This window comes from Lepidochelys kempii, chromosome 16, assembly GCF_965140265.1.
Source record: "Lepidochelys kempii isolate rLepKem1 chromosome 16, rLepKem1.hap2, whole genome shotgun sequence".
In the NCBI taxonomy this organism is placed as follows: Eukaryota; Metazoa; Chordata; order Testudines; family Cheloniidae; genus Lepidochelys; species Lepidochelys kempii.
Window position 1 is genome coordinate 12,055,022 of NC_133271.1, and position 144,179 is coordinate 12,199,200.

Consider the following 144,179-nt stretch of genomic DNA (forward strand, 5'->3'; position numbering starts at 1 on the left):
TATCAGACAGTAATAATCCACTTCCCACCTCTGAGTGACTGAAGGACATATGGAAAAAACCCGCCCTGCTCAGGATATAGAAAGGTCCTGCAGCTGTAGACATCAATAACCGGCTGGACTATGCTTTCTATCCAGGAGAGAGTCCAAGAAGTAGGACTACCTTGTCTCAAGGCATGCTGGGAAGTAAACACTGCATGCAATCCCATGAATTTTCTCTGAAAAGCTCTTGCGTGGGGCGACTCTGAGGGGAGAAGCCTTTTGTGAGAAGACATATACTATATCGAGTTCAGTTTCTTATGTTTAAACATTTGGTCTGGCTCTTTGTTTTACTATTTAACTAGGCAACAACACAGGCAAAAATAAATTCTGTGAAAATTGATGAAGCGATAACAAAATAATCTTCCATTCTAACATAGAAGTGCAATCTTGTAATTATATAAGCCCTGTCCACACCCATCACCAATCTCTGAGCTATAGCTTGCAAGGGCTTTTCAGTAATGTTCACATCATGAAATCTACCACCACCACCAGTAAAGCCAGTTCCCAAACCCCTTCTGACTGTGCAGTTTCCACTGGAGGAGTTTCTCTGTGTTTCTTGAAAGAGGAAGCAGCTCCCATAAGTAAAATTACTCACGTGTTTATTTTCTGGATTGGACCAATCATACTGGTCCCCAGGGTCTGAGCAGTTCCTGCCATAGATATACTGCAAGCATTTCTTGGGCACTGTGGTAATGCAAATGTTCAAGCCAGATTCTCTTTCAAATTTCCTTCGAAACATCCTAAGGTCTTAATCAATTCAATCCAATTAATCAATTAAACATCTTAATCAAGACTTTCTTTTAAAAAGGGTTAAAAATTTAAAAACGAATAAAAAGAGGATAAAAATTTTAAAAGTGCTTAAATGTCCTAGTACAGGGATCGGCAACCTTTGGCCTGTGGCCCTTCAGGGAAAGCCCCTGGTGGGCTGGGCCAGTTTGTTTACCTGCAGCATCCGCAGGTTCGGCCGATCGCAGCTCCCACTGGCCGCGGTTTGCTGCTCCAGGCCAATGGGGGCTGCCGGAAGCGGTGACCAGCACATCCCTCAGCCCGCGCCGCTTCCCGCAGCCCCCCATTGGCCTGGAACTACGAACCGCGGCCAGTGGGAGCTGCGATCGGCCGAACCTGTGGATGCTGCAGGTAAACAAACCGTTCCGGCCCGCCATGGGCTTTCCCTGACTGGCCATGTGCCAAAGGTTGCCGATCCCTGCCCTAGTACCGTCAGGGAGTGTCCACACTTACTGTGTGTGGAGTACACACACTGCATGTCCAGCTAGAACAGGTATAAGTAGCAGTGTGGCTGGGGAGGCATGGTTGAGGCAGGTAGGATGCCTTACATGCCTGAACCCCCAGGATATATATATGGGCTCTCTACACTTCCCCCACCTCTCCGCCATAGCCTTTCCCCGTTGCTGGAGCCTTTCACACAGCCTTTAGCTACACGTGTTGTGCTTATCCTCTACACGCTGCCATAAGGGCAGAGCCGAAGTTCCATTTTCAAAAGGGACTTAGGCCCAGATGTTCCAGTGTATTTAGGGCCCAAATCTTCCAACTGATTTCAATAGGAATTAGGCACCTACATCGTTTTGGTGATCTGGGCCTCGGTGATTAAGCTGAGAAAGGCAGCTAGTGGGAGTCTCAAAAACACTTAAGCAGGTTAGGCGCTTATCTCCCAATGGGAGATGAACGTCAATAGGCATTAGGGTTGGATTTTTAGGCACCTCAAGATACAGATAGATGCTTAGTAGAATTTTCAAGTGCCTAAGCACCAAATTTCCGTCACTACCAATGGAAGTTAAGCACCTAGGTGTTTTTAAAAATCCCATTAGGCATCTAGCTGCATAGCTCAGCATTTAAATTCATTTAAATATATGGCTCATCTGCTCCTAAGTCACTTAGGAACTTTTAAGAATTTTATCCACAATGACTTAATTTGAAAGTGGCTTCTAATTTCTTATTTGGGGAAAAAAAATAACCTAGATGAGTCTCTAGATCAATCTTGGCAGGTTTTACATTAACTTAAAGCTGAAAGTGTTCTCATAATTTTTACAAAATGACTCTGTCAAATTAGAAGTAGGGATGGAGGAGGGACAGCAAGAAAGAGCATTCTATATCCTACAAAAGATGCTGCAGTGTGTTTTTTTATCCGGAATCAAAATTGCATTAGGTCAGTGGTTTTCTTTTGACATTCATTACTTTGAGGTTTTGCCAATTTCTTGCTAGTCAGTGGCCCTGAAAAAATATCCGGTAAGGTATCTGTCAGTGAATAATTACTGGAAATATCATCTCTTTCCCATTCAGCTTATTTGCATGACTTCTGTGACTAGGTGGAAACCTAAGCTGGTCTATACCAGCTGTGTTTGGATCTCCCCGATGAAATCTAAGCCGTTAGCATAACACCACAATGATTAGATAGAGGTTGTTTTGGGATGCTTCTAGTAATGAGGAAATCACTTCTATGCATTTCACCCAATTCTTTGCTGGCTGAATGTCTGCAAGCAAATTGTGAGTTTCTTAAATTTGCTTGTTATTCAAAATTATTCAGTGACATTTCACATTAATGCGAAGAACGGTCTGTGTAGTATTCAGCCATCTTTGTGTGACTTGAGAGGAGATGTGATCCAACAATGAATGCTTTGCTGTTCTTTTCTGGTACCTATCATTTGAAGGGCTCACTCTGTGCTTTGACAAATATCAATGAGAAGTGTAATCCAGCACCTTCCACCAATATCCCTGGAGGGATAACTCAGTGGTTTGAGATTGGCCTGCTAAACCCAGGGTTGTAAGTTCAATCCTTGAGGAGGCCATTTAGGGATCTGGGGCAAAAATTGGGGATTGGTCCTGCTTTGAGCTGGGGGTTGGACTAGATGACCTTCTGAGGACTCTTCCAACTCTGATATTCTATGACCTATGATTAAGTTTTATTTCAGTACTCTAGAACTGGCAAGATACCTAGATTGATTAGCCAAGTGGATCTCTGATTTAGAGATGTAAAGAGAGGCTAAACAGCTTTGAATTTTGGGCCAGGAGTACCTCCTTGTAACATGGGCATGGTGGGGATGATGCTAACAGATGAAGAATTTACAAGTGCAGTCAAACACAAGGCCTGGAACATTAATTGTGACTAGAGAGCGCTCAGCTATAATGCAAGATAGAACTAGCGTGCCATCTGCTGGTAAAAAGAGATAGAAATAATTCTAGCTGAAGCCTGAACAAATTAGCGTGGGAGAGAGAGTGTGACTCCCCATCAAATGTTGGGATGGGGGAAGATGTGAACAAAAAGATCCCTCAAAAAATCATTCGCTAGTATCAGCCAATACACTTAGCCACTTCCCCACAAAGGGGTTTGCTGTTATCAACCTTTAACTCATTTAACAGGCTCCCTGCATTTCACTCTCTGACCTTCCATGTGTAACATTTGTTTTGTGGTGAGTAACTTGTGAAACAGTCATGTGGAAGACTCATAAAAGTGTGTTGTATTGTCTTGGTTCTTGCAACACATCCTATTGTAGGCTGCTTCTGAAACGTGGGCACTGAAACCTGATAGCAAGGCAGATTATAGTGAGAGTTATTGCTCATGTCTGCTTTGCTTAGGTAGCCACATAGCAGTGGCTGACTACTCTCCACATTTATTCATTCGCAGCATAAAACCTTGGATGGATTCGCTAGTAGGCAGTCTCTTCTTTGGTTGCTCCAAAGTCCTGACCAGAAATCTGCAGGGGAATGCCCCCAGGACTTTACAGCTGTCAAGCAGCCAAAGCGCAAATGTAAGAAACCAATTGAAGGATGCAATTTAATGAAACAGCAAAGATGCAAGTGATGATGAAGGGGGACAAGAAGGGAGATGGGAGTTTTTCGAGTATCTTTGTTCACTTTTTTATACCGTTTCAATTCAGCAATTTCTGACCCAATCAAATGACTGCAGTAACCCTGGATTAACTGTACCTCTGTACGGGACAGAAGAAAACATGGGTCTAAAACAAGGCGTTGCTCATAGGTCTTTTCCTTCTTTATCAGACATGGTATGAAGATGTAGGCTGGGTTTGTTATGTCCCAAGTGAATGGCAACCTTTCATTCACATGCTAAGAGTTAGGGTTAAAGGCAAAGGACTAACATCTTTCTCTCTAAGGCACTTATATGACTCCCCCCACCCATTACCATAGCATCAGACCACCTCCCAATCTTTCATGTATTTATCTTCTCAACACCCCCCTGTGAGGTAGGGCAGTGCCATTAGCCTCATTGTACAGATGGCAAACTGAGGCACAGAAACACTAAATCCCAGAACCTCTAAGGTAGTTAGGCACCAAACTCCTATTTCATATACTTTATCAAATACCTTTGAGGATCTAGGCCTTAGTGACTTGCCCAGGGTCACAAGGAAGTTTGTAGGGGAGCGGGAATTGAGCCCAGGTCTCCTAGTTACATGGTAGCACCATAACCACTGGGCTATCCTTCCACTTCATCTTTAGTGAATGCATCCAGCTGTTGGATGGATGTCAGCACAGCTCCGCCAAAGTGGGATATTTCTTAAATTTTCCAGGGCATTTAGGAGCATAAGTCCCATCAAAAGCCAATCCTTTAGGTGCTTTTGAAATTCCCCTAGAAAGTGAGCTGTCCAACCATGCATGAGGCTTTTATAAAGTCTGGTATGCTTTCTTCAGTGGGCTGTCTTTACCTTGATTCTTCCAAAATCTCAGTCCAGAACATCTGGGCTTTGAATCACACCCACAGAAGTGATTGTTTCATAGACATTATGAGTTGCCTCATGAGAAGTTTTCTGTTGAAGAGGACACTCTCCTGTTCCTTTTCAATCTCTAGTCTCTCCTGTAAAAGGTTAGGACTGAGGAGGCAGGGGAAAGTGCCTTCAATGATGCTAGCACTGCTGTGAGTGGCGAGAGCTTGCTGGCAAGGAGACTGCCGTACGTCTTCCACTGGTCTAGCAGAATCTCCACATCAGCTTAACATGCAGCTCCCCAACTGGATGAGCTGGCTGTACTCATCTGTGCTCGTACACTCAGCCACTGGCTCTGGGCCAGAGAAGGATCAACAACATTAGGGGAACGCTGTAATGGAAACAGGGTTTGATCTGTTTCAAAGGATTACACTATGGAAACACTCTTGAGGCTGGGAGAGGGGAGAATCTTGTAGTTGGGGGCCTTGAAAAGAACAGGGCTTGGTAAAAATGTTTGCAAGAGATGTTGTGGCATCGTTGAGGCCTTTAGGAAGAAATGTGGTGGAAGACAGATATATTTTATGTCATTAGCTAATCACACATGTATTTTTAACCTAACCATATTTTAGCTCCAATGTGATATCGAAACTTCAGGTATTCGGGGAGAAGAAAAAAGGCCCTCTTGGACAGAGTTTTGCAGGACGTTGTTGCAACAAGGCACACCCACCTTGGCCAGCAGCATGAAGTCCTTGTTAGAACAGATCTGCTCACATCTGTGCTCACAGAGCAAGCATTTTCTTTCCAAGCCACAATCCAGAGATGGCAGAGGAAGAGTCAGAAGCCCACAACCGAGGAGCACGGAGAGAGCAAGGTAAGGAAGAGAGACCAGGGCTTAAAACAAAAGGTTTTTTATTGTCTTTAATCAAAGAGTATGGTACAGAGGAACTACACAGAGGCTTCGTTCATTTTTTTTTTAAAAGGAGCCCTTTATTTACACAGGTGTCCCCCATCACCAACTGGTAGCTAATCCCACCTTTGCATTTTGCTGGTTTGGTTTTGTTAGTGATTCCCACCTAGTTGAACGTAAGAGTCAGTCAGTTCGATGGCACGGCGAATGTGCTTCTGGATAGGAAAAAAGGAACACCCTTTAAAAATCTCCCTGAGCATTCCACTGCAAGGAGTCCACCAGAATACTTACACCCAAACACTGACAAAAGGGAGCGTGCTTTCTGAATAAATTTAACATCCTGATCATTCTCAGCCTTCTTTACTCCCCTACTTAAGGAAATATACCCTGGACGTGCACAAAGTTGATGCATGAAGAAAATGTAGAGGTTTATTTAAAATTGTGCTTTATTTAAAAAAAAAATACAATCAGACACTGTCCTGCTGTGTTTCGGAAAGCATGACAAAAATGTAGCTTATTATTATCATTATTATTATTATTATTATTTTGTCATTATATTAATAAAATTAAGATTTTGCTTATGTTTTAAATTGCTTCCCCTCCCACATCTTTCTCTGCGATACATGATATATATATATATATTTAAAAAAAGCTTTCCAATGACCAACAGAAGTTTGACAAATAATAATAATAATGATAATCATACAAATTTGTGTGTGTAAAATATGGCTGGTTCTCAAACTATCAATGTACAGCCTTTCCCCCCGCCCTTCCCTTGAGCTGCCCAAGAGACCATGGAAGAATCTTGTCACGGAACCTCTCTGAGAAAAACCCCCCTCCCAAAATCTAAAATCAATATAGGACTCTTGAGATTGTTGTCTTTGGTGTGAAGGGCATTAACCATGGGCAGCGAAAGCTGGTCTGCAGAAGATGCTGTGGTTGCATAAGGCTGGTCACTCAGACTGTAGAAGGAGCCCCAGTTAGGCCAAGCGTCATCGATGCTTTGGTAAGATTACCAGCTGCCTTATCTCCCCCTCCCCCCTGTTATTCCAGAAAACCCTCCCACTACCCCCACTTGGCTTCCCAAACTTTCCTCCATCTCTGGGTTTTATGCTCTCTTTCGTCTCCCTTCTAGATTCCGGAAGCTGATGGGTCTCAACTTCATTTCTGCAAACTGGATGGAGTATTCATGGCCCTTCCAATGGAACCAGTTAACACCCTGCAAAAACACACAGGCAACATGACCTCATATTAGTACAATCTGCATCCCTGGCTCTTATACAGAGCTTTTCTGCCATAGATCACAAGAGCGGTGAAATGACTTTTTCAAGGTCAGCTCAAGTAGGCTAGCAACAGAGCCAAGAACGGAAGCCAGGTCTCCTGACTGCCAGTCTGGATCTCTATCAACTAGGCAATGCTGCCTGTACATGTATTATTCTATTCTAGAACCTCATAACAGAGAGGTTGCAGTATATATTATTCTCCAGGATTTCTGCATTATGAACTCAGACTGTAAAGCAGGAATGGACCATTATAATCATCTCATCTGACCCATGCAACCCAGACTAGAATTTCATGCAGTGATTCCTGCATCAATCCCAATAAACTGTGGTTGAATTAGAACATCTCCAAGAGATCTCCAACCTCAATTTAAAGGCTGGTGAAGAATTTACCATGTCCCCTGTTCCAACTCCAGCTACAACAATCTGTGACTAGAACAGCAGTGGGTTCCCCACAACTTTTGTCCCTGAGACCAACTCCTGGTGTGGGATTAAGGAGGCGGTAGTCGCTTTGAGATCCATCAAAGCCAGTGTTCCTATGCCATTCCTTTTACTGACCCCTGCTGGAGGAAGCAGCGGCTTGGGCTAGAGTAACAGTGAGCTCTCCCAAAACTGTCACTCCTTCACTGTTCTCTCCTAGGTTTACTTCATTTTCAACAGAATGTCTTTTCTTAAAACATGAGAACCTGTATTTGAAGTGATAAAAGCTCCAGCCCCAAACATTCCCGTGAACTTTCATGGGAGAACGAACAAAGAAGGTTGAGAACATATTTTGACCGAACCGCAATTCTCATTTGGTGAATGTGATTTAATATAACTCCCCACCCCACGATTCATTCAGTTTTAATGGTGGGGTTTCTCCTGTCTCTCTGAAGCACTATATATTGGCCACAACAAGGGACTGACTAACAGAATGAATGAACCAGTGACTTGATTTGGTATGGCCACTCCTACATTCCCATGCCTTGAAGATCGTTACGTAATGTTGCTTTCAAATGGCAAACTCACCTGACTGTGGCTGTTGTCCCCATATCTGCCCATCAGATTGACTCGGTGACAATTCTTGTACCAGAAAGCACCTTTGTAGGACAACGCACAGTTTGTGATGGCAGCGTCATTGTCCTTATCAAAGGTGGAGAAGGACCGTCCATTGTGATAGGTCATGGAGTCACCTATACAGGAGAAACCAAGAGAATGGTGTCAGAGTTTTCACCTGACTTCTATTCTGCATGTGCAAATGATTCAATGGGTAGGAGCAACTCTGAGTTTTTGGGCATAAAATATCTTGGTTGCTCCTGTAGAAAAACCTGGCGGTGCATATCACAAGTTTTGCAGAGACCACTTTGAAACCGTGGTCCTGACTTTCACTTGAAATGCTATTTGCCAATAAATAAAGGAGAGATGCGCCCACACTGTGAATTTTGCCTCTGTATCCAGATTCTGAACCCACCACAAGCTTCTTGGGCTTCAGATCTGGGGGTTTGGTTCAGGCCCATCTTGGCTAAAAATAAATACCAAAAGTAAATGAAGGCCAGTTAACGGAGCTATGCTGATCTATATCAGCTGAACACCTGACCTAAACATAATTGGTGTGTAGGCTTAAAAAAATGACAGATGTATACATTTTAAAACTCAGTAGTTTAAATGGATTTCCTGTTCACTCACTGCACTTGCTGAATCCAAGATTCAAACCCTCAAGGTGCAGCGTTTCTCTTGTTCGAATCAATGTTATATTGTTTAACAGCTGCAGCAGAGCAGGGCACTACATTCCTTATGCTACTTTAGATGTCAATAACGTTATCAGGAGAAACAAAGAACCCCTGAGACCTTTAACTTCAGCCTTGGCAGATGCTCAATTGCCTTTCCGCTTACCTCTCAAAAATGCACTCATCAAATTTAATTCTATGCAATGTGTCCTTTGGATCTGACAACTCCACAACTGGCTGAAGTGAATTTGATCTCCACGGTCACTTCTACGGCTCTGCGTAAAATTGCTTTGGGGCCAACTGTCTGCAGTTCGTGCACTCGGGGCTCAATTCCCTGGTCCCCTGTCCAAAGCCAGAGTGAACAGACAGTGCAGGGGGCTCTTTGTGTAGGACACTGATGGAACTGAGTCTCCCCTTCAGCTGATGGCATAGCAGTAATGCTGCTACTGTAACCCATGAGCTGAAGCAGCAGCCTCTACCTCAGTCTGTTTGCCCTATACTGGGGGAGTTTGACTGTTGGGGCTGCACAATTGCTAAGCCATTGGCCACACTCCTGTCCCTGCTACTCAACTATCCAGAGAGCCACCATGGACAGCTTCAAGGTGCATAGTCCCCAGAGAGTTCTTTCTGTGGCCATGCACAGCAGAATCACAGTATTTCTCTTTTGTTTAAGCCCTTACGCTCCCATGCCACAGAATTTAGCCCTTGGTCCTTACTCTGTCAACAATGAAGCCAGAGAGGGGGCTGGACATGATCTGCAGGCCTGGGCTTAATGGGATTGAAGGAGGCAAAGGCATTCTTCAGGAACATCATCAAGCACGTTATAACAAGGCATCAGCGGCACATTCTTCACAAACGGCACTGCAGCCAGCTATCCTAAGCCCTATTAATGACAGGTAGGCAGTGCTCGCATGAGACATGTGTCTGTTTAATATGTTTGTTTACATTTGGTCGTAAGCATGTTATGAAAAGTGGCACCTGAAGGAGCAGAGCATTGAGAATGGAATCAGAGAGGAAAGTGATCCTTTCATATTTTCAAATCTCCCCCCGCCCAAGAAAAGACTTACTTTCTGTGACAGCAATCCCCATAGTTTGCACACAGAAGTTGTTGCTCTGAACCAAGTGGAAGGAAATTGTAGCTCCAGCCAAATATGGAGAAATGCATAGCTCCTCCCTCCCCCACCCCTTTCTTGGCCTATTTCTGGCCTGAAAAAATATGAGTTTTAACCAACCTGCGGTTCCACTGTATCCATCCACTTTTAGCCGATAACGGGTCTTGGAGTCTCCCACGCTAAACCGGTCATAGAGAGCATAAGCTGTCTCGCCCTTGTCTCGCAGATCCACACGCAGCTCATACTGGCCCTGGGAAGTGATTTTGTGGAGGGTCTCCAGACCTGTTGTAATGAATGGATAAATGAGTAAAGAACCACTGTGTTGTCTCCCTCTCTCTTGATTTTCTGTCTTAATGTCTTATTACCACATATTACATCTTCCTGCCATGAGCCTCTTTAGAAAAGCCAATATTGTGGTCAGCAACATGGCTGTCATGCCTACAAGTGACTCGTTCTCTTTTGTTTCAGAAAGCTCTTGCCAATCACTTACCTATCCAGAATTCATCCTTGGGATCCCCAAACCCAGCAGCGTAAGTCCTCCAGTTCCTGTAGAAATCCTCCTTTCCATTGTGACGCCTCAGAAACACCTAAAACCCCAACATGCCAGTAGCTTTATATTTGCAACAGTTAGGACTTTTACACACTAAGGACTTCCATACACCAACCATCCCAAAGTAACATGGGCACTGACATATTTCAGCCCAAGCTAGTACAGATTTTAGCAGGCCCACTGAACATTTTTTTAAAGCAAGGCCCATGTTTCTTCTTGGGCGCCAAGCCACCTCTATAGTTTGCAGCCTGGTAGTCCCTGCCCTCTGCTTTCTTAGCACTCCCTCAAAGCTCAATATCACTCAGCCTTATTGCCAGGTCCTTCTGTATCCTTCAACCTGTTGTCCACGAAGCCTCAGTATTTCTCAAGCTCCTTGCCTTCACTCTGACACTTCTCAGACTCTCAGCCCCAACTGGCTTCTTTGAATTCCACAGATTCTCAGCACCATACTTTGCTGTTCCTCTTGCCTCTGTTTTTACTGCCCTGCTTACCCACCCTTCAGTGTGACGGTAGACCTAATGCATCCTTCTCAGGCCTCGTATCTCCTGCAAAGCTTTGGAACTGGCTGCACCTCTGCTTCAGTCTCCCACCCCGACTGCAGTCAGATTTAGAACGAAAAGTTCTAAATCTTTTCGTTCCATGTGTTTTGGCACGTTAATGCAACATCATTAATAATGAAGTAATTGATTGAGGCTGGGCCCTGTCTCATGTTCTTGACTCAGGCATAAGGGAAGAGTGACATAGAGGTTCTGGATACTCACAATCCATCCACCTCCATCAGAGGTCATGTCACAATACACCTCCACAGACTGGGACTTGTTTCCATTCATATATACGGTGTAAAGTCCAGAGGTACTTTCTCCATTCAGCAGAACTTGGGAGCAGTCTTTAGGGTAAGGATAGAGAAGTCCAGCTATACACAAAAGAAAAAAAGCAGAGAACAGTGCTTGTGAAATCGTTTATGAAAAGGGGATGCAGCTTCCTGTCATTTAGGTAATTAATTTGTGAGCTCTTTCTGGTGACAAGGCAAATGAATCTATTTCATTTAGAAGAGATACTGCTAAGAATGGCGTAATGTACTAGTGGTGCACAGACTTGAAAATTTGCAAGAGAAAAATCAACTTGACTGTCCACAAATCTGGATGAAAAAATACTGATATTTTGCAGTTATATAGTACGTTCCTTCTTCAACTTGCTCATTAACTAATTAATTCTTACAGCACACTAGGTGCATTAAACAGCAGTGTCCTTAGTATACAGTTGTAGAAATTAAATCAGAGAACTTAGGTGACATGGCCAAGAAGGTTTCTCATCTGGTCAATGGCCCAGCCAGGAATAGAGCCTAGGAGACCTGACTGTAAATTCTAGAAAATCCTTGATCCTGTATTCACACCCTAGACATTATTGTAATAATCTTTGTGCAAAATATGCCTTGTGAGAAGTCATTTAAAAACTAACACCACACTGATCATTAATAATCTTATGTAACATATGTACATAATGCCTATTAAGCATTATGAACACAAGCTGAAATTATGACTGCCATTTGTTTACAAGACAAGTTTGGGGAGTAGGTAAACTGGTTACTCAAAGACAAAGGACGAACTTATACCTCTAGCCAGTTGTCATCAAAGTTGATTGGTAGCCACCTGTCAAGTGGCCAGTCTTTGGCAATGAAGGGGGGTGGGGCAGGAACAGATCAATCTGCATTTTAGAAAACAACATTTTTCACCCCAAGCCTCCATGTCTCCTTCCTCACAGATGGAATAAACTTTATGTAGGGGTAACTCTCAAGAAAATGCATTTCAAAGGGTGACTGGACAATAAAAATGAGGGGCAAAATATCCCAGTTGATCTCTTGTTCACCTAAGAAGACAAAGGAACCAGCCATTTGACTCTGAGGGGAGATCCTGACCTGAGAATTTGGTCAACCATGTTGCTGGAAACGTGGTAAGGATTTTACCTTGAACCAAGTCTAGCTTGTTAAGTTTTAGCTACTAGAAAGTGTGTTCATCTTTATGTGTCTTGTAATCATTTCTGACTTTCATACCTGATACTTGAATTCACTTAAAATCGCATCTTCTTTTGTTAATAAACTTGTTTTGTTTTTTAAGCTAAACCAATCCAGTGTTTAATTTAAACAGCACTGTTTGGCAACTCCAGTTAAAGTAGAAAACTGTAGAATACTGACCCTTTACAGAGGCAATGGACCTGTAAAATCTGAACAGTCCAGGGAAGGGCTGGACAGTGCAGAACACACATTTCTGGGAAAATTCAGGACTGGGAATTTGTTGGGATCACTCTGGAAGTAGTAACCAAGACTGCTGGAAGCCAGAGTGTGACTGGAGTGCTGCTGACAGGCTGCTGGGGCCAGAGCTGCTGGACCAGGGCTGGAGCTATACACAGACACAGAGTGTGTGACTTGCATGCTGTAAGACTGTTAGTGAGCATCCCAGGTTGGGAGTTACAACAGCAAAGCATTGTGAAGCACCCAAGGTTGTGGACCAGGACTATATAGAGAGAGAAGTTCTGGGTTGCAATCCAGACCAGTGTGGGGTTGTGTATATATATATTAATTTTAAAAAATCAGATAATATGTGATAAAAGGAAATATTTAGGGACAGATTTCTAAAGCTAAGCCTCCTGTGTATGTCTGCAATTTTGAAGGTTCAATTAACTGTATTTATATGCCTACCTACCTACAATGTCGGCACAATCATGTAGTTAAATGTTTAAGTGACATCAGTTCTGTCTGCAACTACCTGCAGGACAAAACTGCACCTTTAATGATTTGCATGTATGGCACGTGAGACTATAACAGTGGAAGCATGGGTAAAGCCAAGACGAAAATTGGGACTTCTTCAACAACCAGTGTAATGCAAAGTATGTTATAAAACAAGGCGTGTGAAAAAGAAAAAAAAAACAATGGTGCATTTTTTTCTCATTACAACTTAATAGAGGTATAGGTGCAGTCAATACAATTTCGAACACAAAAAATCCCCAAAACTATTAAAATGTGAATGTTTTTGGCATTTTCTTGACATCTTTGAAATGACTGAAAATACTATTGATTTTAGCATATTCAGTGGAAATAACTGCAACAGGTGTAATTAAGGGATGTTCTGGAAATGTATATTAGGTGAATTTCTATTATTAACACTTTTATAGTCTCAAAGCCAGCTGTGTAAATGTAACTCAGGGTCCATTGTGTATTATGTGATGCACTCTGTGCCAGAGGATTTGAGTCTGTTACAGCTCTCTATGATAGGACTTAGGCCTCCAATTCAGGAAAACATCCCTACTCAGGGCAATTACTCAGTGGGGAAGTAAGCACACTTTCTCATGTGCTTGCCTCCCCACTGAGGTCAACAGGACTCAAGCATGTACTTAAAATTAAACATGGACTTAATTGTTTGCCTGAATAAGGTACTAGCTCTTTAGCTGAAGCTGTAGAGATTCATGCTTTAGCTTTGGAGGTCTCCAGTTACTGGTCATGAAGGTAGATGTCACTTAAACACATCAGGATCTGATTCTGCTCCCACTCGCTGGTGTAGATCCATTAACTTCAATGAGGTTACTCCTGATTTACATCAGAGTTGACTGGAAACAGATTCAGAGCCCTGTGACTTTACCTAGCATTTTATAAGCACTTGACCTGATGTCAGCATAGATGGCAGAAGTCAGAGGCAAACATTTGAAGACGCTGTTCAGTTTGGAAGGTTGAGAATTGTGAGAAGTGAGGAGAACGGCAGGTGGAATTTTGTAGCCATTTAATCCTTAAAAACGACATTGTATTTTCCCTGCCATCAAAAATGTGGCAACAGGAGAACTGACTGTCAGCTGTGATGAGGCTTTCAGAATACTTGATTGCATTCAGTTTACTGGAGAGCCTTCCCAGGTAGGATCAGAACAAACACTCTGGGGTAGCAGCATGAAAACTGAGTGAGCTCAGTGGGAAAGAGAGAAGGGAGAGGAGAAGCTAGTCCAGGGATTAAAGCTGTAAGGGCCAACCTGAGTGCAAGCCACTCCACCCACAGGCTGAATCAGGCTCTGTGTGGGTGGAGTGTGGAATGGTTGAACAGCTGAAATCCAACCTTCCAGTCTGAGGGCAGTGAATGGGGCTGCTGCCTCATACAGAGTTTAAGTGGTGCAGGGAGCCTCACGCTGGCTTTCTACACAGAGGCTAGCCACTCGAATAGATGCTCAGGTTCCTGGGTGGGGTTGTACGGTCCATGCTGCAGGGGCTTCACTGTTAGTGTTTTTCAAGCTAGCTAGATCAAAGCTAGCTCAGGCTGCATAAGCTATAGTCACACCTCTGACTGCAGTGTAGACATACTCACTGCCCTAAGCACACTGCAGGTATCCACTGCCCTTTGACTTCAATGGGAGCTGCATCTGCCTATTCCAGAGCTCATTCCTAAGAATGGACCAACCCCTCATACAAAGCAAAGGCCTTACTTGTGGTGAAAATAGTCTGGATTATCTTGCTCTTCAGGGCTCTGTTCAGTGCCTGCAGCTTCACTGTGTACTGGGTGGATGGGCTTAGCTCAGACAGGCTGTAGGAAGTTGCCTCAGGTCCCAGGATGACTTCCTGTTGGAAGAATAAATCCTACAGAAACTCTGAAATGAACAAACCCATGGACTGGAACTGTTGCATATTTTAGATTTTCAGATGCCTTTTTATGTAAATTATTGATGGTATTTTTAACCGTTTCAAAGATTTATTATGAAACTTTATTCCTACAAGATTTTTACCAGACTAACGTCCATTAGTAATATAAGAAAGGTTGCTTGGAAATGAATGTTTAATATTATAATGTTTAAGTAGTGTAGTTTAAAAGCAAGCATGGTAGAAGTTAACATGGCATATATATACACATCATATTCTGCCGCAGGGGCGAAATTCATCAAAAATTAAGCAGGATTGTCCTTTGTGGTATGTCCGTAGATGCCATGGAACTGAATTTCCAAACGTGACAATTTTGGACAACCATCTTGAAATATCTAGACAAGGCCTGATGTTCAGAAAGTGCTAAACATCCGCCCTCTGAAAATCGAGTCTTTAAAAGTGGCTCAAGTTGAGCACCCAAAATCACTAGTCACTTTTATACACATATGCCTATTGCCTTTATGCCATAGACTTTGGATGGGAGAAGGCAGCTGCTTGCTGTCTTATTTTTTTCCCTATTGCGGAGAGAAGATAGACTATATGTTGTCTCAGCTGCAGCTAAGTTTTCATTATTGGCTCCGATTCAGGAAAGCACTTAGACATGTGCTTAATGTTAGACATGTGCTTCAGTCCCATTGACTGGCATTTTCTGAGCATCTCTACCAGCATGTCTCCCAACTCAGAATTTCTGGGTTAGATCCAAGTGCAGTACCTTGACTTTGCCATCGATAGACTCGTAGATAAGGAGATAGCCGGTGACAGAAGCCCGTGGAGGCCTCCATGACAATACTGCTGCTTCTGACTGGACCTCAATGGCATTCAAAGATCTTGGTGCATCCATGCCTAAAGGAGACAAGATACAGTGAGTGCAGTGCTGGCTTGATGGCAGCAGACAATGGAACCTTTGGCTGCAATGCTGGGGAAAGGCTTGACACTGCACCTGTAGTGAATTTGGTGAAGACCGTCTCACTCTTCTGAGGTCCCTTTACTGCATAGATCCTTAGCATATATTCAGTTGCAGGACGAAGGCCATTAAGGTCATATTCCACAGTGTTCCCAGACACCGTCTGAGTAACTTCTGGATCTACACAGCGAACACACAAAAGATGGGAACAGAGAACTTTAGTTTGGGGGCCACTAGAAGTCAGGGGGTCGGTTGTAAGTGGCGAGCACTCCTCAGAGGGAGGCTTAACACCAGCGCTCCGTTCAAATGTTCACATCCTGAGCTAAGGGCTGATCGTTCATTGGAAGGAAACCCATTTTTCGGAGGTGTTTCGGGACGAGGATGAAGTAAGGAGAAGCAGTGGCTCAGTGGAGTCATTGCCTCAACCCACACCAAAGCTGAATGCAAACTGTTAACTCTACAGTCAATTCCATACCCAAGTACTAGCGCTCCCTGCTGTATGTGTTGAAAATAACAGTGTGTTTTCTTTTCGCCTCAAGGATAACACAGATACAGCTCTGCTGCTGCTCACCACCGGGATTAGGGACTGACAATTTACTTAAATGAGGATGCTGTAACATGCTCCTAACCAGCCTTCACCTCTCAGAGTCAACCTTCCTCTCCCCCTTCCCAGTTGCTGAATTCAGTCCTGAGCACCACTCTCACCGACTGTGGTCGAGCTCAAAGACGCCCCCCACTGACCCTTCTTACCATCCTCAGCAATGTAGGAGATGACATAATTGTCCACTGTGGCAATCGCTGGCTGCCAGACTGCCAAGGCCTCAGAGTCTGTGATATTCACTGCTACCAGTCCTGATGGGCTGTCCAGAGCTGAAAGGACAGATAATACCATAATGAGGGAATTATACATATTAAGGGCTTCCCTGCTGCATATAATATGCTGTGCCAGGCACATAGTGAAAACTGAGCAGACACTGCTGCCCTTGCGTGGTCCTCTTTGGAATGGGAGGGTGAGGGAGGGGGGGTTACTGGAGAGATGTGCTTCACAGAACAGCACTGCTGCAGAGGGAGGTCATCATGGGAGAGGATTAAACTCATACCAAGAGGCTGGCAGTGAGAACTAATTATTTTCAAAGTCTCAGTTCCACAGGCTCTAAGATAATACTCTTGACATCATCCATCTTGGGGCCTCTTTCAGCCCTGATACCTTTCTCTCCTCAATGCTCTCAGTTCCAGACAGGTTCTTGGGGAAAACTCACACTACCGAGGGTGGGGAAAGGACTGAACGGATGGCAACTCATGGCCATTACAACCTTCTACAGACCTCTAGCCACAATTGTTTTGAATCACATAATCTGCTTTTCTACATTCTTTCTTGTGGGGATTGCATCTTCCCTCCTTTTCATGCCTTCCACCAGAGACCTTGCACTGGGACCATTAGCTGCTCCCAAGGGTGAGGGATATGAAGTATGACCTGGCCTCCAGTGCTGAGTGCATTGCCCCTTCCTCCCAGTGCTCTGTACCCCTATGAGCCCAGGAGCATTATGAATCAATTAGACTGCAGGTGGTTTCCAAAGGGATGTGGGGGAAACCCTGGTTTATTTAAAACTATGCTAGACAAAAGAGAGATGAGAGAGAGGATGGTTTTCTGGGACTCAGGAGACCCGAGTACAATTCCTTGTGCCACCCCAGACTCCCCGTCTGAGTGCGGCCAAGTGACTTAATCAATCTGTACCTCAGCTCCCCATCTATAAAAGTGGGCTAATAATGCTTTCTTTCTGTTTTGCCTGTTTAGACTAGAAGATATCTGAGGCAGGGGTCTGTCTCTCACTACAAGTTGGTATGTGCTTAGCAGAATGGGGTAGTTAAAACATCTAGACTCATCTGCAATACAAATACAAAGAATAAATAACCAGTAGGCAAAATACAAAAGAAAGAAATCCTCTCGTCAGTATCAGGGGATAGCTAAAATGTGACTTGGTTAGTGTTTTTCAATTCTGATTTTATGAGTCTTCTGTATGACACATGAACTTGAACAAACTTACTAGGACTTTATTTCTTTTGGGCATTACCTGTAGTCAGAATTCCAGAGATAGGCTCGCTTTCTTCAAATCCTTTGATGGAGATTATACTGACAGTGTAGTCTACACCTGGGATCAGTTTCACCAGCTTGGTCCTAGTCTTGGTTCCATCCACTGTCACAACATTGGGAGTACCTAGGAGCAAACCATATGTCAAGGCAATGATGAAATGATGTTCCAACTCGTGTTTAGGCTGTGGTGCTGTGCTCTAAACAAAGGACTTCATTTCCAGTACGGAAATAAGTTTCATGGAATCATAGAAATGTAACACTGGAAGGGATCTCAAGTCCAGCCCCCTGCACTGAGGCAGGACCAAGTAAACCTAGACCATCTCTGACAGGTGTTTGTCCAACCTGTTCTTAAAGACCTCTAGAGATGAGGATTCCTCAGCTTCCCTAGGAAACCTGTTACAGGGCATAACTATCCATATAGTTGGAAAGATTTTCCTAATAACTAACCAAAATCTCCTTTGCTGCAGAGTAAGCTCCTCATTTCTTGTCCTACTTTCTGTGGCACAGAGAACAATTGATCCCCATTCTCTTTATAATAGCCCTTAACATAACTGGAGACTATTATCAGGTGCCCCTTCAGTCTTCATTTTTTATGACTAAACATGCCCAGGTTTTTTTATTACTCTTTTCTCATAGGTCAGGTTTGTCATTTTTGGTGCTCTCCCCTAGAGACTGTTCAATTTGTTCAGAACTTTCTTAAAGTGTAGTGCCCAGAACTGGACACAATACTCCAGCTGAGGCCTCACCAGAGAACAAAATAGTTACCTCTCCTGTCTTACATACAACACTCCTTGTTAATATGCCCCACAATGATATTAGCCTTTTTTTATAACTGTATATTGTTGTTGACTTATATTCAATTTGTGCTCCAATATAACCCACGGTTTCTTTTCAGCAATACCGCTCCCTAGCCAGTTATTCCCCATTTTGTAATTGTGCATTTGATTTTTTTCCTTCCTAAATGAAATACTTTGCACTTGTCTTTATTGGATTTCATTTGGTTGATTTCAGACCAATTCTCCAATTTGTCAAGGATGTTTTGAATTCTAATTCTGTCCTTCAAAGTGCTTGCAACCCCTCCCCACATGGTGTCATCAGCAAGTTGAATGAGCATATTCTCCATTTTCCAAGTCATTAATGAAAATATTGAATAGTACCGGCCCCAGGACCCATCTCTGTGGGACTCCAGTGAATCGTTGATAACTACTCTTTGACTACTGTCTTTCAACCAGTTTTACACCTACTTTATAATAATTTAATCTAGGTCACATTTCCTTAGTTTGCTTATGCAAATGTCATGTGAGGCTGTGTCAAAAGCCTTACAAAAATAAAGATAAATCATGTTTACTGCTTCCCCCCCATCCACTAGGCTGGTAACCCTGTCAAAAAAAGGAAATTAGGTTGTTTTTTGCATTCTTGACAAATCTTTGTGGGCTGTTCCTTATCACCCTATAATCCTCTAGGTGCTTACAAATTGACTGGTTAACAATTTGTTCCAGTATTTCCCAGGTATTGAAGTTAGGCTGACCTATCATTCCCCAGGTCCTCTTTGTTTCCTTTTTAAGGATAGGTACTATGTTCATCCTTCTGGGACCTCTGCTATCCTCCATGAGTTCTCAAAGATAATTGATAACGGTTCCGAGATTGCTTCAGCTAGTTCTTTGAGTAACGTAGGATGAATTTTGTTAGGCTCTGCTGACTTGAATACATCTAACTAAGCTATATATTCATTAACCTCTTCTTTCCCTATTTTGACTTGTGTTCTTTCCCCCTTGTTGTTAATATTAATTGTGTAGAGTATCTAATCACCACTAACCTTTTTATTGAAGACTGGAGGAAGATAGGAATTAATCACTTCAAACTTCTTGATGTCATAAATTATTAGCTTTCCTTCTCCACTAAGTAAAGAACCTATACTTTCCTTCATCTTTCTCTTGCTCCACTGAATTTAAATAACCGTGTGTTATTACCTTCAATATCCCTTGCTAGGTGTAATTCATTTTGTGCCCTATCCTGAGTTTGTCCCTCCATGCTCGTGCTATGTACATCAGGGCCAAATTTCCCGCTTGGTTAAACCCACTGACGTCAATAAGATTGAATGGGTGAAAACAAGGGAAAATTTTGACAGTTGAGGATCAGTAAAAATAGTCTCCCTAAAACATAAATCAAAGGGGCTGGTTTATTCGTGTTTTTTCCCCCTAGTGGTCCGAGTGCCAACATTTGAATATGTGTAAGGAAAAACTAAAATCTTGTGCACGGGCACGGCCACATTTTCATGTGCAAAATGGATAACTGTCACGTGCAAATGTAGGTATTTGCACATGCAATTAAATACAAAGAAATCAAAGAGTCTTGTTGTATATTTGGACCGCTTTGGTTTGGTTTCTGATGGGAGGTGAAGAAAGGCCAGATATCTATTCAGAGTCTCTCTTTGGCCCACTTAATCTCAGACTAAGACACAGTGCATATTAGCCTGAGAGGTCCTACCTGCATAGACAGGGACTCAGGATATTTATTTATTCCAAATTCTGGTCCTACTCCAACAAAGCATTTAAGCACATGGTTAACTGTATGCTTTTGAGAAAGCCCAATGAGTTCAATGTGACAACTCATGTGCTTAAAAATTACATATGTGCTTTGCTGGATCAAGGCCTAAATCTTAGTGGAAAAACCAACTCCAGTTATCTGATGGTGGTGGTTTCCCATTTTGTAGTTTCCTATCTCCTTCCTGTTCTGTTCTGTAGCACTTCCAGGGTGTTTCTTTTAGTCCCTGGTAGGTGCTCTTCACATGCTGTTAGGTAATCTTTCCACCCAGGGGTCCTATGAGTTGTGCTAAAGTCTATTACTCATCACGGAAGTCTCATGAAAAAGACAAGCTTCCCATTTGCCAGTGAAGCACTAAAACAGAGAGATATGGTGGATGGAATGAAACATCCTTAAGGGATATTCAAAAAAGCGTTGACTTAGAAAGCACAGTTAAAGCCACAGATGACATTTTAAAAAACAAACTATTTTCAATCTTCAAGGGCCAGCTTTTCAAAGGTGCTCAGCATGATGCATGCAGGCTGAAGTGCCTAGGAGCCAAAATGGGAGCTGAACTCTTTGGAAAATCTGGCTCCAATTATGGGTGCTCCTGAGCACTCAGAAATCTGGCTTTTTTGCAAATCTGGTCCATGGCATACTAGATATGCCATTCATACAGTACGTCCACCCACTGGAACTGGTTAAGTGCACAGTAATTGTGCCTGCCAGCTGCCGGCTAGCCAGAGAATTGAACCTCTGTGTCCTTCTGATATGGAGGCTAGACTGCTATGTACCGAGTGACTGACACCAGCATCACCGTAGTCCCTTCCACTTGCTCTCTACTCTCTTTTACCAGTGCACCCTTATTCCTTTCACTACCCCACCACTTCCTCACCTCCTGTTATGGGGATGTATGAAATCCGGAAGCTCTCTACTCGGGTCCTTGGAGGTGACCAGCTGACTGTGGCTGAGTTTTCAGTAATGTCAGAGAACGTGAGTGCCTTGGGTGATCCCACAGCTGCCGGTGGAGTCAGAGGGAGAGGGAAAAACACACCACACAGACACAGAGAAAGAGTTAAAGCATGTGCTTATCAATCATTTTTTGCTGGAATAACAATTGACCTCAGCCTCCTGTCCCAGGATCTGAAGCTATAACTATCTAGTTCAACGTAACGCGAGAGAAAGTTCCATACTGCTAAGGGTTTTATTACCCGCTCAGAACAATCAGTCCTGATTTTGTTTTCCAATAAAGTTACAGCCATGTCCAGCCTCATAAAAAAGCTATTAAATGTATTCATATTATCTATTACTTTATTAATAGTATATTGCAGGGAATAATGGCAATTGCAGGGGTTATGGAACAGATCCATTTTTTGGTTTGCACTCTATATTGTACAGAATTTGTTCTAGCCATTATTTTCTCTACCCAATTGCGCTTGGTCTATTTTTAGTTTTTTATTGAACATCAGAGGCAGCCCATCCTTACACCCTGAAAGCATTTGTGCACAGCAGTCTTCAGAAATGGAGAAAGCCCTCTTTCATGGTGCCAAGTCCCAAGCAGGCAAGAAGCCCACAAAAGGTCTTGAATCTACAGTCTAGGTGCATCAAGGGCTCCATCCTGCGAGAGGTTGAGTGCCCTCAACTCCTGCTGATACCAAAGGGAGTGGAGGACGCTGAGAAACTTGCAGGATCAAGCCCCAGATAAGATCACAAACTCCAAGTGACTCCTAGCCCAAGTCAAAATCACTGAAGGTTCAGAATGCAGAGAGAACACAGTACCCCCCTCCCCAGCACCAGGGGGAGTCCCAGCTGTGCAGTGTGTAGAAGAAACCATTCACTCCCTGTGGTGCAGCACCGTTTTGGACTTTATTTCTCTCTCTGTAATGGCATGCAGAAGGGAATCAGGGAGAGTCAGTGGGACCACAACTACATGGATCCACTAGGACAGGAGGCAGTATCCCCTGTGGTGTGGCTGTGCAGCCAGCCTGCACCCTGCTTATGAAAACGGGGAGGATTCCATCACCTCGACCCCAGAGTAGAGCCCCCGGCTGAAAGCCACTTTAACTTGAGCTTTGCATATGAAAGCAGCATTTTACCCAGGGAGCAGGAGGGGAAAAACACATTCCCTGGCTGGGAAGTGACTGGATATTTAGAGCCAGAGAACAAATCATTTTGAGGGAGGAGGACAGGGAAGGAATTCTTTTGGCTTTCATTCCTATGGATAAAACCACTGCTTCTTCTTCTCTCTCTCTCTCTTTCCAAAGCAGGGGCCATCACTAAGCAGAATTTAAAGGGGCCTAGGCGAGGTATGTACTTGTTGAGAGCAATGCAGCCGATGTTTCAACTGCAAACTCATTTGGGTCGGAAGCCGTCTTGTTCTGTACAGCAGTGAACGCATTGTAGGCACTTAACAATAAGTAAGAATAAGAATATTCACTGGTTGGTGTGTACACAGCCGTAAATGCAACCAGTTGACCTGGGTTTATGGCTGATTTGCATTGCCAGAACAACACAAAGCAGCCAGAGCATAACAGTGAATATGGCCCCATATATATTTTTGCATAAGTGAAACCACTGGGGGTAGATAGGTCTTATGAGAAATGGGGAAACAGTGAACCTTTGAGGCTTTGGTTTCTCTCTCTCTCTCTCACACACACAATCATGTACACACAGAGGCTCTTTTGTTAAAAGCCTGCTGCCCTTCCAACCCTGTCTCCTAATACCTTTGTATACGCATTGGCTGGAATCAGACATGTAAATCGGACTGCATGCACCACTTGGATAAGTAGAAAAACATGTGTCAAAGAGATTCAGTCTGAAGATGTGTTCTAAATTTTTGCCAGTCTGCGCAGTGTTTTAACCAATTAGATCTTAAGTGTGATCTGATTGCGATGAGGGCTCCCAGCACTGTGGGGTGATAACACCTGGCTCTTGAAAGTTCACGTTCAGCGTTTCAGTCCTAATCTGCCCTTTTGTCTAATAAAAACAACCCTGATCATTGTTAACAAAAATAAATAGCCCACACAAGAGAAGTCCATTAGCAGAAGAGTGACAAATACCAAACACGAGCTATATGAAGAGGATTAGTGGAGACAAGCCAGGGTATATGGTGAGAGGGAAAAAGAAAGAGCCTGTGGGTGAAATGGCTTGCAAAGAAAGAGTTTGCAGGAAAAGGAGTCATAGGGGGTTGTGACTTCCAGGTGCTCCTGGGAGCTCCAGCAGCAGGGCACTAAATCAACAGAAGGGAAAGGAAAAGAAAACAACCTGCACTCCACTGAGAACTGTAAATTATCTCCACAGCTTGCTGTCCACCTTGGGCTGCTGGGTTTGTTCAAAAACAAGAGCGGGGCGGGGGGCTTAAAGACAAAGCAAATTGGGTTTGGTAAACCAGCACTGCACCAAAAGCTGCTGCTGATTTAGCCATCAATCCACAATCTGAGGGAAACAGTGAAGAAGAAAAAACATGGATGAGACAGAGCTGGAAATAATATCGATTTAGTTTTGCAATTCCAGTGAATTTAGTAGCTGCTGAAAGCTGATGGATTGATAGCCCTGGAGACTGAGAGCCTCTAGTGGGACCAGATCCTGACATTCTTACGCATGGGTGAAATTCATCCCCGCAAGGAGTGCCTGAGTACCACTCCAGCCCCATCTATGCCCTATTCTGAGCAGTTATGTGATGTTTGGCCTGGATGGTGCCTCTCTGCATGGGGTGAATTGCACCCTCTTTGAATAATCCCACTGTCGTCAATACCGGACTAGACCCTTGAACCACAGCATAGGTACAGCATGGGCAGGGACAGTGCAAAGCATTTCAGGTTCACTTCTACTGCCAGTGAGACTCTGTGCCATGCTAGAGGGGCCACCTCTTGGTGTGAAGGAGGAGTTCACTTTCCAAACGGACACTTTATTTTTGGCCTTTCCAGCTTTTGTTTCAAAACAAAATGTAAAGATCTTTTTTATACCTCAAATTATTTCTTTTTGATCATTTTCCATCAAATCTTTTTGAAATGTTTCATTTCATGACATTTTTTGATATTTTGACTTTTGCTTCCTATTTGGAAGGGAAAATAATGGTGAAATGTCAAAATTCCTCCAAATATTTCTTTACCATCATCGCAGAAATGCTATGAAAGTCTAACAGACAGAAGCTACTAACTCAAAAAGCTAATTAGTTTTCTTGATGGCATTGGCTACTGTTGCTGGAAGTGGCATAAGTGGCAGCCTAAATCATCTAACTGGGATTCTGTGGGCCAGGCTCTATTATCAATTATCCATGGGCTATTTATGGGGGTCTGTCTTCTGGACTATTAGCTTCAATAGCTGACATGCTCCTAAATCTTTCTGCCAGGACCGAATCAGAATGTAGGCATGAGGAAATTTATAACTGCCTGTGTTTTACCATAAATATTCTGTGAGTCAGTGAAAATAGGGACATGCTGCTAAAACCTACAGTTGACTTTAAACAGCACCCTTTCTCAAGAGTCAAACCCGTGGGTTGACAAAAGGCTGTCTGTGATGGATTGATGTTCTGCGTATTGCAAATGTCTTGGACTGTAAGTACATTTGCTTGCTGTTTGTTTAAGGAACATGGTTGTGATCAGTTAGAAGCTGGTCACAAGTGTGCATTGCCCCTCAACCATGGGGGACCAGTTAGATGAATCATGGTGCATGTGGTCTCAGTAGATGCTTTCCAACACTGATCTACCATTGGCTCTTTTCTTCTCCAAACACTGGCTAAAGGTTATCAAGCCAGATTTAGGGTCTGATTCACATTTTCATCAAGACCCCTTTATACCACTCTGGCAGTTTAAAATGGCCTGGAAGTGAGAGTTTATTCCAGGGGAGATTTGAAAGGCACCCACGGGAGTTAGGCACCCAGGAATCAAGCTTCAGGATCATGGCATTGGCATTACTCCATTTCTGCGCCAGGTTAATGGAATTCTGCCTGGGTAAAGTTGGCATGATACAGTGTAGAATCCAGCCCTGTTTTTTTTAAGCAAAATGGCACTAATAAACTCTTGTGTCTGCCTCTTTCCTTGGGGATCCCATTAACTGTAAGACTCAGCTAAATAAGCACTGACACATGGATACTGTACTCACAGTCAAGCAGATCTACAGCGTCCTCTATTTGAGGACTTCAGCGCACTCCCCAGACACTGAAGGGCTTGATCCTGCAAAATGCTGAAGACTCCTGTGAACTGCTGAGCATCTTTAGCGCCCATTAAAACCAGTGTGAGTTGAGGGTGCTCAGCACCTGGCAACCTTGCAAATCAAGCCCTAATTGAGTAGCCTCTCAATAACCCCGTGAGTTAGGTAAGTTTTATCATCCATCCTTCAGAGGTGGGAAACTGAGGGAAAGTGAAGACAACTGACTGTCGAAAATTACGGACAGTGCCTGCAATAGAAGGCAAATCTCCTGTCTCCCAAACCCCGTGCTCTAACCACTAGACCATGCTGCTTGTCTTCAGATAACAAGTATGAAATAACCCTCCTTTTGTTTTATTAAATATGGTGAACAAGACCAAGCAGAAGAGTATGCTCCATCAGATGGAGCAGATTGCAAAGAAAAGAAATCTTGGTGAGAGTTGTTGGGGCAAACGGCTTTTAAAAACTTTGTGAGAAGTCAAACTGGATGTGAGAGGGACAGAAATGAAAGAGACAGACATGCACGTCATGCTTTTCTCCCTCCATTGCAGAGGCAATACCTGTGGTAGCTACTACATTTATGGGCTGGGAACGTCGTCCACTGATAAGTCCATAGAGTTCAATGTCATACTTAGTACCCTCTTTCAGCCCTGTTATATCTTGGGTGCGTTCATGGCCTGGCACTATTAGTTCCCGTGGGTCAGACTGCCTGTCGGTATCCCTGATTTTAAGAACAAAGCTGTCGAAGACCCCATCATCTGCGGTCCAAGACAGACGGAAGCCAGCTGGGGTAGCATCTGAAACCAGAAGGTTGTCGACCTCGGGTTCTGCTTCTAAAAAAAGGGAGAAAATAGCAGTAGGAAGAAGAAATTAGATTCCCCCCCCACACACACACACACACCAGTTCATAGTGACCAGCTCTAGGTCGGGTCAGAGCACGCTGCAAAAATCCAGCCACAGTTTAAAGAAATTGGAACAATCTGCTAGCTATAAAAAAGAAAAAAGAAACCTTTGGATATTCAAGAGTTATACAGGTACTGTACATGATATATGTGTGTGTGCGTATAGGCGTGCCCAACTTTTACAATACCCCAAAGCAGAACAAATATCTGGATACAGGCCATTTGCCCCGGTCATGCAATATTGAAGATGCTAACAGTAAAAGTGATGTTTATTTGTTCTCTGGCTTCCACTAGAGTTACCCATCCTTTGCGAGCCCTTTATGACAAATAAAAACAAGCCATTGTTAATAATCTGCAGCTGTGCTTATATCGTTGCTTGCTTCTCCCGCTTTGATAGGAGCACTGTAGAGGAGTCACTGAAAAGTTCCTTCATTCCTAACAATTATTGCATGTGGTTCTGGGCTTCTTGATGCTTCTGATCTAGCCTACAGTGTCCACTTTTCCTTTGGAATCAATGCTGAAGCAGCAAGGGGAAATCAAGAAAATCTATATCCACAATGCTGCACGCTTAAGTCCAAAGAGGTTTATCTAACACCCCTAGTAGAGGAATCCACCTAAGAGGATTCCAGCAGTTACCTAAGATGGTTTCTCACTATTATTATGGTTATCTGCCTCATAGGGTACTCTAGGCATCACTAACTGTAGCAATGTTACCAGAATAATAACTGTTTAACAGTATCTCCAATGCGTTGTATTTTTCACAATAAAAGGTCCATATTTATTTTCTCACCAACGTTCAGCCATATAAACTCTGGCTTTGCTGGTGCATGGAATGAGCAAATCCTGTGGCTGAGACTTGGTGAAAAGAAGCAATAATTGTTCAATAAGGCCAAAATGCAGCTGGAAAAACTCAGCTACGATGAGAATGAGAACACGGGCAATGCTTTGTTAAGAGATGCCCAACGCTATTGGTTGTAATGATCCTCTTGTTTATTTGGCATGGAGAATGAAGGGGAGGAGTCCATGGGCGGGAAGCCCAGCATGACTCTCCTGAATGGTCTTGTTGCATAGACAATTGAAGAATATCGAGGTACCTGGTGGCTTATAACATGGTGAATTCGTCTGGTCTCCTTTCTCCAGCTAAGGGTTCTTTCAGGGAGCAATTTACCCCTCCACCCTGTTCCACTCTTCTCCACTGGACCCCACAGAGACAGAACATAAAGAGAATACCAAGAAACGTAAAAATGGGATCACATTAGTGAACCTCTCAATCATGATGAGGTATGTGTAGCCATGATGAAAAAGGATATGCAAAAGCCATGGTTTGTTTTGCAAATGGATTGCACACAACATCTTCCAGGTGAGAAGAGAAGCATGAAAGAGAGGACGGAAAAGAACAATTTGCCCACGATAATATACCTGTAACAGCCACAGTGCTTAGGGGCTTTGTTTGGTGCCCCTGGGCAAAACCATAAAGCATAACCTCATAGCCAATGCCAGTAATAAGGCCTTTAAGTTCCAGTTGCCGCTGGGCTCCTGTAAGGAGGAACTCCTGTGGGTCCAGCAGCTTGCCAGAATCCACCACGATTACTAGAAAGTTGTCAAAGGCATTCTCCGATGCCATCCAGGACACCGTGAACCCATAAGGATTAATGTCAGAGACAGTTAGGTTTTCCAGTGGGGGCATGGACTCTAAAAGAAGGGAAGGTGCAAAAAAACAAAAAAGAAAAGAAGCATAAAAACATTGCAAGTTAGATAGTGTCACAGCTTCCAGCAAACATCAATCACAAGTTTTCCCCAAAAACCATAAGATTTAATGGAAATGCATGGCCACTACAGCAAGGCTGAGATATTCAAAGGAGCCTAAAGAAATTAGGTGTTCAATTCTCACTGCATGCCAATGGGATTTGGGTGCCTACTTCCTGTAGGTCCCTTTGAAAATCCCCAACCCTGATACTTAAACAAGTTTCTTCAATTTCACATGCACACAGAATCAGTTGTGAATAATAGAGGTTTACGCTGCTTTGAATAACACATCTATTTCCATCCTCCCCTCTCCATCACCATTGCTTTAGGGACAAGCCTCAATTTTCACATATCTCACAACTTCACACCAGTATCGCCTGCTTTTCTTTCCAATGGTTGACCCAGTGGAACCAGGGCTTAAACCAACATGGGTCACTGCAAACGTAAGATCTAAACAACTGAAGGATTTTTTACTTGGAGAGATTGTGCTAACAACAGCTAATGACTGCAGGTAGTGGCTGAAGATCAGACTGGCTAAAAATCTTAATAGCCAACAGTTCCTCCCCTCTCTCCCCTTTAACTGATATGTTGACAACTTAAAGAGATTCCAATACAGAATGCTTATTCCGGTAGTTTTCAGACCAAAAGGGCACTAGTTTAAGTTCAGAGGCATAGGGCCATGGGTTCAAAAAAGGTCAGTTTCCATTTCGGCACTAAAATTAAGTGGCCAGGCTATTAAAAGAGCCCAATCTGTTGAGCTCATCTGAATATCTGGTCCTAGGTGTCACAGGTCTAGCCCGGATTGTGGGTGCCCAGCCCTTGGCAATCCAATCCTAAGCTTTTTAAAAATCTGGCTTTGCTCTCCCATATGGCCCACTCATGGAATCTTGCAATCCTTCCTCAACATGATCACTTACTACAGTGGAAGTTTATCCCTAGTAAGAGTTGAGTGGATTTGGTCCTTGACTTCCTTCTTTCCTTCCTTCCTTCCCACCCCCCACAAAATAACCCCGCCTGCATTTCAGTATGTGTGACTACAGAAAGAGCATTGAACAGTAGAGATGGACCCAAACCAGAAGCATGGATCTGAAACACGCAACTCAGGCATCTGAGAAAGTTTTTGAGCTGAATTCTACAGCGTAGGCCATGTCTACGCTTGGAGGTCGGAGTGCGATTCCCAGCTCGCACAGACATACTTGTGCGATTTTGCACCGAGCAAGCACGCTAAAAATAGTACCGTGGCTGTGGTAACGCGGGCGTGGTAATGCGAGTAGCAGCAAATGGTGGTGCAGGCTTTCCTCCGAGTACAAACCTACCTGTAGCCCACAGGCAGGAACTAGAGGTGGCCAGGCCATACTGCTGCTCGCTGCTACCCATGCTATCATGGCTACACTACTATTTCTAGCGTGCTGACTTGATGAGAGTGAGAGCAAGTATGTCTGTATTAACTGGGAACCACATCCCTAGCTCCAACTGTAGACATAGCCTTAGTCTGATCCAGGAGCTCAGATACGGACCCCCAACTTCCAAACTTTGGGAAAATTCGGGGTTTTGATCAGAATCAGAACTTCTAGGCTTGAGCCAATCTCTACACAAAAGCCACATGGCTCTTCAAAAACTAGGCATGAACAGTGAAGTATTTCTTACTATTATTAAGGGAAGGACCCGAGAACCAACTTTGGGGCGCCCCGTGGCCTTCTTGTAGGAACTGAGACATTGTTTCCCTCATTCTCCCATCCATAGTATTAAGCCATTTAAAATAATGTATAAGTCCTCGAGCTTTGATGGCTGCATAGCAATGTACCAAAGGCTTTGTTAGAATTTGATGCATGTGGAGTGCATGACGTGGGCAGATCAGGTGCCAGCTCTTAGCAAGGCTTTAGGCTTCAGCCGAGCACTGACAAATTCAATGCTGGAAACTAGTCTGTTTTACCTGTGCGTTAATATGGTTTAGATGGGTACTGGAATGATAACAATGTGTTTAGACTTTATGAAATGCTTGTAAGTTGCTGCATGCACTAATCTCACTTAGAATTTCTTTATCACATGATATAAGTTAATATTTAAGTTTTTGCTGTGTAACTGTAAAAAATGTTTGCTCTGAAACTGTGAACCCAACCAGGAGGGTTCATTTCCTGTCCATCAAAAAGGCCTAAATGGGATGATTTAGTTGGGGATTGGTCCTGCTTTGAGCAGGGGGTTGGACTAGATGACATTCCTGAGGTCCCTTCCAACCCTGATATTCTATGATTCTATCAAAACTAAATGGGCCATCGTAGGACATCACAATACAAAGACTTTGCTAATTACTCCCCTACACCCATAAAGAGGCTACCTGCAAAAGGGCTAGTTCCATTCTGGAAGAAGGAACTAAAAATAGCTGACAAGAAAAAATTTCATCTCTTTTGTTGTTTGGACTCTCACAGGACACAAAAGAGAAGCAGAGGTCCCCAGGGTCAAACTGGGTTAGTCCTAAAAGATATTCAGAGCTGACAGATTACTACAACTGTGTCACCTTCTGAAACCATAGACTGTAACTCATTTGTGTGCACGTTTGCCTGCTTTAACCTTGCATAATGACAGGTTTCAGAGTAGCAGCCGTGTTAGTCTGTATCTGCAAAAAGAAAAGGAGGACTTGTGGCACCTTAGAGACTAAAATTTATTTGAGCATAAGCTTTCGTGAGCCACAGCTCACTTCATGTATCCGATGAAGTGAGCTGTAGCTCACGAAAGCTTATGCTCAAATAAATTTTAGTCTCTAAGGTGCCACAAGTCCTCCTTTTCTTTTTGCTTTAACCTTGTAATAACTCTTTCATTTCTTTTCTTAGTTAATAAATCCTTAGATAGCTGACTATAGGATTGGCTACAAGTGTTGTCTTTGGTGTTAGATCTAAGGTACAAATTGACCTTGGATAAGTGACTGGTCCTTTGGGAATGGGAGTAACGTGAATATTTTGTGATCTAAGGTGTATAGCAACCAACTATCACCCAGTCCAGCTTGCCTGTGTGGCAAAATAGACTGGAATGCCCAAGGGGACTGTCTGTGACTCCATGGTAAGACTGTTACTGTAGTTAGGAGTTCAGTGAAATCTAAGCGTAGAACATACAAGCAGTTCGGGGTCTCTGCCCTGCTTCTTGACACTCTGGCATTCATGGTCATGATGCAGACAGCATGACAGAGTGGTTTAAGGGAATTACACTAATCTCCTACTGAGCATCCCCAAGATATACTGGATCCAACCCCTCATGGGTTTACTTTGCTGGAGCCTTGATAAATAAATAAAGGACCTGAAACATTGAAATTATTTTCTAGAAACAGGTTTACATGAACTACAGGCAGACAAGAATTTGTTTGCTTGCAGGAAGCATAGCATGCTTACCGAGATCTGAGAAACTTGCCTTCAAATATAGCAATGCCACATTTGCTATAGGGAAGCATCTGTACTTTGGAGAAGCAAAGAACAGGACTGGAGAAGGCAAACGCTGGTTCATTTGTAACGCGCTACCATCAGGGAGGGAGGTCAGTCAGCATCCTTGGGACTTCAGTGAAGCGCTTGCGCAGACTGCCTTATGTAAGGGAGGCTACCCTGGCATAGTGCCTTTGCAGATGGTGTTACCTCTGTGTATTACTTGAGTGAGGAGGAAAAGGAAAGCTAATGAGACATGAGCTTCTGGATGCAAGCGCATGCAGGACGGCTGTTTGGTCGAGGCAAAGTATACAAAGAACGGAGAGAAGCTGTAGTGACAGCCTCTGTTACTGTGATATGATGTGCAAGGAATGCTTAGTCTTCAAGGAGTATAAATGGACTGCAGGCAGCATGATCATTCATGCATGAGTGTCAGATTATTATATTAGATCTGATCTGAGTAAAGAGTGAAACAGCAACAGAAATGGGCTGAATCTTGACGTCCTCTCTTACTGCCACATGTAGAGGTTCAAATAGGCACAAGGGTGTCTGAAGTCCTGGCCCTTTCAATTGCCACGTGTCGTGCAGAAAGGAGATGCCCATCTCACAGATGATTAGAGTTAATCAGTGGAACTGACCCAGAAGGACAGGTGGAATTTTAAAGGCCAGGGCTGCTCTAAATATCCAAGAGCTGAAATGAGGCCTAGAAGGCATTCAGGTTAGATAAATGAGCCCATGAAGTTAACCTTATTTTTTCAAAGCCTGGTGAGGGAGGTTAATTGCAGCTGAAGTTAGGAGTAAAGATTTGGATGGGTTCTTAATTCACCTGAAACTGTTCTCCCCTCCCTCGCCCTAAAAATGGATGATCTCTTTAAGTGTCAACATTACTCAGTTTCACAGAGAAACAACCGCCACACTTCTCTCCTTTCCTGCACATTAATCAATGTTATTTTTTTTTTTAACAAAAAACAAACACACAAAGCAGCAGCCTTTAAACGGGTACCTGTCATGACAAAAGCAGTGAGGGGCTCTGTGTGGACCCCTGCATTGGTGGTGCCCTGAATGTTAATATCATAGCCAGTGTAATCTGCCAGGCCTGAGATGCGAGCGCTGCGGGCCCCTCCTGACACCGTAAGCTCCTGCGGCGCGTGGGCTGCATAGGAATCTCTAACATTTATAACAAACTTTGCAAAAGGCCCATCTCTCGCGGTCCATGAGAGGTTGAAGCTGTCGGGGGTAACGTTTGTGAGTGTGAGCGTGCCCAGCTGTGGCTTGGCCTCTGAAGGAAAAGGAACACAGGTGAAGAGAAAGCATTACTTAGAGCAGGACAGTGCTTAGAAGCAGGAAAGAGTTATGGCTATTTAAGGGTATAGAGCAACAGAGCCAGCCTTTACCATCTGCTGAGCAATGGCTGAAGAAATAAGGAGCTGGGCATTACAAATAGCCATTGACAAGGGCTTTCAATTTAACCTCTTGCAGGTGTTTATTAGTTTTAATTTTTTCTTGCTCTTTTTTGTTTACTGGTAAATAGATTCAATTGTCTCGCCTAACCGTGGGCCTGATTTGCAGGGGTGCTAAGCACACACAACGCCTCATGAAGTTCAAGGGAACTGCAGATGCTAAGCACCTCTGAAAATTAGGCTCTCAACGACTGCACAGATCTGAACCAAGACTTTACTTTTGCAGAAGGCCACAGAAGGTATGGCACACTTCAGGTTAAAGTGCTTTACCAACAAGATCAGGATCATTATCTTCGCTGTCCAGATGGGGAAACTGAGGCACAAATGAGTGAAGTGATTTGCCCAAGCTCATACAGCAGGCCAGTGGCAGCACCCTATCCACTAGGTCACACTGTGGACCACTGAATGGAGGACACAAGATCACTGCAACCCCCTTTTTCAGGACTTTAGGGGAGTCTTAGGGAAAAATTCTTCTTAGGGAAAAATATTCCCTTTTGGGATAAATTTCATTCTCATCCTCAAAGGAATAACTTTGGAAATTGGAGCCAAATCCATCCAGCTTTCACATAATTCAACAATGAGGAGTCTATTTAAACCCCATGTGTTAAAATGTTTTGGGGACATTAAAGTGTTGGTTAAATGGAGTCAGTGATATTCAGGGGGAGTTTATTGGTTAAGTGACTCACTCTGGGGGACGTAATCATAACAACAGAACAATTAAAGAACAGAGAGAGACCTATAATTAATTGACATATGAACTGACGCAAGTTACCGCAATTTACCCACCCAAGACTTAGATTAAATGGGCCAGAAGAGTTTGTTCCCAATCCACGCTGCCGCCTTGGTCTAGTCCAGGAGCAGGGACATCTCAGTGACCCCAATTAAGGATGCATGCTGGGACTGTCATCATGCTGCCATCTAGTGACCAGCAGAGCCAGCATGGTCAGTAATGAGGTTGTCATGGCGTGAGCTCGGTGCCTGGGGAGATGGCGGAGGAGATCAAAAAGTATTCAAGATGCAAACATACGTAAGGGAGAATGTGGTGAAACCAGGCACGGTGCTGTCAGTCCTGCATGCAGGTTGTAGAGAACAGTCCTTTCCACCCTGAACCCGAAACGGGCACATTCCTTCACATGCCATTCCCACCGAGCTCAGGCAGGCCCACGACATGGCATCCAGATTTCAAAGGTTACGACATGCAACACAAGTTGAAAATCTCTCTCCAGGCCAGGCTTAGTGAGTTCCCAACGTCCTGTAGTCTCCACCAGTGCTGGAAAGGCTCTGGCATCCACCGGAAGGCACTGTGGTGCCCATTCCCCTACAAGACTCACTGGCAACAGTGCAAGTGAGAGGGTACAGGGCCGAACATCAAGAAGGGATGGACTTCCTTTTCAATCCCAGCTCACTGCTGAGGGGATGTGGAAAGATGCCAGGCAGAAAAAACTCTTGGTACCAGCACTGAATAACTGGACCACATCATGCAGTTCCTGTTGGTCATTGAACATGCTACCCAAAGCACCAGTAAAAGATACAAATGCCATGAGAGACATTTGACTTTTACAAACAAAGAACCAAAATGGCATGCAGTTGCCTTTCTGGTATGACACAGACACAGTGCCCGTTCCCGTGATAAGAAAGATCACAGGCAAATGAAGAGAGAGGGTGTGGAATGAACACAAAGAGTGTTCAAAGTCAAATGCAAAGATGTTCCAGAGAATCATCTGGAGCAATTTAGTTATATATACAGAGAGTTTGCAGATAAGTGTATATATAAATAAACCAAAGGTTTAGCATTGTGCTTCCTTAATTCTGGGGACACTTTTCAGCCATTTCCAGGGTCCCAGATCCGCTTCTTTCAAAGCAGTCTCGGATTCAGCTTATTCCAACCTGTCCCCATAGTGACCCTTCCTGTAATTTACTAACAAGGGCCATCTAGATGAGGAAAAGTGAGGTCTCTTTGGAGCCACGTTCTAAAGCAGTTTGGTGGATAAGAAAAGAAAGAATAGAAAAAGTAAATCTGGAAGGTGAAATACCTGTGGTAACCAGTGCTGTCAAAGTCTGAGCACCTTGGCCATCAACTAGACCATGCAGTTGGACAGTGTAATTAGTGGTGGCTCTTAGGTTGGTGATTACAAAACTCCGTGAGGCCCCTGGCACTGTGTACACCAGGGAATCCAAAGGCAAGTCAGAGTTTATAACTTCTAAAACAAAGCGATCAAAGGCAGCATCCTGAGCTTCCCATGTGAGGGACACACTGTCTGAGGTAGCGTTTGAGACAGTTAGTTTGCTAAGGAGAGGTTCGTCTACTAGAGGAAGAAAAACAAATGGAAATGTGTCGGAATTATTAGAACCAAAAATAAAATCAAATAAAATCAATGTCAGAAATGGAAAAGACCTATTTAATCACATTTTCTGCACCATGACCCCTCTCATCTTAGCCAAAAGCTCACCAGGATCCCCCTCCCATTTAGCAGAATGAGATGGGCAGCATGATTTTGACTCACTGACACCTGTTTGCAATCCTGCTGGGGGTCTTGATCCCCAGGCTGAGAAACCCTAATTCATCCCTCTGCCAGGATACCACTCCCCACCTACAAATGTATCTGCTATTGACTTGATCACAGATACTTCATATTACGCTGAACTGCGACTGGCATCCTAAAGTTCCATAGAACTCTCTGTCAATCATGTCAGCAGCAGCATCCCCTTGTTACAATTCCTCCTACTTATACGGATTTTAAGATAAAGCACGGTCTAGTCCTTGCAATCTGTGAGGAGATATAACCTGCATTACTTGTATAATCTCTCACCAAATTAATGTAGGCACCTTGTTTTGAGATAACTTTGTGACCAGTGGTCCCGATTTTACAGGGACAGTCACGATTTTGGGGGCTTTTTCTTATATAGGTGTCTATTGCCCCCCACCCCCATCCTGCTTTTTCACACTTGCGCTCTGGTCACCCTAGCAGAGAACCATTTGCATATGAGGTCATATGAATGGAGTCACTATGGGTAATAAAAGATTACTGCATGTGATACAGAACCCTCCCTTGAGTAATCCATCTACTTTTGTAATTTGCTGGTTTTCTACTTCTAATTCAATTTTGCGTACATACAACAATAGGATTCCTTCTTTCCTTGGAATGGCTGTGCTACAGAGATCCAGATGTGAAACTTCAGGCTGTTCTAGGTGCTTAGAGTAAAATCCATACCAGTGCAGCCAGCCAGCCCAGGGCCGTGAACCACTTCAGTCCCATGTAAAACCTAATCTGAGGTCTTAAATGGGATTAAATCTTAAATGGGATTAAAATAGGGCATCGGCCTTATATAATTCCTCTGCTGTGGAGTCAGTTTCACCCACACCCCATTCAAAAAGAAGAAAAAGCTTTGCCTATACATCTGCCTATTCAAGAGAAATAACCCCCCTAAATGCAACGTAACAGGTACGAACACATGTTGCCACACTGAGGTGTGCCTAGAGAAGTGTTGGCTCCATGCTCAGCCCCTAAGCAAACTTGTTGGGGTTCTCTACCAGAAGCTGCCCCTGCTTGGATGGAGCCGAGAGGAAAGAAAGCTGATTATTTCTGTTGTGAATAAGAACATCCCTCATCGCCGTGATGTCCTTTCCCTGCACTGGACAGGCGGGTTAAACATAATTGTACAGGTTAAAATAACGCCTGCAGCTCTTCATCAGAAGGCGTTGTAGGGGGAGGTAAAGGATTTGGTACCGGGGGGGTTGGCTGGGGAAGGTAAGGGTGAGGGAAAGGTAAGGTCCTGTAAAGAAGAGTTCGGAGAAAGCGGAGTGAGTATGCGAGGTAGGTTTATATACCTGTAGTAGCTGCAACACTTATTGCCTTTGTGCGGAAACCACGCGTGCTCCCAGAGAGGTAGACAATAAAATCAGTTTTGGGGGAAAGCCCTGAGATATGAGCAGTCCTTAAGTTGCCTGAAATGTTGTACTCCATGGGCTCCTGTAACCTGCTAGAATCAATAATTTCAATGGTAAAGGTCTTGAAGGCCTCATCCGTGGCTGTCCAGGAAAGGTTGAAGCTTTCGGGGGTAATGCTGGAAACCGTTAGTTCACCAACTTCAGGTTCTGCTGCTGAAGAGGAAAACAAAAGGAGTGAGAATTAGATGCCCCCTCTGAAGCCATATGTTCAGAAATGCTGTGCTTGCATCTACAGCTACCACTGTTCTACGTTGAAAAGAGGAATGGAGGGTTCGAATAACAGGTTGCTGCAAGCGGACATGAGCTAAGGGAAAGAATGTCAAAAAGAGAAAGCGTCTAACAGTGCTGCATAAATGAAAGCTGTAAGACTGCAATGGTTGTCCATGCTTCTGAGCGCAGCCAAGCATCCTTGCGTATGTCTTCACTGCAGCTGGGACCATGCTCCCCAGCGCAGGTAGACAGACACACACTACCTCTACTCAATCTAGTGTGCTAAAAATAGCAGTGTAGCCGGGGTAGCATCGGCAGCTGTCCAGGCTAGCCACCTGAATACCAATCCACCTGGACCCTCTGGGTACCTACTTGGATGGCTAGCCCAAGCCTTCACCTATGCTACCCCCTGCCACTCTGCTATTTTTAGTGTGCTACCTCACACCAAGCTAGTACATGTCTGTTTACCAATACTGGGAATCACATTCCCAGCTGCAGTGTCGATGTACCCGTTGAGGTCTGAGCATGAAAGCAGATGTGTAAGAACACACCAAGGGCCTTAAAGACCTGGAGAATACACTTCACTGATTCAAATTCGCTGAAACTAGATCCATGGCTTAGTCAAGGAAAAAGGGACGAGTTTCATTTGAGCTGTTCCTCTCTCCCTTCCCGATTAAAACACACAAAAGTTGGCATCTAGTCCTAGAGCTTGACCCAAAGTACAAAGCTGTGGTAGCTCCCTGGGGCTTCCTTCCCTTCTGCAGACATCCCTGACAGGCCTCCAAAAGGCATGAAACATTCTGACAATGGAAAATCCCCTGGAAAGAAAAGTCTTGAAAAGCCAAGTGGTGAGTGTGACTGAAATAGAAGGGAAAACCCCAGTAGGGTGTCATCTGCTGTTTCCAATAAACTAACAGAGACTGAGCAATGGCTAAGCCACACTTCGGCAGGACACTGTTGGTATGTCTACATGGCAAGCAGAAATCCGTGGCAGCGAGTCTCAGAGCCCAAGTCTACAGATTTGGGTTTGCTCTACAGTGCTAAAAATAGCAGTGTAGCTGTCCAGGCTTGAGTTGGGGTCTGTTTTCTTTTTAACCCCCTAAAGATTACTTTCTCCACCTCAAGGAGATTTATGTCCACTGTGACTAGACTATAATCCGATATCAACCCATACTCAGAACTCCTAATGGAAGCTTTTAGTGAAAAGTCAATGGCAGTATATAGTGCAAAGCAAGCAATTCATGTCATAAAAACCACTCTAGCCAAGCCAAGCCACGTAACGCACCACAGCAAAAAGCAAACAGTACATCCTCATTTCTGTAATTCAGTTATAAATTTTCCTAGTTCCTTCTAGCTGCTGGATAAAATGTGCTCTGAGAGAGCAAACAAGAGTAAGTCTGAGCCATCCTCCAAGCTAGAGAGAAGTTGCAGCAGGTTACAAAGGACTTTAAGGAAGGGTCCTGTGAATACTGCCTGAAACAGATTGTTAGTGCATCTGAAGGAAGAGCCACTGTGTCCCAGCCATTGTCACTGAGTAAATGAGATATAGAAAGCCCCATTAATTATAGTCTTTCTGAGTATCTAAAAGTGGCAGTGGCATGGAACAATCCAAGGAAGGATATGTTTGACTTGTTACAGTAGAAGTGCACTGGGTTGCAGGAGATATACTCCTAAGGCATAGACAAATGAGAGTGGCTGCAATCCATTGCAAGTACAGAACAGGTAGTGCAAATAAAAAAAAATCTGCAAGGTGAAGATGAGGGACAAAATCCAAATTGGAAGGGAAAGAAAATCAAATATCTGACTGGGCAGATGGAACACATGGTCTAGGTTCTCTATATCTGAGGGTTAATTATTTAGAGTTTTGTAGATCATTAAAACAGTGTTATTTTTTATTTATGAGAGATAGGCCTGAACCAAAACCATGGAACATCTTTGAGGGATGCAAGATCTGGTTATGAATGTGGAGACTAGTGCCCATCTCTACTTTTCATCAACCCAGATACCATATTTACATCAGTGAAAGGTGAATGCATATCAATGAAAGGTGTAGAGATGAGTCATACAAATTACTTTCATTATTATTGATAATTTTACGCAATTTTTGGTTGTGTAGGACCTGAGTCTTCTCTCAGCTACACCAGCTTTACACCGGTGTAATTCTGTTGACTTTAGTGGAGTTACTCCTGATTTACACATTGTGAGAGCAGTAACAGATTCATACTGATTAACAGCCCAATAGATGAGATCACCTATTAGCAGTAATTCCATATTGTTTTTTGTGCTTTGTTTTGAACATAACTTTTGGAATCCAAGAAACACAAGTGCTCATGGCCTTGAATATCTGGGCTATAAAGTCAGGTTTTCACAGGTTTCACAGGACAACGTCTGCTCTTTCTGATCATGTGCAATGGACATTTGGGTCTTGCAATTAGTTCCAACCAGAGAAGTGAGTAAAATAAGCAAAAATAAGTTGTTCTAAGGACAAATGGGAGCTCCTGAAAGCAAATGACAGCATGGTGGCCCTGAGACTCTCATTAGAAAATCTGATCATCACGAGACATTTCCAGGCATGATATGTTCAGCCAAGCTTTGATAAGCCTTGAGGATTAAGGGTGGTCATGCAAAAGAGTGCAGACATCCAAGCTCTCACTGGACACTGCAATAGCGCTGGCCTATATGCCTCTCTGCAAAGAAAGAAGTAGCATGGAAACCGATGAATAAATTAGAAAGGGTACCTGTTGTGGTGTTAACAGAAAGGGGTTTGGTCCTGTAGCCCTGAATCACACCATAAAGTGTGACAGTGTAGGGCATGTTAGCCTTGAGGCCAGTAACATTCACAAAGCGTAGGCTGCCTGGGACTGTGAGATTCTGAGCTTCTTCTGGATTGTTAGGCTCCTGCACCTGAATGACAAAAGTCTCATAGGCCCCTTCTGCGGCTGTCCAGTTGAGTTGGAAACCATCCCAGCTAACCTTCGATACTGTAAACTTTCCGAGCTCAGGTTCCTCCTCTGAATATGGACAGAGAGTCAATTAGTTACTCAAATTACAGATTAAAGTAACAAATAATTGGGGTGCTGCCTGATGACTTTCCACGCTAATGAATTTCAGTTATAATTAGTGTTCCTATAGATGCACTATATCACACACTTCTAGATTGATGACAGGTTTCAGAGTAGCAGCCGTATTAGTCTGTATCCCATGAAGTGAGCAGTAGCTCACGAAAGCTCATGCTCAAATAAATTTCTTAGTCTCTAAGGTGCCACAAGTCCTCCTTTTCTTTTTTCTAGATTTATCTCTGCCCTTGATAACTCAGTGGAAAGCTTCCTTGAGACTTGGCAATGCAGAGCTGTACAATAAGCAGAGAGCAACAATAATAAATAATCATTTTAATACTATAATATTTCATGTAGGAAGCAGCTTTGGAGCTTAGAGCATTTTACAAACATTAATTAAACCTCCTTGTGAGGCAAGTCAGTATTTCTAGAACCATCTTACAGCTGCCATTAACAATTCAATGTTTGCTACTCTAAAGTGATTGTGATACTGCTGTATTTCCTGTTCCAAGGTTAGACAGATACAGAAGTTCCTGTAAGTACCAGGGCTGTGAAGTTTATGTTTTTAATGGGGTCCACTTGAAGCAAGGTTGGTTTCGTTTGTTTTCAAATAATCAATTCCTAATTCAAAATGACAAAGAATGAATAGTGGTTTCTTTGCCCGTACATGCCCATCTTTAGAGATTTGCCCTAATTGTGGTTAACACAAGTTTAATGAGGGCAGATAACAATAACTTCTTTAAAAAGACAAGCTTATTATTTCAAAAGAAGAATCTCAGTGACATGCTATAGAAAGCCCTCCTGTGGTGAGGGAAGACAAGTGACAGACATTACGTTTTTCAAAGTCACGCTGGAAAATAGCATCTTCTTATCTGTTGGTTATGCATGGGGAATCTCCTCTTTTAATCTGTGGCTAACTTTCGGACTGGGCTCATTCCATAGCTCTCTTCTCTCTTATTTGCAATGGCTGAAATCAAGGTAGAGCAGCCCTAATAATGATGACAGGGCCTGATTGTGCAACCCTTACACACGTTGCTGAGCACTTACTCGTGAGAGATGTTCCACTAGGACCTGATTTTCAGTTATACTCAAGGTTCCTTTAAGCCACATTGATGTAAGGTGCTTTAAAGGTGTGCACCCATTTTAAGGCAGGTTGGTGTAAAGGGGCCTTAGTGTAAATGAGAACCAGGCCCAATGAGATTACTTGTGTAGTTGCTTATCATGTAAAGTAAGGGTTGCACATAGTGTATGTGTGCTTGCATGTATTGCATGCCCTAATGCATACAGTATGGGCCTAATTTTCAGAAATGCTGAGCCATCAATGGGAGCTCCCATTGACTTAACTGGATTTCTGAATACTCAGGCCCTATATCTCTGTATAGGAAAGTGGTATCACTCAGGTCCACTGAAGCACCAACTAGCTGCCTCCCATCTCCCTTTGACCCTCAAGAGATGACACTGTACAGAGTAACTTTTCAAATCAGTGCTGCTCAAGAACTTTGCATGAGCTGTTTTAACAAAAATAGGGATCAGACACTCGTTATGATATAATGCAAAAGGGAGAATGCAGGCTGGAAAAGAAATCAGTGATCATTTGATGGCAGTAGAGATAAAATAAGACATTAATTTAAAATCAAAATACACCCCCCTCCCCCCAAAAAAAGAAGTCAAGTCACAGCGAAGTCTTTCAAGGAAAAACATTATCTATTTTGCAAATGCCATAACAACTTAAAAGCCATTCAGATTTCCCTGGACATAAAATTCAATTTCCATTCTCTTCCAAGACGCAGGCTCACAAAAACACTTTTCCTTTCAGTTTCCTGTTCAGGGACATGCATGTCTGATCTGGAAATGCATCCAACTCCCATCATGCTTTCCTGTTCTCATACACAAATCATGCAATGCACCAATTCCAATTGCTGGGGAGCTCGGCCAGCCTCACCAGTAAAGCCTTGACCATACATGACAACAGAGATGACAACAACATGGGGAGTGAGATGAAGAGATGATGTTTCTTAGGTTAAAAAAAAAAAAGATATAACACGTCGTAGAAAAAGATGAGACTGTTCTAGCCATTTCCATACCAGTGATTTTGTTACTGGCACGTGGACAGGGAGTATTACTAGTCTATTGTCTGTTTCTCCAACTCTACATTTGCATCTCGGTACCTGATCATTAGTGAATTGCACTCAGAGTTTATACGGTTGTTTCCTTTTACTGTTGTATTGCTCAAGGAGAAATGAATATGCAAAAGGAAAATAAGAGGCTGTTTAAAAACTCTGAAAATCCCCACTCACAATGTGTTACAATCTTTTTTTTTCCCCCTTTCAGACATCACCACTTCCATGGAAACACTGCCAGATACTACCTCCTTGCAATCTTCCTTTTGTTTGGATCACAATCCAAACAAAACCCAGTCACATATCCTGCTATTTCCATGTGTCTTATAAATAGCTGATGCATCGAATCCCGTCTTTGCATGCAATCTGTAAAGGGAGAATCAATGCTATGCCCCTTCAAAAGCTGGATGGGGAACTGTCCATGCTACATAACTCATTCCAAAGCAACAGGAGTTTTGTCCCATGCAGAAAAGAATTTCAGAAGGAAGCCATCTCTCATGAAGCCTGGCATTTCTGCAATGGAACTGCAGTACAAGATGAAACCCAGAATGTCAAAGCAGAAATGAGAACATATGGATAACAAAATCCATAGAAAATACCTGTGGCAGCTAGAGCATCCAGTGACTGAGAGAGCTGACCTTGAGTGCTTCCACGGAGATTAATCAGGTATTGTGTGCCAGCTGTGAGATTGATAAATTCTGTTTCTCGTAGGTTTCCGGGCACAGAGATTTCCTGGGTCCTGTTTAAACTGGGCAGGCTTTTCAGGGTGATAAAGAACTGATCAAATAACGCATCTTGTGCTGCCCAGGATACTGTGAAACTATTGAAAGTCCTGCCCGTTATTTTAAGGTCATGAAGTTGGGCAGTGAATTCCAGGGTGGAAAAATCAGTGGGTACTGAAAGCAGAGTGTGAGAATCAGTGCTTGGGTTTGTTAAGTAACTTAGCTCAGTAGGTGCTGGGCTGGTAGGATTAAGTGTTGTTTCGCTGTCTGATTCTCCAGGTGCTGTGACTAGATGTGCTAAACAGAGGTAAATCACAAGTTAAGTTTTCCTTATTAAAAAAAAATAAAATAAAAGGCAAAGAAACCAAATGATGCCTAACATCTGAGAATGGTTAGTTTCTGCAGTTTGCATTAAAGATCACTAGACACAGAGAAAGCAGATGGGGTAGCTGATTGTTTGGAGACTGAATCCAGGTCATAAGCAGAGGAAGCATTACAAAGCATAATGTCAGTCTCATACCAGCCACACTCAATGGTAGCTCTCGAGCATCAATCACAATAGCTAGCAATTTAAGGACACTAGTTTTCAGTAGAGATACAGTGTAAATCAGCCTAGCTTCATTGACTTCCACGGAGCTATGCTGATTTACACTGGCTAAGAATTTGGCCCTCAATCTCTTAAACATGCCTTCTATCCACACAATATGATGGGTAAAACTGCTGATGGAAACGGGAAATGGAATGCATGCTAGGACTGCAAACATATCTGAGACAGACTGAGAATTCAGCTATAGCAGTAGCATTGCTAACTTTCTTCCTACCCGAAGAAAAACAAACGTGGAGCTGTTTCTGTCTGTACACATGCCTCATTCTTAAAAAAAATAAAATGTGAGCCTTCTTTCTTTAAGAGCTCCACAAGACAAAGAGATGAGCCAGCACTTGCTCTGTGCATGGGTTTCCATGCTACCCAAGAGTAACATGCCTTAGACCACAATCAGCCTTTGGGATTCTGAGCATTGCACCGATAAGAGAGAACGCCCATCGCAGTTGGAGAGCAACAGGCAGAGAACTTTTCTGAGACTTCAATTAGCCATGCAGCATTATCTCTTCATTCGTGGACTAGCCACATCATTCCACACTGAAAGGGCTCCCCTGCTTTCTTGTCTCAGTAGCATTCATTTAAAAGACAGTGAGCAGCCTTCCACCACCAGGCAGATCAGCATGGGTACATAGCCTCGATTCAATATCTGTCTCCAAACTGACAAAATACTAGCATAGCACAAAAATGTTTGCAGAGAGAAAGAACAATTAAAACATCTTGAAACAAAAGCAAAAAAAGAAAAGAAAAGAAAAGAAAAGAAAAGAAAAGAAAAGAAAAGAAAAAGCGATATCTAGAAAATACATTTCCAGCACTCATGTAAAGTACTTTTCTGCTGATCTTCAAGAAATCTGAAAGCCTATGGAAACCATTCACTCATACTGGTCATGGATCTGTGTAACTCTATTATTGACTTAGATAGAGTTCCACCTGATTTACTCCAGTCTGAGACCAGAATCTATATACTGTATAAATGAAAGACAGTATCTTTATTACCATGATAGTGCATTACCTACCATGAGCATTACTATACTAATTCCCATTTTGCCAGTGAGGATACTGAGTTAGCCTATAGTTGTTAACTGGCTTTTATCAGAGTCATTATGTTCATGTGATAGCCATAGGGGAGAAAAATTGAGGAAAGCATGCAACATCTAAGTATTAACCTCCTACAAGTCTGTGAACTGCTGTTACACTGGCTGCATTTTGCCAAGACTTGCCACCCGTTCTTTTCTAAGTATTTGTGGCAACAGCAGAATCTGAGGTGTGTGTTAGTTGAAGGCAAATGCTGCCTAAATGTTGACTACTCTACATGCATTCTACTAGCTAACATATATTGTAGAGTACATCCAACTATATAGACATGCACTGGATACATACACAGAACATGAGAATTAGGGGGAACAGCAAAATTATCATAGAGATATGGGGTCCGTTATACAAATTGAAATGGAGATCGTGGAGACGTGCAGAAAAGAACGCACAGCATGGAAAGATGTGAGCGGAAAAGGCAGACTGATTTTATACATCCTTTTGCACTTGCTGCAGAGATAAACGCATAACTAAGGGGACAGGGTGAACATTAGAGCTAGTTAACCATTTCTGAATTTCAGAAATGTGACAAAATTTCACAATTTCAGAAAAGAAGGGGAAAGATTTCAGTGATATTTCCACAAAATTCTAGCCCTCCCCCTATTGGTTTTGAGAAGCTTCAAAGTTGATCAAAGGTTTTCAATTGCCCAAATATAATTTTTTTGTAATTCCAAAATAAAAAGGGGAATTTTTGGAAAAAAGTCACAATTTTCTTCCTTTTTTTCTGTCCAGCCCTACAGAAAATGACTCCATTTTAATTATTTATTCTATTATTTGCAGGCAAGGACTTAATTTGTCATGCAGTCTGCTAATAGCAAAAAAGGATGGTGGAGTATATGATAACTCCAGTGAGTAACTCACATGAAGGGGACACCCTTGCAACTAGTATTGAATTCTGGATCTAACTATTACCAGTAGGTTAAACGTACTGGGCCAAATGCTGCCCTTAGTTTTGCCCATGGGATTCCACTGACTTCAGTTGGAGTTGCAGGGCATAAATTGGCCCATGACATGCAGGTAAAGTTACACTGTCATATTATTTACAATCATTTTGTTGCAAAACTAGCTAGGGATACTGTTTGAGGGTTTAATAACAAGACCCACAAAGGGGAAATGAATGGATGATAAGTAGAGAGAAAACCAGATTAGCTCAAAACTAACCCATAATAGAAAAATGAATGGCTTAGTGTACAGACATAGAACGGAGACATAGAAAATAGCTGGATACATGGAAAACATCCAGGTAATGTAGCTAGTGATAGCTATCAATGTGTAAGAGATTGTTAACTAGATGAATGGACAACAGAAAATGTAACAGTTTGATTGTTGAATAACAAAGTGGGTGTGTGGCAGAGACACGTGAAGATAACAACAGTTAGATAACTGGACAAAAGAGAGACAAACTAGAAACTCTGGATGGATGGGTGAGAGCCAGACAGAATGTCACCTAGTAGAACGATGAGTGAATAGCAAACGCACAGGAATTAAACACATGAAAGGGCATTTGGATGGACAACAGATAAATTGCTATGAGAATTCCTTGTCAAAGTGAAATACCTATATTTATTATCCTGAGGGTAAAAAATTCAAACGGAGGTGTCCCTTTTATACATATAGCCTATTCTTTCCTATATGGATGTTCTTGGACTTTCTAAAGGAATTCCATTTTAATTCCTCACTAGTACTTTCACTATGAAGAACGTTAATGTTCTGCCTGGAAGTCAGATTTCTCTGGGTGCTTGGTACAGAGCTGGGAGTGTTACTTTCTACTATTTCTTGTTTCTGTCTTTTGCTTTATTTATTGGAAAGAGGTGGCCACAATCAATTCAGTGCCAGGTCTTCCATCAACCCAAGTTCTATGCCTCAGGGCTCTCACCCTCCCCAGATAGGATTTTGGCATCAGGGTCAACCATGAAACCTCCATCGTATTTTGGGCCCTCCATTTAAATATCCCTCTCTTCTGTCTCAGCTAGATGGTTACGCTAGCTTTGTACCATTGGAGAACAACAAAGGGGAAGTAATTGGTGGCCAGGATCTGATTTAAGGTCTTACTTGTGGTGGATTAATATACCACAATGGCTACCATTAAAAATTCTGTATTGCCAGTAGTCACTAGATACTGATATCTGCAATACCCATTTATGCCTCTGTTTTAAACAGGAATCCGATGTGGTAACTGTGTAGCATCTGTTGGCAAATTACTTTTCAGTGATAACCACTGCAGGTTCCTGTCAGGCTGACTCACCTATTCATTGTTGATAATATTACTTTGAGCTTGGGAAAACAGGGACAAAACTTCAGACAAGCAGAAGCCATAAGAGAAAGAAGGACTGACACAGAATATTGTCAAGGGTCCTCAGCAGATAGAAAGAATCTTCTTTAGTCATTCAACAGAGTAGGAAGCTGCCTTCTCCAAGCCATGCTCCCATTCAGCTCTTGACCTGTAACTCACTTCCATAGACAAGAAAGCATCTCATCCAAGACATGCCAGTAGTCACTGAACAATCTGTGCACTGTTGCAGAGGAATGTTAAGCAGGCACTCAGCTATTATAAAGTCCATTCATTTATTTCCACATGCCACTCATGCGTAACATACTACTGTCCCTCCTTCTCCAGCATCCACATTATGCTGCTCAGGCATCGCTCCAGAACTGGAGCAGGGAGAAACAAAGATGCAATCTGATTGCTCAGTTTCCTCAAAGCTGGGCTATGTGGTTACACTACAAATTGACTCTCTGCCTCCATAAATGTATTTGGAAAGATATGCTGGAGAAATGGCCTTTCCAGCTAATACATGGCTTGTTCCTCTTTGCTTCTCATGTCATTCTAAACTGCAAATATACCATGATCCTGGGTGGAACAACTAACAAAGTGGACCATGATTAGGGACCCCTTAGTTAACAACTGAAAAGATGTACCTGTTGTAGCCACAGCTTCAAGAGGATGGGAGCGCTGTCCTCCAATCATTCCGTACACCTTGATTTTATAGGATGTGTTAGCCTGGAGGCCATCAATCACAGTGCCTAAGGAGTCTCCAGGCATGAAGACTTCTGCAAGAGGCCCAGCTGCCAATGCCACCTCCTTGTACTCCACCACAAAACTAGTGTAGGCTCCTGAGTCCACCTTCCACGAGAGACTAAAGCCATGCGCTGTCACATTGGAGACCACAACATCCCTCAGCGTATCCTCCCCCATCCCAGAAGCCTCTGAGCTCCAAGATCCAGAGTACTCATCTGGGCCAGGAGTTGCCTCCCACTTTAGATCTAGACTACGTGTGGCTATAAAGAAATAAACAAGCAAAGGGTAGAATATGAAATACTTAATTCCTTCCTTTTTTTCAAAAGAACAAAAGTCAATGAACTGTGCACTTCATACTTATTACCGTCTAAGCAGATTTTGAAACCAGGACCTTCAGCACCAAAGCACAAACCTCTACCACATGAGCTAAAGGATCCATTCCGTTACTTGGTAGCCGTAGTTGACTGTTATCCACTAATGGGCTGGCCACTGAAGGAGATTGTGACACACACTCTTTGCCAGCGTGCTACACAATTTGCAAAGATTCTTAAGTTGTGTGTGCGTGCTTGCGTGCAAAGGGGGTGGATGTTGTTTATATTCTCAGAGGGAGATTGAAGAAAGTATGAGGGAGAACCAGCCAGACATACAACACATAAGAAAATAATGTCTTCAGCTCAACAGGAGCAATGCCTATCTTACAGGATTTCAGTAGGAGATAATTGGCAGATACAAACAAAAAAATCCTGCAAACCAAACCAAAGGCTCCCTGACCTCTGCAGGCCTGACTGAACAAACAGAAGTCAGGGAGGATTAAGGAGAAAGACTAAAATACACAACATGGGTAAAAGAAGGGAACTTTGAAAGCAAATACTCCCTGCCCTAAAGCAGGTTGTGCTCTATAAGCTGCATGTGAATCAGTTTCCTTTTTTTTTTTTTTTTCCAGTGCGGAGGACAAATCTCTCTTTTAATGAACGAGTGTTTCCAAGCTGCGCCCCTGGGTTCCTCCGCTGCATCCTTCCTAGAATACAAAGAGCTAGTTCGGTCCTACTCATGCTCCTGGTGCCTTCCACTTGAATCAGATACTCTCTGCTCCCTGCTGCTCAGAGCAAGCACTCCCCCGCCGCCCCATGGTGAAGCGGCGCAAAAGCCATCTCTCGCCGTAGGCAGAGTGTGAGAGCTAACAAGATTTGTTTTGCTTGGCCTGAGGACTGGAGGATCTCACACACGCTGGAACATGGACGGAATCATGAAAGCAGCAAGCCCCCAGTTCACACATCCACAAGATCTTATTTTACAGCCCCTGATTCTTATGCATTTGGGATGCATCCATCCCCAGTCAAGGGACAGATCCCAGAGATAGGTTACATCAACGAGTGCTGCTGCCTCTCTGGTGCTTCAGGAGCCTCTCGGTTTATTCACGGCCCAGAGCAAATGCTTAAAAAATTACACTGCTTTCATGCATTTTTTAAGATATCACAAGAAGATACAGAATAAGGTTTGAGGGGATTTGATTCTGATGCTAGACATGACTAGCTTGTGAAACTCCACATCAAGGTCCTTCTGATGTATGTTGTTTAAGCCTTTTCACCTTCTATGTGCATTTCTTGTGAGGGTCTGAAGATTCTTCAAAGAGAAGGGGGAGAAACAACCCTGGAAAGATCAAAGGTTTGCTCATCCCTGCAGTGTAGACCCTTGGCTTTGTTCTGTGTATCGGGGCCTGCTGAGTTTTCTCCCACTCGGCTACTGGCCTTATTTATTTATCATACAATTTACTTAATGTGGATGTTTACAGCATATGAACTCTCAGCTGTCTTGAATTATCCAACTCTGTATAGCATTTATAGGTACAGCTGGCATGAAAAATACTATGGAAAATAAAGTTGGGTTGGATTGGATTGACTGTGTGGCAGCAGAATAAGGTGCCTACTTCAATTTTCAGACTTTGCAATACCAGGCAATGTTCTCTTGTCTACAGCTGCTAATTTGTAAGATCTGAGATTTCTTGCATGGGTTTGTACTCTAGATGGAATTGAAGGAAAGAAAATGAAACTCCGAGGCCCAGATCTTCAGCTGGTGCCAACTGTTGTAACCTCACTGTTTTCAGTGTAGCTCTGCTGATTTATACCAGGTGAATGCTAGCCCACAATATTTAAACATAAAACACCCTGAAAACATATAGGAGCTGATTATCTTTTACCCTAAGGCCATAGCCTGATATAGTCCCATCTCTGGGCCCCATTTACACACTGAACAGTTCCTTACTCAACAAGAAGTCCCTCTGACTTCAGTAGAAACTCCTTGAGGAATAGGGTACTGCTCAAGGTGAATACTGGTGGACCAATGGCCTCTCTTTTATCGAGAAGTGTAGCAGTTGTGGTATCCAATGGACTCAAGGGACTGAGACTAACATTAGGACATCAGCTTTCCTCTCCTATTGAAAGAGAAAAATGGTGACAGGCAAAAGCGGAATTGTGAGGGCTCCAACCATGTTTTGATGCTTCCAGTGTCAAGAAAGGCTGCAATGAAAATTCATTAAGGTGGTGGGGGGGAATGTTAAAGGGGTGTGCTGTTAACATCTTTGTCCCCCTTCTTTGATTGCTAGAGTGCAGGGAAACAAAATAAACCATTAGACCGACACACACAAAATCGTCCAATTTAAAGCAAAGAACGAGGTTGTACATTCTCTGCTGGAGAATAAGTGTATTGTGGGGGTCACCTTAAGGGATAAGCAAGCACACAACAGAGGAGATGGAGAAAAACAAAGGGATAAGGAAAAGGCATGGCTACACCTCAGTTAGGCTTTCACACACTAGACAGAGAGAAACCAGGTTTTTACAGCCAGCTGACGTATTCAAAGCTGCTCCCCAGCAGCATCTTGGAAAGCCGGTGACATTTTGTTTGGACCATCTCACATGCTCTTTAAGAGGATCGGACACAGTGCACCCATTCAGATGCTGTTACTTACCAGTAGACTCCTTCACCATTGTGGGTTTGCTCTTGTGTCTGCCCTTCTCTGCCACTAGGGTGATGGTATATTCTGTACCAGCCTCCAGCCCTCGCAAGAGGTAAGAGGTGCTATCTGCTGGTATCTCAATTTCATTCTTCATCCCAGAGGGGATAATGTAAGTGAGGCGGTAGCGGTCGAACTTGGCCAGTGGTCTTCTCCAGTGGAGGGAGAGGGTCGTTTCAGTGTTATCAGTGACCTCCAAGTCCTTGGGGTTATCCAGATCTGCACATTAAACCACAGAGGTTATTTATACATCAGAATTTTTTCTGTTCCTCAGGGCAGGAGCTGTGTACTGCCATGTAGGTATTCTCTCAGCTAACTGCAGAAAAAGCCATAATTACTCTTGCTGCCTTAATAGATTCACTGTATAATGATAGCCTGATTTCCCTTTCTATGTCTTTCAGACCCTATTCCTTGGTCTAAATAGTAGCAGGTGAAGTTCCGTTTATGTGCAAACCAAACTGAATCCAGATCTCCCTCACTAACATTCATTTCAACAGGGCTGCATGGAGGAGAGGCAGAATCTGACCCCCTCATTTATTCATTTTTAAAAGGCATTCAGTTTCAGCTGTAATTCCAGCACTGAGCCCGTGTGATGAAACTAGAGCACAGGTGCTCAGCCTGGCAGTCATGGGGAGAGTGGGTGCCACAGACAGGTAGCAGGGGGTTGCAATTGCACGGCCCTTCCCACAGCAGTAATGGAAAGGGGGATGCCAGTACGGAAACAGGTCTGGGTACAAAAAGGGTTGAGATCCATTGAACTAGAGCAAGTTTTTAAGAAGACCTCCAATCCCGGGGAAAAGACTCCCAGGGATGGAGAATTTGCCACATCCCTCACTAAGCTGTCCCAATGGTTAATTGAACCCACTATTAACATTTTATATGTTTAGAACTGGACTATACCGTATTTTGTGGGCTTCTCTCTTTTTCCCAGCAACAACATTCACTTTTAGTGGAAGAGACCACAAGGACTGCACAATTTACCAGACTTCTACACTTGGCCCCTAACTGGGGCTCTTGAACAGCTCCAGCTTTCTTTGCTCTTTCCCCCTAGGTGGCCAAGAAAAAGGATCATCTCACCGGTTGCAGCATTCATAGTAGCAGGAGCGCTTTCTCTGTCCTGCTTCACTGCTGTCACTCCAATGCCATATTCAGTTCCAGGTCTCAGACCTACGGTGAATGTGTAGAGATGTGTCACTGTTTAGGGATGGTGCTAGATAAATAGTTTCTTGGTTTTTTTAAATAAGAAAACTATAGTGGCGCCAGATCTTTCCTGTTCTATGAACATTAAGAGCCAAATTTTCAGACACTCTCTGGTGGGCCTCCAATGTGGAAGAAAAACCGGTTGCATTCACAGTCAACTTGGTGATTTATTATCATCATTGCATTACCTCGAGACTTCAACCAAGATCAGGGTCCCTGTGTGCTAGGCACTGTACAAACACATAAAAAGTGACAATTCCCACCTCAAAGAGATTATGATTGAAATAAATGTAACCTGCACGAGTGTGCAGACTTCGTGTTGAATGTGAAAATCCCAACTGCCTAACTTGCAGGCAAGAGGTCAACCTGCAAGCATAAAAAAGTGTGTGCTCACTTCTGCAAGCACGTGCAAAAGTGGCATGGGGAGCCGGAGCCTTGGTGTCAGATTTTTAAAGGTATTTAGGTGCCTGGAGAGTCAGATTTCAGAGTAACATCTGTGTTAGTTGGTTAGTCTTTAAGGTGCCACAAGTACTCCTTTTTTTTTTTGAGATTCAGAGAGGCACCTAGAGAGATTTCAAAGTTACCCAAAATCAACTGCCAGTGATTTCAAAATTGATTTGAAAATTCCACTAGGTGCCTATCCGCATCTTTAAATACCTTTAAAAATCTGGCCCTCAGGCTGACAACGTGGCTCCTGACAGGAACAAAGACACAATGTACCCAAGTTGGTAAAAAATGAGAGTCTCCTGGTATGTAAATCATCTTCAAAGTCTTTTACATCCTGAATATCTTCTCTACCATAAAAGATTCAAATACACTTATTATCCCAATCTGCATGGATTTTGGTGTGGTTTTAAAGTCTCTTTCATAGATTCACATTTCTCTTCTCATCTCTCCAATATGACTCTTTATAGTGCTACATTTTTGTAAATTCTTTGTAATCCATTCAGAAGATACAGTCCTTTACACTAAGTGGGTCTCCTGTTCCTCTGTTGTGCAGATATAATTCTTAGAGTTGGGGAAAGTTCCATTCATAGCAAAGGAAGATCAGATCTCTCTAGATAGCTTATGAGACCCTAATGAAAACAATGCTCTTATTGAATATTGATGCAATTATGTTGTGATTATATAAATATTATGGTGGGCTGAGGCACCAGCTGGAGACATAAAATAAAGCCCAAACTCTGGTTCAATTCAAGATCCCTTTATTCATGGCTAGTTTTATTAACCTAAGATTTCAAAACAGTCAACAGCTGTGAGGGGAGAGGACAAGGCATTATCCATGCAGTAGATTCCTCTTTGTTTTTAGAGACCTGCCCCAGATCAGCCATGTGGCAAGCAGGTACCCGGCTTCTATTTGTAACCCGTTACATGCCTTTACACCTTGCCACAGTGCATCGTGATGATAGGAGGTCAGATCTCCAGATGGTTACTGGTGCCAGTTACATTAACAACAATCTCACTTTGATCCTACCTGTGAGTGTAGCCTTGGTCGTGACCTGGTTACTCCTTGGCACAGTTATTTCAGCATGGTCTCCACCTGAGATGGGAGCAAACTTGATTCTGTAGTTATCGATGCTGGCTTGGCTGTTCTTCCACTCCAAGGTGATACTGTTGTCTGTCTGAGACAGGCGCTTCAGGTTCTTCGGTGCATCCAAGTCTGAGGAGGGAAAAAAGGTTTTCTCTCTCAGGACAGAAGGAAAGAATGATTCATACGCCTGGCATATGGTACCATCTACAAGATAAGATCAATTTTCCCACAGAAGTTGCCACTTCAAGGAAAGCAGACACTTCCTGTGAAATTTTTTCATTTTGTTTAATCGAAAACCCAATTTTCCATCACATTAAAGGTGTGACGGGAAATGGTTGACCAGCCCTGGAATTCAGTATTCAGAAGATACACTCCAACCCTGGCCTAAAGGAGTCTCATCTCTTGGAGTGAAATAGGGATTTTATCTAAAAATTCCAGGAGCTGTCATAATTCACTCCCATAACGGACTCAAATCCTGCTTTGGTGAAACAACTCCACCCTGGGGCAAAAGAAGATTTCATTCTCCTTGTTCCATTTATTCCCCAGCATTGTCATATGGCTCCATTAACAGATCCAAACCATGACTGCATGCTAAAATGCACACCTTTTACCAAAGCATTCCCAGCATAACCAAAGGTGAAACTGAATTAAAAATCAAAGCAGGCAGAGATTCCCAGGACCCAGGAAGGGAAAAAAAAAAGAGTTCTCTTCTAATCCACAATGGATGTAGGCAGAATAATGCATCTGTTCAGAACTAGGCACTGTGGTAATGGCGGTTATAGGAAAACTTTAGATCAGTAAACACACAGGCAGGCAGATAAGGTAGGAGGAACACTGTTTGGTGGTGGTGATGGTGTGGGAAATGGGAGATTCAAGGTAAAGGTATCTAAAGGTCCTAAAGAATCTGGGAACCTAATTTCAATTTTCAAAAGAGATACAGGCACTTAGGAGCCTAAGTCTCTTGGAAAAGCAATGGGAGCTAAGTTCCTAAGTCACTTTTGAAAAGTTTACTCGACTTCCATAAACCTCTATGACTGGTACAGTGCTGTGCTGGCATAACAACTGTGAAGTGAAGCAACATGATACAGCTAATTCGCATGGATGTGTTGATGGTGATTGGAGTAGAGCAGAAGACAAGAAGCTATGACCGTTTCTGAACAAGCTCTTTACCTGTGACAAAGATTTCCTTCACAGGGTCGCTGGCCATGTCCCCACGCCGAGAGATCAGCGTCACCTCATACTCTGTGTGTGGCTTCAGATTCCCAATGGAGTACTGGCTTTCATCCTCAAAGAGGTCGATGGTCGTCCTGTCCCTTGGAACATCCTTTGGTCCGTAGGTGAGTTCCATGTCATCAATTTCAGCCAAAGGTTTGAACCATGTGATTAAAGCTGTGGTGTCTGTCACATCTCTTGCCTCAATCTGGCTTGGGCCATCAAGCTCTGTTAAGGAAAGAGGAAAAACATGAATTTTCTGATCCCATCATAGAGAGATCAAACATAGTCTGGACATTGACCCTTAATAGTTGAATCAAAGCAAAGTTCAAATACGTGGCTCCTATTAGCTGAAACTCATCTTCATGTCGACTTCCTTATGGCCCTTAACGTTCTACCGATGCAGATGGAAAGTGCTGTGTTACACAGGAAGGAAAAGGGACGTATACTGAGCCGGTTCTGCATCGGCACAGCAAGGATAAGCAGCAGTCCAAGCAAGTTCTTCAGCTGCACGAGGACTCCTGCTGGTGCCAAATAGTTTCCATGTGGTGGGTTAAGGATGCAGAGCCTGTTTCACTTTGTTGCACTCTCTGAATGGGAATAAAATGTATGCTGGCCCACGGCCAGCTGGAAGAAACATCTCCTTTCCTCCCCAGACAGGTAACCCACTCATTCCTTGTGTCAGCTACTTCAGTTCTTCCCGGCTATGTGTTTTCAAAAGCAGAAACTTTTGAAAGTGTGGCTTGGTTTGCCTCTAGTTTAGCATCTCCACAGAGTACACCAAATAACAGAACAGTACTTACTTGTGGTAAACACTCTAAACAACCCAGGTCCTCTGGTTTTGTTTTTCACTACATGCAGGGACACGTTATACTGTTGTCCTGGTGCCAGACCTGGCTGCATATACGATGTGTCTGGTCTCTTCAAACTGTTGGTTATGTCCCCATTATCTTCCTTTTTCTGTAACACACAAGGCACTTGGTTAAAATTCAAGTTGGACTAACTGCTTTTTTATTCATCCAAACTCTAACGTTTCCTGAAGACAAACTGATTTTAATGAAGTTTTTGATGGGAAGGTTTCCGAGGTCCATGGAGGGACTCTCCGGTCATTTCCAGGGAGACAGCACTGAATCCAAAAACAGACCTTTTGGAACAATTCCATTTTGTGGAAACATTGGAAAAGTTTGGTTTTCATTCCAATGAGGAACAAAAACGAATTTTAAACCCTCAAAAGTTATTGTGAAATAAAATGGGCATTCTCTGGCCAGCTCTAGTTTGAATGCAGCATAAAAGGAGCCCAACACTCTGCACTTGTACTCGGAGGCATCACGGGATGAGCTTTTTCCTTACCATATTTCGGAAGACGAGCTCCCAGCCATCAAATGAAATGTTCAGAGGATCCCACTCCACCTGCACAGATGTCTCCCTGATGGATTTGAATGTCAGACCTTCAGGAGCAGGCAGATCTATGAGGAGAAACAGCAAGAGGGTAGCTACATGGATCATAGTGTTCCCACAGATCAGAAAACTAGGTCTTCACAAACGAGTACCGTGGTGAAAATCACTGGGGATGTTTTGAGATACTCCAAGATGCTTACATGGTACTGTGACGGGTGCTATAGATAGATAGATAGGCAACTAGTACAATGAACAAACACACGGTGGACCGATAGCAAAGGTGGGTTCTGTAGACGGATGGATGACTTTTTTTCGTCCCCAAAGATGCCAGAGTTAATTTGGGACCCAAACGATAGGAAAATCTATCCACCATCCTGACTCCTCCCTCCCACCTCTCCAGCCACAAGGGCTTTTTAATCATCCTTGATTTCCAGACCCACCCCCCCAAAATGTCCGCCACACCCACAGATATGTTGGTGCCTTTTAAGAGACATGCATAGCTATGTACTTGCCAGTTTAGCAGTTCTGTGATACACTGCAGCACTACATGTTAAAGCAGAGATCAGACTTTAGCCCCTTCTACTTACAGGTGATAGTTCCCTTCCATAGAACCTTTCCAAGCACAGTAATTAGCACATGCATGCAATAAGTTAAATATATTATATATACCCACAATGCCTTTGCTTTCTCAGGTGGGCCAACTGGAAATATATGAGCTCATTTGGGTGGCAAGACTGAAACATGAGGATAATGAAGAGTGAATGCACTTATTTAATCTGGCTTTGATGGTGCACATTACTCTTAAAAATAAAGCATAATATTCTACAGCAACAGCTTATAATAGTGTTATTATAGGGCTAGAGGGCCACGGGTATAGAATAGTATGGTACGGCATGGCATGCCTTACAAGAGGCTGAACCTTGCAGTAGTGAAAGGCATTGAGATATCGTAGAGAAAGGTGAGACAGATGTGCAATGAAAGTGATTTGTACTTGGAAGCATTGAAAATCCAATTACAATAGTACTGAGCCAAATGCTTTTACGTGGATGCATGAAAACGATTTTACAGGTGGAGTCCCAAAGCCTTAAACTGTAGCCTGTCATGACAGTAGACAGAGTTTTGGTTTACAGGAACCCAATGATATTCAATGGAAGGCTTCATGCAGAGCAGGAAAGTTCCAGTACTGTAATTCTATCGTTCTGAAGGCATACCATTGCAAGAAGAGATTGGAAAAGAAAACTGAGGAGACTCTGGCTTGGTCCAGACTTCAAGTGGAATACAAAAGAGAAAGAACAATAAAAAAAGAAAAGTCCCAAAGAAAAGAAAAGAGACAAGTAAATGTATATTAGGGAGCAGAGAGATGGTCAAATATAGAGATTTGTATTTATTTTAAACTCACAGGTTGCCACCCTGGCACTGATTGGAATACTCTTCTTGTTCTTTAGGATGGCAAACACACGGATAAAGTATTCCACACCAGGCTCCAGTTCACGGATGGTAGCAGATGTCTTGTTTCCAGGCACCCTGAACTGCAGTTCTAGGCCACCAACACTGGTAGGAACATAGGTGATGAGATACTCATTGACTAGATTCTCATTCTTCCATTCCAGATTGACCGTCTGATCTGTCACTTCTGTCACTGTCAAGTCGCTTGGAGAGGACACTGCCAGGGGGAGAAAAAAAAATCAATGGAGACATTAAGACAGTGGGCCAATTTCTGCTGTCACACCCATATGCAACTCCTGTTCATAGTAATACACGCCCCCCTCTAATGGCTGATGCACAGAGGTTTATAAGGCCACCAGAGCTGCCTGTTAGGGGACTTAGTGACTTATCTCAAGTGCTAATGGCCCATGAGTTTAGCTGAAGATCCTGGGTTCAAATCCTATTGTCAGCTTGGGTGAGGCCAGCTATCTGGAATTACTTCAACAATTTCAGAGGAATTATTCCAGATTTTCATGGGTGGGAGATCAAACTAAGACTCAGGATTCTTCTGCTGGGAGGAAACTGGAGGAGATAAAGAATTGGAAATGTCACCACAGGGACAGCAAAAGGAACACAGCAGGGTTTCATAGCCCAAGAGTTACAACTCCTATTGGAAAAACAACAAGGAGGCCTTGTGGCACCTGAGAGACTAACAAATTTATTTGGACATAAGCTTTCGTGGGCTAAAACCCACTTCATCAGATGCATGGAGAGGAAAATAGGTGGGTTTTAGCCCAGGAAAGCTTATGCCCAAATAAATTTGTTAGTCTCTAAGGTGCCACAAGGACTCCTCTTTGTTTTTGCTGATACAGACTAACACGGCTGCCCCTCTGAAACTCCTACAGGAGTGACTGCAAGTTGTCTTAAGGGCCATAGGTTGTGCTAACAGCAAATGACAAAACTCCCAGTGCTGACTCAGCTTTGCTGACCAGCAAGTCAGAGAGGATGGGAGCCAAGACTGTCCATTCCACAGGTTGATTTACTCCCAAGGAGCAGTCAACCAACTGAGCTCCTTGGTCTCTCCTTGCATGGTGCCACAGCGTGGCACGCACTCTGTTCTGTACACCTGAAACAGTTGCTATGCTGCAGATGCAAACCCCCCACTTTCCCAGTTCAGCATGAACAAGCGGTATCAGACATAGGAAACTTATCTTTAATCTGCAACCTGGCTATCAGAAATACACAGAACTCAGGCTGTCAACCTTTGAAGTCTTTAGCCTATACTCCAGTATTCCTGGAGGGCCACAAGTCTTATTTTCGAGTCAAAGCTCCCTCTACACTTTAAAAAGCTACTTCCCTTAGCAAATCCAGCTGACTCCCTAGTTCTAGGACTCTTTGCTTTCCCCTTGGCTGAGCAGATGTATTTTAGCTACAGCCAGTACAGAAGAATACAACAGAAGAAGTGTCATGGGAAAGTAAAAGTGCAGGAGGCCATATTGCCAGCTACTTGTAAATCGCTGCATAGCCACTGACGTCCATGGGAATTGTACAGATTTATACCAGGTGAGAAACATAGCTACAGTGTTAGCCTCACTGGCCTCTTGGTCATCAAACTATTAGACCCAAGAACAGTAGAAATAACAAGAATTCTGGTCACCTTGGCCAAATGCTGCCTTAACCCCAGTGACTTCACTGGGGTCATTCCTGGTTTATACCATCGTAAACAAGATCCGAATCAGACCCCGGCTTTCTAAAAAATACCCTTAAATCTCCATTCGCTGACGGACAAATAGAGGGTAATTTAAGGGTGGTTGGCTGGCTGAGACCAACACTAAAACCTACCATTGGCGCAGTCATCCCCTTCGTATCCGTCATCACAAATGCAATGCCCATCAACGCAGCGGCCCATGTCATTGCAGTTGTTGGGGCAGGATCGCTCACCGCAGTCCACTCCTTGAAAGCCCTCGTCGCACTGGCACAGCCCGTTGACGCAGAGCCCCCGGTTGTTGCAGTCACTGGGACACCGCTGTTGGCTACAGTCGATCTCAGTGAACCCATTGTCACACTGGCACAGCCCGTTGACGCAGAGCCCCCGGTTGTTGCAGTCATTGGGGCACCTCAGCTCAGCACAGTCCTCCCCCATGTACCCCTCGTCGCACACGCACTGCCCATTGACGCAGCGCCCGTGGTCATTACAGTTGTTGGGACACCTCAGCTCTCCGCAGTCCTCGCCCACGAAGCCCTCTTCACACACACACTGCCCGTTGACGCAGAGCCCCCGGTTGTTACAGTCGTTGAGGCACCTCAGCTCTCCGCAGTCCTCGCCCACAAAGCCCTCTTCACACACACACTGCCCGTTGACGCAGCGCCCCCGGTTGTTACAGTCATTGGGGCACTTCAGCTGGCTGCAATGCTCGCCTGTGAAGCCCTCGTCACACTCACACTGCCCATTGACACAGCGGCCCCGGTTGCTACAGTCGCTAGGACACCGCAACTCACTGCAGTCTTCGCCCATGAAGCCCTCCTGGCACACACACTGCCCATTGATGCAGCGGCCCCGGTTGTTACAATCTTTGGGGCACTTCACTTGGCCACAGGCGGCGCCAGCAAAGCCCTCGTTGCACACGCACTTCCCGTTGACGCAGCGCCCCCGCTTGTTGCAGTCCTTGGGGCACCGCCGCTCGCTACAGTCGTCGCCCACAAAGTCCTCATTGCAGATGCACAGCCCATTACTGCAGCGGCCATTGTTGTTGCAGTTGTTGGGGCAGGTAAGCTCCCCACAGTCCTCCCTGGTGAAGCCCTCCTCACAGTAGCAGGTCCCGTTGACACAGCGGCCACGGTCGTAGCAGTCATTGGGGCAGATAAGCTCGCCGCAGTCTTCACCTGTGTAGCCTTCGTCGCACACACACTCTTTCTCCACGCAGCGCCCACGGTTATTGCAGTTGTTCGGGCAGAGCGGCTCACTGCAGTCCTCACCAGTGAAGCCTTCAACACACACACACCGACCGTTCACACACTTTCCATGCTCCCTGCATGCCACCGGGCAAAGCTCTTCACTGCAGTCCTCACCGGTGTACTCCTCAAAGCACAGACAGACACCATTGATGCATTTGCCTTGGTCACTGCAGTCATTGGGGCAGGTGAGCTGGCTGCAGTCCTCCCCAGTGAAGCCCTCATCACAGATACATTTTCCATTGACACAGTGGCCTTTGTTGTTGCAATTGTTCGGGCATTCTGGTTCTGAGCAGTTGGGTCCTTTCCAGCCAGGTTCACAAATGCAGCCACAGTGCTCAGTGCTGTAGTTCCCTCGTCCACTGCAATATGGCGTGGTGTCCACTTGTCCTGTATCAATGAATCAGAAAACTCATTACACCTAAGAGATTGTGGTGTGCGTCACAGAAGTTAGACACACAAGATTGTTACTAAGACCACTCTGGTACTGCTCGTAGGGCACGGGTCAGGGTTACAAAATTTTATAATCTTGTATAAAATGGCAGGGGTAAGCATCCACTGAACCCAAGGACAACTGTTACCTCTTCTCTTAAAAAATAGTAATGGTGGCAGAAGTGGGATGATGCCAATGTGGACAGTGAGCTTGGATTCGTGGCCTGCTCACACAAATATCACATAGTGATTAAGGGATGGGTGAATCTCAAAAAATTTGGCGTGGATAAATATCCAAAAGTTTTGTGTAAGATTAAACCCTTCAGGTTTGGGTTGTGCCAAATATACTCTGAAAATGGCTTCTCACACTTCATTCTGCTGCTCTGACAGCCCCGACCAAACCCAACAAGAGCAGAGGTATGTTGAAATTTTAAAAAAGAGATAATGGTAAGAATTTTAAAATGTATTATTTATTATTAATCATGTTTATTACAGTAATACCTAACAGCCAGCCAAGAATGGGGACCCATTGTGCTAGGTGCTGTACAAACACACTGGCTGTGCTGCCTTGGGCATATATAGTCTCAGGGACTCATTTACCCCATCTGTAACATGGGGATAAGATGGAGTGGGGAGGCAGTGAAGAGGAATTAGAGTCTGTGCAGCACTTTGAAGTCGACAGGCACGACCCGCTGATGGATTTCTGGCCAGGCCAGTGGATAATACTTTCTGTCCTTACAAAATGATAATCATAAGAATATAGGGCCTGATTCTCAGCTGCTGTTATAAAGGATGGCTTTGTTGAAAGCCCAGATGCACAAAGGTACTTGGGCACCTAAGCCCCAGTTTTGGCTGCACTGCGATCCACAAAACTCCCACCAAACCCTAATCCAGACACCTACGTGTTCAGGATAAGAGCTCCCAAAGTGCCCATGTTTCAGCCTCTGGCCTCACCTGCTGCTGTCTCCCTCTAGGCCTGTGGCTGCTTATCTGCAGCCTAAGCCCCACAGGGATCCATGAACCGGGTGATTCATGAACCAAAGGGATTCATGAATAACAGTTGTCTGGCTATGGCCTGTGGATAAATCCAAGTCTTGCAAATGTATCTTAACATTTCACAAGCTGGTCAAAAATATTTCCAATTTTGATGGCACTTCAGAACGAATGGGGTTCATTTTCCCCGGTTTTTCAACAAGCTCTCATTTATTCGCAGCCAGGAGCCAGACTCTGCTACGCAGCAGCTTCGCCCACCCGCCTTACCCTCTGCTGTTAGGCCGCTGTGGCAGCAGCCAGCGCTGCTGGAGCACTGATCTCGTAGAGAGGATACCAGCCCCTCCAGCTCTTCCAGTCTGCTCAGCAGATCCTTGATGTCAGGGGCAGCTGCACAGCCACAAGCCCGGCGGGGGATGTTGATGCGGTGTGTGAAGACAATCTGGTTCCCCTCGTTCACCGTGTGCTCCTGGTAGGTCTTGCTTGGCTCAACCTGGGGCTTCAGGTCTGCGTCCTCATTAGCTGAGTCCAAGTCCACAGAGCAGAGGGAGCCCATGGGTACATTAATGTTGTAGACGTGGTTAAAGACCACAGACTGGTTATCCTCCGGCAAGGTCACGTTTAACCCGGTCTCCCGCTTCTGCCGGATAATTCTCTTGATGAGCCCACCGTTGACATGGTGGTGTAGCAAAGCTATGATGGCACAGGTCAAAACCTGCAAGGGAAGCCCCATGGTGATATTTGGCTCCTTTGGGACACTGCTGGTTCCTTAATGCCGTTTTGCTTTCTCAGTCCGGAGAAGAATTTGGAGAGCCAGCTCCAAACAAAATTCTATTTCTCTTCTCTTCCTGCTGTGCTTTCCCCCTATAACAACAATGAAAGTTGCACAGAATGAGTTACCACTGCACCTCCCAATTAAAGATCCGCAATACTGAAAGCCGGGAGGCCTGATAAAGAGGTCAGGTGCACCACCGCTGACATCAAGAGCCAGTCAGCTTCAAGTCACTGAGCCTGCATTTAAACACCACCACAATCCATCCCCTTCCATCCAAGACCCTGGTGCACTTGCAAATGAGTCCCCATTTTACAAGTGAACATACTGAGCCACAGAGAGTTTAAGTGATTCACAGGGCCAAGAACGGAAACCAAGACTGCTGACAAAAATTCTACCCACCCGGTGCACACATGTAAATTCCATTGCTGACAATGGGCACTGTCCATGTGCACTCGAGGTAAGAATCCGGCCCCCTGAAAGAAGTATTGTGAGCAGTAAGTTTGGGGGCTATTACTGAAGGATACTCTGTTTTTATAAGGGTAAGAAGCAGAACTAGTCAAAACACAAAAATCAAGATAAAAGAAAAGGAGGACTTGTGGCACCTTAGAGACTAACCAATTTATTTGAGCATGAGCTTTCGTGAGCTTCGGTGAAGTGAGCTGTAGCTCACGAAAGCTCATGCTCAAATAAATTGGTTAGTCTCTAAGGTGCCACAAGTACTCCTTTTCTTTTTGTGCATACAGACTAACACGGCTGTTACTCTGAAAAAAATCAAGATGATTTCCTTTAAAAACAAATGGAAATTCTACATTTTGATGTCATTCTAGTAAGAAACTAAGAATCCCTCCCTCCTCTCACCCAACAACCAAGTGGTCTCAGCCTAACAAGCATCAGGCCATTTGAGACCTAAATCATGTGTCATCTAGCACGTCACAGCCACTAAGCCCATTTCAACTGTTTCCCTTTATTTACAATTGACTTGGGGGGTAGAAAGGGGATCAATGTCAAGACTTAATGTGTTTCTTATATAGACCCCCGCAAAGGAATTGGTTTATGGCAGTGAAGTAAATGTGTTCTCAGACGAAGAGTCAAGCTTATGGACTTTGATATCTTCTTCACAGCCACACTGATTTACATCTGCTAAGGATCCAGGCCATCGTATATACTGGGAGAAACAGATATTAGTTCAAGTGTAGCAGGTATCTTGCACTGTGCTGAGCTACATCAATCTCTCGGAAGGGTAGGAGACCAGACAGGTGTGTGGGGGAATAACTGGGAAAAGAAAAGAAAAGAAAAGAAAAGAAAAGAAAAGAAAAGAAAAGAAAACCCCTTTGATATACCTGAGCCCTTCAAGAGAAAGAGAAAGCTTCACATTGACACAGGTGTGAACAGGTCTTTTCAGCAACAGGTGACTCCTTTCACCAGGCACCATTTTCCAATATCTGATCTTTCATCAGCTATCCATAAAGTACCTACTTTTAGCCACGGCCACCTGGCTGGGCCAGAACAGCCCTTCCTGCATGTCATTCTTTTTTAATTCGGGAGGGGAAAAAAAAAGATGTTGAGGTGAATTTCAAGTGGACTGAACTGGAGAGCAGATAAAAAAAAAATAACCGCCCCCTTCCCCCCAATCTTCGTCCATTCAGAATTAGCCCTTCTTCTCTCAGACTGACATACTCAAAGAGCCTGCTCGGCAGGCTATCCAACCACTCCCTAATAAATACCTTAATTTTTGTGTTGCTTTCCACTCCCAGAAAAGTCTTGTTAAATGGATAGATCAGTTGTTGGCCCATGACTGGATGTGGCCTCTCTTTCTTTGTGTTGGTAATTCCCCAAACAGCAATAAAGACTCTGATACCCAAGGCTCTGATGGCAATAGATATCAGCTGGGTAACCAGCTTCCATGGCCCTTTGCCTCCCATGAAGTGTAGAGATCAATTTTGTTTCCCCATGCAATTCCGCTGGCTTTTACAACAGGAGGACAAGAATACCCCAGCCTCCTTTATCCAGGTCCATTTTCTGCATAGACAAAGCAGGGCTCCCAAAGAGTGAACTTTATATTTTTTAATTAGGAAATAAATCAGAACCATACAAGGTGCAACCGCATCTTGTTCTCTGTCTAGGAAACCATTCAGCTTTGAATCATTCTCCAGCACTTTCCCTGTTTGTTCAAAAGTGTTTGAACCCAGCTTCTGTGCTGGAAAAAGTCACCAGGTAAATAATAATAGAGGTGGTCCTGAGCCAGACACTCCCAATGGTTGGTGAAGTTCAGATCTAGATCTATATCTCAATTTGTGACCTAGGCCCATCTGTAAATGGGGCTCTGAGTCATGCAAGTATCCCTACTCAGGATAGTACTTAAAAACAGGCTTACTTCATACTTGTCCTTGAATTCCAGTGAAGTCAGGATTTATGTAGGTGCTTAAGGCCTTTCCTGATTTACACAGCAGTTTCCACTTGAGGATCTCAAAGTGGATCTCAAATGATGAAGCGGAGATCCCAGGTACGCTATGTATTTTACCCCAAGACCTCGATTGTCTCACAAGTTATCTGTAGGTGTTTACAGTTTCTTGCGAGATGTCTGTGTCAGATGTTAGCCATGTCTTGCTCAGTGTATAAGCAAAATTATTGTCCAAATTGACAACAAGATACTGATGGACAAAAATCTAGCTACATTTAGGAACTAGTTGGTGAAAGGATCAACAACAGACTGAAGGCTGGGATGTAGAAAGGGGTCTTAGGCATATTGATCTACCATCTTTCCTGATGTCTTCTGACTAACCTTCAGCTCGCCAGAAAGAAGATGACATTATAGGGATATATTGACCTGTGTGTATTAGTTTGGAACACGCAGGGAGGCAAGTAGGTGGACATAAGTAACTGGGTTATTAAGCTTGCTGTGATTAGAGCTAAAATCCAACCTTTAGTATAATTCCTCCCACAAGGCCTCAAACTAATATAACAGGCACCTAATCATAGCAAATAGCCCAGTTCCTTATGTTTCTCTACTTGCTCCCATCCATGTTCCAAACTAGTAAACAATACTCACCGGTCAATATTATACCCCTATAATGTCATCCTAATTCTCGTGAGTTTAAGGCTAGTCAGAAGACATCTGGAAAGTTAGGCATCCAGCTCCTAACAGATTTCAAAAGGTTTGAGCACCTAACTCCCTTAGGCCTCTTGCAAAATCCCAGCCTAAAGGGATATGGATGCAGTCCAATGCCCATTGACCTCAATGGGAGTTGAATATGGCTCTGTGACTGTATTAATTGTGTCTTTGGAATGTGGCTGGAAACTGAAAAACCTGTTTTCTTAGTGGGCCACTGTCACTCCACTGTTGAAGAGTCACAAGATCATATGCAGATTTATTGTAGGTGCGCCAGACCGAATCAATTAAGTCTCCCAGCTGGAGGATGACTCTGGAAGACTTCATCCCTACTGACATCTTTTTGACATTCTTCAGGGGTGGTCTGGAAGAAGCACTCCACGCTGCCTGAGTCATGGTCGTTGTGCTTTGAAGCAGAGCGCAGGATTCCAGTGTATCTCGGCTGATTCAGATCAGGTGTTTCTTGTCTGATCTGACAAGGATCCGGCTTGGGGAGCCGAGTTCCCCACTTGGATCTGAGATCTTTCCTAATCTACCAGGCAATTTCCACACAGTACTTTATAAATTATCTATTCTTTGGCTGGAACAACAAAGGCAACACTCCTTCCTGCAACTCCCACCCTTCAAGCATGTTTACCCAACAGTTCTGGCCACTAGTGACCACCCAGGAACAGACATTTAAAAAGGGAAAGATGTAAGCCAAGCAACCTGCAGTATTTGCTCTTTATTTTCCTCCCTCAGCCCCCCTCTGTGATGTTTCTTGTTGCTATGCAAGTCAGCATCCAAAAGTTACAGACATATAATCCAATGTAGATATCTCTTAAATATTTCTCACTATAGACCTCAAGGGTTGAGATATTTTAATGTACGGCAGGTTATAAAGCTCAAAAGAGTTTGCAAAAGAGGGCCCAGATGCAACAGCCCTTATTCACCAAGTGCTCAATCCTGCCCTAATGCCAACAAAAAAACTCGACAATGATTAAGTACCTGATGGGTTGACCCCCACAGCCCATCATGCTGACTAATACTGTTTCATTGTTTCTTTATGCTCCCTCATCTGTCTTTCTGTCTCCACTTGCTGTCTCTGCTTGGGTATGTCTACTCGAGCTGCAGTCACACCTTGTGATTGCAGCGTAGCCATACCCTGAATCTTATGAGTACAGGTTAGCAATCAAGCCCTTGATCGGTAACCTTTAGAAGAACCATCTGTCATAAATATTCTAAGTGTATTATTTTTGTCACTCGTTACCTTAGCTCTAGACACAGTACATCTGAAAAAAACAACCACCAGGAATGCAGTTTGCATTTTTACATGTTTTTATTAAAGATAATAATTAGGCTTCTTAGCTAAAATGTAATGAAATAGGACAAACATTTTGTTTCTGATTGGGAAAATAATCCCATCTGGATTGCAGGGTTATTTTTTCTTTTCTCTTTCTTCCCATTCTTCACTAGTCCGTATACTTTGCTGCAGACTTCATCCAGCTAACATACAGTAGAATCATGAAAAATAGCCACCACAATACAAAATGCATTATAGGCATAATTCTCTTTTGTGGTCTACACTGTGGGCTAGACTAATGCCTAGTCTACACTTGTTTTGCATACAGAAATCCCATTGATGTAATTTAGGATTTCTGCATGGAACCAATGTGATGTGTAAGGACCAGGATTTTGGCCTAAAGCAATTGGTGGGGGAGGGGAAAAGGGAAGAAAAATATACTGCATAGGAAATACAAGGCAGAATATTTTCTAACAAGACCATCTTCTTAGAGACGAGCTCTTTAGGGTTAGGTATGAATAAACCTGAGCCAGTATCTTAGCCTCTGGTTAGGTTGGAAATACCAGTCTAGAGATCTTGGAGTAGCTTGACAAACAGGCATCGGCTTATAGCACCCAGCCTGAGTCAAAGACTAATGTCAGATAAACACACACTGGGCCTGATTCTCCTCTGACACGATTTTCACAGTAGTATTACTGCACTGACTTCAGTGCTCAGTCCAGCCCATTGCTCATAAAGCTGACAACATTGCTGAACGGATCAAAGCCATTCTCTTTACTTCATACTGAGCCAGATTTTCCTGGCCTGGGGTCAAATTTCCAAAAGCACTTAAGTGACTTCGAGACTAATTCTCATTTACTTAAATGCCTAAGCCGAAGGAGCTTTTGAAAATGTTACTCCTAACGTCCATGACTGGCAACTAAGCCACCAGGATTGAAGGTGCAGGAGAAGTTAAAACAGAATCCTCTATTTCAGACCCTCTCTACTGGTAGGCTGAAGATATTGCATAAAGATTTAACAAGAGAGTTGCCGTGGCAGTAACGTTGTGCAGAAGATGGCAGAGAGTCACTGCGGACCGTTTTGTTTTTCAAGGAAGCCATAAGATTAAGTGTGACGGTACCGGACCCAGAAGTTACAACAGCCTAAGCTATTGCCTCAACATCACACTGTTAGAGCCTTCAACATATGCTTTAGGAATTAAGTGAATTGCAGCCAGGCATTCAGAATACAGAGCAGAGGCCATGACCAGAGTCCTGGTTTTTAACTTAGGCGGAGGGAACGCTAAAGCAACTATTAACATGCAACTGGACCAGCTGACGCAATGAAGCACGGTAGAGGCAGCAGAGTTACCCTCTGGTGGAGGATGAAGAAGCTTCCATCAGTTTCAAACTAACCCCTTTGGCTGACTTGGAATTCCTATTGATCGGGTTCAGAAGAAAATACGCACACTTCCCATGAAAGAATGACTTGTTGACATTTGATGATTATGAGAAAACAAATGGGGGAAATGCCTGAAGAAACACTCCATAAAATATTGATCGCCATCAATGAATAATAAATAATATATGATGGAAGGGAGATGGACTCTCCATAATACCAAGAAAAACAGCACTTTTCTTTTACACAGCAGCACCTTACCTCTGAGGACCTCAAAGCATCGTATTTTTTTGGTTGTTGAAAGCTGAATTTTTTTCACTTTTTTAAACATAGCAAACCTATGTTTTTAAGTGAAAATGGAAAACAATATTTACAATGATTGCAGAACCCAGGAGTCCTGGCTCCCAGTGGCTGCTAAGGAAACACAATCTATTAATATTTTCCAAAAAAGAAATTAGTTGGAAGCTACCAGGTTTGAAGAGAAATTTATGGTCGCATAGCTTATCATTCTAGAGTATCTTTTGGTTCATTTTGTAAATTCAGAAGGAGTGGCAGGACCGTCAGAGGATTTCTGGACACATGGCGATAGAAGTATGCGAAAAAGAACATTGTGTGGTTTTAATCAAGGCAGATTGCGGCGGGTGAGGAACTGTAGGAGGTAACAAATCCCTCTGCAGAGCCTGCCCTGAAGAAGGCAAAACCTGAGACCATTTCTTCAGACACCTGCCACATGTCACAACAGGGAAATTAAATTCACAGATGTGCACACTTACATTTAGACCCATGCTGACGCTGTCACCATCCCGAGAGGATGGGAACAAATAGTGTCAACATATTTTATATTTCTGCATGTTTTGTTAAAATCTAGAGTGAAAACATGGGGCTAGATCATCAGCTGGCATAGAGCTGGTTACACATATTCTGTGGCACCCCTTGGCATAGGAAGCATAAAATGGTGCACTTTGTACTCTGCTAACCGCTGACTCCATAGCAGCCCTCTGAGGCTTATCAGGACTCAGGGCTTCTCAAATGTGCACCAGGGGCTAATTTGGTCCCCAGTTACCCCAAGGATTGGGGTGCATAGAAATGGTCAGCTGTCAGCATTGGTGTCCCTGTTTTGTGGTGTCCTTGTCTCTGTCTCTTTCCACCAGACAGGCACAGAAGACTCATACTAGGAATTGCCCTGCTCTGGAATATTTTCCCTTTCGGGACTTGGGGAAATGGTAAAGCTCAGGCACTTTCTAATGTGGTGCGAGTGACCTCATTCCCAAGGATTAGCAACTGAAAAGCGGCTACCAGGGTGGATTTTCACAAGGAAGAGCTTCAAAAGCCTCAACCCAACTAAAGGAAATCTGCTAATATTACTGCTGTGCCAGGGCCCTTGACCTTGCATCATCTTCTCGAGCACAGGTAGGCCAGGGAGTAGAGGGTATTGAAATGTTTTAAAGAGTGTAAGATGCAGCCAGGCAACAAGTGAACAGTTCTGAACTAATCACGTCTCCTCATTGCTGCTGTACATTTAAGCCTAGAAAAATACTCTCTCTTTCCACCGGAGATGCCAAAAGGCCTAAGAACCTAGTGGGAAATCCTCAGTGAAAAGCAGACTAATGAAATCACTCCAGGGAGCAGAAATGATCATTTGTAACAACAGTCCTTGACTACTTCTGTACTGCAGCCTCCCAAGAGCGTGGGAGGAGTACTACCAATGCAAAACCATTGCATCTTTTCCTTTGGCTGCCATCTGATTTGTTCTGAAGGGGAAGGTTTTTAAGAAGGATGATTCAAGCCACTTCAGAAAGTCTTAGTGAGTTATGGACCTTAAGGGTGTAGTGAAATTGTGTGCAGTCACATAGCTCAGCATCCAGCAGCTCTCAGTGTTCTCACTGGGAATCTCTGGCTGCTGAGTTATTTACAATATCCAGTAATTAGTCCTTCTACCCTATGGAAAACTCTTACACTGTGTTGAATCTCCAGAGTCCAGAGAGGAAAAAGGGAAAGAAACAGTGTGTGTGTGTGAGAGAGAGAAATAGTGATTCCCACACTCAGAAAAGTTCTATCTATCTATTGATCAGTACGTGATGTTACACCCCATATTCTTCACAGAAATATGGTTATGATACGAATATGGCCTAACTAAGATATATTTTTACAACTGTGTGTGTAGTTGGGGGAGGCACACCAGACAACGGGCCATCACAGCCTTGATGAGCCATTAGGAGGGAATGATAAGACTGCAAAGATACTAATCTCCCGCCTTTGTCAGAGGCATCCTGGGACATAGCCGTGACACCACCCGGTGAGGTGGTCCTGTCACCTGATAACAAAATACCACTTTGGACGTTGCTGGTATTTTTCCTCTGTAGGGGAATGGGAATCAAACAAAGGATTCCCGCTTTAGGTAAATTCTTTTTTAAGGGCTGGGGAGGAAGTTGATAGGAACTCTCCTCCATTGCGTACCCAAGAAGCACTGCTGAAAGAACCTGAATGGACAAAGGAACTAACCTGAAGGGAAAGGCAGGGGTGAGTCTAGACTGAGACAGGGATCAAGTCTGCAAGAAAAAATAACTGGAACTCTAAGCTACTGAAACCCTGCAACTTACCTAAAACAACATTTAGGGTAAGAAATTACTTCTTGAAACCAGTCTCTTTAAGATCTTAAGCTTAGTGTGTGTGTTTTGTTTTATTTACTCAGTAATCTGCTTTGTTCTGTTTGCTATCCCTTTTAAGTACTTAAATTCTGCCTTTTATAGTTAATAAATTTGGTTTGTTTATTATTAAACTAGGTTTGTGCAATTTCTAATGGGGGGGCAATAAGTTGTGCATATCTCTCTTCACATTGAGGGAAAGGGTAAATTTTTATTAGCTTTTGCTGTGAAAATCTTTCCATACAGCACAAGACAGTATTATTTTGGGTTTATTCCCCAAAAGGGGTGTGGCCGTGAGTGCTGGGTGAATCCTCTCACACAGAGCTGTCTTCAGTCTGTGTCTGCAGCTGGGTATGGCCCTACCTGTGTGTGTGTGTGTGCTACAAGAGGCCGGAGAGCCTAATTCAGCAAAACCAGGAGAGGGAATCCAGACTGGTGGAGCAGAAGGGGCTCAGTGAAACCCCAGTACATCAGGTGGCACCTTAAAGGGGGGCAACTCGTCACAAGGTCCATCAATTCCTATTAGCCAGGATAGGCAGGGATGGTGTTGCTAGCCTCTGTTTGCCAGAAGCTGGGAATGGGCGACAGGGGATGGATCACTTGAGGATTCCCTGTTCTGTTCATGCCCTCTGGGGCTCCTGACATTGGTCACTGTTGGAAGACAGGATACTGGCTAGACGGACCTTTGGTCTGACCCACTATGGCCGTTCTTATGTTCTTAACCTATATTTAACCAAGGGTAGTTCTTTGTTCGCCATACAGCAACTGGACCACACAAAAAAGGTTTGGTTTTCCACTTCCTACAACCTGATGGGCCTAGTTCTTTAGATCAAGCAATACAGACGGATGCTTTGGAGCTAGACAGTTTGAGTTCTATCTCTGTGGACATCATCATCAAGTAACTCTCTTAGGGTTGTCCATCACGCCCACCAAATACTCCAGACAGGTATTTGGTCCACTATTTGTAAATAAAAGAGAGAAACCTGATTGGAAATCCCAGAACCAAAGAATCCAAGATTGTGGATCCAGATTCAATGGCCCCCTTCCTTCTAATGGACAGGAAGCGAAAGGCTAGATCTGAAGGCCCTCACAACGCAGCTCCAAATGTGTAGATTGAATCCATCTCTAGAAATTCAGTGTAAGAAATACATTTGCAGAAGGGTTCTTACTTTGAAGAGAAATCCATAAGGAACGAAAAAGCGGGAGAGAACGCCCTCCAGTTTTCTGCTTATCAGAACACCAGATCAGGCGCTGTCACATTGAAATGCAGGCGGCAGCCAGTTGGAAGGAAATTATATTTTCTCAGTTTAGGCAAGGATGTCACATGCCGTTATGTTATCAAGTATCATCTTGGATTAAGCCCCAAATCAGCCAACACTCTCTCAGATGTGGTGACCCATTTGTGGGGTAATGAGTCAAAAAGCATTGCCGTATGAGGTGATTTTCATGAAGTGGCACACAGTGGATTCAGCTGCATCAGACAGGACGCAAGAAAAGCTTGGCCTCACATCTTCATGGTTACACAAGCTAAAAAGCAGGACATGCTAAGTCCAAGAAACATAGCTCTGAGATTGCCCTGGGCACTAACATGGGGCAGAAACACAGGGACATGAGGAAAGTAGTTGGGAAAAAAAGAAGAATGGATGAAAAATTCATTCACTTAACTAAAGCGATGGGGGGCTGAAACTGCAAGGCCCCCTGTGGGCCCTTAATTCCTGTTATTCCTAGAATATTTCAATGATGCCCAGAGACCCCATAGAAGAGACACTTCCTGTTCCAAAGAGCTTGCAGTCACAACGGATAAGGAAAGTATTATTACTCCCATTTGAAAGATGGAAAACTGAGGCACACAGAGACCTAGAGCATGTCTACACTGCCCTGCAGTTTGGACTCTGGGAGTGTGAACTGCAGCATGCACCAAAAAGCTGTGCTGTAACTCCTCAGTGTGGATGCTGCAGGTAAAAACTTAAAGGTCCTGAGTTTGCGCTGACATAGTCCTCTACAAACAGAAGTATGAGTGTGAACAAGGGACCTCTAAAAGTTTGTGCCCACAGCCTCCACATGGGGGAGTAAGAGCGCAGCACTTTGATGCACGCTGCAGTTCACGCCCCTGTAGTAAGTACAAACTGCGGGGCAGTGTAGAAATGCCCTAAGTGAATTACCCAAGGCAATGCAAGTCTCTGACAAAGCTGGAAATAGACCCAGGTGTCTTCAGTCTTACTCCAGTACATTAAAACACAAGACCACCCTTTCTGTCTTGCAGCTGAGGTCTCAGCCTCCTGCAGGAGGCACTCAGAACCTCTCAGTATCAAGCCCAAGTTCTAGGACCTCATTTTCATGTTCCTGCCTTTACAGCTTAAATAGCTCTTATTTGAAGGACAAATTGAGGCTTTTGTTTGATGTGGATAAACGTCTGCAATGAAGGGCTTTGGCTACATCCTGCAGTCATCTGTTTCACATCTCGCTTTGGCACAGCTCTTACTGACCCACATGGTCACATTTACAAAGGTCCTCCTTAACAACTCCCAGATCTTGTCCATTTTCCATGGACAGCATGGAAAATGATTTGCACCCTCAATTTGTGATTAATTTTTGTGCAGCAAAGGAGGTGTTTTATGTGCAAAATGCATGCCCCGTAAACATTGGTGGTGCAATTATGGAAACCCCATTCCTTCCAAAATGACTTTGAGGACCTCCTATATGAGCAGTCTTTCTCAACGACCAGTCCCGGGGCTGGCACCGGTCCCTGAGATCTCCCTGACACAGTTTAGGAAGGAAGCAACCGTGTCCCTGGTATGGAAAATGTTGAGAAACTCTGTGTTAGTGCACTTCAGATAAACAAAGGAAGCTGTGGGAGGCTATAAATAGGCCCTGAGGTTTATGTTTATTGCTCCAAGGGTCTAGGGTGACCAGATGTCCCGATTTTATAGGGACAGTCCCAAATTTTGGGGTCTTTTTCTTATATAAGTTCCTATTACCCCCCACCCCCGTCCTGATTTTTCACACTTGCTGTCTGCTCACCCTACCAGGGTCCAAACCCAGCCTCCATATCAGAGAGTAGCAATATGATAGTAGTAAACAAACTTGTTTTGACCAATCAACTGCCTGGGATCTTGTTCTAAGTGCAGCTCAGCTGGACCTGAGGATTAAGCTCCTAAACTCTGGGCACCGGATAATATTTGTCCTTCCTCACACTGGGCTGTACTTATGCTCCCAGCCCTCCACCACTGGATTCTATTCATCCCCCTCTCCTAAGGCAAAAGGCACAGAAGGCTTTAGGCACACAACTCGGGCTTTCTATGGGAGTTGGGCAGTTAGCTGCTCTTTCTGCAGCTGAAAATCTCCCCGCTATTTATCAGCTTGGGTTTTTACCCTTTATCTCATTTGGTAGCCACGGGCTTTGGAAACTCATTCCTATCACTTATGGCTGTTCTTGTTCTACCACTCACTTTTTTTCAAATAGTTCTTGGCCGTTTTCTTTCCCCTTGAGTAATTTCTTGTGATTTCAACAAGGGAATAGCTGTACAGTTTCTGCTTTATAGCTCCTACTATGTATCATCCTGGAATTAAACCATTAAGATTAATATTCGCCTCCATCCCTCCCATCTTGGATGAAAAGCAGCATGCAGAGGAAATTTTGCCTAGGGTGTTTTGGAAGGAGTTTAAATTAATTGCTTTGTGTACAATTTTGAATTTAGAAGTGTCTTGTATTACAAAGGCATCAGCGTGACATTACCACGAAGGGAAAGAAAAAACTAAAGCCAACGACCGTAAACCATGTGAAAGGAGCTATAGTAAATTCTGAGTGATAAAGCACACACGGATCCCCTTGAGAGACCAAACCTACTGTGGTACAATAGCAATTTCTAATGAAACTAGAATCTATTATTGCATTCTAAACCACTGGTTTCAGGAGGTTTGTACTCTCAACTATAGAAACTCATCCTTGGCTTACCCTTGTCATTCAAGATCCCAGACAGAGAACATATATTTCCAAATTAAACAGTCGGTTCGGCATTTTGTCAAATAGAGGCAGTTTGTGGATCAGACATGGGTTTTTTTCCAACATCAACAGCACAGAAATCATATTCAAATCTATAAAATATTAGATTTGATGAGCAATTACTTGCAACTTAAATAGCAAATAAAGCTAACTGGCCAAGATACAAGTTGGGAAAAAATGACAGTAGAAAATGTGCATTAAATAGATTTCATAAAGGCTTTTAGTGCATGCTTCTTTGGGACTCCATGATGCTGATGAGCATCTCAGGTAAATTCAGCCTGACACCTTAGCAGTCCATCAATTTCACTGAATTCAGAGGAAGGTTGGTTTTGGGGATAAGGCACTAACCTGGGACTCAGGAATTTTGGGTTACTTCCCGATTTCTGGCATAACCTTGGGCAAGTCAGTTAAGCTCCTTTGAAAATCCAAGCCTAAGGGAGTTAGGCACCCAAATCCCATTGAAAATGAATGAAAGTCGGTTGCCAAACTCCCTAGCACCCTTTGAAATGTTCAATCTTTGATATCTCCATGGCTCAGTTCCTGATCTGCACAAGAAGAATGAAGCTGTTTGGTTCAGGGACTGTCTCTTACTGTATGTATGTACAGTGCCTAGCACAATCGGACCTTGATCTTAATTGAGGGGCCACTAGATGCTACTGTAATACGAAGAAAACTAACAATGAGCCTTGGGGTGACTACAGATAGTGACAAAAGGGTTAATAATATTCAGGGTACACCACCTAAAGAGGTAGCTAATACAGAAGATAAGAACAGTGGTGCAGAGGGCAGATGAGATGTCTTTGGAAAATATACACTCTGATAGTTCTTTCAACACTGAAATTGACTACCACGGTGGTTACGGCTGCTGGGTATAAGATACTCTTGTTAAAGCCTCGCCTATGTAATTATTTATAGAATAGGTTGAAATGCTTCCTTTGGAGCCATTCCAGAATCTGGACACTCTTGGAGGAAATTAAACAGATCTGTGTTTAACATTATTAAATTGAGATTAGTGTAGCGGTAGGGCTTCATGCTGCCATGTGGGAGATCTTGGTTTGAATACTGTTCTGAATCCACCGCAATGCCCCAGTGCCAGAGTATTGGAGGAGCACAGATCCACTCCCCAAAGAGAGGGGGATGCTGAGCAGGGTTTCCTTCCCCTTTCCAACAACTCTGGCTGACTGAGGAGTAGCATTCTGCCAGCATGAGCACCAAAAAGAGCCCATATGGAGTCTGTAGTGGGCAGGATATTAATCCTTGCCTGTCCTTTGCAGCCTTAAGGATAGCAGGTGTGATGTGGTGTCCAGACCACGAGGGAATCCAGATTGGATGTTGATAATCCATTGTCTGTGTGCACGCCTATATATGAAAACTCCAAGAGCAGCAGCACTGTCTCCCCTTCATAGTTCAAACCATCGGAACTATGACGGCTTTTGCTCTTTGACGTGGACTGCAGGATTCCGGCCTGTCTGGATTCATCCATCAGGAATTTTCTCTGATCCGGAGAGGACCAAATTTGGGGAGATAAATTTCCTATTTAAATTTCAGGTCTTTCTTGCCCTCTCTTGCCCAGGTGAGCACAGAGCAGAAAGGATATGTGCAAGGAGACACTTGCTGGGCACACTCCCAATCCTTGTGATCAGGGAGCACAAGAAACATTCCTGTCTTGTGCCTACAGCAGCCCTAGCTTTCTCGGAGCTGGGGAGAGGACAGAGAGGGTGGAAACTATGGCCCCCAGCCCTTCTTTGCACCAGCCAGCAAATGCAGTGGAATGGATGTTTCACCCTTCCAAAGGATGTAGCTGGAGTCAATCAGACACAGATCCTCCTGGACTGGCAGCTGGGCAGTGTGACTCTGCAGTGCCCCCTGTGGAGGACTGTCATTTAAAGCTACACTTTGGCCCCTAAGATTTTTGGAACTCCCCTTCCCCCTAAAAGAAATTCACAGGCATGCCTTGATTTGTTGTAACTTATCGTCAACTCTCACTCTTAGGGCTGATTCTGTGGGCCCTCACTTAGGCAACACTATCACTGAAATCAATAGGAAAGTTGACAGAGCAGGGACCTGCAGAGCAACAGCATGCATTAGGGGCCCAATGCAACATCCATCAAAGACCTCCTGGGCCTGATCAACTCAATGGGAAAGAGCTTTAGATGTATCCTTGAATCTCCAGCCTGCTTTTGGTTTGCATCAGACCCGTAAGGTTATTTAAACACAGTTGTTTTGCATCTAAGGTTTATGTTAAGAAGCATCGGATGTGGCATTATGTAATAGTTATGTTTAGCCATCCGCATTGTGGTCCATTTCTAAACACAGAAATGAACAAGCTTCCAATAACTCCTCTCTGATGCCACTAGAATTAAAGACAATTAATTAAGCTCTGGATAAATAGAGATAATCCTTAACGGACGTGGCTCCATAATTCAGAATTAGCTCATGACTTTGTCTTTGATCTCGCATGTAATGCATTGCTAATGGTGTATAATTAGAGTGAAATAAATGATGTGTCTCAGTCTGTGTTACTTCATTAACAGGAGATGGCAGATCCATTGCTTTCCAGTGGTTCCCTGGGTTCCTTGCTATGCAGAGACCGGCTTACACCAAATATGCTTCCAGCTCGCAACACAGTGGGATACTGCCATGCCACTTCATTGTGCAGTCTCTGTCCAAGCACTGAGGTATGTTCAATAACAGTAAAAGACCTTTGTCCCTATTCTTAATGACACACTTGTACAGTCAAGGCTCTATGGAGCCTTGCCGAGCCTAGGAGCTTGGTGCTCCGTACCTCTCTCACTCATGCCCAAGTGTCAAGCAACATCTGGATCCTCATACCCAAAGGCTGGGATTTGCAAAGCCCCTGGGCAATTCAAATACCCGGTTGGCATCCAAATCCCCTAAGCCGCTCCTTCAAAAAAATCTCAGCCACGTTGTACGAGAGCCAGGGGACACTAATGCTGACAGCAGCCCACACAGGCAGTCAGGCAGGACCCTGGCTTCGCATCTCTCCCCGTGCGTGCGGGAGGAACACATGCTGCACCCTGGTAAAAGGGTAACTGCTGCTGCGTGAACTCCCCCAAGAATCCACAGAGGCACTGCACCTGAGGTTTCAATATTCCAAGCACCGACGACAACCAACAAAGTCAACAGGGCCTGACGTGCTCTAGGAACTGTCGCTGGTCCTCAGCCCCTTCAGCGAGGGCAGTGGCTGTAAGCGAAGGTCCCTGGAGAAGCCTGTGAATGCATGGCAGGGAACCTAACTAGGGACATCTGCCTTGCTTTGCATTTCCATACGTTTGATCTCAGCACCCAGGGAAGAGATTCGTAAAGCCTTTTCCCTGCTGGGGAGGATTGGGGAGAGGGGAGTGGGAGGGGATAATGAGCGTCCTTGCAAAGCAAGCCTACCATTAATTTTAGGTGAGCAACCAAGTCTGAATTCATGTAAGCAAGTAATCCTGTCGATGAGGTCATGTGTTCCTCTGAAGGGGCTTCTTTGTGCCTCCGTGCTAGTTAGCAACGCTTTGTCTGTTATCAAGCATTCGATTCAACTCACAAAAGCAGGGTCTTTTTAAAAAGTCGCAGGAAGAAGCGAATAAATACACTGGATTTTCTTTTGCTTTGTGTTATTCAATGTAGGCAAAGAGCAATCAGATGGGAAAGGGGACACAAGAAAGGGGTGCGTTGTTCACAGACGAACAGCAATGCTCAAAATCCTAATCTATTTTAGGGGTTTCTATAGCGCCCATCACTGTAGCAGATCATGATACACATTTATATAGCACATTCCAGCCTGAAGGATCTTTCCTTTCCACATTGTACATACTTTACAGGAGTCATTTCACACCACCACTGAAAAAAGGTCACCTCGCGGTTGGAGCGTAGCATTCTGTCTGCACTCGCGGAATCCGAATTCAAACTAAGGATTTGGGGAGGAGGGGCGGTTTGAGGTAGATCAATTGCAATTTGCCCAACTTGTACTTTGACCTGCACACTAAAGTTAACACCTCTCCTCTCAGACTGGAACGCGAACTGGGTGAATAAAGGATTTTTTCAGGTCTGAAGTAAAAAAATATTGTTTTTGAAAATGAAAATTTCCAAACATTTCAGCAAATTGGGGGGAAAAAAGATTTGGATCAAATGAAACATTCAATTTCAATCATTTAAAATATTTTTGGAATTTTTAAAACAAATCAAAGGAACTTTTTATTTCAAAAGTCATTTAAAACCAAAAAAATCAGAATGTTTTGAAACTTTCAGAATTGTTTGGTTTTCCCTAAACAATTTGGCAAAAGCAGCACAAACTTGCAAAATGTTTTGGTGTTGCCAAATCTGAATTTTTCATCAAAAAAAAAAGTTTCACAAGAAAATCTGCACCCAGCTGTAATTGAAACACTGTGATGTACATCTCAGATGGCTTTTTCAGCGGCACAGTGCCCTTTAACACCAGGCTGGGAACGTGGCTCATTCTTAAGAAGGAAGAGAGAACCATACTGAATTGCTGTCAGCACTTCCTACCACATCTCGCTTTTCTTCCAAAGAGTTGTAACGTCTAAGTCTTTACTCGGGTCCAGCCGTGCTTAGCTAATGAGGTCTAACAGGATCAGAGTCCCAAGCAGTGCGGAAAGTAGTTTTACTATATTTTACCTAAAAGGATTCAGGACAAAGATGCAGGGAGGTTGTAAAACACCTGCTGTTAAACATCTGTACCTAATCGAATTGTACCACTTCACATCAGTAATTTGCTGTTACTCTTGGTCTTTATTGGAAAAACAGAATTCACTTGCCTAACTGCTGTATTAATTTACGGGTTTTTCCTGTCCTCATCACAGTGGTATCAGAGCACCTCATTAGGAAGTGAGTGGCTTACCAGGAGCTCCATGTACAACTAGTGCCTGGCGGTGATCAGTCTACTACAGAGTTATGGACTCCACATGATCTCACCGTGTCACTTTGCTGTCACCACACTGTGCTACTGTACTTTGCCATTACCACTTGTCTTATTGGAGGGAAAGGTCCAGCTCAATCATGATGGAGCACTGACAGATTCAAAACAGTGTTGTCAATCCACAATTTTATTGTGTGTCTCATAACGTCCGGAGTTCTCTAAAAGCCCCTGCTCCTGGAGCCATGTGGTTATTTGGACATCTCAGCTTTCATTTAAACAGAAAAGGAAGTTCCAACCTCATGGCTATAGAGGAAAAGCCTAAAAACGTGAATACCAGCGGCTCAAAAGCCAGAAGGCAAAAAAGAACCACATTTTAAAAAAATTCTCCTGATTTAAGCCAATCTCACAATTGGGGGACTGGAGGGGCCAGGGGAAGGAGGGAGAGACAACTTGTGATTTTTTGAATGCTAGGGGTTTGACAGTACTGAAATCAGTCCAGAAGAGGTAATCCAGTAAGCGGAGAGGATGAAGGAACCACCAAGAGTTCCTAGGCAGGAGATGGCCCATCCACCTTAGAGAAGTTCAAGGTATTAGTCCTTATCTTCAAGATGCTCAGTAGCCAGGGTCCAGCATATCTGATGCACCAAGATAAAGACCATGGTTGAAAGCTCTGCTCCTCTGGTACAGTGGAACTCTCTGCTATATGGGTAAAGTTCATGGTGTGGAGAAAGCGAAGAGGGAATAATTATTTAGCCCTTCACATAACAGAAGAACAAGGGATCTCTCCCCCAAAATTAATAGGCAACATGTTTAAAATAAACATAAGGAAGTACTTCTTCACACAACACAGTCAACCTGTGGAACTTATCACCAGGGTACGTTGTGAAGGCCAAAATTATAGATGGGCTCAAAAAAGAATTAGATACATTCATGGAGGATAGGTCTGTCAATAGCGCTTAGCCAAGGTGGTCAGGGATGCAACCCCATATTCTGGGTGTCCCTAAACCTCCAACTGAAAGAAGCTGGGACTGGACAACAGGGGGTGGATCACTCAATCTTGCCCTGTTCTGTTCATACCCTCTGAAGCCTCTGACACCAGCCACTGGCAGAAGGCAGGATACTGGGTTAAACAGACCATTGGTCTGACTAAGTATGCCTGGTCTTATGTTCATCTCTGCAGAATCATAGACTCATAGAATATCAGGGTTGGAAGGGACCTCAGGAGGTCATCTAGTCCAACCCCCTGCTCAAAGCAGGACCCATCCCCAATTAAATCATCCCAGCCAGGGCTTTGTCAAGCCTGACCTTAAAAACTTCTAAGGAAGGAGATTCCACCACCTCCCTAGGTAACGCATTCCAGTGTTTCACCACCCTCCTAGTGAAAAAGGTTTTCCTAATATCCAACCTAAACCTCCCCCACTGCAACTTGAGACCATTACTCCTTGTTCTGTCATCAGCTACCATTGAGAACAGTCTAGATCCATCCTCTTTGGAACCCCCTTTCAGGTAGTTGAAAGCAGCTATCAAATCCCCCCTCATTCTTCTCTTCCGTAGACTAAACATCCCCAGTTCCCTCAGCCTCTCCTCATAACTTATGTGTTCCAGTCCCCTAATCATTTTTGTTGCCCTTCGCTGGACTCTCTCCAATTTATCCACATCCTTCTTGTACTGTGGGGCCCAAAACTGGACACAGTACTCCAGATGAGGCCTCACCAATGTCGAATAGAGGGGAATGTTCACGTCCCTCGATCTGCTGGCAATGCCCCTACTTATACATCCCAAGATGCCATTGGCCTTCTTGGCAACAAGGGCACACTGTTGACTCATATCCAGCTTCTCATACAAGTGCTTCAGTGACTTAAGAGCCTAAGGTCATTTTCAGAAGCAACCTCCAGCCAGATTTTCAAAGGTATTTAGGCACCAAGAGATGCAGATAGGTGCTTAAAAGGCTTTTCAAAGTGGCAGGGCAACTAACGTCTATATTTAGAGGCTTCAGAAAATTCCACTAGGCAACTATCTGCATCTCTAGGTGCCTAAAGACCTTTAAGAATCTGGCCCTAGATCAGAGGACGTTCTCTCTCTCTCTCTCTCCAGTTGGCTCATTGTCTAGTCCTAGTTCTGTTTCTCATCACACTTTGGAGCACCAGTTCCTATGGCACCAAGGCAAGTTTGGCCATTTGGCAATAAACCATCATGACGACTGGTAAATAAACTGTGTGTGTGTGTGTGTGTGTGTGTGTGTGAGAGAGAGAGAGAGAAAGTGTTTTTGATACTAGATATGAAGCAAGCAGTTTGAAATGCTTGAAGGAGGGGTCCCGTGTATCAATATTTCTAATTCCATTGCATTGTTTTGGAGTGTTAAAAATGTCCTTCTCTTTTCTTACCAAATGCTTTGGGCAAGCTGGTGAAAATCAGCACAGCTGAGGGCCAGTGACTTACCCAAGCTTAGAATCTGTCCCTATATTAACAACAACAACAACAACAAAATAAAAAAACTCCCCACAATTTCTATATGAGGCAAAATATGGAGTAGATCCTCAATTGGTGTAAATGGGCATAGCTCCACTGAAGTCAATGGGATGATGCTGATTTATTCCCAGTGAAGGGATGGCCCTGATTGTTTAAACTGCTTGCTGCTCCTTGCTGGCTTAAGTTTTATAAATCAGGATGTTAAAATGCAGTTTCAATAAAAAATACAAATTTTGCAAATCGGGGATTACTTCCAAACTGGCAACACAGAGACATGGATCTTTGTTTGAACTCTGAGTGGAGCATTAAGAATTAATGTTCTTTTTGGAGTGTTTTTTTTTTCTCCTTATATCTTAAATGAAATTTATAACATCAGCTCAGAGTGGTTTGTGTTCTGTTAAACAGGCTACGTGTGCAGGGGAGAAAACATGCTCCACACTTGAGCCTATGGTGTCCATATATCTGCTGTTACACATGGAACAGAGTGCAGGGCAGGGCAAGGCATTCAGCTCACGTCTGTTGTACAGCGGATTTTGGGTTTTGCAATGTACTAGAGACAGTTCTTTCTCCCAGCTCCTCTTCTGAGGTTAGAGGACGAAACACTTCAACTCATCAGGCTAGGCAATCTGTTTAGAAAATTAAAATGCAAGGGAAATTGGAGTTGAACTGACATGTACTGCAGCTGAAGCAAAATGGAAAGACTAGAGTTAAAGTTAGATTGCAGGGTGATGCAGAGACCCCTTATGTCATTGTAAAGCTAAAACATGAACTGAACTCACAGGTGGATTGAGTTCTCCAGTTTCAGACAAGCTACCACTGGTCAATAGTCTAGATGAGAGCTTCCCAACTAGAGGCCTGCTCAACTGTAACCAGAGAAATAAAGCTGGCTCAATATGCTGGATGGCTGGAGTCCCCAGACAACCATTTAGTGTCAGCAGGAAACATTTATAAGCCCTGGTTTAGTAGCAGCATGATCTAGTGGTTAGAACAGGGGATTAGGATTCAGGATTCCTTGCTTCTATATTATTGTCTCTCATAGCACTGTGTAACTTAACCAGTGCGCCTCAGTTTGCGCATTTACAAATTCTCAAAGGGGAAGCATGGCTGAATGAATGAATGTTCGTAAAGTGCACTAACAACCTCAGATGAAAGGCACTGAAGAATCCCTTAGCTCACAGATACAATATTCAGGAGCGCCACAGCCATGCCAGTAATTAAATACATTAGAATAATTGAAGTCTGATTTCCCTGATAAGGAAACTTCTTTCATTCCCACATGCTATCTATAGGATGGGTTATCTTTTGCATCAGGGAGGAAGTCCTCATGAGAAAATAAATGGGCAGAACACCATGAAGCTGCCTGGATTTAGAATTTCTGGTGGAACAATACTAGATTGAAGACTTTGTTTGGAGCCAACATGTGGTCAGCAGACTAGGAAAACAAGATGAACGTATGGAAATAAGCGATAATACTAACAAAACCCTACAGCCTTTGGGGACAATGTGTAGCTGGAATAAAATCCAAACTTTGCATTTGGAGCTAATATTTTACATTTACCCAATGCCTTTGATCTCAAAGAATCCCCAAGGTCTTTACGAGCTGAGCATAAGAATAACTTCATATGCATGTGCACACGCAAAATGCACCCTCACTCTATGGTGAAACATATCAGCTATTTAACAGCATCACTGTTGTGTAGTGATGACATACACTGTTAAACAGCTGACATGTTTCTTGCTTTAGGACAGAAGTGAAGAACACAATACTCGGCTGAAACTGTGGAGGGATTTTCATCCAAGCCATGACAGACAATCTGGATGTTTTAGGGGACAGAATATGATCAGAGTGACTAATATTTCTGATAGATGGAAAATTGGGAGGGAGCAATGGAAGAGCCAACCCCATCCTTCTCTTGCAACCCAATTCTCACTGCCTCAAAAGAGGCACAGGCTAGCAGGAAATCCAGTCCGTGCACAAAGCTTGTTTCTGCAGAGAGCTTGGTTATTTGAGCATAATTTTCTGGAAACAGGAATTCGCAAAAGAGAAACAAAACAAGCAGGTCAGTGGGGTGCTTTCAAGCTACATTCAGAATCCCGGCAGGGTGCAAAGCACTCAGCCAAGTAGAGCAATTTGCTACAAACTTGAGAGAAAATAAAATAAAAAGAGGGGACTATGCATCTACTAAATACTACCTCCCCACACTCCTCTCCCGAAACTGCAAAGCAATCTCCATTCTTACTGTAGTTTCCAGGGCTGGAATTAAAATGCCTCTGGCAGATACAACATAGACAAAGAATATAGATTAGAAACAGCAGTATACATCAGCAATGTGAACAGCAACAAGGGGATGAAATCAGGGGGAAAAAGAAGGCTCTGTTCTAAAAACGGAAGCAGAACTATAGAAATATGCCTTCTCAAAATGACTGGAAACAGAAGGTCTGGGTTTGCACTTTCCTTTTGTTTTGTCTCCTGTTGTAAACTCCCCTGCCCTGCTCCCCACCCCTGGCATTTGCGGCACAGAAATCAGTCTTACCCATTAGTTTCTGCAGACCCATATGGAGCTGCTGGACTCTTAAATATGGAAACAGGTCCATAAGCAGCACTCAAGGAAGCTAAAGACCAGATTAGTGCCTTTTCCAGTAAAAAGCCTTCCACAGCCAAAGCAATATTTGTGCTTAATCATACAGCAAAACCAATCCTACAATCTGTACCTTTTAATAAAACTGTGCCTAATGGTAAAAGTATTTGCTTACTCTTGCTCTTCCTGCCTTTAGCAAAGATGTGCGCATGGCTGGAAAAGATCAACAGATTTCTAAACTTGTCTTTGGAAAGTTTCTTTGCCAATTTACACTTTCTCGAGAGCTCATTACTTTTTGGGTAGACATAAGTGACTTCACTCTGAATTATTCCAAGTGTTTCACAGACACAGTTTCAAACTATGAAGTTTGTATTCTTCTCCCTATTAATCATAGCAACATATGTTAATTTCATATACAAAGCTCTGTTTCATTTCCAGAACCCCCACTGTTTCTTCCACAACCATCCATAGGCTTTCAACAGCCCATTTCACATAGCCCCGAAGGGTTAGTTTCCATTAGGTCACAATGGTCGGAAGCTGGGAACCAGAACTTCTGGGTTTTGTTCCTGGTTCTTCTGCTGACTTGCTGCCTGATGCTGGGCAAGCCACTTGGCATCAATTCTGAATTGGGTCCAGAGAAGCTAAGACTAACTGCACAATTTCGTTCTCATTTACAGTTTCATGGAGTTACTCTGAATTTATACTGAGGTACATGAGAGCAATATTTGGCCCACTAATTCCAAGTAGGAGGAGTCTAAATTGCTGTTCATCTGACCCTGCACCCTCCAATATGTAATTTACACCATCTTACAGTGACTGACTTACTTTGTTAGACATGAGTGAGGCTCTCTTCTATTAACTTGTAACTTACACGTTCCTAAGCATCAGTTCGCCTCTAGATTGGTGTATCTCACATAGAGATGGGCCAGAATATGGAAGTGTGACAAGAAATACAACCAACAGGAGTCCATAAGTTAAAATGCCCTTTGCTTTACTCTAATTTACAGCTTCTTAAATATGAAAGGGTTGGAAAAAAGTGTAAGTTACATAAATTTAGACTTTTTTTCATTCAGATTTACACACTAGCAAGTGGAATAAAGTATTTCTGAGGCTGTTTTCTTTAACATAACCTTACAGATCTACTCTCAATTTGTCCACTGGACTCTGCCTCAGCTGTGCCATCTGTAAAATACACATAATGCCTCATAGGGGTGTCTCCAAACTCAGCTTACTCACATTTCTGCCACACTTTGAGATCATTGGATGAAGGTGCTATACAGTATGTTATTGTTACTAAGCCAAAACCAAAATACATATAAAAGAAGTCAAGAAGAGTGAAAGTACATTAGTGCCCACTCACCTGCCTCTAATCACAGTATGGTGTCCACTCAATCCAAAGAAAGTTTTTCCTTTAGTGATGCTGTTCAACAGGTTCATAGAATCTGAGTAGCTTACTTCCACATAGCCCATAGAGATGTGGTGGTCACAAAATGCAATTGTGGTCCTGCCTGCCATCATTTGAATCAGTTCTGAAGCATCTGATGAAGTGAGCTGCAGCTCATGAAAACTTATGCTCAAATAAATTTGTTAGTCTCTAAGGTGCCACAAGTCCTCCTTTTCTTTTTGCGGATACAGACTAACATGGCTGCTACTCTGAGTTCTGAAGCAGCATCTCCGTTATATACCTGTTTGGGTTGCGAGGCCGACATGAAAGACTGCAATTAAGTCTCCTTCATGGGTGTTTCTTTGGTGTAAATTCAATCATGGTCAAGTTTGCAGATGAAAAACACAGTTTGAGAGAGTTCGCCAACAGAACTAACTGGCAAAGAGGGTGACAGTGGGGGCTACAGATCAGAAGAGATGTTGGACAACACAGAGAGAAGGAAAGAAGCACAGCTACAGAATAAGGGACATAAACAGCCCAACTCATTGTATTAAAGTGATTTGATTTTCCTCATGTCTCCAGTTCTGCCATAATATTGCTTTTCCATGTTCCTTTGCACTATAGCGACCACAGAGAACGTGTGGGATTGGGAGGGGAGTCTCCTTGACCTGTTGTAAGTAGTCCACAATAAAGAACAAATTGACTATCACTGCTCCTGAAGAAAGCAATAAAACCTCCAGTACACACACACACCCCCCCGCCCATGTGCTCTGGGGGTGGATTTCTTCCCCACCCAACTTTGATGATTAATTTATCCCACCAGTGTGAGCGAGAATTACTATAACCAAACATCCAAACGTGTTTAGGCTGAGAAACCACTGCACCTAGAAACACAGAGCAGCAGTATTCATGGAAAGACCTTCAGACCTAGTGCTTCGCCCTCTTTCCCATCACCACCTCTCTGAAGAGGATGCTTCACTAGATGGCCAGTTTTTCTGCTTCTTTCAAAACAATCTTTGCAGTTTCTTCCATTCTACTCTCTATGAGCAGTCCTTTCAGAGCTGTCTACAAGACCACCACCCTGACTGCATTCAAATCTCTCCTCAAATCCACCATTGACACCCCTACAATAAATTTGCCAACTAATATCAACAAAGTAGAGGGGCAACTAAGAGTAGTTCACCGTTGCCAGCTCTCATATTAGGAGTCTTGTGATATTTGGTATTTCTCTTAAAAACCCAGCTCCTGGAATCATGTTATCCAAAAAAGAAAAACCACCCTCAGGCTCTCTTTGTTTTAAGTAAGTTTCTAACCTTCTAGTTGCAGGAAAAAGCTTAAAAGCAGGAAGACAGTGTGACCTATAGGCTCAGAAAACGTAAGAGAAATAAAATGAGCCCCCTCTTCCCTCCCCCCCCAATGTCATAATTTTCAGGCCAGGTTCATGATTTTTGAAGGCTCGGGGTCAGCAATACTGAGAAGGATGTGTAAAAACAAAATGGAGCTTTCAAGATCTGACCAATAACCATGAACCCATTCCACACACGCTGAACCCCTTACGCGTACTTTGGGGGTCTGATTCCTTTTTCTATATTCTAAGATTTTCATTGCCCCTTTTTTCCTCAGAGACACTGATTTAAATCCAGAGTGACTCCACGCTAGTCAAATGTGATACACTAGAATGACAATGGTGAAAAGGAGAGCGTAATTTGACTAATAGCATCTCTTCACTTTCGAGTTCGCTTTCCATCACAGTGAAAACATAAGTTATATTTTTAAAAATAGTTTTGTAATTATGCTGAAGCTTGCAGTTAGGGAGCAAAGCACTTATGTTATCAGCACATAATATTCATTCATATTTAAATGACTGTTCATTTTGCACAAAGGTGAGGTTATGATCACGCATAGCCTATAGAAATAGCAAGCCAAATCCATCCTTCCCTGGAGTTACCCAATCATAGAATCATAGAATATCAGGGTTGGAAGGGACCTCAGGAGGTCATCTAGTCCAACCCCCTGCTCAAAGCAGGACCAATCTCCAACTAAATCATCCCAGCCAGGACTTTGTCAAGCCTGACCTTAAAAACCTCAAAGGAAGGAGATTCCATCACCTCCCTAGGTAACACATTCCAGTGTTTCACCATCCTCCTCGTGAAAAAGGTTTTCCTAATATCCAACCTAAACCTTCCCCACTGCAACTTGAGACCATTACTCCTTGTTCTGTCATCAGCTACCACTGAGAACAGTCTAGAGCCATCCTCTTTGGAACCCCCTTTCAGGTAATTGAAAGCAGCTATCAAATCCCCCTCATTCTTCTCTTCCACAGACTAAACAATCCCAGTTCCCTCAGCCTCTCCTCATAAGTCATGTGTTCTAGTTCCCTAATCATTTTTGTTGCCCTCCACTGGACGCTTTCCAATTTTTCCACATCCTTCTTGTACTGTGGGGCCCAAAACTGGACACAGTTCTCCAGATGAGGCATCAATGTTGAAGAGAGGGGAATGATCACGTCACTCGATCTGCTGGCAATGCCCCTACTTATACATCCCAAAATGCCATTGACCTTCTTGGCCAATCAAAGGATTTGTGTTGTAATTTTGTTTGTTATTTCATAGAACGTGGGCTCTTATGAAAATAAAGATTTATACTGGGGTTATAAAGTCAGCATGCAATTATCCCGTGTCCCATTCCATAAGCCAAATATAACACAGTCCCTTCTTTTAAGTTAATGTTGTAGAGGGATCTTTGCATATAGAGGCAAATGAAGTGGTCGTCTTCTTTCTTTATGACTTAGCTTAACTAGAGAACACACTTGGCACACTTGTGCATTGGCCTGGAAAAAGACAAAGTGTTTAAAAGATATGAATGGCTAAGATGGCAATTGGTTGGGAAGTGGAAAGATATTTTAAGTAAAGGTTGTGGTTCTTTGCACTGCAGTTTGTAATTTTGCTTTGCTTTAACCACATAATTATTCCAGCTCTGTGGATTACACATTGGGATGATGTGTCCCTCAGACCTCACCATAAACAGACACTGCTCTCAGCTATGTGAAATATTACTGCTTCCCTCCCAACCCCAGGGGGCTTATGACTTCCTCTTACTAGGTGCTGAGGGAGCGAGCTGGCAACACTCCTTTGAGATAACCCTAATTTTTTAAAGAATTCATGGTTTACTTGGCCTGCATTCCATCCCAGCTGAGAACTCCTCTGTCCTTGGTACTAACATTTTAAATTTGCAGGAACATGCACATTTTACCAACACATGAGATCACAGAAATAATTCCTAGAAGTCGGTCTCCCTCAAGGCTAGATAGTTGCTTGGCCTAATTCTGTCAGATATAATGAAATCAAGAACTTGCTTCTTTGGAGACCAGCAGTGGAGTTGTAGATCCTTCCTTAGACCCTCTATTTTATGAGCAAAAAATATTGTTGAGAGGCAGAGATGGGATGGAGTCCGCTCCAGAGGGCGCAAAAAACCCCGCCAACAGATCAAATCCACAAACCATGAGGGAAATGGGGGCAAAACACTTGAAACAAGAAGTAGATCTTTCCTCCTTAACTCAGCCTGAAATGCTCCTTGGTACTTTGATGTAAAGCATAAGCTTTCATCGTGTAGGGGAACAGAAAATCTAGACACACGGGCAGCTCTGAGCAAATGGTGCATTGAATCAATGACTGCACTTGTGCAAGAAGTCTGCACAGAGACACCTTGCACATTGTTCGGACTGTCAACAAACTGAGGCTCTGCTGAGCTGACAGGACATTTGAGAATCCTCCAAGAATATCCTGACCCATTCTCTCAAACATATTCGCTTGGGATCTATCCACTCAAGAGCCATGTCTGACTGCAACTTGAGCTGTGGAACCTGAGGAGGCAGGCAGGGCCCAATTTTATGCGAGCAGATCTCCGCTGAAGTCAACACACTGACATCAACAGAGAATTTGGCCTGCAGTCTCTAAGCTCATCTGATTGCACAGAGGAAAACCGATCCCTTTAATTGCATGCAGAAATTAAATGAATTTCAAACAATGACATTGGTGAAGCACAGGTGTAATACGTTCTATCCACTGAAAAGCATTCAACAGACCCAGCTCTCCTCTCACCTGTACTGGTTTTACATTGCTGTAATTCCACGAGAGGTTACTCCTGACTTACATGGATGCAAGTCAGATCAGAATCAGGTCAACACACATTTCTGCATCCTGGGCAAGCTGAAGTTTCTTTACAATACAACTAGCTCGGTGTTCTGCGTGGAGCGTTATGCATTAGGTCTCACTCAACTTTCCAACTCTGAGTGCAATGCTAACAGCTCCCTGATTAATAGGATAAGCTCTGTCCATATATAAAGCAATTGAAGATAAATTAGACACTTCAGGACTAATTCTCATTTACACTAAGCCCTTTGCACCCATCTAGCAGTGTGCACCCATCTGGTAGTGTACAAGGACTTTAGAGTTTACACCAATTGCAAGTTATATTTACACTCAATGTAAGGCTCCTTCATACTTTCAGAGTACTGTAAGGTGGCCTTAGAGTAATTGAGAATCAGGCCCTGCCCCTTTAAAACAACACTGTTAATTTGGAGCCAGATTGTAAATGCCTTACTCATGATGATGAGCCATTACTCAGGGTAGTGCCAATGAGGGTATTTGTGTAAGTAATTGACCACCAATTGAATAAAGGGTTCATAATCCACCCTTAAGAGATCCCAAACAAACAAATCACAAGAATAAACTGACTTTCCCAAAATGTCGGTGGCAGTACCATATCAAAGATGATATAATCAGTAAAATAAGACTAGTAGAACAGTGAAATAGCTCCAGAAGTGTGACCAGATCAGAGTCAGATTGAGAGAGACCAGGCAAGTGGAAATCCATTTCTGTCCCCTTTTGGCATGTCACACTCTTTGGATCTTGTACTCTTTATAACAGACTTGGCAATGCAGTAATTGGGTGATCATTGGGTCACTGTAATTGTGAGCCCATGGGGGGAATGGAAAATTTGATCGCTTTTCTGAAAAGCAATCTGGTGTAGTGATGCCTAAGTACCACAGTTTTGGGCACCTTAGAGATGCCAATAACCATAATGACACATGAGTGCGTGTGTGTTTAAGTAAAAGCAACCCCACAGGCCTAAGGATTGAGAGGCCTGAGCATCAGAGTGAAAAACATTGCACCCACTCTAAGACTATTTTACACAGTGGTGTCAAGAGGCATAAGGGTAAATAAGAATCAGGCCCACAGAGTTAAACTTTAACATTAACTCCCCGGTTCAGCAAGGATCTTAATCACATGCTTCACTTTAAGCGTGTGCTTAAACTGTTCTGATGATTCAGGATAGATTATAATATGTTTTGCTGAATCAGGGCCATCACACCAGTGATTTTCAAAGGAAAATAAGTGAGTTCAGCACCCCTCCACGGGCCATCTTGAAAACCTCAGTCTAAAACTATACCCAGTTCATCTCTTGCTAGATCATCTACAGCTCAGCACGAGGATGGACAAGATATCTAAGAGATATCCTAACTGATCTTTTTCATTTCTAAGATTTGATTTTTTGTTTGTGTCTGTATTAAAACTAATTCGTTTCCATCACCATGTTCTTCTTAGTCAATTACTAAAAAGAATAGGTTTTCTAGCCATGAAACAATATCATTTTTGTTAGGGGTTTGGAAAACAAACAGCTATATGAATTGAAGAAAGCTTCCTTTCTGCTCCTCATGCAGTTCTGGTTAAAAGGAAAGCATTTTCTGTGTGAGTAATCTTTATAAGTAGGCACCAGAGCTCCCCTCTTGCTGAGGAAGAATGGCTAATATGTGATGGGTGACTGAATGAAACCTTGGCAAGGCTACCCTCCATTTTCTGAAGAATACAAAATGCCCACAGGCTATTTGCAGACAGGGATTTTCTGGTTAGAAATTCTTAAAACTTGGCAACAGCCAAGGTTAGTTTAATTGAAACTACAGTGGTAACACCATTAAGGATGTGAATTTGAGGAGATTTCTAATGTCCGAGTCAGCTCGGAATGAATTTGTCTTTTGAATCCAACTTACAAATAAGCCTTTCATATATATGGGGGAGGGAGGTAAATGGGACATCATTTCCATTGGCTCCATAGCCCAAGGAGCAATATCTTACTTGCGTTTTATTATGGACAGTTTGTGAGCTATGTCCTCAGCTGGTGTACGTTAGCCTAGTTCTTCTGAAGTCAATGCAGCTACATTGATTTTAACCAGCTGAGGATATGACCCTATATTGCTGTGTGTACTAGCAATGGAATTTGGGGTGTGCGAATGACACAGAGAGAAATCCTAATAAGATATTTTTTTCTCATCTAAGTCTGAAGAAAGATATATAATCTAAATCACATTTACGTTGTAACAGCTTTTCTCCTATTTAAGAAGGCTAGAAAAAGACCATAGGTAACGTTTTTTTCTGCACTGCACTATGGACTTCATAATATTCCTTCGTCCTGCATCCAAACGTCTGGCTAGGCCCACAGGTACCCCTTGTCCCAAAGAATCCTCTCCCATTCCTGTCCCAACCATTTTGTGCAGCTTAGTTCCATCACACTTTGGGGGATTTTATTTACTGGAAGAATGCCCAGTTTTTAAACTTTCCCCACATGCAGAAGGCATTTAACTTCAACTTGGATTGGCTGGAGTGGGGAATGCACAAGTAAATAGCGGGGCCATCTACAGGCATGGTACACACCCCACAGCCCAGTGGAAACTGAAATAGCTCAACAAGGTATCTGAGAATTGTTCATTTTGCTTCTTTCTGACATTTTTCTTCTTTAAAGAACTGTCATTTCATTTCTTCCCTTTGAATCACACAAAGAGCTTTTACAGCCATCAGTAATAATCTTTTTATCTTGTCTATTTGTAAGGTTCTGGGGACAGGGACTGTCTCTAAGTGTATATACAGCACCTAGCACAACTAATGTGGTCATAACAACAACAGCTTAAGAGGTCTGATCCAAAATCCACTGAAGGCAATGGTCATAGGTGCTGGAACTAGGGGTGCTGCAGCACTCCCAGGCTTGAAGTAGTAATAACAACCCAAATACATGGTTTCTGCCTTCAGCACCCCCACTATAAAAATTGTTCAAGCATCACTGGTCATGATAGTTGATTTCAATGGACTTTGGATCAGGCCCTTGGAAGTCCTTTCCATCCATAGATCTCAAAGCACTTTACCAATGAGAGTAAGTCTCATAGCTCAGTATTGACCTGCAACTGTCCCCTGTTCTTCCATTCCTTGGCCCAGGGACTCAAGTGTATTTTCAGGCACAAATCTAGGACCAAACTTTACCGATCCTAAAATAATTTGTATTGTCTGCCATAATATTTCTACCCCTGGAAGATCATGTGAGACTGGTCCGTAAAATCATGTCATTCTGATTCCCATCTTTGTTAGCTTCCCCCCCGCCCCCCTTCAGTTGTAACATGCTTTCTGTGATCATATTGCAGCTATTATCTTGAAAACTGCCAGGATGAGGTATTAATGCTTTATGATATTTTCAGACTTATATATTTTATAAATTGGTTTTTTTTAAATGAAAGTCTCAATTCCTGAGACAGTGCTGCTTGGAAAAAAAGCCATTTAAGAATTTAAGTTAGGTAAAGTTAAGTTAGGTGGGGGGAAAACAAGATGGTAAATTAGAACATATTTTTACAGACCAATGTCTTGCAGCCTGCTAGAGTTCAAAACAAATGCTTTCTACCATTGGAAAGATGAAAGTCTTAACTTTCCAGCAGTATAAATCATGCATTTCTAACTCTGGAGGTTTATGAGATATTGGACCTTAAAACTGTCATTGGCCCTTTACCTAGCAATGACTTTATGGCATGTGTCCAGGGCTGAATATATCAAGTCCCAGACTTCAAACTGGAGTAATTTTCAACCTCCCTGTGTCTCTTATATTTAATTATGTGTGGAGTTTGTAAGGTAGACAAATGGCTAGTTGGTAACTACGCAGAGACCACCCAACTCTTTTTCACTTGTGTCCAAGTTCAAATCTGAACCCAGATCTTATGCAGTAAGAGGTTTATTATACTCTAATTAAAGTTAACTCACTATGTCAACTTACAGAGTAACAGCCGTGTTAGTCTGTCTTTGCAAAAAGAAAAGGAGTACTTGTGGCACCTTAGAGACTAACCAATTTATCTGAGCATGAGCTTTCGTGAGCTACAGCTCACTTCATCCGATGAAGTGAGCTGTAGCTCACGAAAGCTCATGCTCAAATAAATTGGTTAGTCTCTAAGGTGCCACAAGTACTCCTTTTCCTTATGTCAACTTAGCAGCTCTGCAAGGGTGAGGTTATATAGTTCACCAGAGGACTGGTATAAATTCTCATTCTCCATTGTCAATTCATGCAATCCAAAAAACCAAATTATTAATACTTAGCATTTTCCATGATGGCTTTGCATCCAAAATGCCTTACATGTCAAAGTCATACAAGCCTAGGCAAACATTAGATGAGATGTGTATTATCAGAAGAGTAGCAAACAGCTGTAAGTGGGTGGCCATTATTTCACATGATGATACCCCTTGAGGTTATGAAGCTGCTAAACTTTAGACTCACAACCAAACCCATTTTCAGTTCTGTATTTTGACAGCAGAGAAGGAAGGGGAGTATAGAACCTACCCAGAGAAATATAGACTCTGCAGCTATCTAATCTGGTCTTGCTTATCCCTAAGTGAAAGAATATCTTTAATCAAGAGAGCTTTGACAGTCTTGGTAAAGCATCCCAGGACATCTGCACCTATGAAAGAGTCCTTTAGTGTATTATAGGGATTTTATAAACGGCAGGTTTATGATCAATAAGCCACCACTATCCAACTCCAAACACCTTTTGAAATTCCAGGCTGGTAACATGATAGTTAAGAGTAATTGCAATTATTCTGGGGGAGAGGGAGGGCAGACAGTCTATCCCGAGCGTGGCGAGGCTAGCAAAAGAGGGGATTTCCCTATAAAAGTTATGCAGTCTGGACAGTGTTACAGTAACTTTGGGAAGTGCTGCGGAGTCAAATTTTATGGGGCACCCAGCAGCACTAATTCAATGGAAGGGCGGGGTTTTTTTAGGTCCCCCTTTATTGGGGCTGGTTCAGCAATATGTACTGTCTGACACCTCTTGCTATGTGACACCAGCTTTGCTGTCAGACAAGCCTCAGCACTCTAATCTGCAAGATGCATGCTTTTCTGTGGATCATAGGGCTCCTCCAAGGGCACGGATAGCATCAATACTAGAAAAGTAACTAGAAAAGCCTCTTCTCTGGGATGAAAGGAGACATAGGATGACATTAATGAAGAGAAAATCTGGCACATGAATAGTAATTTGTTGCAGACAATGAGTGCAATGGGGCCAGTGGGGGTGTGGGCAGGATGGAGTCTTTTGACTAGTCCCTTTTTACTCAGCTGTTTTACAGCTGCTAATCTCCATGTTCATTAAGATGCAAACTCTTTGCTGGGCTGATAGTGGAGAGGGGGAACACCTGCAGCATGAGGCTGAGCATGAACTCCCCAATAACTGGTGTGAAAACCCAGTGGCATTACTGGTTCAGCTTGATTTTAATTGCGCATGTTGATTTGATAAAAAAACAATCCAATTTTTCAGATTTATTGCTTAGAAATGTAAAATGAAAAAAGACACAAAAGAGAAAACTCCCATACCATATCTAGGTCTCTCTCTAGCTCTCTGTTATAAAAGAGTTAATACTTGCTAAGTCATCAAACAGTACATACCATTTACAGGCTCTTGCTTTAAAGAATTTCAGGGCACATACAGACACTCTGATACATGTTAGATAGACCATGTTTTCTAACTAATTGAATGTGTGTAGTTGTAAGTTTTCCTCTCTGCTACTTTATTCCAGCATATGGAGGGGAAGTTTGAAAATGAACATTCACTAAAGGAAGACATTTGCTAAATGAACTGGTGGGAAAACAAGATACTAATCAGACTTTCTGCCCTAGTCACTGAATAACTGCAGTGTACTGCCTTTTGTTCCAGCTTCTGTATAAATGAAGTATTGGTAAAGAATACCTGTCTTGTGCCTCTGGACTATGGGTGTCTCTACTGTATACTAGAGACATTTCGTGGTTTTCCATTTATGCCAGACAGCATAAACGTAACATTTTATCTGCCCAGTGCAACGAAAGTTTTGTAAAGGTGAAAATACTAGCCCAAACCCAGTTCTTCTCATTAACCAGATATTAAGTTGTAAAACACAAAGGGAGAACACTTAAAAATGATGTAACTACAGAAAGTTCTGAAGTAGGACTTAACCATTAAACAAAGCCGAGGATTACAGTCTTCTCTATCAGCTGAAGCAATTTAAGCCAATAGGATCACTAGTAATGCCAAAAATTGTAATGCACAGGGAAATAATTGGCTAATCATGAGAAAGTAACTCTCGTTAGTACAGAAAGTGGCTCGTTTTTACCTATCATGATGGCAGAATTTCAACCCTCTACCCTGGAGTCCTCTTGTCCTGCCATTTAAATACTTAGTAATAAAATACCAGCTGTGTGTGCCTTTGTCTTTTGTCCCCCAATACAGAGTCAGATGTCACTGTACTTGTGGAAGAAAATGGAGCCCAGTGCGGGGAAAAAAGGTGAGGGGAAAAAAAAAACTGTAGCGCAAGGGAAGTGGCCAATTAAAAATTAAAACCTTCCAACTCTTTTCAATTCATACCTAACAGTCTAGTGATGAGAATTATTTGAAGTGCCTAAGAATTAGAAGTGGGCTTGATCTGATAGGGGGCCACCTTCTTTAGTTACTTGAGTAGCAAAGTGAACCTCAAGAATTCCACTCCACCCAGACATTCATTTTGTACCCACCTTCTCATCCACATTTCATCTGGATTTCCCCACATCTAGAGCTCAGCAATCCCCACACTCATTCATTCATTGATTGGTTCATTCATTTGTTCAGGCCAATGCCACTGAGACACTCATCTGATTATATCAGACCTCAGAAAATAAAAACAGACTGAACGCATGCACACTTCATGAAAAACTGTTCCCAGATGAGATCCTCTGGCAGCTCAGACTGAATAAAAGCAGTGACTGTAAAGTTCACTAGGGCACAGTCTATTATTGCAAGCTTAAAAAAAGAAAAAGCTCCGGAGAGTTTTTGTCGCTGTTCTTGTTTAGGGGGTTTTTAGATTTAGCAATTTGTGATGAAGCAGACTTACCTTACAAGCTTTGATATGAATTAGATCCCACCACAAGCAGCCTCCATGAAATAAATAGGATGTAAAAATCAGCAACCGGCTTTCCACTTTGTTGCTGTCCTGTCAAAACGGAGAAAAAGTTGTCTTGTCTTATAGTCTGTGTGTGTTTGAGAGAGAGAGAGAGAAAGAGAGAGAGAGAAAGAGAGAGAGATGTTTGACAGTAAGGCAAACTATGGTCAGAGCAGCCAGCTTCTGCCTGGTTTTTATAGCTGAGCTAGAAGCCCTGATCCTTGTCTCATTCCACTGTAATGGGATGCCTCAAGGCAAGCTTTCCCCTTTTTTTTTTCCAGTTGGCTTATTAAAGGAACAGCCTCCCGAGTCCCTTTGGAGCGTGGGTTAGCTTGTCAAACTGAAACACACCACACACAAAGGTATTTGCATGCAGTTTATGGCTAAAGAAGGAAACCCATGAGGAAAAAAAAAAAAAGTGAGCTCAAGGCAAGTGACTCAGAGGAGAATATTTTCCTTACAGCATCAGCAAAGTATATTATCAGAGTTTTTAGTCTTTCCCCCTCTTTTTAATGCTGTGAAATAAAATCCAGTAAGAGCAGGAGGGTGGCAAGCAGGATTCCAGTTCCAAAGATGCTTCTTACACATCACAGCCCCCTCAGTTGGTGTAAATCAGCCAAACTTCACTTGGTTTATGCCAGTTTACACCAGCTGAGGTGGAGGCCCATGTAACTGCAACTTTGCATTAATTAACTAATGTCTCTGAGCTGCTGCAAACGCAAAAGCTGTGTGGAGGGGGGAAAGAAGAAAAGTCTGAGCTGAGCTCCAGCCTGACGCCTTGAAAAGGAGAGAGAAAAGAGAAGCCTCGTCTTTCTTCTTGGGATTTGATAAAAGGGGATTGTGTGTCTCGGGTGCATGTGTGTTTGGAGAGATAATCTGTTCTCTTGTGTGATGCTTGTGTTTCATCCAGCTGGGGACAAAGCCCCCTCACCTTCATCCCTTTTTCTCACCCAAAGCTATCAATAATCTACAGACCACACCCTTTAGTATATTTCGAGGGCATCTTTTTTGTTCTCTCTATTCTTCCCTTGAACCTCAGGTTTGTGACTGAGGGTTAAATGTGTCCTGGCTTCAGTATGTACGTAACCTGTATGTTCTTCCTATCGGGCAGCATAAACTAGCCCATTCAGCCCACCCCAATTACTTACCTTTTAAAAACCTTCAGAGTTTCAGCTCTGCCCTCACCTAGCTACTGTCCTGACCACACATCTCTGATGCTCTTCCAGTAAGCAAGCACTGCCGTCTGATGCACTCCCTTTGGCCTGATCCAAAGCCCATTGGAGTCAGTGTAAACACACCGGTTGGCTTGAACAAGCGATGAATATGGCTCCTAAAAAGGAGTGGGATCCTTTTGAGCTGCAATCCGAGGGCACCACCTGGACGCTGGCTGGAATTAAAATTGGTTGACTGGCTCCTTCCAGCTACTTAACCCCTCTGACTGCATCTCCTGTCAGCTGGCTGTTCCTAGGAACTCAGGATTTGCCACACAGGATTAGACCACTTGTCCATCAAATCCAGTATGTTGCCTCCAGCAGCAACCAATCCTTGCCGTGTTAAGGGAATTACACTACAGGGAATATCCTGCCCACCCGTACATATCTAAGGCAGACATAATAGATATGGTCAACTGTGCTCTACTGCACATGGAGGAGGGAAAGAATTTCTGACCTAGGGCAGTCATCTTAAACTTTGAATCCTGTGACTCTCATCATAATTACTTCAGATAAAAAGACTGGATAATGCTCTGACCATTTGTAAGAAAATAATATTTGATTCTATTGTTTGACCCTCTAATGGACAAACTGGAGGGACTGACTCAAGAGCTGATCAGAAAGAGTGGGAAAATTTAATATTTTATTGGATAGGTCCTCGCATTTTAAAAATAAAGGAAAGTGTCAAAATTCAGATAATTCCACCCACCTCCACAATCAGTCCAAAAAAAAAAAAAGAAAAATGGGAAGAAATCAAAAGACTGTTGAAAATTTTCCTTGATTAGCCTCCCACCCAATTTCAAAATTTTCAACAAAATTTCAAATTTTGAATTTTTTTGACCAGATCTAGTGTTTGCAACTCTGCATCTGCTACTTCAGGAAAGAATCCTGATCCAGGAAACACTGATGCACAGGCTTAAAGTTAAACATGATTTATGGGCTTCACAGATAAAGGATAGGTTTCAGAGTAGCAGCCGTGTTAGTCTGTATCCGCAAAAAGAAAAGGCGGACTTGTGGCACCTTAGAGACTAACAAATTTATTTGAGCATAAGCTTTCATGAGCTACAGCATCCGATGAAGTGAGCTGTAGCTCACGAAAGCTTATGCTCAAATAAATTTGTTAGTCTCTAAGGCCTGGTCTACACGGGGGGTGGGGAATCGATCTAAGATACGAGAATAGCGTAGCTGAAGTCAACATATCTTAGATTGATTTAGAATCACTTACTTGACGTCCTCGGGCGCGGGATCGACGGCCGCTGCTCCCACGTTGACTCCACTTCTGCCTCTCACCATGGTGGAGTTCCGGAGTCGACAGCAGAGCGATCGGGGATCGATTTATCGCGTCTACACTAGACGCGATAAATCGATCCCCTATAGATCAATCGCGACCCACCGATCCAGCGGGTAGTGTAGACATGGCCAAAGGTGCCACAAGTACTCCTTTTCTTTTTACAGATAAAGGATGTATTTAAACAAAGTGTTTCCTGAATGGGGGCCTATCATTGCTCTTTAAGAATCTCCATGTTAGGAGTTGTCTCTCATCTGTTCTTTATATTCTGGTCATTTCAAATATCCTCCAAAATTTTTTACAGTGGTCGTTGCTAGTTCTGTGTTAGCAGAGGCATCTATTTTCCCCAGGCAGCTCAGGAGCAGCAGCCACATTAAATAAAGCTGGTGAAGCTTCCGAATTTTGATTTTCTGTGAAAACACGGAATGAATTTTTTCACAAAAATTTTTTATGGGGGGTGGGGGGGCACAAAACATTTGTCCTGTTTTTCAATTAGCTATAGAGTTTGTCAAGAAGAGGAAGAGAAGGATTTCTTCCTCCCCTCCCCCCATTCCAATTAGTGACAAATCCTCTGTTCCAATTGTTTGGAACCAGTTCTGTTTCCAAGAAGTTGTCCCCCACTACTGGCAGTTGAAGCTAGACAAATTCAGATTGGAAATAAGACACACATTTTTAACAGTCAGAGTAATTAACCATTGGATAAAAATTTCCCAGGATCACGGTCGATTTTCCATCATTGACAGTTTTTAAAAATCAAGATTGGATGCTCTTCTAAAAGGTCTGCGAGGATGATCTAAAAGATTTTGGAGAAGTTCTGGCGTTTGTGTGATACAAGAGGTCTGGCTAGATGATCACAATGGTCCCTTCCGGCCTCGGAATCTATGAATAATCACCAATAGGACCTGGGAGAGAAGCTGAGGGTGGTCCACTGTCTTCTAAAAATACCACATCCCCATTGTTCTGGGCAGGTTGTACTGGAACTGATGTTCTCTCAAGCTGCATTGACAATGTTATGCAAATAGATAGGGCACCCGCATGTTTCCTACTTTGCTGTCTAACCCTTTTCAGGGTACAGCTACTCTAGTACAGATCTCCCACGACGGCTGGCTCTTGTGAAGAGCAAATGTTGAATACTGGGTGAAGTGTGATCTATTTGGCAGTTAAGTGTGATGGGGGCTCAGGCAAGGTTTCCCCCCCAGATATAACCATTGCCCAGTTGGCTAAGAGTATTATGGGAATTCACAGTGTCATGGGGTCATAAATTAAGACCAGAAGGGACCATTATGATACTAGTCTGACCTCCTGTGTAACCCAGGCCACAGAACCTCCCATTCCTCAGGTAAATTTCAGCTATTAACTACTGCTGGAAGCATGATCCTGGATTTAATGTACCAATGCTCAGTTCTGACAGAAGAAATCCTCTGTTCCTATGGTTCTTATATTAACAATGCATTCAGGGTTATCCCTTCCAGTCCCTAACTCTAGCATATGCTAGGAAAACATTTTATTTCATTGTCCAAATCCATGAGACTGTCATAGAAAGCTAAAAATGTTGGATTGTTCAAAGTCCTTTGCTGTGTTTGTCTCAGTAACTGTTAATACCAGCCTTTTGCCTTCACTTGTTAAAACCTGTTCACCATAATTTTCCTCTTTGTTTTCTCCACCCACTACTCTATGCAAATTTCAAGCCAGGTTCCCTATGAGATTAATGTTTTAGGCAAAAGTTCAGACCTGTTCTTGTTTCTTCTTATTTGGCTCACCCCAGGCCTGTTCTTGTTTCATCCTATATACTCACCCCTCCCTAATCACATACTGGTGTTTTAATTTAGGTATCACCATGAAATGATTCCCTGAATCAGAAGCAAAACAAAAACTGAATCAGTGGGGGTGAGGGGGATTCTCTTTAAAAGAATTCTGGATCAGAGATACACATTTAGGCACTGCGGTCCATACCAAGCAGGACAGGAGCCCAGGTCTCACTGCTGATGCGTCCTCTCTTGAGAAATAAACTTTGATGGCGAGATTTGTTTGAGAGAGAGGAGGGAGGGAGCGAATTTCATCCTATGTGACAGTGAAAGAACATTAGACTAGAGAAGGCTGATTTTTAGCATTCATAAGACTTATAGAACCTCAAGACATATGTAGAGAAGGACATAATGGATAGATAGGCCCAGGGATGACTGGACTCTAATGGCAGGATACCACAGTTCAAACTTCTCATGTTCACAGACTGGGATTCTGGAAAACACTGGTCAGATGTACATTGAATCACATCATATTCTGTGAAAATTGATTACTGGATCTCAGGTAGTCAGTGGTGGTTAGGATTTCTGACTTAAACTCGACTATCCTATTCTAGAATAATTTAGCCTAGAACAGACCGATATTGACAATAGGATTTGAATGCAGCTTGCCCGTAGTGCTGAGAATTCATGTGGTTTTGGTGGATCCTGATGTGTCACTAATAGTGTACACAACCCTAGGTAGCATCATACAGATGGGAAAGCAGCAACTCAAATGAATCTGCCTCATTAAACATAAATGATCAGGTGATCATGCTTTTATTCAGTGGAATAGATACCTGGATTGAATGGCTTTAGGCCGCAGGAAATATTCAAGCACAGGCATTTGGGAAGAGATGTGTTTCCAGTTAGAGACAAATGATCAAATGAGAGAGTGATAACATTTGCAAGTAATTCAAAGTTGGGAGGTAGAACAAAAACAGAGAGATATAGATCATATGTACAGATGGATTAGTGGTATGGAACAACTTACATATGAGAAGAGGTTAAGAAGACTGGGAGTTTTCAGTTTGGAAAAGAAATGACTAAGGGAGGGATATGATAGAAGTCTATAAAATCATGACCGGTGTGGAGAAAGTGAATAAAAAAGTGTTATTTACTCCTTTACATAATACAAGAACCTGGGGTCACCCAATGGAATTAATAGGCAGGTGGTTTAAAATGAACAAAAGGTAGTACTTTTTCACATAACACACAGTCGATCTGTGGAACTCATTGCCAAGGGATGTTGTGAAGGCCAAAACTATAACTGCGTTTAAAAAAAGAATTAGACAAGTTCATGGAAGATAGACCATTTGTCTTAAGCTTAAGACTGGAACTTATTTGTGCTTTACCTGCTTTAACCTGGCAAATAACTCTGATTCCTTTTTCCTAGTTAATAAAATCTTTAGGTAGTTTATTACAGGATTGGCTACAAGTGTTGTCAAGTATGAGATCTAAGGTGCAACTGACCTAAGGCAAATGACTGGCCCTTTGGGACTGGGAGTAAACACTATTGTCAAGATCTTTGGTGTAAGGAATCATCTATAAGTTTACCCGGATGGCAAGATAGAAAGTACTCAAGGGGACTGTCTGAGAGTCCATATTAGGCTGTTTTAGTACTTGAGGAGCTCACACTTGGTAACTGGTTGATGAAATCTAAGTATAGAACTCATAACCAATTTGTGCCCTGCTTCTTAACAGTCTGCCTTGAGCTTCAGATTCATGCCCTTGAGACACTGCAGGACAGCTTGGCAGGCTGTAACAGTGTTTTGTACTGGTTAGAGCAGGACTTTAGGAATCCTGACTGCCCTGCTTTCTGTATTATTACTTCCAATCATTTTCCACACCCATAAAACAGGGATGAAAATACACTGAAATTCTCAGATGGAAGGCACAGTATTTTTTTTAGAACTGCAAACAAATTAGAGAGGTACCTCAGCTCTAACGTTCCAATGTGAATCCAGATGAAAGACTGAGATTTTACAAAAGTGATACAGTAAAGAGGAAAATGAACTAGTCACATTGGATACCAAGGAGGAATAATGACCTAAAAATAATATTTAGATAATGGACCTTGGTGGAAGAAAGCTTTCTAAAGGTGGATCAATCAGGGGAATAGGTCTTTGTGTTATATGAAAGGTTTATGGAAAAAATAGTATATAATAGCGTTGGTTCTTTCTACTTGACTAAATGGACACCAGATCTGAAAGGTCCCTGCCAGATCCCAGTCCCCTTACTGATGACTTTAGGACAAGTAATTGCCCAGGGACATTTGTGATCCTAGCCCATTTAATCTCCTTTTGTTATATTGTCTCATCTTTGAGCCAATGTTCAGAAAAGCTTAGCAGAATAAAAAAAATATGTCAGGCTAGCGTTTAGACCTTTGTGTCTTCCCTTGCCCCATATCTTGAAAGTATTGAGCTTCTAAAACATTAAAGTCTTGACTTCTACATGCCTCTAACCTGTAGGTGGCTCATGTTAAATCTGACTGTGTTATTCTTCTAACCTTGCTATCATCTTCTCTTTCAATATTCTCATTTGATTTCTTACTAGAGAAAGTTCCACTTTTTGTAAGAAGCCATTTGTTCAACGCATTCAGTATTTTCTTCTGTCAGCAGATGATTGACGCATACTTGATTGTTACGAATTTGTTCATTTGAAGTTATTCAGCAAGTGGTTTACGTGAACATAGTTCCACTTAGAGTTTACCAGGGACCCATAAATTATCCTGGCTCTGTTGCTTGGAGTGTTTGGTATTTGTAACTTGCTGTTCATGTAGCCTGTTTAGCCGTTAATTTTCCTCCCTGCCTTGATTACTTCCAAACCAATCAAGAGCTCTCAGGATGGCTGCATGGATGGTTCCTGTATGAATGCTTGAACCGATACCTATAATAGTGGTTAATGGAGTGCAAATAGGGATTTGTTAGAAACTTTTCCAAAGGATTCTTAACTTTTATGGATGGCTACAGTTGTGTTCTGGCTCCCACCTTATTAATGAAGTTCCTGCTTTAGATTTGGCTACATCCTAACAGCAGCAGCACAAAGGGGCTGTTATGATCCATTAATGAGAAGCCAGAGAACTGAAAGGCCCATTCTTGATGTCAATGGGAGTCCAACGTGAGCAAGGACTTCAGGACAGAATGCTATAAACATAACACTTATGGCGTATCTATACAATCCGCAGCAGCAAGCCTTCCAACCCAGGAAAGCAGGACATGAGCAGCGATTGCAGGATCAGATGAGCAGTCCTGGGGATTTCAAAGGAATTGATCACACTTGTAAGGAGAAGAACTGTACCCCAATAATCTAATTAAATATAATTGGCCAGCAATTCCAGTACAAAATACACTGGAATTACCCACACTTTTTTCTCTGTGAAATGCTTCTCAAGAAGAACAGAAAGTCCTTTCTTGTTTAGAATGTGTCTATCGGCAGGATGTTGTCTTAAGTGTTCTGTTTATGCCCCGAGAAGAAGTGGGGTGCAGCTGTTTGAAAGTAAAACCACTGGGCTTATGCAATGTGTCTGCACAGGAAGCAGGTTGCAAGGGTCTCTTCCTGTATCCCCTTCTTTAACTCTTCCTTTGGAGGCTGAGGCGTTCTGTTCTGAACAGCCTCCACTTAACCTGGGAAGGCTTCAACCCCAAAGCAGGAGAAGATAACTGAGGAAGCTGCAGTCTCTATCAAAGAGATTTCAAGTCCCCTTATCAGGAGAGAAAAAAAAATCAGGAAAGCTGGTGTTGCCTAGTGGCTAGAGCAGTGGACTGGGACTCAGGATAAATGGGTTCTATCCCTGGCTCTGCTGCTGACCTGCTGGGTGGCCTTGGGCAAGTCACTGTGCCTCAGTTTCCCCATCTGAGAAATAGGAACACATACACTGACCTTTGTAGAGTGCTTTGAGATCTACTGATCGTAATATCAACCTCTCATATCACTTTCTATTTTTAGAATGAGGAGTCCTTGTGCACCTTAGAGACTAACAAATTAATTTGGGCATAAGCTTTCATGGGCTAAAACCCACTTCATCAGATGCATGGAGTGAACAGTACAGTAGGAAAATAGATATATAGAGAGAGGACATGAAAAAATAGGTGTTGCCATACCAGCTATAATGAGACTAATCGATTAAGATGAGCTACTATCAGCAGGAGAAAAAAAACCCTTTTGTAGTGATAATCAGGACAGTCCATTTCCAACAGTTGACAAGAAGGTGTGAGTAATGGGAAAAATAGTTTTTACTTTGTGTAATGACCCATCCACTCCCACTCTTTTTCTCCTGCTGAGAATAGCCCACCTTAATTGATTAGTCTCATTATAGTTGGTATGGCAACATCCATTTTTTCATGTTCTCTCTCTATATATATATCTTCCTACTCTATTTTCCACATCACGTGCATCTGATGAAGTGGGTTTTAGCCCACGAAAGCTTATGCCCAAATAAATTTGTTAGTCTCTAAGGTGCCACAAGGACTCCTTTTCTTTTTGCTGATACAGACTAACACGGCTACCACTCTGAAACCTATTATTAGAGATACTTCCAAGGATAGAACATACAACACCCTTTAAGTTCACCACATCGAACCAGCGCTCTGGCACAAGGAGTAATGCGAGAGTCAAGAACTGGTGGCAATTAAAGTGTATCAACTTCCTTCAGTCCCAGTGACTGTGTCAGAATTAAGAGCAAGATTCAGACCCACTTTTATCATGTCTTATATTTGTGGCAGACTCCCCTGCAAGCTGATGAGACTAAATACAGTTTGAGGCCTCTAGTTAGCTAGAGAGAAGACAGAGCATATTCCAAGTGGTTGTATGAGAGGGAGTATAAATAAGGATGTGGAGCAGCAGAAAGCTTTTGTCAGCATGATTGCATTGCTTTTGGCTAGTGAAGCCATGCATAGCTCATGCAGAGTATTCAAATGAATGCCAGCAATGACTTTATACCACAACCCACCACCTTGCACTCACTATGGCCCAAACTCAGGGAAGCACATAAGCAAGTGCTTAACTTGAACTATGTGTTTAAGTCCCTGTAACATAGCGTACTCCCCATCCATACTACCCCCCCGCCCCCTTGTTTAAGTAGTTCCTTCTGATTCCCTGAAGCTGGGGTCACTAAGTATCATTAAGATGCCATATCACCATCATCAGCTGGGAGCTAGTTGCTAGGTCACAGACAAGGCTGAGCCTGGCTTGTCTTAAAAGCCCAGCCAGCCTGTCACAGTCCCATTGACCTTACTGTTAAAGTTATGCATGTTAACCATGTGCTTACAATGTTTGCTGAAGATGTGTAGTTTCCTAAATTGGGATATTAATAACAAATACATAAAATAATAATAATTATTATTAATAAACAAAATAATATCTGCTAGGGACTTCACCATTGATACCTATTTTATGTGGAAGTTCGCTCAGATACTATGGGGATGGGTCTTAGTATAAAACCCCAAGATTATTAATTATTATTAATAATAATAATAATAAGAAGAAGCTCTTATATAAGTTAGGATGAGCATTATTTTGTGTAAACACACACACACACACCCCCTTTTGAGACAGGTTGCCTTCTGTAACTGAATGAGACTTAATTCAATCCCATATGTCACCCATTACAGGAAGGTCGTGTAAGTTCCACACGTGGCTGGCGCTGTCGATCCTGAGCATCCCATGCTAGCAGAGGAGAAGATGTAAAATGGAGTCGATGGCGCCGAGCAAAGGATCCACTTTCGACATGGGAAGGGACGAGTTACATGCTTTACTGATTACTGCGTAACTCTCCATGTAGTGTGGGGAAAATGTGCTACTTTTATGAGTCCTCTACATGTCTAGCCCAGATTGCTCACTAGGAAGCCCTCTTCTCCTAGTTCTGAGTTTGATGAGGCCTGTCTGAAGTGCTTCTATTGACACTGCTTTAGGCAGTGTCAGGGCTAGTCATTCAGCATAGGATTAGCCCATCTTCATCTTTTTTTTCCAAATAAAAATGGTATAGACACTGCATAGCTTCCCCTGGTACCCTGGAATAAGCAACAGCCCTGCAGGGCTGGGTGTTAAAATATGCCTGAAGTAAGTACCTGCTGAGCTAACAGAAGCTGTGCTTAGAAAATACATTCATTCATAAAGAAAGCTGCAGAGTGGTTACAACAAATGGACCACCCATGAAGTGTCAGTTTGAGAATATGAGTCTGCAAAGGCATAATACCTGTTGCCCATGGATTTACCACCTCATCTGCCATTACTGACACTAAACACTACCCTCCCAGGACAGAGGAAAATGACGTCTTCTGAGCCTTACAGCTAAATATTACAATTCATTATTATTATTCCTACTAATGTTTCTTATTTGGGTTAGCAACATTCTTTACAAAGCAATACTGTGACTGCAATGTGTTAGGTGTAGTGAGTTTGTCAGGCCTGATAGGAGTTGCGGACACAGAGAAGTGAACCACCAATGGGCCTCCATGTCACACAAGGCTTCTTTCTGAAGAAAACAGTGAGTGCGGAATTCCAGACTAACGAGTAGAAATTACAACGCAGTCGGATGACTCGTACCCCGGGGAACTATGTCTACCCACCTTCAAGCTGCAAGTGACTTGGCTAGAAAGGTCACTAGTTTAACAGGTAGCATTCACCAACCCGACAGGTATAGAAAGATCCAAATAAAACAGGAGACGAGGATGTATGGGAGCATTCTGGTCCCATGGGCCGATTGTAATTAGGGTGGTGGGAAGTGGATAGGACACCACTACTCTCCAGTAATTACTTTTTGCTGATGTAAGGCTCAACATTGATTGGCTGTAGAGAGAACCACATCCAACCTGGAAGGATGGTCAGGATGGCTGTCCGAATGCCAAAGGGGAGAATGGACAGAAGAAATGGGATAGGGGAATCTTGTAGCGTCCATTGTGATGGAAGAGACCAGGTTCCGAGGTTATTAATTATACAGTTATTAATTATATGTATTACCGTAGCTCCAAGATGCACTGACTCGGATCAAGCTCCGATTGTGCTTGGCAGTGTGAAGACACCACAGTCTCTGCTCCAAAGAATATACAATCTAAATCGACAAGACAGACAAAGGTTAGAAGAAAGGACTTTTATCTCCATTTTACAGGTGGGAAAACTGAGGCATTGAGCAATTAAGTCACTTACCCAAGGCAACATAGAGCGTCAGTGGCACGGCTGGGTGTTGAATGCAGATCTCCTGAATCCTAATCCAGCACCTTAACCCACAAGAGCATTCTTCCTACCAGAGGAATCTTGCTCCAGGATGCAAGAAAGACTACAGCAGTCATTTGTGAAAGGCTGTTGACTTAGGCTATGTGTACACTAGAAATGCTACTGCAGTACAGTTGAAGCACTGTAGCGCTTCAGTGTAGCCATTTACTACAGCGACAGAAGAATTCCTCCACTGACCTACAGCTGTCTACACAGGGACTTAAGTCTCCTTAACGAGGTCACTCAGGAATGTGAATTTTTCACACCTTTGAGCAACGTAGCTGAGTTCACCTAACTTTCTAGTGTAGTCCACCCCTTACGCTCCATAGTCTTGATTCTTCTCACATACCGGCATAACTGTGTTGACTTGCGGGGAGTTAATCTTGATTTACACTGGTACGAGAGAAAAGTTAGATCCTACGCCATTCCCCTTCATAGGAAACACCCCAACAAGAGGATCTGTCCTTAAAGTCATGAACAATTTTCAAGGGGTAGGACAATGTCTGTCAGAAATCTCAGGCGGTGATGGAGAAAGTCTCACTGCTGAGTTTATGAGAGCTCTGGAGGGCTGGAATCTCCCTGGGTTCATACCTATGGAATACGGGAATATTTCACTGCCTGGATCTTACAGAGTTCAGACTTCTGTACATACCTCAGTGGAAACGAAACTGTAAAATGTAACTAAAATGTAAATGTCTGCAGGAAGCAGACACATACCAGACTACCTCTCCCCTTTGTGCCTCTGTTAACAATTAACAAGCTCTTGGTTTCCATTTTATTCTGTGATCTCATTCATGGATTCATTAGCAGGGGACATAATAAGCCCAGTAGTGAAACACAAAGCAAGCTTTAAAAAAAAAAAATCAGCTCCCTTCACAAGTTGCAGGTGGAAGTACTTTGTGGCAGTTAAGACACTTGTCACAGACAGCTACTTACTCTGACATGCAATATTACCTGGGGACTAATATTACCATGACAATATAGGAAGGGTAGCACATGGGGCTAGACCAAACCATTGGCACTGATGCAGATTGGTGATGCAGTAAGGAGCTATGGCCTTAGCAAAGTTTGTTGACATTTCTGATGTAAATTTAAAGCCAAACCCTCAGCTGGTATAAAGTCATATAGTTGCAGTGGAGTGAATGGATTTGCACCGTCTTATAATTTGACTCTCACATTTTAAAATAACCCTCTACTTTACAAACCACAGAATGACACACACTCTCAGGTGAAGCTGAGAATAAATACTTCCCTTTGCAAAAAAGTTTTGCAGTAATAATTCAAAACTCTATTGCTTACAGTAGTAAAACAGGTGTTTGGGGCCAATATTGCTGTGTATAGTAGGAGAGTATAGGGGCATAAACTGGTGTAACTCCCTTGATGTTGATAGAGTTATTCTGATTTACACCAGAACGTAACTATTCCTGATTTACCTGGGGGGCGAGAGAAGAATCAAGTCTGTCCTATCTATCTACCTATCTACCTACCTAGCTCACAGTGATCATCATCTGAGTACTGGAGAAAGTACAGAGTACATGAAAGTGAACAAATAATGAGAAACAAAGTCAATGGAGCATTTTAAACTATTCCAAAATTTTGGTTTGGGCTGAGTTCTAGGAAGGGACCAAGGTTTGCAAGGGCTATGAAGACCTCCGTTTTTTGGCAGAATCTTGACTTCTCTAGTTCAGAGCTTCCAGTTGCTATACTGCCAGGATACACAATTCACTGCCTTAACTGGTCCATGACACCCACGTGGCTGCTGCGTTTCAAAGCTCAGCTGTTGCCACGCTTTGATCATAAATCACAGTTGAATCATAAATCACTGAGCTGCAGATTTTTAGCAACTCTGCAGGGTGTTTTCGGGGATATGTGGCAGGAAAGGCCATTATGGAAGGGCAATATTATTGGCTGATGGAGGACAGATCATTTTAGTTCATAATTCTCCCTCCTAGCTATCAACCCAACCTGTGAAATGTACACTGTTGCTATAAACATACAGATATGTTGGGTAACAGAAGTGGCTCACCTGCACGGCCTTTGCAGCTTGTTCTGGCCTTGTCCAGGGTACACTGGTGGCATGGCATGAGTAGAACTGGGAAAAAAGTCTCTGTTTTCAAAGAGGGACATAGTTAGGTGAGGGACCTGAAATTCACGAACATAAACCTGTGGGCAGGGAGACAAACAGATCACTGGCCTCTCAGCATTATTGATAAAGCTGTTTCTCATGGCTCCTCCTACTTGCCTCCAGCTGCATTCCTTATTGCTAATGAAACAGGGAGCAGGGTCAAGCGGACACTGCTGTGTTGGAGAATCCACCAGACACCCAGGCTCCAATGGTGTGGATCTCCAGCCAGAAGCACTAAGGCCTTTGTGGGTGTTCTCCTTGCAGAGCTGCCTCTCCTGCCAGCTGTGTCAGTAGAATCATGTTTCCGAGGGCTGGCAAAAAACCCCTGGTGCTGTGTGACTGCTCTCATGAGGTTCATGAGAGCTCTAGGGAATATTTATTGCTGCAATCAGTTAATTCCCAATTTGTATCCTGCCATGTAGCAGAGGGAAAGTATTGTGTACACTGCTTCTTCCTAGGCACCTCCCCCTGCTCCTTGGCCCCACTGCTTTTCCCTTCTAGGCCTATGGACTGTGTTATGGGGAGGATGGAAGTGGGGATGCAGAGGGCGGGGATTCTCTTCCTGCTGTCTTTCTCCAGTCTGGCCCTTCCAGAAGTTTTAATCCAATTTGCTGGGGGTGGAGGAGAGGGTAAAATCGCTAGTCTGCTCTTTCTTCGTTCATTGCTTTGCTATGTAATGTGTTGTACTGTAGCCTGCATCAGTAGATGAGGTTGTTAGTGATGAGGTCACATCATAAAAACAGACGAAAGGTGCACAGGGAGGCATTTTTCCTTGCCTTTCTCTCAGTGTTTCCGGAAAAAGCCTATACACCTCTCCTCATATCCTGCCTTTGGCGTCTTCTGGGACCAAAGGGAAACCTCAAAGCAGATGAGATTTAACTTACTTATGTTCTCTGTGGCTAACTTGGATTTCATTAAAGACAGCTGTAATCCCAGACTCCTTTGACTGGGTTAGCTCTATTCTTGTTTTGCCTTTGTGTTCTTAGAGACCTAATATCAGCAATAATCTTAAACTGCAGAGAGAAGGAGTTTGGCATCTGTCACTAGTGTCTAACATAGTCATAAATTCAATATATAGCAATGCAACTGCCTGTAATTAAGTCCTGACCACCAGCTCCCACCTACCTCTTCTCTCCCCTTTGCTCAGAAAAGTATGGTCCTCTCTAGGCTTAAACTAGAGACCATCATATCGCACAGTAATGAGCAGGTATAAATACCAAGACAGGGGGGTAGGTAGATAGAAGAGTACAGAAGCCCAGAACTGAGTGAACATGGTGCAAACAGGTGCTTTTCCCATGTTATATAAACTCCAAACTCACCCCTGGACTCATTACTGAGTTTTGGTTCTGTTAACATAGAGATTAATAACAATAGAACACATTCAGTTTAAGCCATCTTCCTTGGCTTACTGCTCATCTGGTTCCTCCCTCAGGATTGCTCAGCCCACATCCTAGGTCTTCTCCCTCTCAAGAGCCATTCGCACCTTCCTTATGTCCTGCATAACCCTCTGAACACTTTCCCAGAAGGATCACCACCTACTCATAGGGATGGCAATCACAGATAGCTTGTTACAGATAGGAATCGAATCCCCCTTACCCCAGGGGCTATGTCTACACTACAGATGCTAGAGTGGCACAACTGCAGTGCTGCAACTGTGCTGCAGTAGCACCATAGTGTAGACAGTAGCTACAGCAGCAGAAGGGATTTTTCCATCGCTGTAGTTAATCCACTCCTTCAAGAAGCGGTGACTAGGTTGATGAAAGAATTCTTCTTTCAGCCTAGCAGTGTCTATACCAGGGCTTAGGTCAGCTTTACTACATCTCTCAGGGGTGTGAATGCAAACCTTTAAGTCACCTAGCTAGGTCGACCTAAATTTTAGGTGTAGACCAGGCCATGATAATGTGTGCCCCTCCAGCTTCAGGTTACGTTGCTTGACATCTGTTTGTGTGGCGGAGCAGGGGAAGCCTGTGTTTCAGGGAACATTGAAATTGAGTTTTCCCCATTGCCGAGTGGACGATGGTCCTCTCAAGGCAAAAAGGTGTGTGGGGTGGGGTGGGGTGGGGTGGCATGTCAACAAATGAGACACCACTGCAGAAGCAGACACTCATCAAATGAACATAGAAACTCACTTTTTGTGCAGGAGAAGGTGGCTCCTTTAAATATTTATCTATTAAGGTCTACTAACACAAGGTTAATAAAATGGGATAGTGTGGAGAACTTTCTGCTCTACCATGCCTATTCCTCGGCCTGTGAGATGGAAGGTCTCCACAAAGGCCAAGATGCTTTCACGGGTATAAATTTACAAGTATTGCTACTATTGTATTTGTTATTTGCATTACAGAAGCACTGAAGGGCCCCGTGCAGGATCATGGCCCCATTATTTTAGGCACTGTTAAAAAACAGTCCCTGCCTGCACAAGCACACGGAACTAGACTAGCAGAAGAAAGAGACACATAAATGAGGTTGTGGTGGAGGATGGAGTAAGGGTAAAATAAGTATATTGTAGCACAATGGGAATCAGTCACGCTCACCTATTTCTACTTTTTTATACATAAAATCATCTCTCCTCCCCCCAGTTTGTGTACAAACATTTGCCCCAAACTTCCTTTACAGAACTTCAGCTGGGGACCTCTTTTATTACACAGGAAAACATTTGATATCAAAAAATAGTAACCGAAATGAGCCTGTTTTCCTTGGCCTTCAGCATCAATATGAAATACAAGATTTAACGTTCCCAAAATGGATAGAATACATTAGTGTAGGCTTATCACCAATGCCAAGGCCAGTTCCTACTCTTGGTTTCACCTGGTTGGATTTCATTGTCTCAAGTGAGACATGCATGGGAGTATCTAAGGCTCTGTAAGACATTTAAGCAGGGGCCTAACTTAAAGCACATGAATGGTCCCATAACAGGATAGTGGAGATCCAAGTTCACATCTCTGCTCCACATCAGGCAGGGTGGGATTTGAACAAGGATCTCCTATATTGAATGGGAGTTCCCTAACTACTGGACTGTTGGATACAAAGGAGAGAGGGTCACCAGCTCTTTCACAAGAACTAAGGGTCACCAAATTAAATTAAGAGATAGCAGGTTTAAAACAAACAAAAGGAAGTATTTCTTCACAGTACACACACAGTCAACCTATGGAACTCTTTGCCAGAGTATGTTGTAAAGACCAAGACTATAACGAGATTCAAAAAAGAACTAGATAAATTCATGGAGGATAGGTCCATCAATGGCTATTAGGCAGGATGGGCAGGGATGGTGTCCCTAGCCTCTGTTTGCCAGAAGCTGGGAATGGGCAACAGGGGCTGGACCACTTGATGATTACCTATTCTGTTCATTCCTTTTGGGGCACCTGGCATTGGCCACTGTCCGAAGGCAGGATACAGGGCTAGATGGACCTTTGGTCTGACCCAGTATGACTGTTCTTATGTTCCTATGTTCTCTGTCTAAGTATCATAACACCCAAGTCCCCCTTGTGCGTCGAGCCCTGGAAGCATTCTCGCTGGCTCTCAGTGATGTAACAGGTGTACCCCCAATGCTCCATAATGGATCAGGTCTGAGATTGCTCAGTACAGTGCTATAGCAATTCCATTTCATAATGCCATCAAGATACCCCCCGCTTTGCCTTGAGAATGGTGACTGTATTGCTTGAAGAGTTGAACGCACGCAGCTGCTGGCCTCACGCCACAGTTATTACCCCACGTGCATGCAGCAATAACCACTCAGGAATGCTCCGCCTCTCATTGTCCTATTGTTAAAGTACAATGGAAATTGCTGCTTAGGGGAAAACATATGGTCTGATGCGTCAAGCAATCTTTGGTGATTGGCCATATGGCACGGGACATTTATGGCCTTTACACACATTCCTTTGATGTTATCATTGAAATCACGTCTTCCCCCCCCCCCCGCCTTTTAGGGTCCGTTTTACAAGGTGTTGTTCCCGGTTTGCTGCACAACAAAGTGAGCGGGACTTAGGAGTGCCCACTGGAACACAGCTGCCAGCTCCTCCGCCCCCTTCGACGTGGCTCCGACTTGACACCCGGGAGGTGCAAGCACACCATAGCTACTGCTGAAGCCCTGGCAGGACTAAAAAGTCAGACAGACTCCCTACGTCTGCTCCAGGGCTGCAGGGGGAAATGAGTGAGGAGAGATTTTCCACTCTATAGCCAGAGGCCCGTCTTACGGGAAATTTCAGTCAGTAAAAGCAAAATGTTACTGGAATGCCGCCTTCCCTGGGCTTGAATGGAATTATTTTATTATTATTAGATTTGGAGAAACAGGTGTGACAAATTCATCACTTCCCCCGGGGGCTTGTTCAGACGCTGTGGACTGTGCAGATTGTGTCAGATGCGAATGGGCTTCTGTCTGGCAACGTTACCTGCAGACGGTACCTGTTTCTAATTAGCTGCGTGTGATTTCCCCACCCCAGGCTGGGAATTAGCAGCCCAGAGGGAAACCGTTTGATACTCTCCGCTAGATAATCCCTCCTTTGCTCAAAGGTCTTGGCTCAGTAGTTGAGTGAGTGAGACTCCTCTCCGTCATAAACGGGATAGTGATGAAGGGCGGGGGGGACCCCAATGCTTTGTGAGTGGCACTGTGCAGCCTACTCTCCCCCTCCAGTGTGGGAGGCTAACAATAGGTCCTCTCCTGCCCTGCGGGGTGAATTCCATTGAATGGCATTGAGCACCTGTAAAAACAAAACGACCTGTGTTCCTTTAGGTGATGTGGTCACACACGTTTCGTTCAGCACTACACCTCAGCTAGCAGACTTCCTCCCTCTCTGCTCCAGTTCCCGCCACATTCCCCCAGATCCCAGCCACTCAGGCTGAGTACCATGGGATGGATTTTAACCCTGACTGTATTGACATTGTGTTCTCATTGGGACAAGGAGCTTATACTGATATGTGACTGCAGCACAATTAATTTCACTACTAGCTTGTATGTGACTCAGTGGGCATTTCTGGGAGTAGGAGCTGGTTTAAATGAACCCCTGTCTTGCTTAGTCCTGTAGCAGCAGGTCGTTTTCTGAATAATAAGCTCCTGACTACTAGGGAAGCATGTTAAGGCTGATGGTCCTTGACTTAAGAAGCAAGGTGGACTAAGGCAAGGTGTCTCTCCTGTTAAGAATTGCTTGTTTAAAGGGACAGGGTCAGGTTACACAGCTATGGGATAATGAGTAGGGTATGGTGGTTTGGGTTTGACTCCCTTACACTTGGTGGGTCAAATTCAGAGGTAAGCCAGAGGGCAAAGGGATAAGTTACACAGTGGTAAGCAGGTGTGAGTCTAAGGGTGACTAGAGGGAGTCTAGCTGGTATAACATCCTAACATGCTAAGAGCAGCAGAAGAAGGTGTAGACTTACCCACGTTTGAATGTAGCCCGATGTATTAAACCCTCTCTTCCTCTGTTGTTGTTGCTCACAAAGGTCATGAAAACTGACAGCATGAATTTTCTGAGCTTTGAACATCATGGCGCTCCCTCTGACTACAACCCTCATGCCTGACTGTGGACAGACACTGCCTGTGAACCAGCAAGATTCCCCTCATGTTGGGGTGGAGGGAAGGATTCAGGGAGCCAAGCAAAGGGTTTACAAACTCTGCAAGCCACAGCCCCCCTCATCCCTGCACACAGGCAGGTTTGGGGAGGGTTTCAGACCGGCTGGACCTACTGACCCATCATGCTGCCACCGACAATGGGGACAACGCAGCACGTTGCAGAGGTAGCTGCAGAATGGCTATGCTGCCATTTCACTGTCTGCAGGAATGCTCTTGGCTTCTCTCTGCAAGAGCCCTGCAGAACTCCCTTGTGCACGGCTTATTGGCTTGTGCTGTATGCAGGGTCCTGGATAGGGCCCTTCCTGTCTTACACAGACATATATTTTGTCTCTACTTGCTTTTTCCAAGTTGCTCGATGAAAAGAGAAACTCTACTTCCATTTTTATTTATAATCTGTTTCAAGCCGCTTTCTGCTTCCCATGCACAAAGCACCAGCAAAAGGCCAGGCTGTCTGAGTTGCAGTTGGTATAGGGGAAATTTTCTGTCCCAGCAAGAGACTGTTTTATTGAAAATAAGGTTTAAACAAAAATCATACAATGTTGCCGTTAACATTACATCTTGTCAAATGTAAACTTGGCACCTAAACTACCCTGATGGCATTATACCCATAACTTTCCCAATGTGTTCGTTAGGCTAGAATGACCATTTTAGGGTTCTTTGTACCTCCCTCTGGAGCAGCTGATACCAGACACTTTTACAGACAGGATATTGAACTAGATGGATCATTGGCTTGATCCAGTCTGGCAAAATTTGCATTTTCCTATTGATACTGGTGGGAGTTATCACAGTGGGGGACTATATCGGGTCTCTTTATTTTAACCTTTTCATGCTTTACCCTGCAGCTGTGCTCCTTTGCTCACTCAAGAGGAATCTGATTAATTCAGTATATTGAGCGCAATGTCATGGGAGCCTCAAACCTACAGTACAAACTGGATTTAAGCAGAACCTGGAAGTCGACATAAAAGGTCAGGGGTATTTTTTAGATTTGGGGGGGCTGAGATGAACATTGAGGGCCAGAGGCTGATCTTCGTTATGATGATGTAAATCCAGAACAGCTTTATTGACATCAGTGAGTTATGCAGATTTAGACTGCTGCAAATGAGATCAGGGCCTGGCACGCTGTCAGGTCAAAAGGTTGGTACTCCAGACCCTACGAAAGGAAGTGGTTAACATTAAAGCCAACTGTGTCAACAGACTATATTCCACCTGGAGGAAGAAGCATTCTACATGTGGCTGAGTTTGACATCAGAAATGTGAAGGTGCAGTCTCCTGACGTATTACCAGGAAACATGAGGTGAGATGTAACACGTCAGTGGAATATTATTTTTTCCTTAAGACCACAAATAAGCTGATCATTGAAACACTGGCTCGGAGACTGGGGTTTAAGGAGTATCTCTAATTACAAATGGGCAAAAGACAGCAAGAAACTAGATCTACTAGGAGAAAACCTGTACAATCTGGATGCTTTTCCTAAGCTTTACCAAATTTACCCTAGTCCTCATCATCGTGGAAATCAAGCTGAAAATTGCATGAGATCTGGCTTGCCTCAGAGCTTTCCAGGGCTTCCTGCATCACGTTTGAGTTGCTTCCTTTCCTGGCTAAATCCAAGAGGCACAGTAGTGTTGATGACTGAAAATCTGTACCAAGAACATATTAAATACTTGGATAAAGGGGCCTAATTAAGATTTCTGCAGGTACAGGCAGACGGATATCAGCGTCATACAGGCAGGATGCTATTCTTCAAACACAGGACTCAGCGGATATGCAATGGTATAATCTGAATAATGAGATCAGCTGAGATCTTTTTTACCTCATGCACCATTAAATTAGAAAAATACGGTGCTTAGCACATGTTTCTAGTCCTGGCCAGTCACAAGATGCCATATCTTGAAATGATTAATGGTCCCTTTGAGCAGGTCAAAAATAAACACAGCCCATGACAAGCCATTTACTCGAGAGGCCAAGATGTTTCTCCATCACAAACATCCGCACTAGTTTGCCCAGGCTGGGTGTGGCTGCACACACCCTCGAATGGTGGCGTAAAGAGGTGTTGCCCTTTTTGACCTGAGTGGCTAGTGAAAGTCTGGGCCCCTTAGGATGTTCCAACTGGAAGAAGAAATTGGTGATAGTCAGGTATTTCTTTGATGCAGTTTTGTTTATTTATAAAGAAAGTACAAAGTCCTGCTTCTCCAAATGCAGCAGGACCCAAGAACAAAAGGAACAGTTTCTTAGCTTACAATCCCAAGCCTCTTTAGCTGATCGACCCAAATGCTCTCTAGTTTTTTCCAGGATCACACTGTATTCAACAGCTACTGCTTGGGTTTCTTGCTTTTTGCGTCCGCTTCTCTCTCTGTTGTGTGTGTTCTGCCCCCTACCCTACTCCCAGTCTCTGTCTCTCACTATTTAGCAAAAGCCCTCCTCTCATTCAGTCCAAATCCCATGGCAGCTTCACAATCCCCTTTTGTCTCAGGTGGGGGGCTTCTGATTAACATCTCATTACAGTTATGCTAATTGAAGGATGCTTCTCCACCCAATCTTGAAGAGGTTTCTGATTGATGCAATCACCGGTACCTCTCAACATTACAAGGTAGTATGCCTCTGGAGGCCAACAGGAATGATCCTTCGACTTGTCCTGGGGGAGCACATTCATCAACAGTCCCATTTAAAAGTCACACGCCCATCCCAATCTGGGCACCAGATGCTCCCCGTTGTGTGGGAAAGTTGCAGTGCAGTAGAATCCTGGCCAAGTCCCTTCCGTGCCAGACACATATGGGTCATGAAGTATTGCTGGCAACACTAGCATCCTTCTACCCTCATGTGCTTGGACTGCAGCTACCCATGTGATGGTGGCCTTCTGCCTAGAAATCCAAGGCAGGAAAGACGCTCCCTGTACCTTCTGGGCTTCCACCTATGCATGGACAGCTGTCCTTTTGGCCTCACATTCAGAATGGATTCAAGCTCTGATTGAAGGCTCAGAAACATAGCTTGAGAACAGGCTTCCTCTTGCTCCATAAACTATCCATTGACCACAGCTGACTCCTGCACCCAGCTGCAGCCACTTCAGATTGTCTCCTCTGAAACAAGGCGCAATATCTCACCTGACGTAACCCTTCATCCTGAAGGGAGAGAGAAACTGTGGTTTACTGTGTGTTCTGGCTTTTCAGCTGAGACTTTCAAAAGTGAGGTCCTGGCAGTTCTGCATGGAATTTAAAGACTGTAGGGCACTGTGGCAGGCGTGGCACTCTGCCCCACCCCTTTGTGGCAGCGGTGGGATGGGGTGTCGGAACCTCACCACTTCGAAGTTCACGCACCTGTCTCTCTGTGGGCAGCCGGTTGTGGCCTAATGGCCTCCTTCCACACAATCCACTTCACAAGCAGGGTAGTACGGACTAGCCACCTGAGTCCAGGTAACTCGCCCCAAGTGTCAGGGCAGTGTGGCCCAATGGCCAGGGTCCACATAAATCGCTCCCCGCATTGGAGCAATGTGGCCCAATGGCCAGAGTTCACACAATCCCCCTCGCAAGTGGGGTAGTACAGCCTAGCAGACAGAGTCCATAGGATTCCCACGGTGCGAGGGGTGGTAGGGGGACCCGGGCCCGCCCTCTCCACTGGGTCCTGACCCAGGGCCCTGGTAGTGGCAAGCTCCCCTTGCCACCAGCTCGCTGGGGATCCACCAAGTGTCTATGCGGCTCTAACAGTGTTTGCCTCTAAAGTTCCCCTGGGTCACTTCCTACCATAAACACCAGGTTCTCCGCTTCGTGGGATCCTCCGGTCTGTTCCCCTCCTGTGACGTCCTCTGTCTGGGCATGAGGGTGCATCCCGGCTCGGCTGGCCCCCCGGATCCTGGCACGCAGGCTGTCCCTCCTTGGGAGCTGGTGGCATGCCTACTTCCCCTCCAGCGGTCAGTCCAGACTGAGCAGCTCTGTAGGCTTTTATACCTGTTCTTCAGTTAGAGCATGCCCAGCAGAGCTTCCGGGTGGAGCTTCCTCTGCTAGGAAGGAAGGGTTAACCCCTGCGGTACCAGTGTGAGGCCGATGTTCCCCGTCACAGGCACTTTTAATTGAAATGTTGATCATGCTAGTGCGTGTAAGCAGTTTGCATATTCCCGGACAGGAGTTCCTTCCACACAGCTGTCTGCGTCTCCTGTCTGGGAGCATGCGAGTCGCTTGCACACTGTAGCACAACCAGGGACAGCTGTCATTGAGCCTGGTGCCTGCCCCAAGGGGCTGGGCTCAGGGCAGTACAGCCATACCGGAGGAGCTATCTGGGCTGGGCGCTGGCTCCTGCGAGCAGTGGCCCAACATATTGCTGATTTTGCCACTGTGGTTCCTGGTAGAGCCCTGCAGCTCCGCAAATATCTGCTTTATATCCATGGATATAAATTTTGCATCTGCTCAGGGCTCTACACCCATGACTCGATCATCAGTACAAAGGAAGGCAGGGGCTGATTTAGGAATTGAGCTCCAAAGTCCCAATCCACTGCTGTAGCTACTAAGCTCTTCTTCCTACTGTCTCAGCTAATTTTCATGTTAATTAAAAAAAAAAGTTTTGACTAATGAAATGAAAAAGCAGGATATTTGAGAACAATGATAAAGCTGATGCGTGGGCAGGAAACAATACTTTGAAATTTTCTAAAAAGTCTTACAAAATATTTTGTTGCTTTCCATAGCTGTTGGTTGGGGTGCCTGGGATTTCTTTGGACAGGATGTCCAGGAAGGCTCTCTCAAAGTGGAGAGCTGGCCTGCCTGGGAAAGACGAAACAAAAGGGAAAAAATATTGGAAAGTACCAGAAACTAATTAAAAAAAAAGTCTTATGGAGGAGCTTTTGGCAAGCGGTTTCCCAGGTTGCTGGGTTTTTGGCCTGTGATTTCCCAGGTTGCTGGGTTTTTGGCCTGCACCTGAACCAGATATTACAGTGTTGCATTTCTCCCTGCATAAAAAGAACAGCATGGCATTTCCCGTATTACACAGCCTTGTCTGTTTTCTCTATAGGGCAGAGTGGGATTTTTCCATTCCACATTATCATTCCTAACTGGCTCCAGTGATTTCCCCTGAGCTGCTGAATATACATTCAAGGACATTCCAAAAGCAAAGGAAAGGTGCATAACCTGGATTTGGGGGCTGCCTGCCAATATTTTAAAAGCTGGGTATATGGGTACAGTTCTTGGCCCCTTGCAAGTGGGCGAGGAGGAGTCCCAGCGCAGCTTGGCTGCATGCTTTCATAAAGTTGGAATTTGGGAATTTTGTGCTTGGATAGCTACAAAGTTCTTTCAAGGTCTCTAGCACTTCAGACACTGATCTACATTTCACACTTATCTACAGCTTAATGAAGTTCTTTGACCTGTGCTTAGAAATGCCACTGTTTATTGAACGGAGTGCTAGGGGATAGAAAAGAGCACTCTGGTCTGTGACACCATCTGAGGAGGAAAACAGGGCTAAGGATAGGTCTCCACAGCAGCTAGGAACAAGTTTCCCAGCCCAGGTAGCAGAGGCACCGACTTGCCCAGTTCCCGGGGGGTGCTCGACCCCCGCTCTGCCCCATGCCCCGCCCCCTCCCCACTCCTGCCCTGCCTCTTCCCTCTCCCACCCCACCCCATCCCCGCCCACCCCGTTCCGCCTCATCCCCTCACTTCTTCCTGCCCCTGCTCCTTCTCCTCCCCGCCAGCACCGCCTGTACACCACTGAATAGCTAATCGCAGTGAGCAGGAGGTGCTGGGAGGGAACGGGAGGAGCTGATCCGCGGGGCTACCAGTGGATGCTGAGCACCCACCCTTTTTTCCCCATGGGTGCTCCAGCCCCGGAGCACCCAAGGAGTCGGTGCCTATGCCAGGTAGATAGACATGTACTAGTTCTGTTTGACTTGCTAAAAATAGCAGTGTGGAAGCAATGGCATGGGCCCAGCTTGGGATAGCCACCTGAATATGTGCCCAGTAGGGCTGGGCAGGCTTATACTTGGGTGGTTTACCCAAGTCACCCCCTAGGGTGCTGAAGCCACCCTGCTATTTTCAGTGCACTAGCTCTTCAAACTTAGAACAGGAGACAGTGGGGATACTGCAATCATGCTGGAACGGCCAAGGCTGTCTTTTTAATGAGCCTCCCACAATCCTGCTAATCTCAAATGTATTTAATAATAATTGTTTTGGCCCCCATCCACACAGTCTGAACAGCATGTGCTGGATGGGGGCTGCAGACACATTTGAATCATCTTTAAACATGGTTCTTTGGGGATGGGAGAAAGGGGGACCTTAGAGCCTTCTGAATCAGTCTCATAAATCTCTGAGAGGATCTCATATGGGAACAGACCCACAGGCATATGGCCGCAGTGAGCAAGGTGATATCATCTTGTAACCCAACGCACACTCTTACTTCCTCTTGGATCTAACTGCCATGTGGGGGGACTGATCTCACCCTGCAAGAATCCCAGTTCCAAATAGATTTGCACAATGTTGTGACAGACAGTAAGTCATCTCTGAGAATGTTTACCACTGAATTCCACAGGCCAGAATTAGTTCAGCTCCCTTCAGGCATAACTGACCACTTCCCAAAACCCCACATTGCTAAGGAAGATGCTGGCAGCCCATATTATGGGGCAAGAAGAGGGACTCACTCTTTCTTGAGCATCACTCCAGGGATCAGCCTGGAGGGCCAGAGGACAGCTGAAGAGCTTAATACATCTGACTGTAAGGACCTGTGAGCAAGATCCAACAGCCAGAGCTGCAGCTTCGAAGCAGCGTTCCATCCCCAAAACTGATCCTCTAAGGGGTCTGGCAAACACAGTGGGTAGAGGATGGATGCATTTGAGAAGAGATGATATTCGGCTTTGCCTATGTTACAAAGTTGTGCCACTTTAACTATAGTGGGATAGTTAAAGTGGCACAATCCCCTAATATGGGAACGGTTCAATTTAGATTGTAAGCTCTTTGGCACAGGGATTGTCTTTTTGGTCTGTGTACAGCACCTAAAACAGTGGGGTGCTTTTTTCATGACTGCAGCTCCTAAGCACTACGGTAATGCTAGTAATAATATTGGTATATTGCTACGGATATTCTCACATCGGAAGGGGAATAATTATAGTGGTATAAGGAACTTTTTAACTGATATAACTGTGTTCACACTAAGGCTTTTTCCAGTATAAATGTCAGTAAAAGAAAAAAAAAACCGGAACAAGCCCCTTCACAGCCAAGAACAGAATTGAGTTCTATCAGCACCCAAGATTGTGTCTCTGCTACAAGACCATCCTTCCTTGCCTGGAGACCCTTAGATTTAAATGTGCTGGGTTAAGCGCAAAGTAGAGATGCTGGTAGGAAAATGTCTGTCAAAACAAAATTGTCATTGAAAAAAGGAAACAGTTTCTGACAAAAATATTTGTAGATTTCACCCCCTTCCCGTTTTCCAGTCTGCTCTAATGCAAACGATTATTCTTACTAGTGACCAACAATCAAGTGTAGGTCCCAAACACTCAGACATGGGGTTAACTTTAAGCATGTGAGCAGTTCCAACAGGAAATCCAATTGGCTCCGGGCTGCCACAGGAACCAAGGGGAGCTCAGAAACAAGGGAGAATTGAGCTTATAGTTTTCAAAGGGACCATTATGATCGTCAAGTCTGACCTCCTTCATAACACATGCCATGGAATTTCACTCAGTAACTGTTGCATAGGAGACAACAACCTGTGGCTGAAAATACGACTCTGTACCTTTGTAGTCTTTGCATCTTTGTAATCTGGTTTACCACATTCATCATCATGGTATCTGAGAGCCATGGAAGAATAAAACATTATGGATCTGACAGACTCTTAGTCTGGTGTCCCTGGTGCTTTTTAAACTAACCCTCCCTCTCTCTCCCTGCAACTCATTCTAAGGAAACAGTATCAGGCAACCATGGTGTTTGGGCTTTTCTCAAGTCTCAGATACATTTATCACTTCTTTTTTTGCTGTCGTTAATGCTGAACTAATTTCTTTGGAAAAAGATGTTGTCATTCCAAGGATAACCATCTCCGTAAATATTTACAGTGAGTGAAAAATATGCCAAAGGTACCAGGAATCTGGCCAGTTGGCAAACGGGGCTTTCCTTGGTCCATCTGGAAGACAAGTATAAACAGATGGAATGCAGATAACAAAACCTATAGTTAAGGTTGCCATTAAAAGACATCATTTTCAGTTGCATGTAACTTTGCCAAAGTGTAACTGTATGGGCTGAAATTTTCCATGTCGGGTGTCTGTCTGCAGCGGAATTTTTGGGGAAAGTCTGAAATAAAACAGTTCAGCTGTTTCTGAGAATGAGATTTGAGGGGGAAAAATAACACTGTTTTGCCCATGCTAAAAATATTCTTTCAATTGTTCCAGGGTTTAGATGCAGTGCAGTAAAAAATGCATGGGGCCACACATTGACTGATGAATCATAAAATCATAGAATCATAGAATATCAGGGTTGGAAGGGACCTCAGGAGGTCATCTAGTCCAACCCCCTGCTCAAAGCAGGACCGATCCCCAATTAAATCATCCCAGCCAGGAATTTGTCAAGCCTGACCTTAAAAACTTCTAAGGAAGGAGATTCCACCACCTCCCTAGGTAACGCATTCCAGTGTCTCACCACCCTCCTAGTCAAAAAGTTTTTCCTAATATCCAACCTAAACCTCCCCCACTGCAACTTGAGACCATTACTCCTTGTTCTGTCATCAGCTACCACTGAGAACAGTCTAGAGCCATCTTCTTTGGATAAAGAGAAATACTCAATAGATACCTGAATGAGGCAGGGGTCTTGTGGTGGGGGAGAACAACTGGATGTGATCACATAAGTAAAGTATTGTAATTTATACGCACAAAGAGGATGCATTGAGGCTGCGTGGGCAACGTTACTTGATTCTGTAGTGCTAAATTCACTTTTTAAAAATAGTGTTCCCGATTCACGAGGATGGTGTGGTGATACAAAGTACTCATATGCCTTATTTTACTGGCCACCTAAGCTAAGTTTAAATTTTTGTTATATCAGAGTGGTACAAAGCAACAAAAGTATACCAGTGGAACTGACTAAGTGAGCTGTAGCTCCCAAAAGCTTATGATCAAATAAATTTGTTAGTCTCTAAGGTGCCACAAGTCCTCCTTTTCTTTGTACGTATTGCCAGTTATGAGCCAGATGCTCAACTGATGTAAATGGGCCTAGTTCCATTGACTTCAGTGGAGTTAGGCCAATTTACATCAGTTGAGGATCTGGTCCTATTTATTGTTTCCTTCTTGGGCCTGATACAGAACTGCGTTATTCGGATGACATGGCGAATCAGATCCCTAACACCTCTACCCTGGTTGTCACAGTTTCTGCCGTCCCTCAGTCCTTGCCTGTCTGAGTTGAAGAAAACCCATGCTGAACTCAAGAATGAAAATACATTTAATTTTACACTACTTCAAACCACTCCCAGGTGGCTTCAGGCTCCCAGTACTTTGTGAAAGATTGAGGCTGATCTTTATTGCTCTGTCATATGCTGTGGAATGGATCTCTTCTGTCTGAAATGGTTCTGCCTTTCTTGGCTGCTGTGAATGCTACCAATGAGATGTAGCAAACAGAGCTGTCTGAAGCAAACAGAATAGATTCATGTTTACCCCAAATAGACAGTTCAACTGCACAAGCCACCAACACTGGCTTTGGTTTTGGTCCAGTTTTTTCCATCTTGTTTACTGAGTGAAGGCAGCTTGAGGGTCAACTAATTCCACTCTGGTTTCATCTTCACAGCAGAGCTTTGCTCCTAGCCAAAAGCTGACTAATCTCCTGTAATCAGCAGCACAATCAGCCTGAGGGAAGCATGCATGTACATCAGGATTTCCCTGGCTCCCCATCTCCTCTTACTGCATTTGTTTAGCAATAACACCGTGGGGTCCCCTTCTTGGCTTTGTCCAGCGTTTCTAATAACTGGAAGAGGTTGGATAGTCTCTCGTAGAGGAGATATTTGATATAAATGGATTTATGTCATTTAGACAGCTGTGTAGTGAATTCATTATCCCTAGATGTCACTTCCTTGCAGTTCAGACTACTGGACACTTGAGCTAAATTGCCTTTTAATGAAGATTTTGGCTTGTTACATTTAACCCCATTGACACCGAAAACAAACACAGTTCCAGCGGGTTGGGCTCTCTTTTTGGATGTGACATCATTTTTAATTCTCTATTTCAGTCCATGCAGAGAAAAATTAAGAGAGAAATGGGGAAGGGGCCTCAGTTCTGAAAAACAAGATCCCAGTTGGGAGGGTTTAAGTGGGACATAAGAAATACATGGGCCTTGTTCTGGTCCTCTGCACAAAGGTGAATTTCACCCAGTGTTGACAATGTTTGAACAATTTGGGACGTACAGTTCAGGTTCCTTTCTTAAATATGTGTATTCTTCTCCTCTTTTTCCGTTCCTTCTCTTTCTGTATGGTTAGTTGGTGGTTTCTCCCTCTGAAAGTTCTCCCGTTTTCAGCCCTTTAAGTCACCATGAAGATCATCATCCTGTTGATTTCACGGTCAATCCATTTTATTTAGCAATGCTTCCTATACAGATAAACACAGATGGCTGGGAGCCAGGTGAAATATCCTTCAGACACACACATGCCATCTTCTGTCTTCTGGAGATTTTACATTTGTTCTTTCTTTCTTGTTGCTTTTTTGCCTATTAACCTAAAATAAAAATCATGAAAACTGAAAATATGGAAATACACAAGGCTCAGGAGGGTGAGAGAAAGGTGTTCCCACAGTTAAAGCATTAGACTTTGAGTTCCTCCTGATTCGTGGCTTCAGTTACTCCTGCACACTTTTTGTACAACCTTAGCTAACTCACTTCATTTTTCTATGCCTTCGTTCCTTACCTGTAAAGCAGGGATATTAATGCTTTCTTTAACCCTTCTCTATTAAATTCTAAGCCGTTGTGGCAGGGACTGTTCCTATATGTATGCAAAGCATCTAACAGTGATTTCAGGCAGGGCCCCTAGTAATACAAATAATGCCAACATAAACGAGGGCAGAATTTGGGTGAGGATGTTCCGTGCAGTATGCCTGATTCTGTTCTCACTCACCCTGGTGTGAATCAGGAATAATTCCAGCAAGGTCAATGGAGTTTCAGGCAACATGAATGGACAATGAGGAGCAGCTGAGTCTGAATAAATGAGTAGACTGAATAAATGTAATCAGGAGGGAGGATCTGGCTCACTAAGCTTGCATGGTCAGTGTAATTTCTCAGAGATTTTTATTCTTGAATAGCTCCTCAGACCTGCTACTGTAACAAAATATATATTTGAAACATGCTGGGTGTTTTTTGTTCTTTTTTAAAGGAGGCGAGTACTAGTTTGCTGACCTCTTACATCCACCTTAGTACTTTCCTATCCCTATTTGGATGGGATAGGAGCTTTCCAAATATCTTCATACAGTGGTGGCTGTAGGTCTGAAATCTACGCAAGCAATCAGTGATCTCATCCATTGCTCCGTCAGACACAAGTGCTGGCTGGCTGGGTCTCACTGGCTGTTGGACATGCTGTGTGATGTTTAAAACTGTCCGCAAGGAAACCCAGGGGATGTTAAGCAGAGCCATTCCTTCACTGTCAGAACATATAAACATGAACAAATATGGGGTCTGTATGGAGAACATCAAAGTCAGGTAACACTCAGCTCAGTGCAACACCCCGTTGGAGGGAGAGGGCTGAAGTGTAAAAGAGTCCTTGTTTTACATAGCTGCTGTGATACGTCACACAGCCTGGGGTTAGTTCAAGTGCTGGCTGCATTGCCACACCCTGCACCCAAATCCTTCTTCCAAGTGCTCGCTGGAATCAGAGCATTTCAACTTTTTGTTTGCTTTAAAATGCCCTTCTGTCCTGGGTTTCTGGAAACAACATACGGGCTTCATGCCAGATGCTACTAGTCCAGAGACACTGAATTACTGTTTGTGTTGGAGGAAATATGGTCATTTCTTTAATGCAATGGGCCTGGGCTTGTATTCGCAGCACCCAGAATTGTGTACATGGAGTGGATATATTTAATCATTTCACCACTGTGTGTGTATCTTCATAGTAACAGCTGCTGATGTCGGAGCCAGGAATACTTCAGCCTCCAAAATGTTACCTCCTTTTGACCCTGAGAAGTGCTTTGAGATCTACGGATGAAAAGCACTATATAAGAGCTAGTTTTTATTAATATTATTATACAGAAAGCTGTCTGATTATGGTCCAGGTCCTAAAGCTCTTAGTCACATGAGTAATCCCATTGGCAGCTTGCATCGATAAGCACTCCTTGCACAAGTGAGGGCTGAAAATTGGGCTTTCTGCTTGTGTATGTGTGTACACGCACACACCCACACACACTCCATAATGATGTAAAGTGATCAGAATACACAAGTTACCTACTTCTATTCTGGGCCATATCTGCAGCCAGGTGTAAATGGATGCAGCTCTAGTGACTTCAGTGGAGTTGTGCTGATTAGCACCCACTGAGAGTCTGGCCCTCTCTCTTGATTAACTGCTGTGGAGTTTTCTACAGGATATGGACTGACTTGCGGCCAGGATCTCTCACAGTCTTCATTGCTTGTGTGTCATGATATATTCCTGAATATATTGACTGCATTGCTTACCACTAAAGTACAAGTATTTGATGGTCTCTCCGGACTTCATTGCCTAGAGGCATAGAGTGGGATTGTCTAACATGCTCAGCATTGGCCTAACTCTGCTGCCGTTGAAGTCAATACTAAAACTCCCAGTGAATTCAATGGGAGTAGCATTAAAACAACCCTGATAGCTGCTGAAAATCTCTCCCCAAGATTCTTTCCTTTCTCACGGATAAGTTTTCATCCCCGCACAATGAACATGATCTCTAAACTCTTCCTTTCCTGTGATACCAGGATAATCTTACTCACGCCTATTTAATTATAAGCCCTCAAGAAGCATCTAGGAGACCAAAATGGGGTATCAGACAGACTTGCTCTTCTGACCATTTGAAGTTCTCAGAGTTTCAATTACAAGATCGGTCATTAGAATACATAGTTTTTATAGCCCTGGAAATCTTAGATTTAAACTCTGCGTCAGTGGTTCTCAACCTCTTTGCCATTGTGGGCTGCATATGCAGCTCTCTGTGTTTTGTGGGCTGCCTCCACACAACATATATACTGCCTGCATGGCCCTGTGGATGTCCCATGGGCCACAGCTGTGTGCTGATTGGGCCACAAGTGAGCCACTACTCTATATCCTCCCTCTAAGTGGGGAGTCCTTTTTGTTTAAAACACTGGTTAATGGCTGGACTATGGTTTAGATAGTAAGTAAATAAAGAGATTTTGGAGTCCGTTCAAAAGCATCTAGCGGTCCGGATTTGGCCCCCGGTCTGCCTATTAACTACCCCTGGTTTAGATGTTTTCTAAGGTAAACAGAAAAGCTTCCCTCTTCATACCTTTCTAGACATCCAGTTCTGTACTCTCTTCACAGTGAATCCTTCAGGTTTTGCATCTGGCTTGTACGACTCTGAAATCCTATAATAATCCAAACTCTTTGCATTGGTCCAGGTTCAAAGCAAATCCCAGAGGTATTGCATGGATGTGATATACAGAGTTATCACTTATTTTGGAAACTTTAACTGAACTGTTATAAAATCCAGATCTGTTCCTGCCTTATCCCAGCCCCAGCAATAAAACTGAGCTGTATTGCCTTTAGTTCTTACTCTTCCAGTGATGACAAATGCTCACATCAGGGCCAGAGGGGGTGAAGGCTTCTCTTACTCCTTGTGCATACCATTTACTGGAGAATTTAAAATGACAGAAAAATCAATAATATGTAACTGATGATGTAGACAGTTTCCTGCATGTAGAAATCCCAAGATCCACCTTCTCCTGGGGTGGAGTTCTCTTTAGCAGAGCTTGTTCACTACAATCTGGTCTGACCACTGATAGAACTCATACAAGCTGTGTTTCCACCAGTGTGTGTATTCTCATGGCCCCACCCAGTCACTGTCTGCAAAGAATTGGGATTCACATCCTCCTACTCCTTTCTTGACATAGCAAGACACACAAATATTCAGCAGGCCCTCTGTAGGTGGGACCATACCTACAGAAAGATGCAGTAGATTTCAGGGAAGCTCTGCCACACCTCACATTTCATTACCCTTAGCCAAGACTATTGCGTTTATCAGTGCAGCTGGCAAAAGGAGCCAAAAGCATATCTTCCCAGGAAGTGTTTTCTCAAGGCTAAATCCCTAGATGTCACCACCAGCACATTAATAGCATGAAACCCGTGATATTTGGTTTTGGCTTGTACGCATTCCTTATTGTCATCTCACCTACCTTCATCGTCTTTCTTTCCTTCCCTCCTTCACCCTGACCTCAGCTATTCAGCAGCAAAGGGAAACAAAAGCACTGGACCTCCGACAGGCTGATGCATTGATGACCTCTTCAAGGTCATTCTTCTCTCCCCACTGCACAGTTACTCATTGTGCAGCTCATCTGTGATGACATAACGAGTTCCCCAGCTTCAGGAGAGTGATCATTAAAATAGCACCCGCCTGTGCAAAATCGTGTCCCATTGGAAACGATGGAGGGATTGGAATCAGTCTGGAAAATTAATTCCAGTGGGCTTGAATCTCCAGGGAAATATATTTCTGAATGCAACCACAAGGAAAGCCACATTTTATGGAGTAGAAATGGGCAAGGACTTCAAAGGTATTGTTCAGATCAAAGAGGCTGGGGGAAAATGTTTTACAGCAGATAAATATTGCAAACACTTGTTATGCCATGTACAATGTCTGCATGGAAACATTCCTCTCTAAGGAATCCTTGGAGGAGAGAACGTTGATCCAAGATGCAAACTTGCCTGTAGCAAGTGTCTAAAGAGAACGTATCCATCAGGGTTTAATGCTGCAGGAAGTTTATGCACATCAACTGAAAAGACAAACCAGCACTGCTCATGTGACACACTTGACGCAAGTATGCAGGCATTACCCCAGCAGCAGTAATGAGGAATGCGGATTGTAACCGAGGAGAGAGACAGCAGCCAGTACTGGGGAAAATGACAGAGGTGGTACTTATTACTGTATATCAAGGAGGTGGTACTTATTACTTTATATCAAAGACTATTTGAGACAAAATATGCTGAACACAATACTAATTAACATGAAACTTAAAGGCCTAGGAATGAAATAGGGCACTAACAATCAAGACAGATTAGTTCTATTCCCACTAGAACTGGGCATAATTTTTCAGCTGAAACTTTTTATTTTTTTGGATGAAAAATGCAAATTTGGCAACATCGAAGTGTTTTGCAAACTTGCGTCCGTTTCACCAAATTGTTCGTTTCAGAAAAAATAAATTAAATCACAAAAAAATGTCTGTTTCAACATTTTCTAAATGAAATGTGGTGGGTCTTTGTTTTTTGTTTTTGTTTGTTTTTTTCTTTTGGGAGGGGCTTGAAAAAATTATTTAATTTAATCATTATAATGAGTTTAATTTTCTATTCAATTTTAAAATGGGTAAAAATGGTCAAAAATGAAAAAAATAAGTTTTAACTTTAATTTATTTTTTTTAACTTTCCAGTTCACAGAAGAGTTCAAACATTTTCATTTTTGTTCTGACTGGAAATGATTTTTTGCTTTGTTTTGATTTTTCAAAAATTGCTGATGAGCCAAAAAAAATTCCATTCTTCACCCAGCTAATTCCCACCACTGCCAACACTTCACTCTGTGCCCTTGAACAACCCATTTTATATCCCTGCACTTCAGTTTCCCTATCTTTAAGGGCTGGATTCAGCAAAACACTCAAACGCATGCTTAATTTTAGGTGTGTGCTTAAATCCATCCCCATTCAGTGTAAGCACATGCTTAAATTCCATTGAACTCACTGGGAGTTTAAAAACATGCTTAAAACTAAGAATATACTTAAATGCTTTGCTGAACCAGGGCCTAAGATGGGTATAACACTGTCTGATACATAAACAGGGGTATTGTGAAGCACAGTTATTGTATCTTCGTAAAGCACTTTGAGATTATTAGGCAACAGGTGCTATAGAAGTGCTAAGAATTGTTATAACGGGTATAATATAATGAGTACAATATCTCATGGCTTCTAATATCAGTCTGTGTATGTGTCTCTCTTGATGTCAGTCTGTGAATTCCCTAACACAGTAAAGAAATTAACTTTCAGGTCTTTCTGCTATATTTTAGAGTACGTGGGGAGAACTAAGATGGCTTTACGACCAACAAATCCCCTCTCCTGCACAGTAGAGAGAATAAACCATCATCACTATAAACTATGGACCTGATTCTAATTTATACCTCCAGCTTTAAAATGAGTGGAAATGTAATTTATGTCCATTGCAAGGGCTCTTTATGCTGCCAGAGTGGTGTAAAGGGGCTTTAGTGTAAATGAGACTCAGGCCCTATGTCTTTGCCAGATGCTGTGTGTTACACTTGCAATTGTAAAAACATCATTCACAGATGCATCATTCACCAAAATAAAATAAACCACAATAAATAAATCTGAAAGCAAATGATTGGACTGCTCTGTCTTTGCTCATTATCTGTGGAGCTGATCTGTTTCAGATGCAAACTGGATGCACATTTCTAGTCTTTCCCTAATAAAGTGATTTTGTGTTTTCACAGGAACAAAGGGATCCTTGGAACTGCCCTGGATGGAGTAGCTAATTAGTTGGCTTGTCTGTTTTGCAGAATCATTGTAATTGATCACTATACGTGGGGGCAGAAAAGAATTTACTCCAGGCCAGATTGGCTGTGGCACTGGGGTTTTCATTGCTTTCCTCTGCAGCGTGGGGATGCGGGTCACTTGCCAGGATTAACTGGGTCTGTCTCATTTGGTCATTTCCCTTTCATTGTGGGGGCCTTGAGCACTAATACACGTCGGATCCTCCTGTTCTCTGCCTGTGGCACAAAACAGTCTAGTCTCCTGTGGACTATGATACTTAGGTCTCATTTCCATTGCTGGGTTAGTGAGTGGGTGCTGTGTGGTGCTGGTGGTTTGTGACATACAGGAGGTCAGATTTGATTACCTGTTGGTCCCTCCTGGCCTTCAACTCTAAAACTAAATTAATAAGAGAAAGATCCTGCCACCCTGAATCATCTAAGTAGTACTTAATTCTTCACATAGTCCCATTGACTGCAAAGGGATTACTTACCCAGGGCTAGACCACCACAGCTCTTCTTTGGCAAGACAGGGGAGTAAGTGAGGGATAGGACCCATGCTCGTCCTTGCTCAGGTTGTGACTCTAGCTACAGGGGGTAGAGCAGGGGCTACTCACCAGTTACTGCCCAGAGTGAGCGAATGGGCCCGTGGTTCTGCTGCCCCACTAACACAATGGGGGAGTGAGCTGCTCCATGAAAAGCTGTGAAGTAAGTTATTCGCCTACTCAGAGCAAAAGGGGAAGGGGGATAGACCAGGAGGAAATGTGACTCTGAGGGTATGCTTACACTGCAGTCACACCCAGGCTAGCTTTGATCTAGCCAGCTGGGGTCCCAGCACCAGTGAAACCAGGGCAGCATGGGCTGGACAAGCATGCCAAGACCCCTGGGTAGCTACTCAGACAGCTAACCCATGATGAAGCCTCTGCTACCAGGGTTCACCAGCTACCAGCTCCCGAACTAGTAAGACCAGAGGTTCTCAAACTTCTTTGCACCACGATCCCCTTCTGACAACAAAAATCACTACACGGCCCCAGAAGGGGGGACTGAAGCCTGAGCTTGCCCGAGCCCCGCTGCCCCAGGTGAAGGGGCCAAAACCAAAGCCCCACTGCCCTATTTGGCGGGGGGGGGGGGGAAGGGCCAAAGCCGAAGCCCAAGGGCTTCAGCCCCAGACGGAGGGCCTGTAACCTGACCCTCATTGCCCAGGGCTGAAGCCCTTGGGCTTCGGCTTTGGCCCTGGGCCCCAGCAAGTCGAACACCCGCCCTGGTGACCCTATTAAAACAGGGTCGCGACCCACTTTGGGGTCCTGACCCACTGTCTGAGAACCGCTGAGCTAGACTGCAGCTCGCTTGGGGGCATCTGCACAAGCTGCAGTCTCACCTCGTGTTTGCAGGCGGTGCACACCTTGAGTCAGTTCACTCTGCGGTCTGGCTTCGGACTGGGAAGCTGGTGCTGCCCCTCACTCAGGGCAGATGGAAAGATTGAAGCCTAACTCGCCCTGGGAAGCTCTCTTTGCTGTAGGTTGGACAGAATCAGGCGTAAGTACATTCAGCTCTCGTGGTTTTTGCTCTGTGCAGTGCTTTCCCCCTCCTCACCCCCCAACACACAGATCCGTGACCTAATTCAGTCTTCAACAGTGCAGCGGCAGAACACAAAGAGAGGTGACAGGTGAACAATCTGGAATTACGGCACCGTGTCTCACCCATAAGACTTAAATCATTTAATCCTTTAGACATTACTGCTGCTCCTGACAGCTCCTCGCCCATGATCTGCGGCATGCCGCGATGACACAGGGCACGGTTGTTGCAAAAGTTGTAGGAACAACTTAACAAATTCCTGTAAAAGGGGATCAAGGCAGCACTAAATATTCAGAGCAGGATTAAGTAGCTTTTGTGTGGTCTTCCAGAGGGCTTAGAGGCTCTTGACATCCCTTTGGAAATGAGGGGTAAATTTTCCAGTAAGAGATATTTAAGGAAGCTTATAGGGAAACTAGTCTTGCTACAAAAGTACAGGTCCTAATGCAACCTCGGCCAGTGTAGATTTTAGCAGAAGGCTTTGACTATAGAAAATTCTCCAGGGTGCAGAGAATGATGGCAGGAAGTGGCTGCACATTCCTTAGGTATGATATGGTTGTAAGAAGCCAGTACAGTATGTTGCCGACACCGTGAGAGCTAGGGGCTACGAAGTCCAAACTCACTTGCTGATTGTCAGAGCCCTGGATGCATGGGACCCCAGTTACGAGACAGTGCTGAAAGAATGTGGAGTCGGTCAACGCTACGCTCGGCTGATGCGGCAACTCATGGTGTCGGATGCCATCAGGTGGTCAAGGTACATCTACATAGAATATCTCACCAGACATCAAGAAGATGAGCTGGAGTGCTGATGAGAAATGCAGTTGGGAAGGTAACTCAAATACTTTCCTGATGGACTGTTTTTTCTCTAAATGGACAACCTATCCGAAATTCTCAAATACTGAGGGACAATCTTCACTCATTGATTTATTTTGCTTTCCGCCACCAACTCTCTGTATAACTTTTTTCATGAGTAATGTACCCAGATGCATGGATGCTAGATACCTAAACTGCATTCTTCAATTCATTCACCTAAATTTAGGTTATTGCTGATTATGCAGTACATGTAACTTATGGCTTTAACAACAAGCTTGTATTTGTGGGTAATCTAAACACGATACCCAGATGTACAAACACTCTTTTCTCAACCTGTGTATTATGTAATTTTAATATGAGCACACTTTAAGATTGCCTCAACCCCTATCTCAAGGCAAGGTCAAGCAACCAGTCGGGAGGGGCAAAGGAGGGATGGGGGGGGGGAGATTTAAAACACTAAAAAAACAAAGAAATGCCTGTCTCTGACGGTAGTACAACCTCACTCCTTGCCCTTCCCATGGGGTGCATGGGTACACTCCCTGTGGGCATGCATTGCAGGTGTATTTGGGCCTGCTTAGAAGGAGGTGGGAATGGGGAATAGGCTAATGGGGACACAGGCAAGGTTTTCACCGTCAGAGCTGGGAAGGGGAACACTGGGAAACAGACTCTGCCAGCATGTAGAGCTATGGATATGCTTGCTTGGCACTAACCCCAATAAACATCGCATTCCCTGCACTTCGGACTTCTGGTCTCCTGCTTTCTGTGTGCGTGACAAGAACCAGGGGAGGGGGTGAAGGGAAAGCCCTCTAACAGTTAATCCGAACCGAAGCCAACAATTGGGTTTGATTACAAGTTCATAACTGTCTGGGATTCAGAACTACAGTAGCCACGAATGGCTCAGTCTTTCTTTATACAGCCTGGGCCTTTGATCTTGGTCTCACGGAAGAAGTGATCAGTAGACAAAAGGCTGGGTTTCTGCATAATCGGAGATGGGAAATTTTCATTCATCCCCCCCTCGATATTTTCCAGGAAAACCATATAACACTTTTTGTTCTAGAAGTCAGTTGTCGTCTGGTACAAAGTACTATAGTGAAAAACAAACTCCCAGGTCTCACATCGGTCACATCTTCCCCTGAAGAGCTTCCATACAATCCCGGCCTACAATAATACGTAAACCATTCATGTCATACAATGAACCCCAAAGATACTGAACTTAATTCAATAAGCTCTCCCCAGGTAATTTTCTGCAATATCCAGATCTGTCGTAGTCTCCATCACTGTACTATCCACAGATCTTACAGTCTTCAGTGTAGTTATCCTTACACAGCTCTGTGAAGTAGGGAAGTGCTATTATCCCCATTTTACAGATGGAACACTGTCTTCAATGTAGTTATCCTTACACAGCTCTGTGAGATAGGGAAGTGCTATTATCCCCATTTTACAGATGGAACACTGAGGCACAGGAAGACTAAGTGATTTGCCTACTGTCATACAGGAAGTCTGTGGTGGAGCAGGGAATTGACCACCCAGGGCTCATAAGTCACAAACTAGTACCCTAACCGGTAGACCATTTTGCCTCTTTAGAGGAAAGAGATGGCCAGAGGGTTTCCACGCATGTGTGGGGAAAAGTAACACCAGCACAGTGAAAGAGAAACAGGAATTAAAAAATCCCTTCTGGTACTACTCAGAGTTTGTAATAACGAAAGTGAAGAGAGTCCAGAAGTAAAGTAATAATGACCAAGGAAGAAGGAAGGTTTTCTTAGAAATGGGCTGAGAGTCAGGTCAACTCATGGTGTCCTTTCTACTTTCCCTATCAATACCCAGGAAGTCTTTAAAAGTGCTTGTGTAAATCAGGAGTGAAGTCAATGGAATTACACCAGTGTAAAACCACTAAGCCAGAGCACAATCAGCTCCCTACCAGAGCTGGCACTAGCAAATGAGATGTGAGAGCGTAGCATGCAGAGCCAACCCTTAGGAAAACAGATTAATAGATTTTAAGGTCAGCAGAAACCATTATGATCATCTAGTCTGATCTCCTGAAGAAGAGGAAAATTTCACCCAATAATTTCCATATCAAACCCATAACATCTGTTGGAGCTATTGCATATGTGTTAAAAAGGTGTTCTATAGAATTTAATAGGGATGAAATCAATAGGCTTCTAAGAAATTAAATAAGGGACTACAGAAACGACTCTGTAGCCTTACAGAATTTGTCTTCTTTTTCAAGTTTTCTTTTTTTTAAACCACACTACAGGATTCAATAACAGGGATATCATTCTCTAGCCCATTAAATTCTATAAAATAATTTGTAAAACCTATCAAAAGGATCTCATTTGGTATTAAACTATATGGGACATTTTTTGTAAGGCAAGAAATCTTGTGAGAAAACACATCCAACCAAGGTTTGTGCCAGGGTAAGCAGACCACCAACTGACCTGTTTAACACATGCCAGGAACGGCATGATGCCAAGTTGGCCAGTGGGTTTCTCTCCCAGATGAACTGTTTGTCCCAGTAAGGGAAACAAGTCCAAGCACAAGACAAAGGGGTATTTCTTTTCTCCTGCTTCTTTGTTACACTTGTTTACGTTTGTCTGCCGATGAGTCTTTATTGCTAGCAGCAAATTATTAATTGCATCTGGGGGCTCAGTTAGTGTTTTTACCAATGGACTCTTGTCAGCTGGGATGCAAAGTGGCTAAATGTATTTCCACTTTTGCTTGAGATTTCTTTCATTTAGGTGCATTTTTTTAAAAAGACTTTTTATGGAGTAGTTTGCATTTATTGTGGTGGATGGGTGGACAGTGAGCCCTGCAATGAGTCAAGAGAAGGTCTAGGACCACATTTGCTCTCTTACATTCACTCCTGTGGGGCTGCTCTAGAGTCACATTGGTATAACAGAGAACAAAATATAGCCCCCTGACAAGGACCAAACACCTCTGTCAGTTGCCATAGTAGGCAACCCTGCCAACCACGTCTGTGGTGATCTACCTCTTCCTGTGAGTCAGCCCTCTGGCAAGGTGATTTTCATTCCTTCCCCTTCCAGGGTAAACCAAGCCCAACCAACCAGTGGTCTGACCGCATCACACTGGATCTTTGGCCCAATTTCAGACTTTATGGGGGAACCCAGGCTCTCCCTCTACTCTAGGTTCCAGCCCAGGGGCTCTGTATGAAGTAGATAAGGTCTGTTCAGACCATCTGTTGTACCTCTGGACTGCTTCCTACCATGGCCCATGGCTAGACCTTTCTCATAGTCTTTTCCCAAGCTGACTCTTCTACAGAGCCCTAAAAAGGGGAACCAAACAAGTTATGGGGAACAAAACCCTCCAAAATGTCTGGCACAAGGTCTGTTCTGTACCAAAGAGGCTCTGAAACTTAGGAGTCTCTGGTTAGACTCTGTCCCCAACTAGGTATTCCTTTACAGGGCTCCTCTCCCAGTCAGCCACTGCTGAGCTGGGCTTTTCCTCTTTTAACTCTTCCTTCCAGGCTTGACACCTCACACAGCGGTAACAGGGTGGGGTTGCACTCGCATGCCCTTATTAACCCCTTCTTGGTCAGTGTGGGGTCTGTATACCCCGTCACAGTGTTGTGGATATAGGCAATGTTGGGGTGGTCCATCTAGTATATTATCTCTTCTCTGACAGTGGCCAGCACCAGATGCTTCATAGGAAGGTGCAAGAAACCTCACACTAGGTAGATGTAAAATAATCTTCCCCCTATGGTAGGTTTGCTGCTAATCCCCTTTTCTAGAGGTTGGTTTAAACTCTGAAGCATGATGTTTATTATCTCTTCCAAAATGTACATTATCAATTACTACAATAGCTCTTGAGAATCTTGCTTTTCTGTACAAGGCCCATGCCCATCTATATCCATAGTCCAAGGCTCACTGGCCCTGTGTCCATAGTGTTTCACTTGCAGGAATGCTGAAAACCCACCATGTCAATTATGTTGGAAGATGGCATCTGAGAAGGATGTATATAAAGATTTATATCACCAGCCTGATTCTCTGGTCTGGCTGAGATGAGCTCAAGACTTGCAGGGTGGGGACAAAGGTGACTTAAACCACAGCCAACCAACTAGCTAGATAGGATCCTGGTTCTGGATAGAGTGGCAATGTTCAGTACTCCGCAGCGTAAATGAAAGAATCCTTAGAACTGCTTTAATGTTGCCTGGCTACCTGTGGCAGGAACGTCTGATGGCCAGCTGGTCTAGTGGTCAGCTCATGGCCTTCCGGTTTCTGCCAGTCCAGTCATCCCAGAGGGGGCCCCAGCTGCAGCCTCAATCACACCCCCATTCTCCAATTGCTCCCCCAGAGAGCAACATGCAAAGGAGCAGTGGGGATCAAGGTTAGGGGACCCAGGCCCACCAAGTCTACCAGGTCCTGTCACAAGGTCCTAGGGGTCTTTCAAAGTGTTCATCCCACTTTCTGAGCTACCTCCTACCAGTCTGGAGCTCCTCAGTTTGAGGCACGCTCACTGGCCTAGCAGACTCTCCTTAATCTTGTAGCATCCTGTTCAATCAGTCAGTCTCTCTGAGGGCTTTCAGCTCCCAAAAATGGGGAGTGGAAGCCAAGTCCCTGCTGCTAGAGCAGTCTTCACAAAGCTCTTGCCATTCCCTGCCCATCTCTAAGCATCAGCTTGGCTTCCTGGTGCCATATAAAGCTCACTCCCCCTCTCCTGGGTTTCCTTTAAACCATTTCTCCACTGGGAGCATGCCCTCCTCCTGGTGAGGGGTGGGACCTCCCTAGCCTAGTATTGTTCTAGTCCCCTCTAGCCCTGGTTCAGTGTGGGCCCTGTAGACCCCATCATGCTACCCATGGTCCCAAGGTCTAGCATTCGAAGATCCACAGAATCTGGTAACATTCTGCCCACACCCTCTTTCCCTGGCCACATCCCTACACTGTGGGATGGGGAGGGGTTGGGCTAGCATCTGCCACAGTAGACCAATGCTCTCAAAGGATTTCCCCACAGTGGGAGAATCCTCCAACTACCTGGATCAGCTGAGTTTACAGCTGCATTGTGTATATGGACGGGCACAAAGTGGCTTCACCAGGGCCCAGGATCTGGGCCAATGTATAATAAAATGTGTAAGTATCTTTATTTTACTCTTCTCCTCCTGCCCAATGAATGCTGCTTGACTTTCTAAACTGGAAGCTCATCAGGAGAGGGGCAGCAACTTCTTGTGTGGGGTTGTAATACCCACCACATTACAGGTGCTACCAGAATGCTAAATAATAACATGCACCACTATGGGGCTATAGTTCCCCTTCTGGTGCCATTGATCAACAAACCATAACTAAAATAAAGAGGGGGGAAATCTGGGCCCCAATGAAGTCAAAGGGAATTTTGTCATCCACCTCAGGGCACCAAGTATGTTGGTACGTAAGGTTTCCCTTAGTGAATAAATAGCAAGGAAAAGCCAAAGTCCTGGCACCAAATATTATGATTCAAATAATACAGTATGTACGGTACGTATTTCTTCAAAAGACTAATGCTTTTGGGATGTCAGTGTCTAGCTATAAAGTCATGGGGAATTGTCGATCTAGACACTTGCTATCTTAGAAAAAACCTCCAGTGTTATTTTTTCATAAGCTGTTAAAGCAGGAAGCCAGTTAGGTTATCAGTTACTGTAGCATTTTGGTGGCCTAGCCACTGAGTGGTGGCTGCAGGCTGCGTGCACAGGGCAAAGTGGGCATGAGAAGAACATCGTCAAAATCCTGACAGCCTTTGCCAAAACTGCTGACATGAACATGTGGCCAGGGGAAAGGGCTGGTGCCATTTTATAACCTGCCGCTGAAGCAATGTCTGGAACCTAGTGAGCATTTTTTGCCATATCCCAGCTAATAAATTACATCCTTTACAGGAACGCTTTGCCCCGTACAGCACAGAGACTGAGAAGGGTATTTCAAGATCAACCTCCACATCTGTTAATACCATTCATTCTTTGGCAGTGTGTGTTTATCTCATCAGAACTATTGGTCATGTCTGTGAGCAATTTGATGCTCTGTTGTTATTTCCCACAAAAGAATGAAATACTGAAGACGATAAGGAATAGTATTAAATATGTTATTTGAAAGCCTTTTGATGCTGCTGGTCTGCCATCACACATTAAGATGCAGGAGGTATTACAGAGTGTTAGCAAGTTCCTATTATAACCAGTATTTCTAGCTAGGCACACCTGGGAATTCAGCATGCTAGTAGCATTCTGCCTGGAAGTACCTTACACATATGATGACATCACAGCAGGTACTTTCTACCTTGGCATAGAGGTAGAGCACCTGCGCTCTGAAAATCAGGACCCTGTCTCTGGTTGGACCCCCAAAATTATTAGTCACTTTGGAAAATCTTGAACAAAGTGACACCCTAATAATCAATGTGCAGAGCTGACAAATTTCTTAGCAGCCCAAGGCATGACATCCATCTGTTGATTGTCTCTTATGGCCTAAATCTTCTCTCCCCAAAAATATTTTTATTTGCTTTGCAAGGGAAAAAAAACAGACATTGTTCCAAAACATTTTGTTTTTAAACTCAATACCTCCTCTGAAGTAGGGCCTATTACAAACTGAGATACCTGTCTTTTTGCATAATTTTCCCCTTGGGGCATATAAACCTCTACTCATGTAGCTTTCGGGTTCACCTTTCATAGGGTAGTCATTTCTTACCTACATTTACTAGGTATGTTACAGTTATGGGGTATGTGTGTGTGTGTATCTCACATTGAGTGTAACTGGGACAGAGAGTAGGACAATAGCTGGAGAGGTCTGAATTGTGGGCAGGTTTGGAAATCTCCCGAGCTCACTAAGCAGGTGCAGCCAGGAAATCCCATGTTTATGGTGGGAGGAGAGATGATGGAATTCCGGCTTTAAGGACCCTCCCAGGGGAATGAGTCAGAAAACCCACAGCCTTTGTGCCTCGGGTTGTCTCTTTTTTTCTATGCAGGGAAGTCGCGTCTGTTGCATACAGACCTTCCACATCTGCAGTGGCTCATGTGCCCTTGTTGCGGTTTCTCTGGAGCATTCCTAAAGCGTGAACTCGCTGAGCCTCCCAGATTAGTGCAGGAAAGCCAAGCTGACTGCCTAGTGTCCCCCCTTGCTGTGGGCAGGCAGCGTTCAGCTGGCTTGTGTGTGCAGCCAGCCTGAAGTCTAGAGAACGGCTGAGGCTGGAATCCCGCGCAGTAGCTGCTGATGTCATCACAGGATGCAAAATGCACATTCTCGTGCAAAGACATCATTGTTCAAAAGCCCCCACAAAAGCTGTCCAGTAATGATCCAAACAGCTGCTCTGCTGGCTTTGAAGCCGATAGCCCCTTAGTGAGAGACAAGGGTGTCAATGTCCCTCTCACTCCTTCATGTAAGTTTTAATATCTATTTAATCAAGTTTACTGCTTTTCTGTTCCATCCAAATGGATGATTTCATGCAGCTCAGTGGGCTCTCAGTATGGATTTTTCAGTGCAGAATTTTATATTTATTTTGGGTGCTTAAGGGCTTTAGGCACCCAAAATCAAGGGATGGAACTTTCAAAAGTACCTGAGTGACTTAGGAGTAGAAATCCCACTGGAAATCAATGCTCCTAATCAATCAGTGCTCCTAAGTCCCTTAGACACATAAAAACCCATCCCAGGCACACAACTCCCTTAGGCTCATTTGAAAATCTTACCCTTGTTGTTGATACACACACGCACGCACACACATTTATGGTCAGGCACCTAAGGTAATCTGATCAATACAAACTGAAGAACCAACCAGTCCATACAATCAGCTGAAAGCAAAGGATGTGGCAGCTGGGCAAACTCAGCTTCATATCACTCATTGCATGGTCACCCCAGGTCATTTAATGGGACAGTGATTTGGGCCCTAGGTCCTGATTCACTGGTTCATCCCTAGTCAGTGATGCACATCAGCACATGGTTAACTTCAATCACTGACGTCAATGGGACTTAGATACACAGTAAAAATTAGGCACATGTTTATGTGCTTTGCTGAACAGGGATGGATTTAAGCTTGTGTTTAAATGCTTTGCTGATTTGATGCCCTAATAATATCTGACTTGCAGAACCACATCCTGACTCCCTAACTTTGATTCTTTGCACTTTTATAAAAGCTCAAGTCTGGATTCCCTCCACCCCAAACTTGAAAACAAAATCTGCACTCTTGGGATAAGACCTTTTCTACATCACGTTCTCAGTGGAAACCACATTTTTACAGATCAGTTAT

General features: G+C 43.6%; 1 protein-coding gene across 7 annotated transcripts; it reads right to left on the reverse strand.

Annotated features, from left to right (window-relative positions):
* Window positions 1–5,604: 5,604 nt before the first annotated feature.
* On the reverse strand, window positions 5,605–97,977 carry TNC (tenascin C). 7 transcript variants are annotated; one of them, XM_073314112.1, is made up of 25 exons: window positions 97,738–97,977; window positions 62,305–62,898; window positions 59,503–61,002; window positions 57,635–57,898; window positions 56,188–56,303; window positions 55,641–55,797; window positions 54,796–55,065; window positions 53,569–53,754; window positions 51,972–52,061; window positions 50,850–51,113; window positions 40,016–40,288; window positions 36,948–37,217; window positions 27,925–28,197; window positions 26,164–26,436; window positions 21,351–21,473; window positions 17,913–18,056; window positions 16,591–16,710; window positions 15,877–16,020; window positions 15,649–15,779; window positions 14,726–14,858; window positions 11,029–11,180; window positions 10,208–10,304; window positions 9,838–9,999; window positions 7,908–8,071; window positions 5,605–6,838 (listed from the first exon to the last, which is right to left on the reverse strand). In XM_073314112.1, exons 2-25 carry the CDS (start codon window positions 62,765–62,767, stop codon window positions 6,728–6,730), a joined length of 5,880 nt encoding a protein of 1,959 aa, XP_073170213.1. In that variant the 5' UTR covers window positions 62,768–62,898; window positions 97,738–97,977; the 3' UTR covers window positions 5,605–6,727. The 7 variants fall into 7 exon arrangements, with proteins under 7 accessions (XP_073170213.1, XP_073170212.1, XP_073170216.1 ...); XM_073314111.1 differs by having other exon boundaries at window positions 36,948–37,220; XM_073314115.1 differs by lacking the exon at window positions 40,016–40,288.
* Window positions 97,978–144,179: the final 46,202 nt, after the last annotated feature.

What these genes read in the sequence shown, in the direction of transcription:
- TNC (XM_073314111.1), bottom strand. Translation starts at nt 62,767, where the DNA reads ATGGGGCTTCCCTTGCAGGTTTTGACCTGTGCCATCATAGCTTTGCTA. An exon ending in AAGCACTGTGGCTGTTACAG is followed by an intron (nt 26,437 to 27,924) that starts GTATATTATCGT and finishes CCCTTTTTTTAG; the next exon opens with AAGCAGAACCCGAGGTCGAC. An exon ending in AAATGTAGTAGCTACCACAG is followed by an intron (nt 21,474 to 26,163) that starts GTATTGCCTCTG and finishes CTCCACCGGCAG; the next exon opens with CTGTGGGATCACCCAAGGCA.